This window comes from Haemaphysalis longicornis, unplaced genomic scaffold (assembly GCF_048455015.1).
Source record: "Haemaphysalis longicornis isolate Haplotype H1 unplaced genomic scaffold, Haemaphysalis longicornis Haplotype H1 scaffold_1, whole genome shotgun sequence".
NCBI classification, from domain to species: Eukaryota; Metazoa; Arthropoda; class Arachnida; order Ixodida; family Ixodidae; genus Haemaphysalis; species Haemaphysalis longicornis.
The window spans coordinates 320,290,521-320,434,699 of NW_027526203.1; the positions used below are offsets into that span (position 1 = coordinate 320,290,521).

The 144,179-nt window shown below is 47.5% G+C and overlaps 2 protein-coding genes and 1 non-coding gene across 3 annotated transcripts; all 3 read right to left on the reverse strand.

The window, feature by feature from the left end:
• Positions 1-3,603: 3,603 nt before the first annotated feature.
• On the reverse strand, positions 3,604-71,071 carry LOC144159527 (nose resistant to fluoxetine protein 6-like). The gene is made up of 15 exons (XM_077691088.1): positions 70,687-71,071; positions 46,844-47,055; positions 31,209-31,323; positions 24,760-24,847; positions 23,642-23,742; positions 21,040-21,219; positions 19,374-19,467; positions 19,161-19,256; positions 17,529-17,694; positions 14,443-14,522; positions 14,043-14,165; positions 13,557-13,677; positions 10,315-10,507; positions 7,737-7,879; positions 3,604-6,054 (listed from the first exon to the last, which is right to left on the reverse strand). Exons 1-15 carry the CDS (start codon positions 71,069-71,071, stop codon positions 5,794-5,796), a joined length of 2,358 nt encoding a protein of 785 aa, XP_077547214.1. The 3' UTR covers positions 3,604-5,793.
• Positions 71,072-88,510: 17,439 nt separating this feature from the next.
• Positions 88,511-90,881, reverse strand: LOC144159535 (uncharacterized). Its single transcript, XM_077691101.1, has 3 exons — positions 89,936-90,881; positions 89,828-89,844; positions 88,511-88,546 (listed from the first exon to the last, which is right to left on the reverse strand). Exons 1-3 carry the CDS (start codon positions 90,879-90,881, stop codon positions 88,511-88,513), a joined length of 999 nt encoding a protein of 332 aa, XP_077547227.1.
• A 34,363-nt stretch (positions 90,882-125,244) lies between these two features.
• Positions 125,245-125,326, reverse strand: Trnas-aga (transfer RNA serine (anticodon AGA)). The gene has a single exon. It is a non-coding gene; the product is annotated as a tRNA-Ser (tRNA).
• Positions 125,327-144,179: the final 18,853 nt, after the last annotated feature.

The window sequence follows — 144,179 nt, forward strand, 5'->3', positions numbered from 1 at the left end:
TTAACAATTGGACTCGTGCCTACAACTGCGTCCTATGTATTTACAATGGTGCACTCGGTGGACAATTGGTTCAACGGCTTTGGAAGGCCTTTGAAACAGCCGTGTAGCACAGGCATAATTCAAACCGAAAGTTGGATGCCGAAGATTGGTGGCCACAAGACAGTGTCGTAGCGACACCCGACGGGTGGCTGAACCGCAGCGGTCGAGCTTCGTTGGTCACGCTACAACCGATGAAGAAAGATGTCACAACCATGGAGTTTTGTACTAACATATAATAGCGGGAGATCCGGCGCTAGTCTCTACGCGAGCGGCGCTTCGACGAGATGGCGTCGCGGACCGCTCAGAAGCGTACCATTTATACTTGGCATGGTTCACCAACAACCTCAAAAGATGGCTGTGGCTGCAAAAACCTTAACCATTGTTCTCAAAAGATCATCTAAAGTTGTTTTATCAATACTGTGAGCCTCTTTGACAGTGGTCCCAGTAGTCTTGGTTGTGTCACCAACGCTTCATGATAATCACCCCACTATAACCCCGATGACCCCGTCATCATCACCACCTGTACATAATCGTCATCACCGTTTGGGTGGTTCCTTCACCTGAGTGCTCGCCTAAAAATGAGTACACACCTACAAATATTTGAAAGGAAAACTGTCGCTGCCGATTTCCGTGATAGTGCGCCACTTCTCCGGCAGCTGGCATGTGTTGGAAGTGTTCCAGAGACGCCGCTAGATGCGTCTCCGCCATCAGCGTCCTCTCTGAGACCAGTGTGCTGCGAACGATGTTCGAAGCCAGGTTAAAAGAAGTTTTTGAGGGGTATAGATGGGTTATCGCCGTCGGCAGGCGCGCATGCGTGTTCTCGTCCTTTCATTTACCGGAAGTGCAGCTACACGGCGCTCCGATACGGTTCGGCCACGGCTCGCGTATTCCAGTTACTTATTACGGAACCTGTACGGCAACGTGTCAATCAGATGCATCAAGAGTGAGCGCGAGCTACGGCGCATTACACCCTACCATTGATGTAATTCTACCCCCTAGCGGCGTCAAAACTTATCGCACTTGCTCTCCCGCCATAGGGGTGCTTCAGTTATCGCCTTAGGTTCCCGGAGGTGTCAGTGAGTGCCGCAAGCTGGTGCTACTGGATTTTTCGTTAATGGTCAACGCCGCCGACGATGCCGGCATTCTGCGCCACGGGACCGTTAACGCTCTTCGTTCAAAACTGTTGCGCCTGTTGCCTCTGTCGTCAGGTGCCACAAGCAAGTCCAATTAAGCTTAGAACGCTATCTGCTACTATGCCAGCTGCCATGACATTACGCAACTGCAGCGGACACATTATTCTGTAACGTATATTAGCATCAAGCTCTATGGTCCCGACCACGAATCCGAGAGGTGAGAGCGCCACTGGTGCCGAATAGCAAAGGCCTGTCGGTGGCGCTGCGGTCTCAAGAAGAAGAAGCCACGTCATTACCTTTTGTAGCAGAAAAGGATCTAAATCTGGCTCCAAGGAAACATTATTCGTGCGCGCAGAGTCATCGTCGTCGTAGTCGTCGTCAGCATCATCATGATGACCTACTCATCACTGGCTGTGGGGCAACCTCACGTTATGAGAATGAATGAATCTACGGCCCCGAGAAACACCTGGGCTTTGAGCCTCGCCCTAGTAAAGCGCCTATAATGAATTTATTAGTTTAAACCTCATAGAAATTACTAACGCCCGTGAAAATCTCGACACACGTGAGTTTTTGTTCTGCGCCATCAAAAAATTTGACCGCGTATCTGCTCCTTTCGTTGCAAATGTCGACGAAGATGATAGTCTTTCGTCGACATTTTCCAAGTAAATGCCTCCCTTCGGTTTCCCGCTTACCTCTTATGCTGTTCGTCTCTCGTCGCGCTTCTCCCAAGGTAAACACGCAGGAGGTTTGCTCAAGTCTATTTAAATTTACCGCGTTCCACTGCTGCAGGCCGAGTGACTCGATGCCAGCGCTGTCGTACGGCGGAGACGCGCGTGAATCCAGATACCCTTCTTCAACGTTTATAAAACCACGTTGCCCTTCTCCACGTGCGTTCCCAGCTTAATGAAAACCTATCTAGTAGAACCTTTCGTAACTGTTGCCGTTTGATTTCTTAGTATGCCACCAGAAGCTAAAGTGAGTGCCGAACAGCAGGTGACGGAGTGAATTTTTTTGCAGCAGATGTAGTATTTCATTTGCTATCGCAAAAACAAGCATCCATGAATTATTTTTATAAAGGAACGCCGCAAATATTACTTACGAATTGATTTTCTGCATCACAATTGTGTGATGTTTTGTTCTTGTTCAACAATGTTGACAAGTATGAACATTGCCAGCGGACTTACACGTTTATATTTGGCTGTGCGTATATAAACCTAGTGTGCAACTTCTGTTTCACTTTGGCCGGGTGTGTGAATCGAGTTACAGACAGACAGACAGACCAAAATTTTCGAGTTTAAGTAGCCCAAGAAAGACTATCGTTTAAAAAAAAATCAGCCACGGCCGACAATCGGACCCGTCGCCTCATGCTGTGCAGCGCAACGCCTTAGCTACTGAGCTAACAAGGCTTTTTTTATTCTTTACTGCCTTTGAGCTACCAACAACGCGACGGCGGATGACTAGACAGTAGAATATAATGTCACTCTATTACGGCTCTTTTTCAGGAGCAAGGCTATGAATCCGCTCCTAGCCTATCCGCTGCTCCCGTTTTTGGGGAGCATTTAACCCTTTCTTCTTCTTCTTCTTCTTCTTCTTCTTCTGTCTGTCTGTCTGTCTGTCTGTCCGTTCGCCCGTCCGTCTGTCTGTCTGTCTGTCTGTTTGTCCTTTCCTTTCTTCCTTTCCTTCTTTTTTTCCCCTATCTTTCTCTTTTAGTTTCGTCTTGTGTACTTATGTACAATCGGGATACATTGAAATACAAACAACGGTGCGCGTGACTTTCAGTACACGCCGTGCATCCTGGCGACGATTCGCCTATGCGCAGTAGGAACAAATTGCGAGAGTTTATGGCCAACCTTGGTATTGTCTTTCCATTGTTTGTTGGGTGCTCGGCACGAAACTAAAAAAAATGAATGAATATAGCTGCGTGCTCCGTTTTCACTCATGGCAGAAACGAAGTTAGATAACGCTCGCGTGAGCGGGCGCCGAACACGGTGGGAAGACAAACCAAAATGCTCACACGCCGAACGATGGCCTTTCCATATCAAGGTTAGACAACACCCTCGTAAATTGTACGTATTGCGCAAACGTGGATTATCGCCAGAATGCGAGGCATGAACTCAAAGTCACGCGCTCCATTGTTCGTATTTCAATGTATCCCTATTTGTGCGTATAAATGTTTGTTTATTTAGTTTGTTCATCGAGAAAAGAAGCCGGTGCTATTCTATGACGTGCTATTGCGGTCCCGTAAATTTGCTAGTAACGTTCTGGCTCACCAACTTACACGACCGTGGATGTCGGCAACCTAATTCCAGCAGCTTGCGGATTAAAAAAAAAACGAAAATTTGAACAGGTGGTCATTTGGCGCTTTGTTTTCCGAGAGGTGCGGTTTCAGTCAATCAAATCAGGAAATATCATATTATAATTTATTGTCCTACTAAACATTGCCCATACATCATGCCTGTTCATCTGCGCACACGAAAATTTCAGCCTGAGATGTGCGCGGCATCATCATTCCTTCAACATGTACATAGTACATTTATACCAAATTTACAAATGCAGATAATATGAAAGCCTCTCTGGGCTCTTCGATAGTTGTAAACTCTGGTACGACACAACAGTGTTTCTCTTTATTCACAGAAAAAATATGGGAAGTGTCGTGCCTGTTTTGGCGGGGCAAATGGAGTGTGGGCATCGTCGGACTCCTCCTCATGACATACCACCACTGGGCCAGAAAACGGCGTCTTGCCTTTCCCTTGCTCCTCATTTATTTTGTCTACAAGACAACTGCAGCAACAAGTGACCAGCTTACAACCAGCTTTTAGTTCATGGAGGACGAGTGCATGGGACCCTACCGTGACGAAGGGCATGAGAAGAACGGAAGCCTGTTTGCTCCAACCTTCAGGAACAGCCTCGGCGCGTACATGGTCTTGTCAGTACAAAATCAACCTTGCCTCATCCCGTTTGTGCCCCTCGAAGTCCTCCCAACACAACCTGAAGCGGACGGACTTGTATCGTGATTCCTAGGAGCTAGAAGTGCCACGTGCTGCAACAGCAGACATTAGTTTTCCTAAGGTTTACTGGACTGTACAGAGAAGCGTGCCTTGTCTCCAGCTAGCGTTTGCGGGACCCCGGGCTAAGTGATGAGTGGCACCTTTCAGCGTCTTTGATATTATGTGGTGTCTCCTAAGCGTAGCAATTGCCGCAAGTTGCATGCAAGGCTAATTCCGCCTCAGAAACCACTGAATACCACCCCTGCTATCTATTACTAATACTACTACCTATACTGATACGACAGGAATACCTCGGAGCAGCCATCAAGGACTTTGGAGTCAAACATTCAGTGGCTTGGCCTAAACTTGTAAGAAAATTGCAGTGCGACTACTCGGCCCTAGTAACGATCCAAGCATGTGCCCCATGCAACAGGCAACATACGCAACTCAAATACACGCAGCGGGCACTGCACTTTGGAAGCCTCAATTTTATACCTTCTTTCGAGTTTGGCGTAAAAAATGTGGGCCCATATTTTCAAATCTGTTGTCGTGTAAAATATCAAAGAGCGGTTTGTAACTGACCGGTTGCCGTAGACGCCGGGGTTGACCATGAAAGCGAGAGGCGCTTGCCTGTCACGCATTGCTCATATTATAACTGACGTGCGGACATCTTCGCGCATGTAGGACCTGGGGACCTAAGCACGGTAAAAACTTTGTCCCATAAACAGTGAACTGACTTGTCGCCGTACCTACAGCAGATGCAGTAGACAATGTAACTATTGATCAAGCCCTTCAGGCTTTCCGCTCTGCGCTCTACCATGGTGATTCACCTCGAGGCTCATCCCTCTGAGAAAAAAAAAAAAAAAAAACAATGTACCTCGGCGCACCGAAATGACCAACATTGCGCTGAAACGAGCAAAGTAGGCCAATGACAAGGCCGAGCATGAGATTTAACGCGAAAAATGTGATCGGCGCCGTGGCATTGCGTAATGCAAACAGGACGTTCATGGTTGCGTGATGTTACACAGCAAATCGCCGTTTTGAGCGAAATGAGGGCCCGACCGCGTTGTTCATCGAACTTGGTTCCTCGGACGCAGCAGTTGGTCACGACGGTGCTTTGTGGTGACGAAGCCCCCCGGTGATTTTCAGAGTGATGATGTGCCCATGTTGCAGCCCACCAAAGAACAATCACTCTAGACAAACTCCGTTGGTCTCCATCGCCGCGGCGCAACCTACTTTACCAATCCTTGCGTCCGAGCTAACCCGACTGGCGAATAATGAGGCCCGACATTCGATTTTTCTACAAACAGCGGTCTGCGGTGTGACATCGCGCAATGCGGAAAGTTCTATTTACGTTACGTAAGGTCACAGCGGAGACCACATTGTTCACTTAACCGCAATGAAGCGAAACAAATCTGCAGGTTTTGAGTATGCGGCAATACTGAGGAGGCGGTATTGTGCGCGTGTGGCACGAAGACGAGGACAAAATGTATAAACTACAGGTGACAACTGGCCGCGAGGAGAGTGAGGCAGGCTAAGTGGCCGCTCGCAGCGCAGGTGTGTGCGCGGGTGATGCAAAGGCGAGCAGCTTTTTGGCATGTGAGGGGTGGCGCGTACGACAACAGCGACGTCCGTCAGAGGTGACTCCTTTGCGTCATAGTCTCCTCGCCTGGCCTCGTGCGGGCGGTAGAAGAGCGGGTGCCGACCTCGCGCCGCGACGCGGGCTGGTCAGCCATCTTGGGGACGACGACCGTGAGCTGTGAGCTGGCAGCGTCGTGGCCCCGCCTGCCTCCCAGGAGGTTGCGCTCGAGCGCCGCCACGGGCGCCTCGCAGAACAGGTACAAGAGGTAGGCGCTCAGGTACGACGCCATCACCACGGCGAAGTAGTTCATCGTCTGAAATGTGCGACGGCAAATGGTTTTGCCCCACTACCTGCGTCGCTTGCCCCTGATAAGTGGGGATCAGCACTGCAGAAAATGTCGGTGATGGGCCACAATGCATCGGAATGGCCCATCACTGCATCCAAAAGATCAAATGGTGCGAATGACGAAACTGGCATGTGATCTGACTAAAAAATGTGGTCTGCATTGTGACATCGTGTAGTGCAAATCGTCATTCTCGCATAGTGTGATGTCGCCGCGCAGTGGACCACTTTTTTTTAGACAAATTTTATGCTGGTAGTCATGACTATCAACTTTTCCCTTTAATCGCAGTGAATAGTTTTTTTAAGTGCACTGTGGGAAAGTGAAGAGCAAATTACAAGCATACGCTTCCTAAAATTATGAGAAATTGCTAAGAAACTGTGCTGCATACGGGAAACGTTCGCTATTCCCAACACTATTCGCTTATCTCTTTGCCAGCCCGTTTTATTTACACCAAAATAAAAACAAGTAACATGAGCTTTAATTTCTGTAGTCATGGGTGTAGTGGATCTATTTTCCCGCCGCGTTTCCACGTGCTTGGCGGCACTGCTCTCGAATATGCCCATAGCACCAGCCTCGAAGTTGCTCTGGACACTCCATGAGTTATTTCGCGTGAATTTTGTGCCGCTCTGTCCTTGCCTCGGCCTCCACATTAAGAAGAGTATCGCTTTCTTTTTATGTATAAAGCGCTCCCCAAACGGCGGATATTCGCAGCGTTAGCTCCGTCGAGAGAGCTGCGCATTGAGAGTGGTTTCGGAAATCTGGCCTGCTGACACCGAACCCCGCTCTTGCTACAGCCGTGCCGACGTGGTCAAGGGACATGGATAGCGAAGCGATTGGGGCTTTTCCTCTCTCTCCCCAACAGGCGGTGCTGCGCGTTCATTCCGTACAGCGCGCGCACAGCCTCTTTTCTCGATTTTATGGGCGCTGAGTATACCATGAGTGTGGCTGTGGTTCCCTCTTTGAAGACACGTCAATTTTGGCGTGGCATCGTGATGAGATTCTAGAAGCAGTTTCGCACCATAAATAAAAGTGAGCCAATGTCGATTTCGCGAATTGATGTGACTATGCCACTAATGCGTTCTGTTGTCTTTGTGTCTCTTTATTTCTACCGTCATTTATTGTGAGTGTTCTTGTGGTAATTTCTTTCTGCTTTCCTAGTGTACTGATTGCGTTTCAATTAAAATGCTTTACCTGTTAGCAAGCCCTTGTAATGTCTGTTTCTCGTTTTGCGTCCTCGAACGTCGCACTTCTATTTAATTAGAAACATCGCATTGACATGTAACCCAATTCGTCTTGAAGAACAATTTGATGCAACACCCAGTCGCAGTTGAAATTCTCAACCTTACGATAAGTGTTAATGTGAACTGCTTCGGGGCGAATGTAGGAGTAAATTTTTGTGTCTACCTCGTTTTTTTGTGAACTCCTTCATAAAATCTTTGAGTGCTATTATCTTCCAAAAAAATAAAGAAGTCATGGAGGCTTTACAGCTTTTAAGGAGAATTTGTCTCTACAAAGACGGCGTCAAAATAATCAGCAAGCATTTTGATTTGTGGCGTCGGAGAACATGCCCTACACTTTCAGCGTGGGAAAAATCGTGCGCCGGTAATGGTCACAGTCACACTTGAGTCATGAAAACAATGAGCACACCGCACCTTCACCGCGTACGTGTAGGCGATCCTCTCCCTGTTGGTCATCATCTGCGCCAGCAAGATGACCACGTGGCACAGGAACGCTCCGTACGACAGCCGGCTGAGAGGCACCAGCGCCGGCCACGACAGCAGCGACGTCACGATGCCTGCGAGTGTGCACGAAAGAAATCGGAAAGAGCGCAGAGGGAAACGTTCAGTGCGGAGCTACAAACTTGCGCAATACTGGAGGAAAAAACAAAAACAAACCAACAACGTGGGAGGACTGGAAGAACACTTTCTGATTGGAGTATGCGCTCTGGCGGACCGCAGGCTCGACCAGTTTCTGCGCCAGCGCACGTTGCAAGTTCAATTTCAGTTCACTAAACAGAAGTACGAAGCCTTAGCATAACCTAGGACAAAGGGTATGTTTTGCCCCAACTGCAACGATTTTTGACTTACTTTTTCTCTTCTCTTTTAGATGCAAAGCATCTCTTTCTCTCGGCTCTGTCGTCCGTCCGTCGTCCGTCCGCACCTCTCCCCGTCTCCCCACCAGCCGCGCGATAGCGCGCGCGCTTCTCCTCCTCTCCCTCTCTCCACGCCAGCTGTGCGATAGCGCGCACGCTGCTCCCCCGCTTCCCCTCTCCACGCCAGCTGTGCGATAGCACGCGCACTACTCATCACCACAGCTGCGCGATAAGCGCGCATGCGCGTCTCCTCTCTCTTCTCCTCCTCTCCACTCCATCTCCTCTATATAATAAACCCGCTCCGCGCGCCGCTCCCTCAGTTGCTGCTTCGGTTGAGTCACGCTGCGCCGTCCGGAGTTCCGTCATTTTCCGTTATTTGGATACCCAATCTCGTGAAAGTTTCGGAACCTCGGAGATGCTTCGCATCAATTCAGGGTTCCCTCGCGGGAAGGTGGTGTCTTTTTTATCCTTGTCGGTCAAAAATGTTTAGATTGGTGTACCAGTAGCAGCTACATCTGGGCTAAAAGTAGACCTCCTAAAAATGCTTGACGTGCGCCAAAATATCGACGCATGTACGTCATATTTCCTACTTCCATGGGGGAAAAGCCACTGCAGGGAAAAGCCACGGGTTCGAGCCTTAGTCCTCGTACTCAGCAGAAGGACGCCACAGAGCTACCGGGGCGAGCTTTCTTTCGTTGTATTCATTTTTAATTTTTTTTTTGTATATAACATATGGTAATACAGGTAAGAGCCCCCTTCACCAAGAGACTACAGTGCTCCTCGGGGTCTAGATTAGCAAATATCCGGGACGGTATGTTTTTGATCATTCGTTAATTCAGTTTAAAACAATTACTTTCACACAGTTCTAAGAAAATGACAGGCAATATCCCTTTAACGTGGAATACTCTCATCGCATGCCATAAAGAGTGTTCAAAGCTTGGGTACTCGTAATTGTTGCAGCCTTTCGTGCCCACAAATCCAGGACAGGTAGCTAAGGCGTTGTACTGCTGAGCACGAGGTCGCGGGTTCAATTCCCGGCCATGGCGGCCGCTTTTCTGTTGGAGGCGAAAAGCAAAAACGCGCGTGTACGAGATTTTGGCGCAGGTTAAAGAACTCCAGGTGGTCAAAATTAACCCGGAATCCTCCACTACGGCGCGCCTCATCGTCAGCGTTGCGTCGGCGCGTTAAACCCCACAATCAAATCAAATCCAGGACAGACGCTCCGGCAGACGCCCGCAGCCATGCCTTCGTTACTCTGTAATAAAAAGCTCCACGATGTCCTAGTGCACGATCCTCTATAATGCTAATCACGGTCGTTAATCGCATGTGACGATATGGTGAATGGCTGTAAGAGCAACTCTTGATAATGCGAAGCCATGTCTTCTGGCATAAATTACCACTAGTTTATATCTACCGGCGCGCCTTCATATCTCTGAGGAATGGCAGGCTTCGTAGGCCGCGATGAGTGTGGAGATCCGTGCATCGAATGCGCCGAACTCGAAATACGGGAATTTTCATAATGCCTGGTCTATGACGGCTTCCCTACGAGGAGCCATGCAGCAAATGCTTGCCACTTTGGAGTCGTATAGCATGGTGGCCGCAGCAGAGGAGGTGGCCACCCCAACGCAGCCTCCGCAACTAGACCTGCCAGACCTCCCCGGGGAGATACTTTCCGCACAATGGAACAGGCCGACTACTTGGAGCATACCACGGGCGAACTCCCGGTTAAAGAGTTGCGAGAAAAGTAGCACCAAGTTATAACCAACATTTTTAAAAAATCTCGTTACCCTCTTACTGCCTTGGCTTGTAACGCGTGCTCTGGAACGGATGGTGCAAGCTTCACTAGCCAGCAATACAGAAAATTGTGGACGTTTCTCCTTTTACCACGCGTTCTTTTCAGGCAAACCAACGGGACTTGTGCCCGTTTTAGGCAATCTCCATTTTTTTCATATAAGCAATGACCCCAAATTTACGATGTCAAAACTTCACGAGCCGGGAGTGACCTCTTGCACTTATGCTCGCCCAGTTCCGTAGACGCGCTGTGAAAGCGGTACGCACGTAATATGAAAGATAACCCAGGTAGTGCTGGAAAAAAGTCCCTTATGCATGAAAAACCCGTGGCACTGGCAGCTGTGTACCTCCGCGGCCGGTGGCGCAGGCCAACACGAGCCAGGCGACGCCCAGAGTCCAGGCGACGCGGTGCAGTGAGGCGAACAGCAGGCATTCAGGCCGCGAGATGGAGTACGTGTGGTCCATGTACCACTTGTGCGGCGCGAACACGATGGCCAGGTTGCACGCAGCCGCCGCGCACCAGCACAGCGCCTGCACAGGCTGCGGACACCACCGCCGAGCCCAGACGCAGAGCTCGTTTACCGACGTCCCACCCACAGCCGTGGCAGCAGTGTCAAGCCCCGTTAATGCAGCCACACGCGCGTAGTAAGTGTTCAGTTGTGGGCACCTGATGAACCCCTCCCCTAGGAGTGAAAAGGGGGACCGGATGCGGCGGTGAGTGCCTGCTACTCGCAAATCATCAGACAACAAGGACGCTGGTCACCACACGAAGTGCATACCTTGGATGTTCGGCTTGTGCTAGCCATCAAATGGCATTTCATCACCCATGATGAAATTGCGGTTTTACGCGCCGAAACTGCACACATGGGCTTTGAGGAACACCGCGTGGGCTACAGATAAATTTAACCCACCCGGGGGTCTTTAATGTGCGTCCAAGTCGTACACCCGCCTTCATGAGAAAGACGGCTGCAGAAAATGAACCAGTGACATCACGCTCAGCCAATAAGCCACAACACGGTTGGAGAGCTTTCATCTAAAGCTGTGGAATGTAGGAAATTTTTGTTGCGCCGTAACCAAATGTGTTCGTATTCTTTTTTGTGCCTTTTTCAGTAAGAGAGGCGCAATACTCGCTTGGCTGTAGTGCTGCTCATGGCGAAATCTGACACAGCCGGCCATTCGAGGTAAACGGTAGTTAACTAAAGGCGGGTAATTTCAGCAAGCCCTATATGTACAGGTGTTTGCTCGCAACCTGCAACATTTCTGTTCACCAATGTAGCTGGCAGCCCCGAATTTTTTTAGTGGCTGCATTTTATTAGTCATACTATGAATGGTAATATGTAGTTCAAAAGCGCTTATGAAAAGGAAGCATTAAAGCCAGCTTATACATGGCTGTACTTTGTTTTTCTGTGTAATTGCAGTGTTCAACACAGCTGATTTCGTACCCACTGAAGGAAGGTTTGCAGTGCTTCCACGTGTTCCTGAAACGTTACCTAATATAAGGCGCAATTTCTTCTTGTCAGTCGCGAGGATAGGCTAAGTACAGGAGTGGAAGTGCAATAGTATTACCTTCCACAATGTCAGGCCGCTGCGCCAGCGCAAATGTCCACTTCCAAAGCGAAATTAACACCTTGCCGCTACATAAAAACCAACACCAGAAAAAACGTATGGCCGAATGATGAGCACACATGTTGGCGCAGAAATGCAGTTGTGCATAACAAGCTAGCACAACTGCCCCCAAGGTAAAGATTTCGGCATCATCTGGTTTATCCTTTATGTGCATACATTTGACGTACGTTTACGCACGCTGGGCAAAACAACGAGCCCAAGCAATTCCGCGTAGGCCGAATAGCTGTTGCCGGAAGGCTGTAAATGGCTGCTGAGAAGTGGAGGCGAAAGGTCTGGCGCGCGGCCGCGTACGTACGTTCAAGAACTTGGCAGCTTAATCCGTACGGCAGGCTCGCGTAGCGTGACACCTTTGTTACTACGTAGGGGCAGCGCCTTCCTCGTGGCGAGTGCGGCGCTTCAAGGATGACAAATGTGACTCCAGGAAAATGTGTAACATGGCGGGTTTCATAACAGACTTAATAAGGGAGGCGCCATCCAACTAGATGAGGTAATTGCATGATAGGCTTATGTTGCACGCCTCGTCAGGGGAACGACTTGGACACGTTGGAGCGCGTCTAGGGGAAATACTCATGCTCACGAATAAAGGCACGTGTGCAGTAACTTCAATTACCACACCGATCAAAGCAAAAGCTGGTTAATAAACCGCCATAGCGCATGAACAATTGTCGTTGTTTACGTAGCTTCCTGCTCTTTTCTACCAGCTGTGTACCTCCGCAATTGGCAACCGTAGACAGAACAAAAGGAAATGCGAATGCAGTGAATCTGTCTCAATTTCTGTTCTAAATTACAACAAGGATAGTTGACCAGCTTAGGGGTAGCCCCAAAGGTGGAGCAGGTTTCTGCGCAGGCAAATTTGGAACGAGGATAGTAGGCCACTTTAGGGAAAGCCCCCAATGTATAGTGAGTTTCTGCAAAAGTAGATTTGACACTCGCCTAAGATGCGGCTATACGGCTGCAGATAAAAGCTGCGAAGCTGTATGGCTGCATTTTGAGTGGATGCTAAATGCATCTTATCAGAACCTCGTTCCACCTTTGGGGCTTTCCCTAAACTAGTCGACCAGCATTCGTCCCTCACTTCTAGTTGGCGATTATTTCGCTCTCGCTGATAGAGGTAAAAAACAAATCTAAGCACCCCCTTTTCTAAGAAACCATGGCAAGGTGGATTTGAGGCGCGTGGAAGCGGACCTAAGATGGAGTTGTGGCCAAGTCTTTTATGAAGTTTTCAATTATAAACCACTTCAACGGAACAGAAGAATTTACCTGCTGGGGGATACTGAGAAAGGCGGCTTAAGCGGCACAACGGAATTGAATGGTACTGAGGGTGACTGAGTGTAATACGTAGGCGGTGAGTTCACTGTCTGCACCTATTTTTCTTTCGAATGTTTTCCAAATAAAACATTATTCCTTGCGCCTATCTCGTCGAGATAGGGCCGCGAAAGAAATGGCGGTAGGAGGGTGGTAATTGAGGCTTTTCGAATCTAAGTACCCCCCTCACTTTCGGCATCGGGATCGTGGAAAAAAGGGGGTGCTCAGAATGTTTCCTCATTTTCAGCATGATTGCTCGTACATCGGGGGAGAAAAAAAAACTGGACATGTCCCTCACTGCGCATCACGTAACTCTACCACCCGGGAGAAGAATTTGCACCAGAGGAGCTATGACCAAGTTGCATCAACAGCTCTTTTGATCCTTTTTTTGTTGTGATTGGTTTCTTTCTTGGTTTCTTTCGTTTTCTTTTTTTGCGGATCCACGACAATCTTTTAATTTCTTTAGAAATGTTGTCTTCTGTGTGAATTATTGTTGGTATTATTGTTGGAGGGGCGTAAGTTCGTTCCTCAGCGTGTAAATGAAGCCTGGGAAGTTTTTTGCCCATCTTCCGCGTGAGGACATTGCACAACTGAAAGTTGCATGCGGGGTATTGTGGCATGGCTGGGCCGAGAAAGGATAGGCTGAGGTAGGATTCACCTTGGAGAGCTTCATCTTGGGTGCCACGTATATGTAGTAGCCAAGAAGGACGCCAATGCAGAAGGAGCCCACATGTGCGAACGGCTTGAAGTAGATCTGGTTAGCCGTCCCGATGGTGTAGCTATACGGAATTATCGGGATTAGTTCCGATCCAGGCTCTTCGCATGCCCGGTCTGTCTCTGACATGGTTCAACCACTGCGCAAATTTATAAATTTCTTAAATGCTTCGGCAGTGCAATCATCGGTAGTAAACTACTGACGTGGACTTTACTCACTACCATGTCGGTTCTCAGATGTTACGCACTTGTTCAGGGGTTAAGGTACATACCACGCCTCAACTGTTTTCGTGAAATACAACAGCATGCGTCATTTCGAGTAACACAAAAGTGAAAACAAAACAACGAAATTACTTCACATTACCTAAAGGAAGAGGGCTGAATTGTAAGACAAAGAATCGTCTATACAAAAGGAAAAAAAGGTACTTACTTGACATCTGTGTGCGTAAAGATCACGGCGGGCTGGTAGTTGTTTAGGTAGCTTACTACGCCAGTATAGGCTGACGACATCACCGTGGCTAAAGCAGCTAACAGAGCTCCAAGGTACGGTCGCCTAAAATAAAGAACGATGTGCACGTTGTAACAACTCGGAGTTTTCTATTTGTGTTGGGCATAGGCAGACTGGTACTCCCTTACAACGATACTAGAAAACGGCCAGCCGATTACCCTCAAACATCGGCGGCCCTTCTGATGCTCAGAGTATACGTCTGGCGCTGCAGAAAATCAATTCCAGCGAATAACAAGCCATTGCACATGTGGCGTCGTTACAAGGGATGTCACATATGTGGCGGAACACGCAGGAATTCCTTCGAAACCCGTCGCTCTCTTACCGAATCATGACAAGAGGAATGAACAGCAAGGCAACGTAGAGCTGAAAATCGATGTTGATGTACCACAGGTGTCCAAGGCACTGGGGTAAAAAAGGGCAAAAAGCATATTTAATGGATTTTTACCGAGAACAATAAACGAACATTCAGTGTTTTTGACTGAAAACAATTCTAGTCATGTACTTAGTCACCCATACTCACATTATCCCCCTATGCCTTCTGCCTTCGAACTTCCGAATCATCAACGAGAGTTGTGGGAGCCTTCTAAAACTAGTATAAGCGCATACACAGCAAAAAAAAATAATAAACAAGCAAGCTAAGCACAGATACCTCTAAAGACGTAAAAGAAAGGAGGTTTGACGAATTAAATGTGGCACGAGGTGACGAACGGATACCGAAGACCTTGCTAATAATCAAGCGCCTCCAGAGCGGAGGGCTTTGGATTAAACACGGCGATATTCTGCCTAGGGCTGAGAGGTGCCCATCCTCTACGCCCTTTATACACCCCTCGTCCATCCGATCGACTTGAGTGGCCCACGCCCCAAGCATTCAACCACTTCCTACTACAGTAAAAGCCGTTCATTCGAACTCGGTTAATTCGAACTCACGTCCTGGTCCCGGCACAGCCCTGTACGTATATTTCAATGGGGGAAACGTTCGATAATTCGATCCCATCGGTATCCAGAATGGTCAATTGGAACTATGGTCTCCGGGTTTCCATCGCTCCGGGCAGAAAAGTGGGCCTAGAGTGATGACAATGTGTTGCAAATCCAAACCAAACCAAATTTACTAGAGGTGCAAAACAACGAAACCGAAAAACAACACCGTGGCGCGCGCGCTACGCTCCTGCAACAACTCATTTCGCGTCTACAGAGGGTGCCCCGCCACCGTCGCCAGTGCTCCGGCGCATGCGATTATTGTTCACGAAAAATTATTTACGAAATGACCTGCCACAAACGTGTAATAGCGCCTAATTCGCGATAACGAGTCCACAGGTGGCTTCTTTGTGTTCTGCCCCCGCAGTGTGGCGTGATTTCCATTCATTCTAATGCCCACCCGCTAATTCGTACTCCACTTAATTCGAACAATTTTACGGTGCCCTTCGAGTTCGAATTGCCGAGCTTTTACTGTATACGGCCCCTTTCGCATATTTCCCCACTACATTCAACGCACGCCGAATAGCTCCCCTGCCAAGTCTGGAGAGCGACCGCTCCAATGCACACGCACATACTGTTCTTGTCCAAGATCACCGAGTTCCCTCCTCTGCCTGCCTCATGCGCCCATTCCTTATCCTAATCACCGCCTACTAAGACCTTAGCCGTATACGGCCGAGTATCTCCCCTCTGGCCGGCTGCCAACACACTACCCCACGTAAATTATAGGCTAATTGATCTGGGTCATCTCATTCACCCCACTTATAACCTCAATATCACGTAATCTAAATCTCGTCGGCTAAGGGAGAGGTCAAAACCGGCATATTCAGTCACTCAGCCGGTCACAGCCCCTGGCCTCACCTCAACCACGCCATCCATCATGAGGTTCAGGTTCATTTCAGGTTGAGCTGAACTTCATGAGCTTGCCTGCCCCTGCATCTGATCCCACTGCGCACGTGTGCTCTACCGAATAAAAAGTTTCCACGCAAGCAGCATGAAAAGTAATTGATTACTGTAATCTCCGTTTGAATCCAGTTTTCACTGATGCAATTAGAAACGTGATCACTTTCTTTACCGGTAGGGGGGTTGTGATTGCAATTAGGCATACCCTTATCAACAACGTGCCCTTAAGACCGGTGTAGCAAAGAAAACCCGATAGCTCGGAGCGATAGCTCCCAAAATTAAACCCCTCCCCACCTCCCAACCGTTTGTTGTAACATCTCGAGGATTTAGTTTCGCTGGACACGACAAGTATTATGTGAAAGGTTTTCACCTGCGGGCAAGTGTACTGGGGCTGAACTCTAAACGCTGCCACGGATTAGCTGCCAAGTACAGGACTGCAAAGCTGCGAGTAATCGTATTCCAAGTTTATCAAATGGTAAGCGCCTTAGCATAACCAAATTCCCCAAAGTTCGAAGGTTTGCGTGACACTGTCACGTCCCATTTGCGATTACATCTTTCGCTCTTTCTGTTTGTTGTAACGTAAGACACGTTTAACAAAAGTGTACTAGAACTGAAATTATAGATATTTGATGAAAGTTCTTTAAATAAAATACCATCCGCAGTCGCTCAGTGGCTAGGGGGCTCTGCTGCGAAGCACGATAGAGCATATCAAGGAACTCTTAAGCTTGAGAACGCGGGTTTGACCCAGACGGCAGCGGACATTTCCATGTTTGCAGCGAAAAACAAAACCGCCCGTTCGTACGAGATTTCGGCACACGTTAAGATCCCCAGTATGACAATCCGTAGCTCAACACAACGCCGCACCTCCCACAACCGGGGAGGAGATTTGCCATGTTAAACCTTAACCTCAACTTCGGCCATGTCGGAACGAAAATGGACACCTAGAAACAAAAAGGGTAGACAGCACAATAACACGACGCTTGGGTTTTTCTATGCTGTACCATCCTTGTTTCTACTCACGGCTTATTTAAAATAAACTTGGTAAATGGCGTAACAAGAAATAAACTTGGCGTGACCTAACGGCTGGAAGATTGCCGGTCCAGTGAGCCTAAATTTGGGCGCCCGTTGCCATGGCTTCTCTTAAAAGCCTCGTCGCGTTGCACCCCCCTTCTACCTCCCCCCCCCCCCCCCACCCCCAATAAAATATCGGAATGATGTGCGCCCGCTGAGAAAACCATGGTTTCACATTAACCGCAACTGAGAGTATGAGAGTTTTGCGGCTATCATCTGCAGCAAAGCCGCACGCGTAGTCATGCTTTCCTTCGGGGTAACAAATAAGGGACGTGTCGCTAAACAAAACTTGGCCCTCTCGCTTTCCGACCAATTCTCCTGATTTATCACGCAACTGTGCATAACGATTCTAATCGAGCGGTATTCGGGTGTAATACCAGGTACATTTTTTAAAACAAACACCAAAGCGTCCTTGACCATTGGCCCACTTTGAGACGTGCAGCGCGCGCGGCGTTGACTCACCATTTCGAGGAAGGGCGAAAAATTGTTTGTGTGAAGGAGCACGCTCCACCACCTCCGCTGGCACGTGTCCAGAAACGTGGCTTTGTAGTCGTTGAGCACGGGGCCATCAGCCATGAGCGGTAAGAGAAGCCAGACACCCACCACAAACATGGCTGGCACCGTTAGTCTGAAAGGCAGCACGGGGAACACAAGCGATGTGTTAGAGCCCTGCCAGTATTTGACACGTATATTTTCCCGAATGCATAAAAATACTCCATTTAATAATGCAACAAGTCTTTGCGCGCGTGCTGCGTGTGAGCCCTTGTGCGTGAAAAAGATAGGAAGAGATCCCTCTACAACAATTGACGAAGCTATGCAGCCGACAATAAAATTTCGGAGAATGACGTGACGATGTCGAGCATACGATTTGATGCAAAGTTTGGTCAGGGCTGCAGTATCCCTCAATGCAAACGTGACGTCCTGCATTGCGCAGTGCCACACTGCAGGTGACATTTTTCAATAAAAACGGATGCATGTAACCGCAACTCGCCGAATGTGATCTGTTGGCAGCATAAATTGGTCACCTGTGTGCATTGCGGTGAAGCTGAACCACGGGATTGCTTCAGAGGTCATCACAACATCCTTCTCTTAGCAAGCCTCGGAGAACGTGGAGGAAGACATAGCGCAGTCACGTGGTTTACGACCAGGCTAAGAATGCAGTCCGCTTGGAATGGTTTGTGACGGAGCGGAGGCGACGCGAAATTTAAAAAAAAACCGCAGCCATTTTCTTATCCCCCTTCACCACTAGACTTACACTGTCACTCAGTTGAGTCGAGTGGGAAGGCAATTTGGTTTTTAACAGCGGAGCTATTTAACCCGCCCGTAAGTTGTCCGACGCGAACAGAAAAGTTACAATTGGAAAGAAAAAAATGCTTCCCGTGGTGGGAATTGAACTTGGATACCTCGTGCTGTGAAACCAGCGGCTAGCCGATTGAGCGATCATCGAATTCCGGACGCACAGCACTATTTACTTTGGGTTATTCGTAGCATTGGCTTTGAACAGCCGGGTGTCCGACGAAGTGAGAGCGGCCGCCAGCTCTGCTGTTTTTACAGCCTTGAACCACTGGTGCAAGCTGCGCCAATTTTTCGATCGTCAGATGTGTAAAAAGTCCCGCTCTTGGTACGGCATTTACGGGCGCTTTCTGTGGCATTTCAGATATTGCAGTAATTTCCAACCGGCATACGAATGCTGTTAGGGCCTACTTAGGGACAGCCTATAAGCACATTCGGTTGGCAGAAAGGAGGGTGCAGCGAAACATGAATTCTAGGAGACTACCGGAAACTTGCCATTTATATATAAGTTGCACATATCCACCATATTCGTCTTGCGTGACTGCAGCTTCCCTTTTGGTTCCTTAATGCGCTTGGGAACACGAATTTTACCGGTGCGCAACGAAATTAAAACAAAAGCTGCTACATAAGTTTGAAAGCGCAAGACCATTTTTTACAAATGTATCCAAAGCATCCCAAGGAAACTCTTGGTCGAATAAAGAAGATGTAAATTTTATAGGTGAAAAACGCAGTAAAGAAACGAAATGTAGTTGTTATTTACAACCAGTTGAACCGACAGTTTTTGGCAACTCAGTTTTGTACCTGATATAGCGTCGAAGTACAATCAGTGGCACCCAGAACATCAGCCTTGTTTTGTTTCTTAGAGATTTCTGCACGTTGTACGAGAGTAGAAAGCCACTGCAAATCAAAGTGCGATAACATTTAACTTAATGAAGGCACACACTGAAGTAAGCACCGCCAATAAACTTTAAAAGCTGTGAAAGGGCTTCGCAAATGCACGACGTCAGTCCGTACCTGATAAAAAGGAATGTTTCGACTGATGGGAAAGCGTTGGCTATTAGCGTAGTTAAGAAGTCTTCCACAAGATCCACGACGTTCATTAGTGACCCTAGGGAGAAAAAAGAATTAGTGGCTGACGCCATCGGTTATCAATTACATGATTTTGTCGAAAGAAACATTACAGGGATAGTAAAGGCCCAATAACGTTTGGTTTTAACTGAACGTTATACGTTCTAGTTCTCTGCGCTTTGGTTCCCCGACCACGGATACCTTCTTTGCTGAGAAATGAATAAAGCTATAAAGCTGTTATTGCTATTTTCCGTTTCACTTCCATTTTTTGCGTAAAGTAAGAAAAGCACGCCAGAAAGCTGCCAGAGCAAACCAGGGCCCCGTTCTTTCTTCTATTCGATCTCCGCCATATTTTTAGTGACTGTTCACATTGCCTTTTAAGTGCAATGCACTTCTTAAGCGACCCTGAACCTGCGTCCACCGGCGATGTCCGCATCACATACCCACGTGGGGGATTGACCAGGAATCTCCTCGTCTTCCTTGGCAACGGGGGGAGATGGGCGCGCGCTGCCTGGCCGCTGGCATGGCACATACCCACGTGGGGGATTGGCCAGGAATCGGGCGTGAGAAGGGCTAATGCACCCGCTTAAAGGAGTACTGACACGAAATTTCAAAGCTGAGATCCGCTCTAGCAATCAAGTACAACGACAACACAAATAGGTGTCTGTGAATAAATGCATCTTTCTTTCTTTGTAGTTGTGTGTAGTGTGTGTGTGATCTCTCTTTCGCGAACATTACCGAACCGCGCAAATTCAACTCGTGCATTCGCACTTTCACATTCTTCCCCTCGGGGAAATGCGGGGAATTTTTAGTTTCGTCGCGAAGATTGGAAGCCAATCAGATCGAGGTTATTTTTTGCCGAAGTCTTCGTATGTGGGCACCCTGACAGCCCCGCGGTGGCTTCATGACCCCGGTAAAGCTTACCGTTGAGGTGCTGCAGCCAGGGAGCGGGTGTAGAAAATACAGGCACGCTTGCTAAATGCAGTCGTCGGCTAAGTGACGGCAAGCCGAAACATTTTAACGCAATCACCACTAAAACAAAACCTGCCACCTGTAAAACACATTGTTGGGCGCGTGGGTGCGTACTTTTGACGAGAATTTCAGTGCGACAAACACGACACAGAAGAAGCAGGACGGGACAAGCGCTTCTTCCGTGTCGTTGTGTTTTGTGTTTACCGCCTATGCTGAGGCAGCCTATTTTACGTTGGCTTGTTGAGGTTTGAATAGTTTAAAAAGCCCATAGCGACCGAAAGTCCCCGCTTATATTTGTTTTACATTGAGATATCCCTGGTGCCTCAGTGTTTGGGTTATAAAAACGCTGAGGCAACATCCACCCATTCCGCGCTTCCCCGTTCAATATTCATGGAGGGACAAATAGTATTGTGCAGAAAAGTGTATGGTTATTTATTTATTTATTTATTTATTTATTTATTTATTTATTTATTTATTTATTTATTTATTTATTTATTTATTTATTTATTTATTTATTTATTTATTTATTTATTTATTTATTTATTTATTTATTTATTTATTTATTTATTTATTTATTTATTTATTTATTTATTTATTCTGGGTCACTCGTTCACGAGGGTGTCATCTAAGGGAGCATTACCAGTGGCCGTGGGGTCTGCGATGAGAAAGGCATGGCCGAGCATCACCCACGTAGAACTGTAGAACCGAAGTCCGTGAAGAAACCTGAGCTTTGAGTCGGCAGGGTCGCTTGGCTCCGTCTTGAGCAGTTTTTCAGTGTTGTACACGATCGAGAATCCCAAGACAATGTCACGGCAAATACCTGGCACCCAGAAAAAAGGCAAGTACGAAATACTCGCCATTCTTCAAAAGGATACACAAATGTCCCAGTAGGTTTGCAAATATTAATATAATAAATCTGTCTTGAGAATGAAAAAAAAATTGCTTTCCTGATTCCTTGCCTGAGCTATGGCGACTACTAAGGGATGGGAAATTTCATCCGAGTGGTCTGTACGCTTATCCACGTGCTCTGTATTTCAAGTATGTCGGCGGATTTATACTGATTCAACGATATCGTGAGTATGCAAAAAAAAAAGGTACATGAACTAACACGTCAAATCCTATTTACCAGTAGCCGACAGTGTCGCACTGTCGACAGGGAAATATTCAACCGCTGCAGCCTCATAGGGCTGAACGATTGTAATTAAATGCATAAGAAAATAACCAGGAAAACATGAAATAAGTATTCAGGGGCCGAGATATAAAACAGGGGTACACGTGCTCCCGCGACGAGGGGTAAACTTTCTTCTACCATGGCGCAGTCGTGCTGACGCTCGCGCTAGGAACAAAAGCCATTTTGTAGTCGCCTTAGAATTTACCAATGACACTCTGAGCGTGCTGCGGTTTTCTATTGGGTTTCCCATGATTGGGTTCTATAAATCCGGATCTGAGTTCAGTTGTGTAGACTGTTGAGCGTTGTTTTTTATTATTATTATGCATATGGCCCCGTTATATTATTGCATTTTTATTGTAATTTCATCCCACTTCTGTTTTCTCCTTTCATTGTAACTTTTCGGTTACTGTGTCCCATTTTGTTTTTTATTCTTTCTTTTCTTTATGTTTCGCTTTTTTACCACATTAAATTTCAACCTAGCTCAAATAGTCCCGTAATCGGACTAACCTGTACGGTATTAATTAAGTACGTATTTCCCTCTGAGTCTCTATCTCTCTTCATGTATATATATATATATATATATATATATATATATATATATATATATATATATATATATATATCGAAATAACGTCGAAACGTCGAAATAAACCCTCTGCTGTTGCTGTTACCGAGGTTTCTTTGTGTTCACCACGCCTTCGGCCCCATCGCCAGCATGCCAGTTATATATATGTTTCCTTGCGCTTGATTTTCTCATATTGGGTATCACTGTCTTGCTGCGGCACATGCGTTGCTCCGGTCACAGAAGTCCGCCACGCAGCGTTTCTCGCACGCCCCTCGTTCATCACGCCAACCGTGCGTAGCGTTCTAAGCGTCTCAGTTGGTCCGTTTGCTCGCTTCGGCAGCGGCATTGGCTGCCTGTCGCTGCTTTCGTTGTCCAACAGTATCGGTACTTCGTCTCGTCATTTCCACTGCTGCCGCTTCCGCCCTGCACAAGCTGCACAATCATTTTACAAGCAGTGACGAGAGGCACAGCACGCGTTGACCCGCCGTGCGACCGGAGGGTCGGCAGAGACAGGCGGCGAGGCACGCTTCGACTTGCCGTCTTCCTAACAATGTCAGCACCTGTGCGAAAACAGCGCCACCGCAGCCACCGCTCCGTCCTCCAGTGCTTTCCTGTCAGTCACTATTTTTGCAGATCGACGGCGAAAGTTTTGGCTTTCATGCCCCATTTAATGCTCACGCAAAAAAAAAAAAAGGAAATCTCCGGAAACACCTGAGCACTTCTTGTGAGCAGTGAATGAGAAACTATCGATGTACAATTAAACGCCGCTGAGTGCCCCTTAGAGTTTTGGAGTGCAAGCACTGTTTTACTGTTTTTCAGTTTCGGTGTGGTGTTGGGAAGTGGACGGCCAGATTTCGCTACTGCCGTGTTTGCAGATGGGTAAACATTGGCCACTACACCTCTGTGGATATGGGCAATTGACCATGTTTGGCGTAGCGTTGAATAGCCCTAACGATATGAAGCACCGCGAGGTGCCAAGCAACGTCAAACTCGTTTTGCGTCAAGCTGCGGGTACGTGTTAACGTCGGAAGAACTGAAAGCGTGACGTTAGACATAACGTCGGGTAAATACATGTCTACAGTTGTGTTGTACGTTATTTTGCTGCTACAGAGCCCGCAAGCCGGACGCCCACTTTTTCGCTCAATGGGTCATTTAATGCTCCTTGCCCAAGATGTAATGACATGTACAGAGGACAACACCCCTGTCTAGAACACAGCTTCTCGTGCTTCCTTCTGCGTCTTTGGCGTAAACTTGTTTACGCAGAACGATTGCGCCACTGTGAAGTTTACTCCCACCGCTTTTGTTCCCAAGATTTGTTTGAAGAGCTTGCCTATGCACTTTTTAAACGCAGATGAAGAAGTAGAACCCGCTGTTCCAAGACAACTGTGTTGCGCGCGCAACGAGCAATCATCAGCACTGTAATAACAGAAACATTTCTGGTGTTATTTTTCTTTCCTGGCTTATTTTGTTCGACATGCAGCAGTTGCGTTCCGGCTAGACACAGACCTTTTGGTTTTCCTCGCATTCTGTTCTTGAGCACAGTCCGTAATGCAATATCGGCCAGCGTTCCAGACAGTACAAGAACTGCAACGGCACCCAAGGTGTACCTGAATGAGGAGAAAAAAAACAGCGTAGAAGAGCCATTGTTACCACATCCTAGTCATATATATCTTTCCCGAGGCGCTTCATTCTGACGCTTACTATTCTACACAATGATGCCGCCTGCACGCCTTTGATGCTCTAATAAGTGACCGCCAGGATTCTTCCCCACAGTGCACACAGAAGGCCACTCACTACGATCAAAGCGGTAAGAAAGGCCGATTACAACACACGGCATAACATCTGACTTGAAAACGTGGTCTGCGCTATGACATCGCGCAGTGAAGCATGACGATCTGAATTGCACGACGTCACAGCGCAAGTCACATTTGTGAGTGAAATAATATATCGGGACTATCTGCCAAATCTGCTGCCGCGAACGCCGCGATTGGTCATTCAGGTTTCATTGCTGCACAATAGATACGCGGAGATTTTAATAGAGTAGACCCCTCATGACAGGTGTAATTAGAATAACGTCATTGTCCGGCAGGTGTTGTATGTTGATCACGCCCTAATTTGGATTCCCGCTTGAACGCACTGTTAAGGATGCGTGGTAGCGAACACAAAGTGGTACACTCCGATTAGTTCCACGCAGCAGATGAGTCCCTTGTAGTCTGCTGTGCTTTCATCGACTCTCAGTAAGAACTTAACTGAACCAACCGAACTCAAAGGGCTACTAAGAACGAACTTGTCATCTGGGATGCAATTCAGACCAAAAATACCTTTTGAAACCACTAAAGGCAGCAAGTACCTTTGGATACCGGAACAGAAAACATGAATAAACCTTCAACAGAAATCTTTGGGCCCTTTAAATGGTGTCTCTTGAGTCCCCTTTCATATAACTACTAAAGTACAAAAAGCTAATTGCATTCACCTTCCTAACGAGATTAATGAGTTGCGTTGAACATGTGTCAGCTTATTCTTTCCCTGATGTTACGACAGTTGTCATTATAATACCTAACATTTACTTTGCACCGCACAAACCCAAAATAGGCGAAATCCGCTGTGGGCGTTGGCAGACTTACAATATCCCAGCCTGCCAGCCGAGCACTTTTGTTTCGCCCTGAGCTTTGCAGCCTCGAATGTTGGCCTTCACGCCTATTTTCCGGCCGACTGAAAAGGAAGCAGCATTTTTGTAAAGTCCCAGATGCACTGTCTCGCCAAACAGAAAGACACGAAGGAAAGAGGGGGAAGATCGACACAGCCCGTAATATTTTTTGTCATAGGATATGGTATTTTTCAGAAACAGTGGACTGCAAAAGGATAGGAACATGAACAGGCGAGACAGATTAAATATAAACATACATACATGCTTGCATACATACATACATACATACATACATACATACATACATACATACATACATACATACATACATACATACACGGAAGGAAAGCCTGGCAGGCTATAACGCCAAGGGAAGCATAGGGGAAATACCAGGTCTTTTGCTTTTTTTACTATGATTAGTGCATTTAGCATTTTTAGTTTTAATAAGCAAAGAAAGTGAAGAAAAACACGCGTCCAGAGGGGGGACCGAACCTACGCCTTCCGATTAGATCTGGATGCCTTACCAATTCGGCTATCTGGCTGACTCGGCTATCCGCCACTTTCGGTGGTATTTATATTTAGCGCAACTATTTCTGACGATTGAGGGTATATATATATATATATATATATATATATATATATATATATATATATATATATATATATATATATATATATATATATATATATACAATTATTGTTTCAGTCCTTATTACAATTGCTATTCGGCAGATATGGACGTCGAGAAAAAATCGCCCGCTTTCCGTACGCGGGAATGCAGAGCACGGCTGATAATTTCTTTATCCCTAACCACAAAAAAGACAATCCTGCATATATTCGACACTAAAAACACTTTCAAGCCCCCTTACTAGCCTCAATTTTTTTCTCTTTCTTGCCCTTACACTCTAAGAAATCGCACCAGGTGGGCTTCCCCACAATGTCCAGTAACAATGAATCAAGTGTCACCACATGTGCGAATTCGGTGAATGACGATGCCCAGTATGGGATGTGATGAGATTAAAAAAACAATCTTCGCTGGGACAACAGCGCAAGGCGTTCATATGCGCTGTTACACCAGCGCAGATTCCATTTTTCACTCTAATCGCATGCTTGGCATCTTCATTCATCAAGTTGGCCAATTTGAGGCCACGTAAGACCAAACTTTCAAAATATTGCAGTGAGACATTACAGCGACGCTCCACACTGCGTTCTTTTGCGGCATTCCCCGAAACAGACAGCGTCCACGTGCTTCACGCCGGGCGCACATTTGGTGGATTGGTTCCCCAAGAATGTGTATTGCCACCTATTATTTTTGTACTTTACTATATATTGAGAAATTATATAGCGTCCTTCTAACAAGGCTAAAGTTCTTACTCCGGGAGCTCGAAACTACTGACGAACAACCTGAGACAACACTCGAACAAACGTGCGCAACAAAACCACAGAATGCCGGACCACCCCGCAGCCATATTGTAAATATTTTAAGCTAGATGGAAATATTAGGTGCAATAAAATTCTTCTAAAAGTTTCCACAACGGACTTTAAGAATATGTGATGATATGTGAATGATATGTGTGAAAGAATATGTGAATGATATGTGATGAAATAGCACATTCTGATAACTTCTGAATGGCTTAAGATGGAAGCATAATTCTATTTTTAAATTATCATGAGTAAACAGGGAGCTTTTTAAGGGTGAAAGCAAGAAAATATTTTAATGCGTTTTTGAAGGCTGAGTTTCACTTTAAACCTAAACAAATTATTAGAGCGCAATGTCTTGTACAAAAGTGAGCAGTACTTTTGCTCCTAACGTTGACGTTCGGCACCGTCAAGCAATGGTTGGTTCCACACAGTTGAGGCAGCCTACTCCGTCGTACATGAGAATGAGAACATTCCGCTAATGCTCCAGAAGCGGCAGGTTTAAAGCAGAAATACAACAAATATTCAATGTCCTCGCTCGCGCAAGAAGGGCACAGCAGTCCTGTATCTTCCAATGTTAATTCAAACACAAAGCTGTATGTTTACATCCCGTTCTGACGCACGCAAGCCTTCGACCAGCTGTAACTCAGAGCCTGCTTTACCCAAACGGCGGCACACTTTTAAAGGGGCCCTGCAATACTTTCTTCAACTTTTTCAAAACATAAAGTGCTTGCAGAACATCGTCAAACAACTCATCGAGTACTCAGATTAGGGGGTTGCAAAGTACAGTCACGCTCACTATGACCTACACCTCTCATTAGTATTCAGACAATTACTATGGACACATACGCTGGGATAAGGTTTTTTTTGCGCATTACAAATGTACAACATTAATATACAATAATGTATCACCTAGCCACTATCGTCCGATATCGCTCGCCAGCATCCCCTGTAAAATATTTGAACACATCTTTTACTCTAACCTTGTCCGATTTCCCGAATGTAATTCTTTCTTTCATCCCGCTCAACATGGCTTTCGTAAACACCACTTTGGCGAAACGCAACTCTTATCATTCAGACAAAATTCATGTTATTCTTGACGCGCGTTCATCCGCAGAGCGAATATTTTTGGGCTACTAATGTTAAAACTTCGTAACCTAAACTTCGACAGTAATTTACTCAAACGGATGGAATGTTTTGTTATTAACCGGTGAAAATTTGTTTCATCTAATAATTTCAACTCTTCTCCTGCAATAGTAACATCTGGATTCCCACAGGGTTCAGTTTTAGGCCCGTTATTATTTTTGATATATATTAACGACCTGCCTAATTGTGTCTCATCCCCTATTCATCTGTTTGCTGATGATTGTGTTGTATTTCGTGAAATTAAAAATGGCGCCGATGTAACTACCTTGCAGGCAGACCTAGATAATATAGCTACCTGGTGTGATAACTGCCGAATAGAGCTCAACATTTCTAAATGCAAGGCAATAAGAATAACTCGTACTTCAACGCTAACTCCTATGTACTTTGTTAAAGGGATACCATTAGAACCAGTCGCGTCATATAAATATCTTTGAGTCCATATCACTAATAATTTGAAGTGGGATATGCACATAGATCACATTACCGCTAATGCTGACCGTACCTTGGGCTTTATAAGACGTAACTTCCCCCAGTCCCATCATCCATAAAACTTCTCCTGTACAAAACGCTTATAAGGTCAAAGCTTGAATATGCCGCCTCAATCTGGGATCCTGACCCTGATTTTCATTCATAAACAAAAAATGGGTCAGAACATGTCTACCCGTTTCATTCTTTGCAATTACCCTAGAGCTGCCAGCACAAGTTCAATGAAATCAACACTTAATTTACAAACCTTAGCGCTCCGTAGAAAACTGTCTCGCCTGTGTCTCTTCCAAATTTACCATCACCCACTCTTGAAAAAGAATTCATTCGTACCCCCGCTTACGTGTCTGAACGACATGACTATGCGCACAAAGTGCTGTCCCCTCATATCACTCTCGTTTTTACGCTGCTTCATTTCTTCCACGGACTTCAGTTGACTGGAACCGCCTTCTCGCCACCACAGCTGCTATACATCGTTAATAAACGTTAATAAACTCAGGTCTGCTATCACCAGTGATATTGAAATCCATAGCCTGGTGTAACGTTTTGTTGCCAATTACCCCTGTGTCATTTTTTGTACTAGCACTGTATAAATCCATCTCGATGTTGAATGTTATTGTTTCTGAGTCTGCTTGAAATGTACATATATTTTTCACTGGTCACCGTTTTTTATTGTTTGTACTTACCACTCTTCTCTATAATGCTTCGGTCCTGAGGTTACTTTTAAATAAATAACTAAATAAATAAATAAATAAATAAATAAATAATAAATAAATAAATAAAATAATACAATACAATATACGATACAATATGATTCATTAGGACGATGTGCTCCTCACGCGTACTTGATCTTTAACCCCCGTAACCCCGGGTGCCAGACAAAGGTTGTACAAAGCGGTGAATACTGATGAGCGGTGTAGGTCATAGTGAGTGCGACTTTACATCAACCAAAAATTACTGCTCAACTTAGAAACTTGCAGAAAAGATTTTTCTCTCTTTCCCGGTCTTGGCGTTCTTCGACCGCTGGTATTACGTCATTACAGCGGTGTAGCGGCTATTGGGCAGCTTTCCTTCAGTTGCAGCAATGAACGCATTTCATAGCCCCTTTAAAGAGAAAGCCATGAAAGCAAAGCAGAAGCGGAAGGCGCATCTGCTGTGACGAGCAAATTACGCAGTGCCGCTCCGTGCTGGCCATAACTATACCTTTCGCAGTGCAACTAGACACGATGAAAAGAGTGAAACGACTTACACGCAGAATGATATGGCTTCGCCGCAGCTTTGCTCCCACGTAAGTTGCGCCATGCCCTTCCGAAAAGCGGCCACTGTCCTTATGACGTTGTCTAGGCCTTAGCCACGGCTAGCGCCGACACCTTTTCAGGTTACCTCCATGCCAATACATTGCTATGACCACCCGTGTTTTCGTCGCAGGATTCAATGGAACTGGATGCGTGAGGCTCCCGTCCTTTAGGGCGACCGCGCGTCAAGCCTGCGTAAAGAGCACGAATCCGCGCACCGCCGCCACCCGGCTTCACTGAACGTTTTCCCTACTCGAGATGCATCTACCAGAGGCCATGCCCACCAGAACTACATCTTAGCACAATGCGGCAGCTTTGCCACCCTGCCCACCGCTATACGCGAATAATCCTGAACTGTGGTTTTGCCAAATGGAGTGCTACATCAAAATGTGCTATGTCGTCTCTCAGCAGGACTGCTACTTCCAAGCTCTCGAGCCACTTACATTCGGCGCGCCTCCGACTTGCCGGAGAGCGGGAAAGAACAGCAAGAGAGCGAGAGGAGCATCTATCAGAACATCGTGTAGGTGGTTCCGTATTCACGTCATCCATGTGCCCTTTTGACCACGGCTGGCCTCTCGACGAGGGTGAGCTGCTCCGTGAAAGAGGGGCTAGACAGCAGTATCTCCCACTTCTCTTGGTCGTTGGGGAAGGGAATAGTATTGGTGGCAATTCTGGAGTAAGTTTACATTCTCCGACAATGTGTCGGAGTGTCCCTGGCTGCTGGCAGAAGTTGCTTCCGGCCCTGCGTCCGTCCTGTGTCTTCTTTTCCTTGTCCCGTCCGAATGCGCAGTTTAAAGTATGGATATCAACCAACTAGCCCAACAACATGCTTTTCTGAGGTAAGGCCTTCTCGCCTCACCCCGTACCTGAAGCCGCTCGCGCCAGTCGTTGGGTCCCCCACGGCATTTCACATCGTCCCAGCGCGCTTCGGGCGACGTGGCCCCTTCCTCGTGGCCCGTCATCCCGTTCTTCAAAACAAATAACCGCGTCATTTCAGCCTTCTCACCAGTTGCAACGTTATCCCGCCCATCACAACAGACAATGCCGCCCATGCAGACGGCCTCTGAACATAATTACACAAGTGTCGCAATGCTTTCAGCTTGAAAACAGCCGACATTTTGATACTGTGATCCCTCCCTTTACTCCGCTTAAAGGAAAGGACCTCAAATCTACTGTGCGCAGTACCCATCCCGCAAAGTTCGATTAGTATTCGGCGCTTGGTACAAATATCTTAGTCGCACAATAGGCCAACTTCCTATAATTGCGATATTGAGAGTGTGTTGGTTGTAAGCAGTTCTGCAGATGCAGAACAAATGCACGAAATCTCTTATGTGGGCACCTTGACTAAACCCTCACGAAGGCGCGGTTTCCGGCTACTACGCCACTCGCGGCCCTAAGAATATGTAGATGCCTCCGTGTAATAAAGGCCATTCGCGCAAGCTTATGCTAATGCAGTGCTTCTTAATTCCTCTCTGTGTACTTAGTTTTATCTATTTACAATTATATTACCAATTCCGGTTTCTACTGTTTTGTGCCACATAGTAACTGTTACCGTACAAACGAAGAAAACGACCAGCCTTATCGGAAGCTTCAGCTAGTTCGTGAAGCATGACGGAAAATAAAACAGCACAAAAGACGAGGACGAGCGCTGCTGCTTTATCCCTCTGTCTATTTCGTCCCCGTGTTTTGCGCCGTTTTATTTTCGACCCAACCTTACGTCCAATCGTTCGGCCAGTTTTTTTCTCCTGCGAAAGAATATTACGCGACTCGATTCACTTGAAACTCCGTGCTGTTAATGGAGGGCTTTCAATGGAAATTTCTTTTCTCCAATAATTTTACGGGATTCGAGTTTTTTTTTAGCGAAACCAACTTTCCTGGTTGGTAGAAATCCTTCATTAGTGCCTCATTTGCAGAAACCTATTTGATTGCAAAAGTGCGCCCCCTACATATGTTAGCTAGCAAATGTGAACGTTAGAGGGAGGAGAAACAAAGAGGGATGAGTGGTGTAGAGGGTGGGGCAGTTCCTCGCCATCTCAAGCACTTGGTCCCCCTCGGCTCTAACGGAAAAGCGAAGTCTACGTACGTGTGTTCGCGATGTACGTCAGGTCCTGCGCAGAGCAAGTGGATGGAACGCACGCCGACTGTCGGACTCCGTGGGCCAATTTGTTCCCGATCCAATTGAGAGGGTCCCTGTAGTCCTGCGTCGTAAAAGGCAACAATATTTATCAAGCATTTTTGTGTTTCGCTCCAGACCAGCTCCACTGGATTCCGGCGGTACCACCAGAACATTGCACCCAGGGTGTCGAACCGGAACCGGAACCGAACCGAAAACCGGAACCGAACCCAAATTTTCGCCCGGAACCGGAACTGAACCGGAACCGTATTTTTTCCGCCATTTTGGAACTGAACCCGAACCGGAACGAATCGAAGGAACCGTTCCGAACCGGTTCCGGGGCCTCAAAAATGCGATTTCTAGTTTTCCATTTCGGTACCCTACCTTGCGTCTGAAGATATTTTGCCACTCGCCAGACAGAACCATGAAATATTTTGCGTAGTCTGCAGTTCCCAAGGCCCATCATGTTCTCTTCTAATTACCGTAATTACCCGATTCTAACGCGCACTTTTTTTCCGGAAAAATAGGTCGAAAAATCGCATGCGCGTTACAATCGGATACGAAACCGAAACTGCCGAAACAGCGGAAATTTTTTCCCACCCATCACCATCGCCATATCAAGATGGCGCCAAAGCTACTTTTAGCAACGATTTTTCGAACGCAGGAAGCATAGGCGCCTAAGCTTTTCTATCAGCGTTCACACAAATCGTCAAATCGTTCCACTTGCGCGCTTGATAACAGCAATGGCAGAAGCGGCTCTCACGCGTTTAAAACGAGCGGTCGGCTGAAGCGTGCGCCTCTGGAGAAGCTCGCGGGATGGGCGTGCGAGGCGTGGGCCACGATCCCATCGACCATGGTTGAACGTTCGTTCAGAAGTCGCGAACGCGCTTGACGGCACCGAGGACAAGATGTTGTGGTCAGCGGAGAGCGGCGAGGAGTGAGATGAGTGAGATTACTTCGGAAAATCAATCGCCCGTTTCTATCGCATTCGTTTTTCTTGCTCACAAAGTTCCGTGCTCATTACAATCGGAGGTGCAAGTTTTTTAGTTTTTTTTTTTTGCCAGGAAAATCGGGTGCGCGTTAGAATCGGGTAATTACGGTATTGCCCTCAATTTAATGTAATGTTGTCCGTATATACAATCACTTTGCGTTAGGTACTGCCCATCTCTCCCAATTATCTTTTACATTTAGCCTAACTTAAGTTATAACGCATATTGCGAGGCAACATATCATGGAATATTTTTCATGGTTTCTATCTACATGGTGTTTAAAATCGTGTAAAGTTTTCAATGTGTTGTTAATTCGCAGGCATACCTGTCCGCTTGTGAAGGCCTTCAGGGACACCGTCAACAATAAATCCATATCTTCCACTTATTCTAGTTTGAATGGGCAGTTATATACAAACAGCACTGAGACACCAACACTCGCAGTTCTCAAAATTAAAGTCACTTTTTCTTGTATACAGAGCCGTTGTGTCCTTTGGTTACTGCTCTAAGAGAACATGAGATATAAAAAAATGGGGAATCCTACTTTCCACTTTTAAAGTATATTTGATAGCATTTTCATGTTATCTTGAATCTGCTCAACCTTAAACTTACGAGGCGGATGGATTGAAGTCGATTAGTGTGGGTTAGCGGGTAGACTGGGGTGAATTAGGTGAGTGAATGAGCTAATGTGAATTAGTGGGACTGATGTGTTGATTAATTTGGAATAAAGGAATTAGCGGGTCAGTTAAGGCGGATTCGACGGTCGGACCAAACATGATATCTTTGGGGCCCTTCGCATTTAGAAATTTTGCAGCGTTCTCCTTCTCGACAAATCAGGAAATTTTGTGACGCACAAAGTATCCGCAAAGTTATGTGACGACGCCTGAATGCTATAAAAGTCTTTCTTTATGCCCGTATTGCGCTATTAGGTTTTTGCTATATTAACATTGACATCTCGGACTAAAGTTACAAACTAATTGCTTAATTCATATTTTATATTCAATAAATGGTTTTCGAAACGTGTGTATATATGAGGGGAGACAGTTGGAAAGAAACTAAACTGCAAGAAAAAAAGGGAGGGACGATCTACTGGTTTGATGCAAAGACGCCCGATAGCATTCTTTAATACCTTCTCTCTGTGTTACCGTTCTGCAGCCTCCCACACGTGTAGAATCTCAACCCCCGAACACAGCCCCCTCTAAGCTGAGGAAGCGGCGATAACACGTGCGCTTAGCCAAAGCGGCGCCAAAACTCTCATAACAGACTCTTAGCAGGCATGGCCCAACTTTGCCAACGGTCGATTGCATGTTACAACACTTCCGATGATAAATTAGAGACCACCAACGTGACCAGTCACGACTGTATGAACACCAGCTCATACTGGCATCCCCGGCAAACAAGATCACCAACCTCGTGGGTCGAGATTTGACTCGCTTAGCCAGCGCTGATGAAGCCCAGCCCGAGTGCATGCATCCTGCAGTCATAGACCAGGAAGTTACTCCGCACTATGGCCTCTTCCATAGAACGTATTCCTTCTAGCACAAATTGCTACCGATTAACGAGGAAAGATTACTCCGCACCCCCCACACAACACCAGACTTCACCTCTTTGACGGGACACAACTCTCTCCATTTTGTTGCTTCTGTGGAGAGCCTGGGAACATCATACACATAGTAGGCGGCTGCGACAAGTGTGCCGTAGATCCATCCAACCTCCACGTTTTCATAGAGAATTGGGAGACAGCCATGGCCAGCTCCGGCCTGGAAGATCAGTTGCTCTTGATGGAAACGGCTGTCGATTCAGCCCCCTCGAATGAGGTCGCCTCTCTGAAACTTTGCCTCGATTGAATTAAACTTCATTCTCTCTCTCTCTTTCTCTCTCTCTCTCTACAAGTGATCATTACTGTTGCTTGTGACTTCATTTGGCTATCATCTTTCCTAGAGCCCAATTGCTGTCACCAGTCGCTGAAGGGCCATTAGCAAGTTCCTATCTCCGGTGCTTCCCTATCCAATGCCGTCCTATACACGCCGTCCAATGAGTCTTTGTATCCATTCTTTCTTTCTAACAGTTCTGTTAGCAGATAAAAGAGGAGCAGAAGGAAGTTTCTCTAAATGCCACCTCCCACGCTTGGCAGTCGGTGCCACATACTCGTCACACTACCATAGAAAACATTTTGCAGGTACAGTTAAAGGAGCTCTTCAACACTTTAGATAAACTCGCCGTGGTGGCTCAGTGGCTAAGGCGTTGCTGCTGAGCACACAGACGCGACTTAGATTCCCGGCCGCGGCGGCCACTTTTCTGATGGAAGCGAAAAGCGAAAACGTTCGTGTGTCCGAAATTTCGGCGCACGTAAAGATCCCCAGGTGGTCAAAATTATTCCGGAGCCCTTCACTATGGCGCGCCTCGCCGTCGGCGTTGCGTGGGCGCGTTAAACCCAACAACAAATAAATAAATAAATAAATAAATAAATAAATAAATAAATAAATAAATAAATAAATAAATAAATAAATAAATAAATAAATAAATAAATAAATAAACAAAAAAGCAGTAAATAAATAAATCAACACTTTCCATAAACGCTTTCACTCTTCTTCGCATCTGGAAGCACTGTGAAAACTATAGCTATTGCCAGCACAGAGCAACAGTGCGTGATTTGCTCGTCGCTGCGGACACACCTTCCGTTTCTCCTTCGCTTTTGTGGCATTTTTTTAAGTGGCTATCAAATGCGCTCTATTCTGCAACTTAAGGAAAGCCGGCAAACAGCCGCTACACCACTGTAATGACGTCATTCAGCGGTCGAAGAATGCGAAGGCCGGGAAGGAGAGAAAAATATTTTGAGCAAGTTTCTAAGTTATCTGACGAGGAGGTAGCAGTAATTTTTGGCTGAGGCACATTGCGACCCCATAATCTAATGTGTTCGTTGGCTACTTTCTGCAAGCACTCAAGATTTAGAAAAAAGTTGAAAAAAGTGTTGCAGGGTCGCATTAGTTTAGCGAAGACAAAATATTTGGACAAAGAAACCTTCATTATGACTGTTTTTATGCCGACTTTATAAGGAAACGAAAAACGAGCGAAAAAAAAATTAACAGAAAAATCACGCCTGCTTTTTTTCTTCGAACCCGTTTGAACCCGTTTGAACCGGTTCGAACCGGTTCGAACCGGAACGGAACGGTGCTCTGGAACTGAACCCGAACCGAACCCGAAAGGCTTGAACCCGAACCCGAACCGAACCCGAAAAAAATCCGGTTCGACACCCTGATTGCACCATAAGTCACAGTCGGCACAGCGTAACGAAGCGTAGGCTTTAATGCTACGCACGTTCACTTGCTTAGAATGGTCACGTAACGGATCGTAACAAATCGGCTCGTGCCACTGCGCACAGAAAATGAACAACAGGCCCTGAGTCATTACGGGCTCGAATAGCTCGCCTTTTGGTCTGTTCTGCCGTAGCTGGCCGAGCAGTTTGCTGAAACGTTTGTCGTCGTTTGTATGTGCTGTCAGCCTCGTCTTGGCTTACAGGACATTATTGACCACCATACATACGCACGTTCGTATAATGATGATGATGTTTTGATTTTAGTGGCGTAAGTCCAACTGAGGGCAAAGAGCGCCAAACAAAAGTCATTTCATGAGAGTGGCATGAAAGGAAAATAAAGCACTTCATTAAAAATAAACAAAGTAAAACACAACGTAATGAAGACTGGTGCAAAGGGCCAGGTTGTCAAGATGCATGATAATCAGTTGCTAAGGCGTTGCGCTGCTGAGCACGAGGTCGCGGGTTCGATTCCCGGCCGTGGAGGCCGCTTTTCTGATGTATGCGAAAAGCAAGAACGCCCGTTTGTATGAGATTTAGGCGCACGTTAAAAATCCCCAGGTGGTCAAAATTAATCCGGAGCCCTCCACTACGGAGGGCCTCATCGCCTGCGTTGTGTAGGCGCGTTAAACCCTACAATCAATCAAAGATGCATGATAAGAAATGAGATGTAAAAATTTTACGTCGGTAAGATACTCAAAAACGCGTTTGATTGAAAACATGGGCTCGTCTCCTAAAAAGTATGATGGGTGCTGTGAAATATGTCGTGTGTATAGTTGTGGGAGGTGTTTGCGTCGTGTTTTGTCAAGTGCCTTGCATTGAATGAGTGTGTAGATTATAGATAGGCCCTCTCCACACCCACTGCACATAGGTTTTGGTGATCCAGTGAGCAGGTAGGAGCGTGTTACATGAGTGTGGCCTATCCGCAACCTTGCTAAGGCAACTTCTCTGTGTCTGTTGTGTGAATCGGTTGTGCATCGTCCCAAGTGTGGTTTTACAATGTGCAGTTTGTTGGCTGTCTGTTCACTCCAATGCTTTTGCCATGTTTTACGTAATTGCTGTTTTATGTGTGGTTTGAAATCGATGTAAGGTACTCTTGTTATGTGCACTGTGTTTGTGAGTGCAACAGCGGCCATTTTATCTGCCGTCTCGTTTCCCGCGATCCCTGAGTGGCCTGGGACCCAACAAACAGTCACCTCAAGGTTTGAGCCATATGCCAACATAATCTTTCTAAGAACAAGGTTGATGATGTAATTTTTGGACATCTTTCGGGATGATATTTTAAACGCACAATGCTTAGTGAATCAGTGTAAATCACAGATTTAGGAATAAGACATTTGACAATGTGATTCACAGCAAGAAATATTTCATAAGCCTCTGCTGTGAAGATGCTACGAGTTACATTAATGGTCTAAGAAACATTAAGATTGGGTCCGTGCGCAGCACATGACACTGCGGAGGCAGTTTTGGAGGCGTCGCAGTAAAATTCGGTACACTGGTACTTCTCCTGCAGTAACAGAAAGTGCTGCAGAATCGCATTTTTTGGCACCCTATTTTTGTCCAGTTGGATGAAAGACAAGTCACACGACAGAGTGTGAAGGTGCCATGGTGCTATAAAATCAATGCAAGATGATTTGAAGGCGTTCAAAAAGGAGACATTAAGTAAAGACGCCTCCTCTCTGACTCTTTGTGAGAAGGGAACAGGAATGGATTTTTAGCGCTGTTTTTGTGGCCGACCCGTAGACAACACTTCCGTAATCCAAGCGAGACCCTACCGAATCGGTATAAAGGCGCAGCAGTTGTTGTTTATCTGCACCGTATGATTGGTGATATAGGACTTTCAGAATATTCATTGTTTTTAGGCATTTTTGTTTGAGTTGTTTGATGTGAGAGGTGAATGTGAGTTTTTCGTCCATCACCAAACCCAAAAACTTGTGTTCCTTTTTAACAGGAACTGGGTCACCATTGAGATTTATTTCAGGATCGGGCCTTACTCCGCGTCTCCTTGAGAATACGACACAGGTACTTTTAGCGGGATTAAGTTTGAACCCATTTTCGTCTGGCAAGCGAGAAAGTTTCTGTACCCCAAGCTGGACTTGACGTTCACATATGGATACATTACAAGACTTAAAAGATATTTGTAGATCATCCACATACACTAAACAGGAAATCGATGGAGTCAATGCTTTCGGAAGTGAATTAATCTTGACGATGAACAGCATTCAGCTGAAAACTCCGCCTTGGGGCACGCCATTTTCTTGAATGTGAACTCTTGACAGTGCCAACCCGACTCTGACACGAAATGTTCGTTTGGACAAGTAACTATCAAGAGTGTTCAACATGGTACCTGTTCAACCATAGGATTTTATGTCGGCAAGTATGCCGTAACGCCATGCCGTATCATACCTTTTTCGATATCAAAAAATACGATCATGCAGTACTGTTTGTGTATAAAGGCATCTTTAGTGTAGGATTTTAATGCAACAAGTTGATCATTTGTGGATCGCCCTTACCGGAAGCCTGCCAGCCTGCCTGGCAGCTCTCCACAAGACCATTGTACTCAAGAAAGTACATGAGCCTCCGGTTAATTATCTTCTCGAAAAGCTTCCACAGGCTTGTCAGGGCAATGGGTCGTTAGTTAGCGGGAGAGGTAGGGTCTTTCCCCTCTTTCAAGAATGCTGCAACTATGGCCTCCCTCCAAGACGCTGGAATGTGGCCCAAAAGCCATATTTGGTTGTATAGGTGTAGGAGTGTCTCACGAGTGTATGCGTGTAGGTGTTGAATCATAGTGTATGTAATGTTGTCTGTCCCTGGAGTTGAAGGCTTTCAAGTGGCAATAGCAAACTTCTGCTCATGATGTGCAAGTTCAGACTTGTATGCGCACATTGACTTGTTCTTGTCCCGTACGGGCTTCTTTTTCTGCAGATATTTTGTATTGCATGAAAGTGTTTGTGTAGTGTGCAGAACTCGACACGTGTTGGAAATGTTGTGCGAGTGTGTTAGCCTGGTTTTCCAGTGTGTCCCCTGGCGTGCTAACCAGGGGCAGGCTATGTGTATGTTGTCCTCCCAGTTTACGTATTCGTGTACATACGTTGTGGGTGTCCGTGTATGAATTTATGTATGTGAGAAAAGCGTGCCAGCTCTCCTTTTTGCCTCACGGCGCACACGCTTACCTAATGCGTTTGCCCTTTTGAAAGAAATAAGATAATAAGTTGTGTGGTATCTACGGAGGATACCACACGCCTTGTTCTGGGCCTCCCGCGCACGCCTGCAGCCGTCATTCCACCAGGGCCTCCTTGGGTTGCGCGGGGCAAAGGAGACCTGGGGAATTGACTTTTCGGCGACAGCGAGAATGTGCGCCGTGACGAGCTGGGTTGCCTTCTCTACAGGTAAGTGTGCTATGTATGTGTAGTGTAGTTGAGATGTCTCTGTGAATGTGTTCCAGTTTGCTCTGGCTTCGATAAACTTGCAATGGGAAGGTGAACTGTTAAGGTCTTTATGTAGGTTAGTGAGGTAGGGAAGTAGTCACTGCCATATGAGTTAGTGCCAACATCTCACTCAAGCGATTGAAAGAGTACTGCAGAGCCAATATCCAAGTCAAGGTTTGAATAAGTGTTGTGTCCTGTGTTATGGTATGTAGGCTGGTTTTTGTTAACTAGGCATGCTCCTGAAGATGTTAGAAATTTTGCGATTAGGTAACCTCGGGCATACGTGTGGAGAGAGCCCCAAAGAGAGATGTGTGCATTGAGGTCGCCTATGAGAATAAAAGGTTCCGGTAGCTGAACTACAAGGCCCTCGAATCAGGAGGGATGTACATGGAGCACACTGTTATTAGCCTATTTAAAATTATGATTCTAATGGCAACAGCCTCAAGGACAGTCTGTAATGGGATAGGGTGACATGCCGATGATTTTCGGGCAATGATGGCCCCACCCCCTGAAAATGTACCACCACCATCCCTGTCCTTCCTAAATACCATGTAACTATTCAAGAAATTTGTGTTTTGAGTTTAGATGCGTTTCTTGTAGACACATCACACTTGGCTGATTAGAATGCATTATTTTGTAGACATCATCAAGATTTTTAAGGAGGCCTCTACACTTCCACAGTACAATATTTTCTCTTCCCATTATATACATTTAAGAGCTACTGGAACGTGTATGTGTTTATGATTTGTCTTTCGGGGGTTGTATTCTTGGAACAGGTTTCTTGGGCTTTTCTGTTGGTTTGGATGCCGCAGCCCGTTCCTTGCGCTGCGATGCATGCAGGAACGGTCCGACGTCCATTTCCTCATCAGATGTCCGGGGGGGTATCCGGCGGACCGGGCCCACTAGACTTGGCACCCCGCACGTTCGTAGAACACAATAAAGTGTTTACATTGTTGCTCACAGGAGGAAGACAATTAACGTTCACATATTTTGAGGTACATTTACGCCAGCTATCGTAGCTGCCATCACGGCCAAGGACTCTTCCTTCCGTCGTTTGGCGGCGTGAAGCCAGGCTCATTCGGGGAGCCCGAGGGCATTCGGTGAAAGGGCACTTAAATGGGCGTGTTTGACTGGGGTGTTATACTTCTGTTAACCACGCAATTTTAAAGGGACCCTGCAATACGTTTTTCAATTTTTTAAAAATCATAATGCTTGCAGAACATAGTCAACCAACACATCCAGTACTTAGATTATGGGGTCGCAAGTACCTCAGCCAAAAATCAATGCTCTGTACCCATCAGATAACATAGAAACATGCTCAAAAGATTTTCCCCTCTTTCCCTGTCTTTGCGTTCTTCTACCGCTGGAATTACGTCATTACAGCGGTACTTCGGCGGTTGGCCGGGTTTCGTTCAGTTGCGGCAATGAACGCACTCGACAGCCGCTTTATATAGAAAGCCGCAAAAGCAGGGCAGAAAGGGAAGGCGTATCCGCTGCGAAGAGCTAATCACACAGTGCCGCTCTGTGCTGGCGATAACCTTGGCTTTCTCACTGCTTCCAGATGGAAAGGACTGAGTGAAAGCGTGTATTGGAAGTGTTGCACGGTACATTTAACGGCATTTCCACCTAATGCACTCGCTTAAAGTGTCACTCGGGCAGAGACACGCGGCATCCGCCAATGACACTCGCCACAGCGACAGGACGCACTGTCGGTGGTCCGGCCCGTGGAGTGAATAGTCTCGTCAGCCGTGGTTAGAAAATGGTGAAAAGTAGTAAAAACAGTCAAATGAGCGAAAATAACTCTAAGAAGCTTAATTAGATATGTACGCATCATTTATAATAACAGAAAGCAAAGAAGCGATGAAGTGCAAAAAAAATTCTACAGAAATCCCGAGAGTTATCTGCTAAGCGTAAGCATTCTTATGCCGCTTGTTTTCATTGTGAGAGTAAAATAGGCATATTTGGTTACGAGTAGACAAATTGTGATACTTTTCATCGTTTGAGTTGGCGTTTGCCTATAGTGGACTATATTTATAGGCTTCGGATGCATTTTTGTGTTTGTTTTTCTTTGTTTTTACTATTGGTTTAATTTCACACTACTATAATGATTAGATGTGTTAGCCTCGCCATTTATGCATTTTGTGAAGATGCAGGGCGGAGGTTGGTGCTTGCTCACCTATTTTTATTTCGAGTTTCGGTTTGTTTTTCGGTATTTTTTACCTCTATCTTCGTCGTGCGAGGGCAGTGTATAAGATTGACATTATTTTGTTTTGCTTGTTTATATTTTTCTTTTATTGCTTGTTATTTTTGACCAATAATCTTTATTAACAATATCATAGCCATTAAATATTGTCACGGGACATAGATGGACAATGCCCCACGGCGTCATGGCCCACCATTGACGGCGACGAGGGAGTGGCTTTGCAAATAAATCGCTCTTCAACCTCAACTATGGTCTGTCTGATCTGTTCCGCCACCACGACACAATATGTTAACTTCACCATTTGTGCATTTTGTACACATTTCGATCGTTACGCCAGCATTGGGCGTTGTCCTATGGCGGCCATTCTGTGCAACGCCGTCTTCGCACTATTCGCGCCACTTGGGAAATTTTGGCTTTGTGGTTGCATTTCAATTTCTGTTTTTTCCTTTACAATTTGCACTATTCGATCTCCTTTCGATGTTGCTGCCACGCTTCGCTGCGCAGTGAACAAGAGAGATGAAATGACTGTCGCCATTAAGTTGGCGTTGCTGTCTTCAGATCTGAGAGAGAGGAGGGAGAGGGAGAGAGAGAGAAAGAAAGAGAGAAATACTTTATGGGTCCTTGGGGATCACGTATTGGGGTTGGAGGAGGTCCAGAGGGCAGCCGCGACCGCCAGGGCCCGGGAAGGTGGACAGACTTCGCTTGACTCCGCCGGCTCGCACATTTGCTCGAGGAGGTTAGGGTAGGGAAGGAGGGGGCATGGGTCTGCGGGACATTCGCAGAGGGAACGAATAGTGAGTGTCGAGTGCCCCGCTGTCTGTACGAGGGGGGGGGGTGTAGTAAGAGGGTGAAGATGAGTGTGTATCAGTTGGATTCGGTGTGGGAAAGTGTGTGTTTGTAGGATGCGCCGCATGTGGGCTACCTCCGGGGAGAGGTGTGGGTGCGGGGTTGCGTATTGGAGGCGGCAGAGGAGGCTGTACTGAGTATTTGCTTAAGCGAGGCGTCGATAGCTGTGTGTATGCTGCGTGGTGCTGGACTAAAGGAGATTGTTTTTATTGTAATACCTAAACGCAATATTTTGTTCTCTGTCTGTCAGTCTGTAATGTAATGTAATGTAATGTAATGTAATGTAATTTATCAGATGTAATCTTTGCAAAGGAAAGTTTGACACCCACCTGAATGCAGCCATACGGGTACAAAGGAAACTATACAGCTTTGTCAGAAACTTCGCAGTTGAAGAAAAATTCGTCCTGGTCCAGGATTCGAACCCGGGACCACCGCTTAACCGGAGCAGTCGCTCTACCAACTTAGCTAACCAGGAGGCTAGTCGTTTGTAGCGCGAGAGAGCATTGATCAACAACTCGAAGTGAAGGAAAGGTGTAATCGACCAAATTTAGGGGAAATCCCCGAGGTGGAGTAAGATTCTGCGAAAGAAAGTTGACATCCACCTGAATGCAGCCATACGGCTACAAAGGAAAGCTATACAGCTTTCTCAGAAACTTCGCAGTTGAAGAAAAATATGTCCTGGTCCAGGATTCGTACCTGGGACCACCGCTTAACCGGAGCAGTCGCTCTGATCAATTGATCAATTCGCTCTCGCACTACAAACGACTAGCCTCCTGGTTAGCTCAGTTGGTAGAGTGACTGCTCCGGTTAAGCGGTGGTCCCGGGTTCGAATCCTGGACCAGGACGAATTTTTCTTCTACTGCGAAGTTTCTGAAAAAGCTGTATAGCTTTCCTTTGTAGCGGTATAGCTGCATTCAGGTGGATGTCAAACTTTCCTTCGCAGAATCTTACTCCAACTTGGAGATTTCCCGTAAATTTGGTCGATTAGATGTAATCTTTGTTAATAGCATATTAATGTAACTACACACTAAGACAATCTTGTGCTTCTGCTTCACCACAACGGACTCGATCGACCAGGCCGTGCAGCCAACAACTAAACTTCGGCAAATGACGACGTCGAGCATACGATTTCGAAGTTGAGTCTGCGCTGTGACATCATGCAAGGTGTTCTGCATTGCGCAGCACCACGGAGCAAATTCATTTTTTAGTGAAATGATATGCATGTTTCTGCCATTTGCTGAATTGGATAATACGATTTGCTGCTCGCATAGATTGGACACTCGAGTGCATTGCGGCGAAGCTTACCCACTAGATTGCTCTAAGATAGTGTAAATGTGGGATACCTTTAGCTACGTAAACTGCAACCAACTAGCGTAGCTTTATAGCTGCGTGATGGCTTTCTATATGTCTCCACTGACCAGTTCAATTCTTTTTCTTGCGGCCGCGACCTTAACCAATACCGTGCTGGTTCTAAATGCAGTAGATACGCACTTACGGCCACAAATGCGGCCACTGCGGTACGGACAATTCCCCCATTTTGCTCGTGCCTTACAAATAACTAAAAACAGTATCCCGGTAGAGGAAGTCACGGGCTCAACTGAAGGGCCCAAACTACTCGCGCATAACGTGCGAAAATCTTTCAAAATGGCCCCAACATTTAACGCAGGGCGTTCGGCGCACTCATTGTACGGTAAGGAGACCTAAAGATTCCGTCGAGGAAGTGTACCTTCGAACTAACGCTTCTCAGCGTGTGCGGCTGTGCGAACATCCACCGCCGCCGAGTGGGACGCGCCACCCGCGATGGGGGCGCATCGTACACACCATGCAAAAGGGATCGGTGGTGCAACGAGCACTCTTCGGGACTCGAGGAAAGAGGAAGCCCGAGATGGAACGCACGGAGCGTCCCGATTAGTAACCATGCTTGCTTGTGGATTCAGTGGCTGCTTCTCTGGGAACAAAAATAAAAACATACTCTCGTAATTGGAGAATCATTAAGAAGGCTTCTGCTCGGAGGGGCTCCAAGCACATGTAGGCGCCGACCGTGGCATATGTATAGCGCACGCAAGCTGATGAATAAACCAAAGCCGGCTGTCATTGCGGAAGCTTGTTTTCCTTCGACAATTATGCCGATAATAACCGGCCGCCTGCGCACCAAGGCCTTTCTTTAGCTTTTTCTTGCACGTGTCGCCCGCTTCGCCACTTCCTAGTCTTTTTCGTCACGAAGACAAACACTGAACGCAAAAGACAAAAATAAAAACAATGGCACGGCGTGGCGTGCTTGCTGGATTCGTTATTGGCACAAGTATTGAGTTACGGTTATGACTGTGCTATGACTTATTACTATGTTTGCATGACTACGTTTTATGACTGACGATGACACGATGAGCTCCATAGGTAAACACAGGGTCACATTGGGTAGATATTGTTATCAGTACTGAGTCATGATTATTGATGTGATGACTTACGACTTTGTTCTATGACTCTGACGATGTATGACTTGTGACTTTGCTTTGCCATGACTAGGTTCATACCGGGTGTGTATGACATTTGTGTTATGATTACTGAGTTGTGATTATGGCTGTGACTATGACGTCTTGAGCTCACTGAGTTATGAAGCGGTTTACAGGGCCGTTGGATACATCACTGTGCATGTGCGGAGATGAGAGGCTCGAAAGAATTGCTTATGCAGTATCTAGGGGTTTCGACTTGGGAGTTTCTGTGATTTTTTTTATCGCGGATATATTCCACTTTAGAGGAGTGGCCACGTTATGATACAGAACTAGCCTCGTTGCATGGTGCTAGCCACTAAACAAGAGTTTCAATACCCCTACAGGAATGTTCTTTTAGAACGATATATCCATTAGGAAAATTAGCTAAGAAAATATAGAAATATACGCGACTCCCCGCAGCCCTTACACGCCTGGATGGACAATAGAGACTATATCTGTAGCAATCATTTCACACTAAACAAATCAATGCAACGATTCATTTGAAGCCATTTCTTTGTGCAGTTAACGTAATCACCATCATCAGTCCACTACAAGCTGAAGGCATCTCCAATTGAATTCATATCCGGCGCATTCTGAACCCATTCTTTACCACTAAACGTTCTCCCCTCATCGCTGCACATAACGTTATCACCCTTCTTTACTTCTAGTCCCGTCTCTCGGTGGCCATTTTGTCACCCTTCTGGCTCATTAGCTCTCAGCTCTGCGCACTGCATGTCCTGTCCAACTACGCTTCTTTTCTTAATTCGAGCTGGGACGTCTTGCACTCGAGTTTGCTCTGTAATCCATGTAGCTCATTTCCTATACCTATGCGTTATTTCTATCATTCTTTTTCCATGGCATGTTGGGCCGACCTGAAGTGCTTAGTAAGTCCGCAAGTACCTGCCACATAAGTCCTCCCCGGGGGTTCCTACTGGTGATTTACTTTTGTTTACAGTGTTCATTACTGTAGAGTGCTTGCCGAATTCTCCCCAGCCCGTACTAACCTTACACCTCATTTTTTTATCGTGGCTTGGATCTGCACTGAGACCGAAAGCTTTTCCAAGACGATTATAATCATTCACTTCTTCTAGCACTTCATTACTTAGGCTCAAGAGAACGATATCTCAACTCTACGACTACGTTTTCTGAGCAGAGTTATTTTAGCAGTCCCTGGAGGTGATCTCTCGATTCACCAAATACGGCATCACCGATATACCGAACAATACATCCGCTAATGTCAAGTATCTCGAGTATTCTCTATTTATTCACGCCCTGGTTTTTCTCAAAGAAGCGTTGTAAATTCTTCCTCAGACACGCTGTAAATAAGTTCGTTGAGGTGGTGTCTCGTTGTATGACATCATTCTTAACAGGAAATTTCCCATTCTTCTTGTGGCAGGCTATCGTACTCCGCATCCGTTTTATATGTCCTCCAAGGCCCCTATGCCCGTGTCTTCTCTACTTACCGTTCTCTCAATGCGTCCCTCACTGCGGCGGTGTCTCCTGAATGGGACTATTTTTCGTAGTCTATCGACACCATGTAAAGGGGCTTATTTTACCTAGTTGGTTTCTTTGACGCGAAATTGTTGGCATGAATTAACCGCAATGTTGAATTGCCTTTCCTAAATCCAACGTGTTCCCTCGGTTGTTCCAAATCTAGGGTGTCACTTGTGGGGCAAAAGAATATCCTGCTAAATTACTCATATATAAGGAGTAGGCTGACGAGTCTGTAAATATTAAGCTTTTTGACGTTGCCTGTACTCTCAATTAAACTTAGGTTGGCATTTGACAGGCTAATGGTGCTTTTAATGTCCTGTGACATCTCGAGAATAATTTCGTTCATTTTTCTCTCTTTTCCTCTTGCATTCTCTTGAGTGGTCGTTTCCCTTTGTCTTTAGTTACTGCTGGAATCTCACGAACCAAATTAGGCCACTCAGTACTGCCTTTTCATCTAACGTACTTAACGTACTTAACGTACTTAACGTACTTAACGTACTTTAAGTACACTTGCTAACGTACACATCTGCATAAAATATTTCCGATACTTTCATTACCTCATTCATGTTGCCAGTTCCGTCTATGAAATTAGCAAGCTTTAATAATCGACTGGTCAAAGTAGAAACAAGATGCTTGTAGAGTGACAGCGCTCTCCACAGGCAGGGGAGGCCTGCTATGCAGGGAAACGGGTACCCCCGGCCAACGGTCCAGCAGCAGTAGACCAGCAGTAGATAAACCCCAGCTGGACCAGTCGTGCGTGGTCCGGCAAAAGCCCGTCACCCCGTGTACCCAATGACAAAAGACCGCACTCGCAACGAAGGGGCTAAATTCAATGGCAGCACTGACCCTGAGGTAGCCTTTCTCCTGAAACCTGGCCACCATCTTGACGAGGAAGGTGCTGTTCTTAAACTTCATGTACACGGTGCAGAAGCGGCCGGTGAAGTCGCGCTCGCCGTACATGTTGTCCACGGTGGTCGCGAGGCACTCGTCGAAGTTTCCCAGGTCCCCGAGGGTGCCCGTCAGCAGGCCCGACGCCACTTTGCCCGATGCGTCCACCACTGCGTCGGGGGGAAGAAGGGCAAAACTCGACACGCCTCTCGAGGGACAGCCACCCGCTGCCGGACCATTGATTCGGCGATTATTTGCTTCGCACTTCCTTCCTCTACTTACTGCAACTGTGTTTTTCGTCTGTTTCTCGTTATTATTTAGACATTCGTTTACTCTACGCCATACTTCGCGTTCCTTGTTAACGTTCTTACATCCGTAGTTGAAGCGCACTTCTCGGTCTCCTCGTTCTCGTTTCCCGGGCGGCTCAAATGCACCACAGAGAAGCGCGTGTGTTCAATTTAACGGAAAAACGAAAACATAAAAACGGGTATTTAAACGCATCTTCGTGGGTTTAACAGGGGTTTCGCACTGCTTACCAAAGCAAAATAAGATAAACAATTGAAAACTACGCCGTGAAGTAATTCTTGTAACTGACGTTTAAAGATTTCATGATAGAGGACGTTTCATGAGACACGTGTTGTTCGACGCTGCTTTCTACGTCGCCTGCGTGAGCGCAACGTATATCTGCCGCCTTCACTTGAGCTAGAAATACCCTCTCCCGCACCCCCTGATGTCCCCTGTTTATACATTGCGATAGGTTGTGCGCCAAAATTGAGCACACGCGGCTGTCTTTTTTACACTTCGCCTCCGCGGGTACTGCGGATTCTGAGAATGGACCCGGAATCTGAGAATCCCAGAATCGATCAGTGCCGGAAATGGACCGAGCAAAGCGGTGCCCAGAGGAGCAGGACCACGTATAGTGCTACGCCACCGCCAGTACATTCTTTTTAGATGCGAAGGCATCTCATTCTCCCGCCTTGTCCCTGCATCCGGCGTCGGCGTCGTCGTCGTTGGCGTCCGCCCCTCCCCCATTCTCCTCGCCGCGCGAGCTGCGCTCTCCGCCGCTCACCCCCTCTCCTCTCCGATAGCGAACACTCTCTCGCGAGGGGCATTGGATTGGATTCGATTGGATTGGCTTGAATTGGATTGGATTGGATTTAATTTGGATTGGATTGGATTAAAGTGGATTGTGTTGGATTGTGTTGCGTCATAGCCGCGGCAGGCGCACTGGTGCCGGCGCGTCCCCTCACCGTTATGCGCGCTATAAAACGCGGTGCCTGCGCCGCTCCGCTCCATCGTTCCAGCGCCGTTCCTCCGCTGTCCAACGCTGCAACGTGAACCCCCTATGCGTCGCATCTACACAGGGGTTCCCGCGAGGGGAGGTGGGAGTTTTCATAACTCACACTGAGTGCTTGTTTCATAACTTCGCCGTGTTACATCACCTTAAATTTCTGTGCGTATTTGGATTTGCACTTCCAAGTAGACTTTTGTTCATACTGATCGTGAATAGATATCAAGCAAGTCGTCAGATCACACGCGAACCAAGACAATCGTGATGAGTTATGCTAGGTTATCGCTTCGTGGTTAACTTTACCTGATTATCCTGTATTCTCACGATTTATACTGAACGGAATTCACTTTAAAAGATTTAAAAAGTAATTCTGAAATAGTTCGTCTTCTCGTATAACGCGCCACGTGATGTACACCGTTTGTCAAAATTTTCTAGGCCAATCCTAAGCCTTCTCGACGGCAAATAATTCAAAGGATAAAATTTCCCTTTCAAATGTGACAGAAATATTTTATGACAGCAAGAAAAAAAGGCGTTTTCTCTAGCTTTCCGGCATAAAACGTTTCAGCCTCGCTCGGGACGTAAGCTTGTACATTGAATTTTTTGCGGCCTGCGCACTGTCGGCTTGGCCTAGAAATTTTTTACAAAGACTGCACCTGCCGTACCCGTGATGTATTGGTTCCGTAATGTGTATGCAAGTGCGGCAGTTTTAAATGTGTGCAACACATTCTAATAGTCTGTACAAGCCAAGAGTGTTGTTTTTGGCAGGTTTCTCTATTACTCCGTTCAGGATACGAACGTAAGCTGTCTTCGAGGATAGCTCATCCATCATGGAGCGTATACCTCGTAATTTATCGAAGAATGTTGGGTCCCTCATTCGATTTACTGTAACTTTTCTATACACTTAAAGATAGGCGACTTAAGCCTCAGCACTTATTGAGCTGATGAAATTGTGCTAATGTTCTTCTAGGCTGCTTGCACTTTTGCGTTCCTAAAATTTGCCGTGGATGAATTTCCTAGCCCCTTTGTCCCTCAGAATATCTCGAGCGTTTTTCAGTATTTAGATAAATAAATAAATAAATAAATAAATAAATAAATAAATAAATAAATAAATAAATAAATAAATAAATAAATAAATAAATAAATAAATAAATAAATAAATAAATAAATTGATAATTAAATACATAAATAAATAAATAACATTTCGACGCCAGTAAATCCATGTTTAAAAAACAGGTTAAAGAAATGTTACTGAAGGAAAACGTCTGCAATACTGATATATAATTAAGTGTTTGAAGTGCACGTCGTTGAAACTTGCGTGCGATGTACTACGTTTGTGTGTCATTTTGGTCCTCCTGCGCATTTTAGACCTATGCTTTGTATAATACATAGGAAATGTAATAATGACTGTGATTTTGTGCTATTGTGCCATCATGATTGTGCTATTATGTTTAAATGTGTTTAAATTTGCAAACATCCCGTTTATTGCGTACACTGTGAACCAGGTAGCTGAGGCCTCTGTCAGGCTACATTCGCCTTTGGTCTCAGCCTTTGGTCTCTCTCTCTCTCTCTCTCTCTCTCTCTCTCTCTCTCTCTCTCTCTCTCCCGTTTCGCGCATGCGGCACCAATATTTCCACTAAGTTCAGCCTGTAAATCATATAGCAAACGCGCGGATGTCGCGCTGCGTAAGAACGAGGTTGTCCCGCACTTATGACCCGCTCTTTTGGAGCTGCGTACTGCATTATTAGCAAATGCCAAAAGGCGGGGCCGCTGGCGTTGGCCCTAACTGGAATAAAGAAATAAGCGAACCTGGTATTTTCCCGATCAGAGAAACATGGATGTGAATGGCCACAGACTGCTTGCACCAATCTCGGGGATTCTCATTACACGTACGAGACACACCGAAAAATCTATCCTGGCTGGAAGATTTCGCAGCGTGAATACACTCGAAGAAATTGCCGCAGGTGGGTTTCACCCCAACGCCCCAGAGCGGTCAATCAGCGTGACCAAATGTGCTAATTCGGTGAATGACGAGGACCAGCGTGCAATCACAGTACTACAGTAAGGAATAGAACCTGCACTGGGACAACAGCGCAAGCCGTGAATTCGTGCTGTTGTACAGGCGTAGTTTCTTTCTTTCTTTTTTTGATCGCATGCTCGGCTTTGTCATTCGCCAATTTTGCACATTTGGTCACGCTTATCCGTAGTTCTGGAGCGTTGTGCTTAAGCCCACCTGCGGCGATTTCTTCGAGTGTAGGAAGCTACCAGAGTATAAAGTCCTATATAGCCTTGGGTACCTTATATCAAGGTTGATTGATTGTTTATGAGGTTGAACGCGCTGACGCTACCTCATTTTGTGTGCGTGTGCGCGAAGTGAAGGGCTCTGTATTAATTTTGAACAGCTGGGGATGCGCCGAAATCTCCGACACACGGGTGTTTCCGCTTTTCGCCTCCATCAGAAAAGCGGCCGCAGCAGCCGGGAATTGAACCCGCGTCCTTGGGCCCTTATATCATGGTAACTCGTTTGAATTTGGTGACGTAGGAATTGAGATGGCGAACTTTGTTGGACTCGGGGTGTAAATCTATTATCGACTTCGTTCTTGATTGAAAGTGACTATGACATGGCGGCGAAATTTGTTTTCCATTCGAGCCCACTGCCACACGAAATAGAAGCTGCTCCAAACTTGGTGTCTAGCCTCATCGCAGTATGCAGATGACGTAGCCACTTCTAATGACGTTCTGTTGTATACTGTGACGTCTTCCAAAGCCTGAATTTCACTGGAGAAACGCGTATCCAAAGCTGGCCCTTAAATAAATTATTTTTCCACGCCATATTTCAAACCTGATTTTAAGTGCATGGTACACAATGTGTAATATTAATAAAGTGTAGGCGAATCAATGTTGGGGCATTTTAACCACGGGCCAAATTCGGAATTTCATAAAAGTTTTGTTAAAGTTGTTATGACTTGCCTCCATTCTCAGCATGTTAAGTGCATTCCCTAAAACCCGTAAATAAATGTTAATAAATAGCAAGGAATAAGGTATCTGGAAGTCACGTTCTTTTTTTCAAATGACGTCAGCATCGCCTAAACGCTATGCAGTGGAATCTCGATAAACGGAAATCGCTTAAACGGAACTACCGTTTAAACGGAACAAACGCTTCACAATTGGTTGATTTTGTAATAAGGTTTGTAAAAACAATTTCGTTAATCGGAACTCAGATTTTGCGACCACCGCATTAACGGAACCGAAAACGGACTCGAAAACCGACTATTTGGGCAAGCGCAGCGCAATCGCGGTACGCCTCACTGTCCCCCCCTCTCGTCCCAGCTATTTTCCGGTTTCTGTATCCGGCGGTTTCTGATTTTCTCTGACTTTGTGCGGTGTCTCTGACTTTGTGCGGTGTTGTATGCTACATTTCGTCACGAAGCCAGCATATGATGGCAGTGCAGAAGCGACCGCACAATGCACTTGCGTTGACCAGGGAGATGGAGGTAATCAACGACTTCGAGAGTGGTCGCTTCACAAAACCGGCGCTTGTGACCAAGTACGCCGTCCCCAAGAGTAGCCTGGAGAGAATAATACACGACAAGGACTAGCTGCGGGAGTATTTCGAAACGTCACGCTTTGGTCCTGAACGTAAAAGACTGCGAGTGGCTGGCCAAGAAGATTTAGAGAAGTGCTTGGTAGTTTGGCTACCGAGAGCCCGCCGTGAGAACATCCCCATTGCCTACATTTCGCATATCGGGATGCGCTTCCGCCGAGACCAATTGCGCGCAAGCCCGCCGCGTCGGGACCAAGCGGCGTGAAGACGGTTGTACGATGCTGAATCTATTCTCTCTCCAAACGAAGCTCCTGATAAACGGAACATATTTTCCCAGTCCCTAGAGGTTCTGTTTAACCAGAGTCCACTGTACTTGCAAAAGCGGCATCTCTGTTACTTTCACAGCTTCGCTTTAAAACTTGGTGCCAGGTTACAATAAATAGCCTTATGTATATGGTCTATGGTATTAAGTTTTGATGCCGCAGCTGTGTGAGCGCTGTTGCTACGTTTAAATCACTAGCCAAAAGGCCTTCATTTTACTTTTTACACGGTGACTTTGGTAAACACCGGTGACCAGCTTATTACCTGAAGCGCTCTCACCCCTTTGCGACGAACGCATTAACTGCAAAGCACAGCGAAGCCAACCTTGGCCCGAGCGTGGTCTGCTACCAAATGCTAGGTGGCGGTGCAAACTGGACGTTTACGGCAAGGTGCCTTCAAAACCTTCAGGCTTGCGATTTGAAGAAGCAGCTCCCACGGCCATGCTGTCTTTGCAGGGGCTCGACCACTGGCTGTCCAAGCCCTTAATTGGCAAGGAAAGCGCACGTGTCCGCTCTGAAGCAATTAGCCCCTAGTTACGCGAGGGGCAGCGCTGAACGGCGACACAGTTTGTGAGCAGGAAAACAACGAGGACTCAAGCGGTGTCGCCTACGAGGACGTGAGCAATTCTGATCTGCTCTCAACGGACCGCCATAAAGCGAGGAAGGCAACGAGACAGAAATAGCTTTATTTATGACTCGTGGGATACGTTGACCCGCCAGCTTGCTAGGTGTCTGAAAAGGGACACAAATGAAGAAGCGAGCCGTATAATTAAATGCGGAAGGCGACTGTACTTTGAAAGATGGCGCTGTACCACTATATCTAACTTCATTCGTCTTGATACTTTCGGGAATACTTATATTCACGTTACGGTGTCGTGCAAACACGAAACGGCTACACGTATACAACTCCTGTATCTGTTCTGCATTACAAATAAGCTTCTTGCTATTACGCTTTTAAGCGCTCCATCCGGTTATGGCAAATCAAAGCCTTCAAACCTAAACGCCACTTGTATCGATTTTATGCACGCAAAAGTTATACCATGAGGCAAGAGGCACTGAATCTTTTTTAAATGCTACGGCCAATGCAAAGCAAAAGCACCCTTCTCGGCACTAAATTTTTCTCGTGGTTGAACTCCTGCGTGCGTGCGTGCGTGCGTGTTTATTGTAGGATTTAACGCGCTGCCACAACGCAGGCTATGAGCAGGCCGTAGTGGAGGGCTACGGATTAATTTTGACCACCTGGGGTCTTTAACGTGCGCCGAAATCTCGTACACACGGGCGTTTCTGCTGTCCGCCTCCATCAGAAAAGTGGCCGCCGCGGCCGGGAGTCGAACCAGCGACCTCGTGCTCAGTCAACAGCGCAACGCCTTAGCCACTGAGCCACCGCGGCGGGTGTGTGTGTGTGTGTGTGTGTGTGTGTGTGTGTGTGTGTGTGTGTGCGCGTGTGCGTGTGCGCGTGTGTTCGCGTGCGCGTGCGTGCGTGCGTGCGTGCGTGCGTGCGTGCGTGCGTGCGTGCGTGCGTGCGTGCGTGCGTGCGTGCGCGCATGTGTTTGCACCCGCGCGCGTGACGGGTGCCCTTAAGAGACGACACCAATTCTGTCCCCAGCGCTCTTTGTTAGAATAGTGTAATACATTTCTCGAGAAAATATTTATTTTTATTTCGGTTTCTTCTCTCTTGGTTCCGTTCCATTTGATAACCAATTGGGAACGTAAAGCCGTGCAATTACCCGGTCTAACTTCTGCATCTTCAAATAGACGTCCCCCTCTTTTTCTCAAAGTGCTCAGTGTAGCAGGGCTTGTGGCTTGCCAGGAAATATGATTACAGAAAATAGAACATCCGTATCGACAGCCCTAGCGGTGGTTGGACACAAGTGTGGATCCAATGATGCATAGTCGAACGGCGCGGATCCAAAAAGAACAGAGAGATAAGTGGGACGACCACTACCGGTTTCTTATTTTATCCTCCGGTGCCCCCCTCGGGATCCTGAGCACCAGAGCAGGGGTTGGACATAAAAATAAAACTGCCCTCGTAAACAGCCCAATTACCCTGCCCGGTGCCCTGCCAGTGTCATTTCTTTCGATTAGGTTGAGTGAAGGCTTATTATAGGTCTATACTTGGGCTCAATCGTTGTGTGCGCACGGCTGCAGAGGTCGTGACGCGGCCGATCCCAACTGGAGAGCGGCTGGTCACAGACTTACCCTGAGCGTCTTGCCAGCCATAGTTTTAATTTCCATTAATGTTGGGAAGATACAGTTCTCGCAAAGCCAATACGTGCCTAAATTATTTTAAATCATGGAAGTACTCGTTGCGCAGGTATTTGTGATTACAACCATCGTCACTGTCTGCGCCAAGGAGCAGGGGCCAAGCAGGAGGTTCCCATCAGACCGTACAAAACGAACAAGCGAGACTAGGCTTGCCACAGTCGCTCCACAAACACAACAGTACACGCGCAATGTTACATAAGCTTGATCACGAGCCTGATCTCTGCTGATTACAAGACCGTAATTGCGTGCGAAACACGATAGCGAAGCTGTTCTCACCGCACCTGCCTACGACAAACACTCAAAGCGCGTCGATGTGCCTGATATCAGGAAGTTGGCGATTTCGCCCAGTACGGTGTTTAAAGAGGTGGGCCGACAAACGGAGCGTGCCTTCCCCGTTCCGGTAAGGCGTAGAAGTAGCGGTCAAATCGCTGATTGCAATCAGCGATAAAAGGCACGTAGTGCAACTAAGCGATGCTGGCGCCACTTTTCGCTCGCCTTCGGCAGCGATTTGCCACTGGCATAAGGTACTCATCCTTAATGCCTATTACGGACCTGTTACGGGCCCCTGTTGACGTAACACAATAAACGTAAGTGTTGTTTGTGCGCGCAATACGCACACGAATTTTTTATTGTGCACGAAAAGAGTATGTAGAAGGTTGAAGGCCGTGTGCTGCCAACACCAGGGCAGTTTTTAGCCCGAGGGATAACCAGTTGATGTGGTGTTTGACGAGCTTAGGTGTCCACGCATCCGAAATGTACGGATTCAGAATGCGCATTCAAAATGGGGAGAGTATACGGGTCAGGGAGCCACACATTCAAAAAATGCAAGCAACCGTATAGAAATGAACACCCTTCGACAGGCCTCAAGAAAGAATTGTGTGCGTAAGATGGGAGTAGTTTTAAAGCCTTGGTAAATAGGCTGGAAGCAGCCGATTACCCTAAGCAAACAATTGGGCAATCACGCGAAAGGCTAATGAAACATTTAAATAATAAGCGGGTTCACAGGCAAAATCAAGTGGCAAAGAGCAGAGTCGCAGCCACTCGCTGTGTGCATTGCATGTTCCACGACCTAAAGAATGTTGCAGGCATGCAGATACGGTGTGAATGTTGACGTCGCTGCCTCCCTCAAACTTATTCGCGTGTGTCCAGCCATACAAGGGAAAATGTATAAAAAGATGGGGAGATCAAAATGAGGTAGCAATTTTAACCATACCACCAGGTTTTTTGCGCGCTGCACAGGCGTTGCGTACCGCGTGCCTCGAACTTGCGGTAAAATGTATATTGGGTAATCGGGTCGTTGTGTGAGAACGCACCTACGGGGACACCAGAGTAACTTAAAAATGGTATTTTACCTCCCCAATCAGCGCACTATCGAATATGTGGCTGCTCGCCGTGCTTTCTAGATAGCGATATTTAGTTTTCCCACAAGAGCCAGCTGACATGCGATGTTGGCCAATGCTCTTATTTAAGCAAGGACGCGGGCACGTGGGTCAGCCAACCTTCCCCGACACTGTAAGAAGAGAAAGGGGTTTTCGATACGTCCTGATGACTTTTTGTCTTCTTCTGATGCCTTTTCTTCTGGATTTTCTTTGCGTCTGATTTTCTTCCCTTTGCACCCGAGTGTACGTTTGCGTTTTGTGCTTGTGTTCCTACCTATAAAGTACCAGTTGCGAGTCAGCGCCCGTTCTGCGCTTTCTTTATGTGTTCTTCGTCTGTTCGCACTGAATCATATCAAGATGAACCATGATATTTTGCAGGATCTTCTTCCACGATTAGAACGTTGTCTACATAAGAGTTGCGCTCTCTCCTGGAGTGAGAGTGAGTGGTGCCGCAGATGGCACTGAGGGTCACGTGCCACCTGCGGCACCAAACAAGAATTCGGACATGGTCATCTCGCAGAGAGAAGCATCGCCCTCAACATTTTCAATGCCACCATATACCGCATAATCATCCACGTGTATCCATATAGCAGAATAGCAGACGTGATGTTTAGACTGGTGCCAATTATTTATATGTGGAATGAAGGCGACTCTAAAACAGTTCTTTAAAGTACTCCCGAAATGGCAGCCGCAAAGTTTGATTCCGAGTCGCTTGTAACTAACCCTGGTATTCTGAATCCCTCCACCACTCGAGCCTCCAGTGGAGGGGATCCTTGAAATCGATTTCCCCATGCATAACCATTGCGGAATCCTCCCCTCAGCCCAGTGGGGGGAGCAAATGGAGTGGCGGAGGGACTCAGAGTACGCACCTAATGGCCGTGTTCTGAGTGTGTCCTCCCCACTTCATGCGTTTCCTTGACTTGGGTGAGTGGCAGATACTGCAATGCATTAACATGCGACAGTCGCTTTCAATGATCTCTTCCACTGGAGGCTCGAGGGATTCAGAATATGGGGGTAAGTCTCTTATCGACGTGACGAAAAATTGACCGTTTCCTTAGCATACAATAAGACGACATGACGCCGAAAGCCATTTTGAATTGCCACCACTTCCTGAGCATGCGCAGAGAAAATGAGCCTCGCATGAAGCAGTCCTCATGAGGGTGGCCGGGAAGAGACGGGATGGCACGGCGGCAGTGGGTGACTGTTTCCCGTCGGCGTTGATTGACGTCGTAGACTATTTCGACGTCAGCGTTGTTTTACGTCCACGTGACTATGCCACATGACGTCATCACTTGAATAATTGAAAGGTCGTGGGTTAAAGTCACGACACATACTCGCAGGTTCGAGTCCCAACACATATTTGGAACGTTGTGGGTTCGAGTCCCAACATATCATCACCAACTGGCATTACCTGTAATCTAGTGTCATTATTGGCATTACCGGCATCACGTGTTATTAATTGTTACTTCTCATGACTTGTCATTGTCATCGTCATTAATCATCAGTAGAGCCCGCATGGGTTGACTTCTACTCGCCGCTGAGGCCGCGTGACTTTTGGAGCCATTCGTGTTGATGCCGCCGACGGTCACTTTTCGCGTTTGATGTAACGTATATGGTTCGCTATTACAATTATGCCCCCAGGTTGTGGTATCTACCTCACAATATGCATAACCGACGCATTCCACGAGGCACGCACTCATACACGCTGCGAGGAACCACCGTGGGTTTGAGCTATTTGAGCACGCTCACGAGACTGAAACGGCGCCGCGCGAACTCAACACCGCCTCTATTGGGCAGGTGGAGTAGGGGCAACAAGGAATATGCCCAATGCACGGAGAAAAGGCGTAAATTTTGCGCCAACCCCTTTGGTAACAGTTCATACATCCCCGTAGGTGAAAAGGGGTGATGGGCGACCCGGCGCCACGCGCAAGTGTGCGCGTCGTCGCCGCGCTGAACCAGTGGGCTCAGCAGTCACGGCAGAATCCGGGGCGCAGCGCTCCGTTGTGCGCGGGCATCACCCCGCTGGCCGATGAGCTCGCAAGAGAAAGAGACACTGTCCATCCGCTCCCACGCGCGTACCGCACGGCGTGATCGTCGACTGTTGGGTGGGACGGAGGTGCAGCCTAAGGCACGGGCCGGCAGCCGGAAGGCCTTGCGGGCTTATAACCGGTGCTAAATAACTGCGACGGGAAGGTGTAGAAATCGTTACGTACCCTAGGCATACTGAAGAGCGTCTCCCCGAAGCTCCCCTCGCACAGGGCGCGCATTCCGCGTCCTGGCGAGAGGGGGTTCGGGTCACGGTCGAATGGGCCGAGGAGGTGGGGTTAGCCGCACTGCCAGGGCGGAGCGACTGCTGCGGGACATTGCCTTAGCGCCGCAACGGTCGCTAGAACCTTCACCACAGGCAGAAGTTCAAAAAGCCTGCTCGGCACTACACAGTGGTGCCGAGATGGGCGGTTTTTCGGGAAGATAGGGGGAAAGCGCCGCACAACGGCACAAACCGAGCGCTCGCACACTGGCTCGAACGCCAGGATCCCCACAAAGTCTAGCGCGGAATAAGGAGGAGCAGCTAGGAATGGGAAACAGTGACATATGCCATTATAAAATCTCGTACATTAAAATCAACTGATTTTTCAGAATCAAATGAAGAAAAAATTATCATAGCAGATATGAGCATCTTAGTAAAACAAGAAAAACACCCCAGCGCCGAAAAACCTGCCGCTAACACAGCGGTGAGAATCTGTGCGTATCTGCGCATGCAGGCATGGCCATTACCAGAACTGTATATGCCGGCGTATTGCCGGCAGTTCATTGTGGATCACAACGCCAAGAATAACCTTCTAACTCTGAGAGGATAATGAAACCCTCACTGGAGAACTTCATTCTTGAAACGAGATGTCCATGGCCTCATTTTGCGGCGGAAATATTGAGTTCATTGGGTGTGTCTACGACCAGGTCATGTGCGCCACACGGACGGACCACTTTCTCGTCATTTTGAGCAGCCCTGTTTTGCTCACGAAGGTGCATATTATGCGGGGTTTTGGTGTCAACCCTCCACACAGGTGTTGATGGTTTGTTGTTTTTGTTGGTGAGCGGTTTTCTTTTGTTGTTTTTTAGTAGAAACGTTTGTCAAGCTCTACTTGGAATTGATTTGACTTGACAGCGTTTCATTTTGATTATAACAGTTAACACGAGCGAAATATCTTTCAGTGACAGAATGTTAGAAGAAGCGAATTCTGAATTCACTTTGACATTGTGCCACTGAGTGCACCTAACAAAGAGGAATCTAGCAGTGCCGGCAATAAACCAATGAGACGCAGGAGAAATGAGGAAATGATTGGGTCATTGAACAAAAACGGCATTGTCTTAAATTATCTTGTAAAGCACTGTGTTTGCGGAGGTATGCATCTTCAGCGGATCCTGAATGGAAGAATAACTATATGTACTCATAAGGCTGCCTGTATTTCACTGAGGCCAAGTTGGCGCGACGGCAGTTCTGATGCAGCTTACTGAGTCTGTAGGTCCTGCAGGTCATGGACGTTGTTGGCTTAATAACATCAAGTCGTTGCAATGGACGTGCCGGATCTCACAATCAGCAGAATTTGCAATTTTTCAGCTCCCCGCGCCAGCATGTGTGGCAAAATATCACACTCTGTTTCGAAGTGGTTTTCTTGACACAATCTTCTTATGTTCATGGCATACAGCCGCTGGTAGCAGCTTGTCAAGATTTTCGTGTGTGTGTGTGGTAGATAAGCTCTTCCTCCAAGTACAACAATTAAGAATTAAGAGGACAATGTTGAACATTTTTGGTGGGAAATAAATAAAAAATTATGGCGCAAGGCCTCGGCCTATGGACACGTTGAACATTTTAAACGCTACAGGTAGGGCATACTTTATGCAGAAAGGTGGACTGTCAGCAGCGTTGCCATTCAATTTTCGCGAAGGCCGCCCAAGTTTTCTCTCATGAACTCTGATTGTTCCGGAGCTCCAACATGCGTCACAGTGCGAAACCAACGCAACTAAAACTGCAATGGAGAGGTGGTGCTAACATAAAAATTCTCCATCCTTCCCTTTTCATTCTTCTAATGCAATTAACACAGCAGCTAGCAGCCATTTTGCGATTTTACTAAACGATTTTTTTTTATTTTCGGATAATTTATCCCTGTCTTATCAGCTCTTTTTTGTTTGCTGCATGCACAATTGGAGCGGCATTGTTTCCCATCCTTACAGAAATTTGTTTCTTCCCTCATAGTTTTCATTAACGCTGGACAGAGAAAGCGTTTGCGAATGTAACTGACCCGGCCTCGCGCTAGAACGGCAGGTGGAATCCGTACGTATTGTTTATTGTAGATAATTTATGCATCTAGGTTCTTATAAAACTTTGTGCAGATATGCTTCCTCCAATTCCCTTGCGGTATGTTTAGGTGCTGTAATTGGAGTTCTAAGACGTCACATACAGGCTATAGCTCTGCCAATAATTTTCATACGGCTATGATTATTCGCGATACTTTTGTAGCGTGAGCTACGCTGTCCGAGGTTGAGCAGTTTCGCGTGGCTCCTGGAGGGCCATGCTGCGCATGCGCGAGAAGCAGCGACGTCGCACGGCGCACAGAACGTTGCTCGCTGCCCGGCGTCTCTCACACACCCCACGTGCCCAGCGTCTTCACCGACCTTCGTTCCGCACGTGGCGGCCCGATCCACTTGAAGATCATGCGAGGGGTGGCCGGGTGTGCAACCGATGACTCGTGCGTCGCAGCAAACCCGGCGTGCGCCTGTGGAACCAGCTTTGCTATGGGGCGACTGGTGACGCTGCGCCGGAGCCACTTGATAATGTGATAATGCGCACACATGTGTCACATAATGCGTATACCGTGTGTGCGTGTCATTGAAGCAGCAGTAAGCATGATAATCAAGCTAATCCAAGGCAACCAGGAAAGCTAATAATAACCAACTGAACTTTAGCTCACGCTACCAATATCCTGGCATAGCCAAGCTAAGCCACTGCTAATTTTTTTGCTAGAAGTGGGTTATACTAAAGCAAACCCTGCTAAAGAACATCTCATAGCAAAAATCATAAAAAAATGTTTTTCTTTCTCATTTCGGCTTTTTACCGTAAGGCCATATTTTGCAGCGCAGGCAGTTTACAAATTGTGTTTATAGCTTACGTTTTTAACTTCAAGGAAGCTAACATCGCTCCCCACTTCCTCCCACCTCCAAAAAAATAGTCAGGCAGTTCCTTTTTTTTTCCAATTTCTGAATTTTCAGTCTCACTGTAAAACTACGGATGCATTTACTGATCACTTGAAGTGATCAGTAAAACTATGACGACTGAAGCGCTACAACCAGATGTTTTCAAGACTCATAGCTGAGCTCTTGGGTGGTTTGAGCAGTTTTTGGGGAATCATTGCATTAAAATAAAACGAAAAAAAAATGGCGCAGCTTGCACTAGTGGTACAAGGCTGGAGAAACAACAGAGCTGGGGGTCGACCTAGCGTCTCCCCACACTGACAGCGGAGCCCAGGAGAGAGGGAGCGGCAGTACCCCAGTTGTGCAAAGCCGTTTTGGACGGCACTGTAAAGCAAAGACCATTAAAGTATGTACAATGTTTTATTCAATATCAATCGTCGTCATCTCTTTTGGTGTCGTCTTCCGACCGCACAACCGCGTAGGGCAAATCCCGTTGCAGCGCGTCTTCTGCTCGGTAGACCTCCATTTCGTGAGCTCGTCGGGTGGCCGTTTCCACGTGGGAAATGTGAAAAGATGGCTGGAAAGATTCGTTGTCATCGTCTTCGGCGCGTCGTACACGTGGCGCGCCGGTCGCTACACGACGATGACGACGAAGGCGGGAGCTCCTTGTGTGGCGTAAGCCCGTGCGAAAGCCAGGACGACGCCGGGCGGCCGTTGCAAGGGGCGCGCTCACGTGCGCTCTGTTTTTTTTTTTTTTTTTTTTTTGACCTGGCGGTCAACCCAACGCCATTGACTGCTCAATTAAATGTTTATTTCTCCTCCTCTTCACTCAGGCTTCACAACTACAGCGCGTTTTTCGTTCACTTAGTCTGTATTCCGTGCCAGGCCCTTGCACCTTTGCGCCCCTGTACAATCAGTTTATTCGGCCGTCAAAACAGTCCCCATTACGTCAATACAGCCTACTGCGCAACATTGAGCTAGTCCACTAGTCCCCCTACCCTACTTCCTTCCCCCCTCTTAGCTCCTTTTTCTTCGCCCCTGTCACCCACCCACCTTTACACCCTCAACTCTCTCTCTCTATCCCTCCAACCCCCCTTCCCTACTCCTTTCTGCTCGGCCGATTGAGGTGTCGGCGCCACGCCAGACAGTTACCGACCTCTATCTCCCCGTCCCTTCCACCCCCAACAATCACTTTCTTCTTCTTCTTCTTCCCGTCATTATATGACATAGATCTGAAGTTGGTAACACTTTAAATGCAGATAGTTGACCGAAGCCTGAGAAATGGTCACCGGCTGTAAACTACCTGCTACGTTTGTAATGAGACGCGGAAAACACAGTACGAAACTGGGAGGCATCTTTTTCGACTTGTCGCCGAAATCTCTTTCTGCTGAAACGGTGGGGCTTAAGCGAATTCTGCCGACGACCTCTCGCAGGCACGTTCGTGCGTCTCTTTCGAAGGGCTCATACTGCGCATGAAAGCTCTAGAATGGGGACCAAGGGCGTTCGAAGTCACCCTCGAGCGACCCGGTAGGCGCGGAATGACCCAAGGGTGCGTTCGTACCCGCGACCCCTCATTTCAACCATCGAGACTCTCGGCGATCCTCGCCCACGGCGCCGTCTCGGAGGGTATCGGCGCGGAAGCACGGTGGCGAGACTTAAGCACTTCAAACTGCAGCCGAGGCGAGCGCGGCCCGAGCGGATCGGGCCGGTGCTGTGAAAGCGGGCGGCTATTTTCGAGACTCGCTGCGGCGTAACAGCGCGTCCTTCGAAGGCGCAACGGCGGCCGTTCGCTAGCGGAGGCCGCCGCCTGAAAGGTGCATAATGAACTCCACGCGCCTGCGGTGCATTGCGCCGTCGTGCTGCTACTCTTACTTAGTTTGGTCCTTTCCTTCAGCGCGGTGTGAACGATCCGTAAACGAGTGGCCGCGCGCGTCTCGTGCGGACCCGCTGCTTTAGGCTGTCAGGCCCGCTGGAAAGTCCTACTTCTGACTCTAATGTTTCGCGCCGAGTCAGCTCCGCTTCCTACGAGGTTTGTTGGTTTTACGGGTGCGGATAGTGGAAGCCCCAGTTGCTACATCAACGCTAATGCGCCTTGTCACGAGAGGCCCTGTATAGATGCGAATGCGCAGTCTTCTTTCTTTTTCCCCCGATTTATACGGCTTTTCACGTATGCGTTCCTTTCTTCTTTGCCGCCTATTTTGTTTCCGGTGCGACCACGAGGAAGCTGATTTGCGTACGCGCGGGTAAAATGGGCCATTACCGCCTTTCCGTCAGGGCTCATATTCGCCCACTCTCGGCTGGCAGCTCACCGAAGGTGGCACTGTTGCGTTCGAGCCACCTCATGCATATCCGCTGCGCGAGCACCGCCCGCTCTCCTCCTCCCCTTCCGCCCTTTACATAGTTCCTCGCGGAAACGGGCCTCCGAAAACTAGATGTCCAAGATTTATCTCTCCCGGTACGTCAACAGGCAGCTTCCTTAGCGCGCAAACCATCCGTAACGGTTACGAAAAAAGCCACGAAAACATTGACTGGTCTATTGTCGCTCATTTTTCTTTTTCGGAAGCAACGCAGGAAGTTCGCCCACCCTGCATGCTCACTCAGTTCCGGTCCGCAGCGGAATCAGATGGCGCGGGATCAGGAGGCCCACCCACTCGATCTTGCGCAATTCACCGCGTAACGCAGCTCCCGTGAACCCTTCGCTGCGCAGGGGTCTGTTTTCCCCAGCGGTCATCGATGGATTGCACAATAGAGATCCTTGTCCAGGAAATACCGTGCTGTGCCGAACATTTCCGACATCACGCTCGACCTTTCCCTTTAGAACTGTGCACAACAGTAGTGACGAGAATATTATCCACTTACTTCTATAGCATTCTTGAAGGCAGTGTGTGTGCGCCAGTAGAAGAACGGACCCTGGTGAGCTGATAGTGAAACCTTATTTTTTTGCCGCCGGCATCACATTAGGAGGTGATAAGGGGATTCACGTCACTGAACCTATTTTGTTGCCTAGGCCGTTAACCACCTAGCCCACCAACAAACAATCTTGAAAAGAAAGCAAAAGTACAAGCACACATGTGCACGCAAAAAGAAACAATAACAGGAGAAATATGCAATCGCTGGGAAAATACGTAAATATAGACAAGTAAAGATAATGGGTCTTGTTTATAAGGACCATTCGCGAAGGTTTGCAGAATATTTTTAGTGGCTTCATAGCTACAACCTAAGAAATTGTCGCCGCAGGTCGGCTTCGCCACAACGCTCCGGAACGACGAATCAGCGTGACCAGATGTGCGGATGGGGCAAATGGCGAGGCCCAGCATGCGATTTGGGTAAAAAATAGAATCTTCGCAGCGCCAACAGCGCAAGGCGTGCATGTGGCCACGCTGATTTGTCGTTCCAAAGCGTTGTGGTGAAGCCTACCTGCGGCTATTTTTTAGTCTACCGCAATATCTCTTCAATTAATTTTTCTTCGAAAGGATATATACAAAAATTATTATTCCCGAGAACGTATATACTACTGGCGTAGGCTAAATTCGTCGGAAGTATGTGCACCAGCCCAACTCAACAACGGTTATTTCGGCTTTGCCTCCAGCCACTGAGCAGCCGTGGAGCGCATACCGAGCGAGGGAACATTGATTCAGATGGACTTCATGACGTGCCCTTAGCGCCAGTCCTGTTGTTCCGCTTCCGCACTATGCACTTGAGTGACCAATTCATGCCACCAACACATCAAATACAACGGATTACAGCGATGTACATAGCATTTGACCCGAAAATAGGATCTGCGCTGTGGCACTGCTCAGTGCGGTACGTCGTGCGTGAATTACGTGATGACAGAGCGCAGACTGAACATTTTAGTAAAACTGTATACATGGAACTCGCATAAAAGCTTAACGGCGATTTCTTTTCTCTTTCCAACGCTGAAAACGGCCATGCGAGAGCCCGCCGTGTCTCTGCATGCGTCCGTATCTCACAGAAGAAAAAAAAAAAAAAAAGAGAGAGACCCGGCGTTCGTCGTCTGCGATGTTACCACCCGACTCTCAGCCGTGGCGTCAAAAGATATGAATAGACGTAGTGACATTGTGCGGTTAGGCTCTACTTGCCCTTGAGAACTCCTCATCACTACTGCCATGGAGAATGGAGCCGTGCTTGAGAAAGACATCGATACGACGCACGAAATGCCTACGCTGCAGCGTTGTTGCCCGCGAACACGGATATCGACACTCCGATACCAAAAAACGGCAGCTGGCAACCAGCTGATCTGTGCTGATCACTTCACTTGTGTCTTGCGACACGTAGGCTTTAGGACGCTGCGCGAAGCAGTACTTGTCGTCGAGTTAATGCTTTTCCGCTCGGTGGTACGCAATACTGCCGCTGCTGCTGCCCGCACAAAAACTGCCGCACAACAGCGCTACCATACGGCGCCAACTTTGCAGCCTTTGAGCCACGGCCAACTTGTACTCGCTCGTAAGGAAGTTGGGGTTGAATTGCAGCACAAGGTTGTCACACTGATGAGCGGAACAGCCACTCACTTCGCGTAACCAACGTTAATGCGGCACACCCTACGTTATGGAATCTCGAACACGCCTTGTTCAAGAAAAACACGAACTGCGTCGCGGGCGGTTCAGCAGGCATGAAGGAGTCGCAGCCGCATGCCGATGCCTGCGGTGCCCGCATGCCGGTGCCGGTGCCACCGGCATGGCGGCGCACACACATGGTGGCCGGCATGTGCGCCACGCCAGTAAATAAATATATACGCCCGACATTGAATGCACGGAAATTTTATCCTTAGCTGCATGGATTGGTCAATCGAGTGCGATGTGGTACGCAAGCTCTAAGACAACCGGTTCTCTTAGAGCGTGCGTACAATAATTAGAAAAACTAAAAACTAAATAAATACTCCTCGGCTTCCTTATCAGGGCTGATAATGTTCGCCAAGAGTAGCAATTACTTCAGGACTGAATTCTTTTTTTTATATTTTTACATACTTCTTGCCGCGACGGGCCAGAGGCCATGGGCCTCAGTGGGAGGAAGGGTGCCTAACGATCTGTTTTTACTGTAAAGCAGTATGTTTAACCCCCCCCACCCCCCCGTTTCACAAGTTGCGCATTCGGCTGATAACGGCGGCAGCGCCGTTATCAGACGATTGCGGAGAATACACAGACGCGCGAATGGACGTAAAAACTACCGAAAGCCGTTGCCGCCGTTGCCGCTTCAAATTCCACCTCGCCGAGTAGGTGCGAATTCCACCCGTTTGAAGAGCCACTTGCTCGGTTGGAACACCGGCGTGCGCCCATAATTCTTCTTCAGCTTGAAAGGTTTCCATTTTTCGCCCGTGTATTTCACGACTGAGTATGCGCCCATCACCGGTTGCCGGTTTATGCGTGCACGGGTTGGTCGTGGAAGGAGGGTGGCGTGCACGCGTAGCTGGGATTCATGTCGCTACCGATGACATGCCCGTTGCGCTGGTAGGAGATTTAAACGTGGAAGTCCCATGGAATAACGCGCCCTGTCAGCTGTTCTCTGTAATCGAGCGGTTTGCGTCTGGGTTGGTGTGTTACACAGACAGTAAGATGCCTACGACGGGGGAGGGAAATGGACAGCCACATGTTTGTCCGCTAGAATAAAGCTCGAAGCCTTCCACATTTCACTCGCTATAGGGAGGACGAATATCGTTCGCGTTGAAGAAGCGTCGGCCCGAACAGAGGCGCGAATAGGCGCGAAAACATTGGAAAGCCGATGCGGCCGCCGTTGCCGCCTCAAGTTCCAGCTCGTCGAGTAGCTGCGAGTCCCTCCCCGATGAACGGCTTCTTGCCCGCTTTGAACGCCCACGTAGGCCAATATTACTTGTTCAGCTTAAAGGGCTCCCAGAGCGACATTTTCGACGGTTTCTTTCACTTGACCGTTTCGACGGTTTCTTTCCGGCGTGCACGGATTAAGAGGGGGGACGGGCGTGCACACGAAGCTATAGGTTTCATGCCTTTACTGGTGGCATCTCCTTTGTGCAGGCGGGATGTTTAAACGTGGACGTCAAACGGCCCAATGCGACCGGTCCGGTGCCCTCGCAGTGGTCGAGCGGATTGGGTTGCGTGTTATAAAAACAGTAAGATTGGTACGGCACGAAAGGTAAACAGACAGGTCAGTGTTTGTCCGCGAGACTAAAGCTCGGGTCCTTCCCAGTTTCATTCAGCTAGAAGTACGCTCAATAGCAAATTACAAACAAACGTGTTTTGTTTCGTGCACTCCATGGACTGCGTCCAGCTTCGCAGGTCATGCTTCTTCACAGAATGGAAGGGCACTAATTTTTTTAAAGTTTTCAATCAACCAGAAAAGGTTCTGTTAAATGTGTCCGCATTCAATTCTTTTAAAAATATGATGTGCACTGTCAGACTGCGCCAGTGCATTGCGCGTCACACTGAGCTTGCATTGCACAATTCTACAACGCAGAGTGAATTTCCAGTCAAATCTCGCGCTGGGCTCATTATTCCCCAAATTCAATCCGTTTATCTCAGTGATTGGAGATTTAGGTGCACAGTGGAAGAGCCAACCCATGGGAGCGCCTAAAGCTGAAGCTTTTTTTTTTAGGGAATATTGCTTGCCAAACCTTCCTGTCATATAAATTAGGTGAAATTAAGCTATACTTCGGTGATACTTTCGAGTGCTACAGGAGGAGAAGAAAGAAAGGGCGGAAAGGACGCGAGTTTAACCAGGTGTAGAGCCCGGTTTGCTACCCTGCACTGGGGGAGTGGTGTTGAAGGTATGAAAGAGAGGGCTGGAGAAGACGAAGAGATAGGAGTGGGAAGGCACGCACTCTAGTCCTGTTTTCGGCACTACAGTCGTTCATCCAAATTCGTATCGCTCAGGAAGCATATTCAATGTACACTCCGAAGCAATCCCGTGCTTCGGCTTCAGCACAAAGCACTCGAGTGACCAATCCATGTCGCTAAAACAGCTTGCAAATCCAGCAAATTACAGTAAAGTGCTACTCATTGATTGAAAAGGGTGATCTGCGCTATGGCACCGCGGAATGCAGAACGTCATGCTTGCGTTGCGTGATGCCGCAGCGCAGACTGAACTTTTGAATCAGATCGTGTGCTGGATGTTGTCGTTCACCGAAATTTTGTTGACTGCACGAATCGGTCAATCGGGTACATTGTAGTAGAGCTGACTTACAGGGTTGTCTGCAGTGTACGGGCTACATCTGTCTTCGTTGTGCCTGCCTTGCATTCAATATTTATTACACTAATTAGTAAAATCCAATTTATCACATCATCAGCATTTGCACAATATCAATAAAAAAGGTAAGTCAAAGTCATCCCTGATGGCGAATCTTAATTGTTATACTAATTATCTAATTCTTCCGCAGGAATTACAATGATCGCGAAAAAAGGGAGAAAAGGCAGGACAACCCGGGCAAGACCTAAAAATGGGCATTGCTCTATCTGAAACTCATCGCACGTTCAGAAAATTGGACTTGCCGTAATGAAACACATGCAAAACGCTCTCATGTGGTTTTAGACAAGCGCCTCGAACCACACCCCCCCCCCCCCCCCGACAAGAAAAAAACGAAGAGAAAATAACGGCGCCCATTCATGACGCATAGCCGGTGTTCGGCATGCATTCCTGCAGACATGAAGGGATGCATGCTTATTAAAGGTTTGGCGTTGGATGGTAAACTCGCACTATCTGCATCCTTCTCAGTGGCTGCCCATATCCTCCGGCTGTCTTAGAGCAATGCGTCATTCCATAAGGATGAAATCCCAATGAATGAATCCCCAAGGTCAGAAAAAAATCGTACACCAACACGGAAAACAAGAACCCTGGGGCATTCACGGGGCAGAGTTAAATGACACATTGAGAAAAAAAACGCCATCCGTAGCAACAAAACTGCTCTTAAAATGGCCGACCGCCCGAATATAATAAAAGTGGATGATTAAGGTTAAAAGAAAATTGGGGAAATTCTGAACCGGGTGGGAATCGAAGCCAGGACCTCCGGAATGCGAGCCGAGCACGCATTCCCGACACCCCTATGGTTTCATGGCTGTGGATGACTTAGGGTGGACCTAGTGAGTCCATAGTGGCCTCATTCGGCTTGGAAAACGTCGAAAACCGGTACACGCAGCTCAATGTCCGATGAGATTGACGTTTCATGACACGGTGCTCGGTGCAACATTGAGGTAGCACCGCGTTAAGGCTGAATATGGGCATAACGACATACCCACGCAGGTAGATTGGCCAGTGAAGATGACAATGCTGTCGGAAGCTCAAGGCCATTTCACCAAATCCCATTTGGCTGCGACGTCAACACAACCACCCGCAATTTTCACGTGCCCGTTCAAGGGGATCGTGCTGTGGCAATGAGCGGCCGTGGGAGGCTCAAGGCCAATTCCCCTATCAACCGCGGAGCTGGTAATGGTAGCCATGGTAGCCATAACTTCGCTGTTGCAGGAAAAATATCAAGGAAATGCGCAGTGCTCGTGAGCGCGTGCCTCGCGGCGACCGCGGAGCGTTCCTGCCTCGCGCAGTGGCTTTAGCAAAAAAAAGAACTCCAGCGCTATCGCCAAGCGCCACCGCGCATGTAATGCTTGGCATGAGGAACACTACGATATCGATGCATATGACGATGACTACTACTAGCATAGTGCAAAGCAACGATGGAACATGTAAATAAACAATTTCTACAAATGCGTGGTGATGTGGACTTGCGTGCTCACGTATAAAGAAATACTGCAGCTTCGCTATGGTTCAAGCCTTGCGCGACTTAGTGCATGCTTCGCCATTTGAGCTGGTGGAAGTCTACAAGGCTGAGAATGAATTTGCATCCACCAGTCGCAGCGAAGGAGGCGACGACCCCTTCGATGCATATGACGACAACTACTAGCACCGCAACTATGCAAATAAACAATGATACTGAAAATTAACTATGTGTCCGGCAATGCTCGGCCACAACAGCTTCGCCATTCAACTCTTGCGCGTGAGGCCAAGCTTCCCTGATTTTTTTCTTTTCCAACTGTATGAGACAGCAACATATTCACTCGAAAGAGCACTATTCGGCATTAAATTGCACATTAATGCTTCCGCATTCGCAATATCATAACAAGGACCCAGTTATCCTCGCCCTTGAACTTGAACTCAAACTTACTCTTGAACGGGTGTTCAAGAGTAAGTCCAACACTTAACAACCTCAAAACCGCTCGTTCACAATGATCTTGTAGCAATAGGACACTAATCCCCGCTTCCGAATTTTACCTCACTTATTAATTTCACGCAATAAATAAGGGGTGCGCCTTGCAGGAAATCAGGAATGAACTAACGCCTTTAATCGTAATGGTGCGATCCTTCACTGAACTGGTGCACACTGCAAGAAGAAAGCAACATAAGCCCCCTTTGTCTTGCTCCATTATAAACCATCCGTCCTCTCTCTCAAGTTCGGGCAAGTAAACAAACCTCGAAGCGGAACCTAAAGATTTGCCATCGTTAAGTAATACTTATGACACTCCAGTAAGCAAGGACGCATAAAACTGTGTTACAGTTGTGCGCGACCTTGACGTCCATGGAGGAGAAGCCTGTTCTATTTCAGAAGTACACCGCCTAAGCACTGTCCGTCATGGTAGAATAACCTCGTTAAACCCGCTTTCACTGAGAAGAAAGGATGGTCCACTAAATCTCCTATTGGATAAAAAAAAACAAGACTTAGTCGTGCATGCCTCTTTCATTGTTGCATTGGGGAGTGTGTCTTTCTTACGAACCTTTCTTACCTACGACGCTTTCTTTCCCCTTCCCTCCTGGTCCTGAGCAGAGAAGTAAAAGGCTCAACTCACTGCGTATCGCCCATGGTTCGAGCCGGCGCAAAGCCAGGGCCATTTTGAGCAGGCTTTGGGAACAGTCCCCCGAGACGGCCGGATCGAAGCCGAAGCTGGTCACCATTGGCAGCGCTTTTCTGTAGGCCGCGTCCATGGCTCCCTGCACGAAGGCCTCCAGGTCGGGTTCCTCGTCTTCCTGCGAATCGCTGCCGGGCTCCGGCGCGGAGGTCGTCTCGGCGCTCACAGTGTCCGCCAGATCAGGCGATGGCGCGGCATCTTGGACAGAAGGCACATCCGCGGCACCGGCGTGGTCCGGGAAGTTGTGTTCGGGTAAGCCAGAGTTGGGCTGCGAAGCCACGGCGTGGACGCACACGAGGGCAAGCAGAAGGGTCCACAGCGCCATACTTCGCCACAGAGAAGGACGCCGCACATTTAATAGAGAGAAAGTCACACCAACCGATGTCCTCGCAGGGCACCGCTGCTATCCAGTTCTAAGATTTAGTTGGGTAGAGGTAAAGCGCGTATGAACATGGAAACTCGCGCCAGAAATTTCCCAGATAAGGTGCGAACCTCGCGTTGGATGACGAGAGAGGTGAACGTGCGGAAGAAGCGGGAGGCGTAGCGTAAATGTCTGTATATACTACAGGCTAAGAATAAATGACGTCGACGAGACAAAAGCTAAATAGCGCCGCTAATCCGCTGCTAAACGAGTAACACCGCAGTCGCAGTCCATGGCATTTTGACGCAGGAGACGCGCGCCCTCGTCAGCCCCGCACCGACCGTGCAACTTGAGCGCGCACCAGAAGGAAGCGCCCACTAAACTTTCACTGACTGGCGCGACCGCGTTGCCGGCATCACTGATCTCGAGGCATGTCGGCGCGGGCGCGCCAAAAATTTCGGAAGCTGAGCGGGCCCCCCTTGCCCGGCGAGAGAGGAGAGAGGAAGCAGATGCGCCCTGGCACAGTTTCCCTCCCCCGCCGCGTCGGAGAGGGGAAGGACGGGAGGCGGAGGAACCACCAAATGCCAGCTGTCACCTGCAGCCTCCGCTTGGCCAGGGAAGAAGCACCGACCAGTCGGCATCTTCTCGTGCTCGTTCCGGACCGGGCGGATCCTACAGCTTCGCATGCCGCACTCTACACGCCAGGGGTCTCGAACCTGTACAGCTTCCGAACGTCACCCGCAGAGCCATCAGATTTACCGTTCTCCGACCCACTCATCTTGTCTGCGCGGATTGATGGAGGAAACTTTCTCAGAGACGAGCTTTGGGAGCTGATGTAATGACGGCTTTTTTTAGCAAAAAGTGTGTGTGTGTGTGTGTTGGGGGTGGGGGGGCGGATAGTGCTTCAAGTGGGTGCGTGAAGAGGACAATAGTTGGCTTGGGCGGGTCTCGATACTGCACTGTGGTATATGAGCTGCTTAAGAGCATTGTGGGCCAAAGAAAACAACGTTGTTGTCCCGAAAACGGGCAGACCAGGGGCAGAAAACGGACTAACAACTTAGTGAAAGGGCTCTACAAAGCTTAGCGCAGAGCACTAAACTGAACCCCGAATCCCCCGAATTTTCGGGCGCGTGGGAGCAGGCGGGACCACTGCCGCTGCCTGTCATTAATTAACGACTGCCGATAAATCTTTTGTCTAAAGCGATACACCAAGCTTACACGGGTTAGGAAGTCTGCTCTCACCCGGACGATCAGCCATTCAGCAGTGTCCTTGCAGAACAACAAATGGAAACTACGTAAGAACACCTGCATCCAAAAGATTTTATCGACGAATTTTTAAAACTTTCTTTGTCCTACTTATCGTGTCCTATCTCCACCTCCCGTTCGATATTTTCGCGGATCCGCCCTTCCCTCCAGTCTAAATGGTACTGTTTACTCTGCTCGAAGACAATCGGTACCCATTCTTACTTTTATGTTTTATTTTCGTCTTTATTCATTTTGTGCAACACTTTTTTTTTTCAAGCTAACCAGAAAAGTATAATTCTGTAAATATCACCGTTAGTGGGTGCCGGCGCGAACAGATAGGAAACATGAAACAAGTGTTTTTATTTGCACATATCTGATCATTTCGGCCCCACGAATCTTGTATTCGGGAACGACATCATGGCAGAATCACTGCTTTTCAAGCGTGGCCTACTATACAAGGCAAATATATCTTTGCCTTGTTTCCGTTTCCCCACTTTATTTCCCTAGATTTTTTTTTCCGAGAAATTAAATGATCTTAAAAATCCCGGTTGCATGCCACTCGAGCGGTTGCCTTGTTTTTAATTAGGAAACCTATTGCTTGTAGTGGTGCGGCACTCTTAGTTAAGCTTTTTTCATCATTTTTTATGTGTAAGAGGGTGAACTCTTACAAAAGTTGCGGGAAAATGTTATAGATGTGGAAAGTTTTATCAATTGAGCATAAATCTGCCAGGAGCGCTATATTGTTTTCTTTCTCTGGGGTTGAATATCGATCATTGCTAAAAACGTGCCAAAGATAAGAAAAAAGTTTTTTTATCGATCCGATAACGTACATATATGTTACGAACGCACCTCTCTGGAAGACAACAGCCTTCAATAGGCTCAAGGACGAATTTACGCCGCCACAGCTATCTTTCGCTCGGCGATTGATGGCATCACAAATCGTCAAGTCGAGTTTACACACCTGGTTGAAGGCTCAGAATAAGAACATTCGTGTACCGCATTACGAACCAAATAAAATTCTCCCTGACTTCCTGACTACCTTCACAAGTTCACTTTCGTGTTCGCACAGCTACGAACGAGCACTGCCACGATTCGGATTTGCGACAGCGCAGCTTGCGTCCTAAAAACGGGCAAGGTACATTAAAGACACAGCTGCCTGCTTCTTTCGCCAATTAATAATACGGGAAGCAGCGTTGGTGCCCTCGCAAACACCGAGGAAGATATCTAAAGGTTCGACCACTTTGTCAAACAAACAAACAAAAAACTGTGATTTCCGCACCCAAGAAACACTTGCTTTTAACTGGCCCGTACTAACCGTAAATTCTAACGCATGCAGGTAAGCGACAATACAAGCAGCCAGCAAATAAAAAAACAAAACACTGCCATTTCGCGAAGGCTTCGCTGACCGCTAAAATAAATATCCACGACTCACAGACCACCCCCCCCCCCCCCCCCTTGTTGCATGTTATGCTTGGTACACAAATATAACAGTCACCGCAATTGTGACCTGTGACTGCACCGTAGACGGCCTAGCCTTTTCGCCCCAACTATTCTGTTCAGCTAATCGTCATATCGGCAGTCGTAGGCTGATGCCAGATTTGTTTTGTAGGAGTTTCAGCTGCTTTAACAAAGTTCAATGCAGCGCTTGAATTGTGCGCTTACACAGTTCAAGTAACAAATAGCTAATCTCCAAGTATTGATCCCGCTCCACGCACTTTTCTAATTCTCCGTCTTCCGGTGCACCCCTTAGAACCAATATTAGGTGGAGGAAACGGATCAGGGAAGAAACTCGGGTGGAACACTGCATTGCTGGAGTTGCGAGGGAGAAGTGGACTTGGCCTGGGCATGTAATGGGACTAAATGAAAACCGGTGGGCCACCAGGGTTAGAGAGTGGCTACCGAGAGGCGGCACTATAGAATACGGGAAGACCATTAACTCGATGGAGGGACGAACTACGAAAACTTGGGCGCCTGTCAGGCGGACAGCGTCGGAAACGTGCGGATCGAAGAGGCCTTCGTCCTGCAGTGGACTATATTGGATGACGATAATGAATACCATGACGATGATGGAGCAACTAGAGTGCTATACGCACTTCACCCGCAGTAAAAAAAAACAAAAAAAAAAACACCGCTCCGAGTAGAGGGATGGCGACTGTCACAAGTAATCGTACCTCATGCGGTGCATTTTCCCTCTGAAATGAGGCTACCCGACAAGTGCGTTAAGTAAAGATACCTTTCCTTTTTATTCCTAGCGAAGCGTGAACTTTCCAAGAAGGCTGCTTTCCATACATAACTTCGCACTACTGCACGGAAGTCGCCGTGCCCATGCGTGCAAGACGCCGCACGAACGATTGGTTCGTGGTCACTGGTTCTTCACGGTGAGCTGTGCTTACGTGCAGACTGCCTTATACACGTTGAAGCCGCTAGAGTGTTCCGAAAAAGGAGCTACTACAGAAAAAAACAGCTAGAAAAACAGAATGACGAGATAATGCAGTCGAGTGCTTGTCGGGATCAAGGGAAGGAAAAATGGTGTTCAGACGCTCGGAGTTGAAGTCACGTCAGCAGCCATAGACACGGGTTGAGGTAAAAGAACGTTTAGCCAAGGGCTGGCTTGACTTCGTAAGCACTAAATGTGGTTAGAAATAAATCGACGAGCGCAAGGACAACTTCAATAAGTTCTTGTTTATTTTCAAAACGACAACACAGAATCTACAGGATTAGCGGAGAAAGACCCATGCCTAAAATGTGCACGCGAAACGCAAAAAGAACAAAAGCGTGAGGGACAGAGCGAAAAGTCGTCTGCAGCAGGAAACTAGCACTTCAATAAAGTTGTGGAGCTTTCAGGTCTTCCAGTCAAAATATTCTATGGAAAAAAGTCAGTGTTACCCCGTATCATTACAAATAAATTATCTGTGCTGCCGTTATCTTTCGAAGCTGAAATGGCAATGTGCCGCGTAGTGACTAATGTAGCAACTACCTTTAATATCATTTCAAATGAATTTCATATCTGCTGTGGCTGCTGTAGTGAAATTTGTCAGTATCGAATAAAAAAGATCAATGTCGACAGCTTAGACAGCCTAAAAAGCTCGTTTCATTCATTCATTTTTTTTTTCAGTTTCTGAAGATGGATTTTCTTTCTCTGTTTAAACTCGTGAAGCAACATACCGTTGTTTTCGAGCGGGACGGGATATATGGAGCAATAAGGAGATACACTGCCTCAGTGCAGTTTGTTGCCGTCTCAAGAAGGCCGCGGCCAGAGTACCGTGCCTTTTCCACGAAGTTCTGTGTGCGTGTGCGGTAAGCGTCACGCGAAGCACGTCAGGAAGTTGACAAACAGCGTGAAGTTTCGCTGGCTCTGTCGCTGTCGTGCACGCCTGTAGCCGGTCAGGATCTGCGCGCGCGAGATGCACTTCTCCGTACCGGCAACGCTGTGCAGCTGCCGTATGCACAAACGCAAGCCCTAAAACTACGAATGTCACGTTCGTCACGTCTGCTGGAGCTCCCCGTCAGGCTCTGTACACGCGGAAAAGACGACAGGCCACCGAGGAAACCACCAAAGAACTACTCGCCTCTACTCGGGAGTCAGCCTCAGGGGATGATTTCAGCTACGGGCTGAACCAAACAACTTCTGCCATTAAATGAAGCGCCCTGGACCGTAATCGAACCCTCCCTCCCAATATCACATGCGTTATGTCTATGCTTACGGCTTCCATTACAGGCAACGGGGCGCGAAATGCATCTGCCGTACGTTCTTTACTCGCCAGAAAAACTGCTCACACAGAAAATTGACCGCGACAGGTAAGGGTAAAATAAATCGTCGCGCAACCCCACGGAGAGCAGCGATCTGTTGGTCATACCCATGCTTATCGAATACAATAATACATGCAGTGACGACGGGATGAATACAGCTCCATTCTGCGTTTCTGCGTGCCGAATATACTTTCCTTAACTCAGCTTCGTGTTGGCGGATCGATGATGTCCTCATACCAGTGGTACACATGAACACATTCTTGATTCACTGGCAACTCAAGCCATAGAAAGTCCTTGTTGTGGTTCGCAGATGAAATATTTAAATGGGTTCTATCAACCTACGACGCCATAAAAATCGTTTTTGTGTGTGTTTTCGTCGTGTAGCGCGACAGCGGCTCCGTTCTCTCGCCATTGGCAATTAAGCGGCAAACATAAAGAAGGCCAACCCTCTGGACCACGGCGGTTGTCGTTACAGGCCGGCTACTTCCCATGCAGAAGTACGCAATCAAGGACTTCAACTGGCTCGTTAAAAACAACGAAAAAAGATACGAGTACTGCGAGCCCGCATCGGGTACCCTGAACCTCCTCCCCCGTCGTTTGCACCCGCGTTCTCTCTTCCCAGCCCTCCAAGCACCCAAATCACGCCAAGGTCCTCCTGCTAATGGTTGGCCGTATTTCTTTCGTTTCTTTTTTCGAACGCCAGCGTTGCTTACTCGCGTTCCTCCCTCGGCGTTTTCAGAGCGTATAGAAGGTGCCTCGAGGGGCCATCGTACAAAACGACCTCCTCCCAGTCCTCATTGACGACAGGCCGACCACGGTGACGCCCATCACATGTCGGAAATGGAGCGCGCGCATTTGCCGTCCGCGGACTCCGTGAAGGGCGACAAAGCCTCGCGTGCAGGATTCCTTACTTTCTGATTTCTTTTCATCGTCTAGGTCAGCACAAAATCGCCACCGCACTGATCACCGTGCGCGCATGCTACAGAGTTTCTCCTACAAAGCCCTTTCTCTCGTTCTTTCTCTGTTCAGTTTTTAAGTTAGCTCAGCAAGCGTTGAGTTGTGTGCGTCGGGCACATAGTACGCGACTTCGCAGGTGGCGGACACGCGTTCTCAACGTCGTCGGAGCGTAACCTTGCGGAAAATCCGTAATCGTCACGCCTGTACGCTATTTTTTGTGACTTTTGGTGTTTCCTGTCCTCTTTTTTTACTAGTTTTCTGCTGTTTTTTTTTCTCGTTATGCATTGTTTGTCTGTTCGCTGCTTCTCTCCCTTAAGTCAGAAAGGACTGTTTGCCTGAAGCACACAAACCTCGTCCTCTCTGCGTGAGAGTTGTTTGAATGTCTGTCTTGGCTCCTTTTTTTGCGCATGTATAAGGAGTATATACTGGGCGCGGCGCGAACTCTCACTTTTATGCGTGCCAGCACGGAAAGCTCGCGTTCTATCTGCGCGTCTGGCGTCGCGGAACGGGTCCGCATTTCATTTTCCTCGTAGCGCTCCTAAACAGAGAGGAAAAGAAGACGATGAAGAGAAGGTGCCGTGGGGCGCCCGGCGTGAATATTCCGCCAAAGTTTGTCGCCTATAAAGCAAGTCACTTCCTGGGGCATCCGAAAATGCCTGTTTGCGCAATGAGTCCGGCTGAACACAGACCCCTTACCAGTTTGCACCTCACGGTTTGAGCCGGGCTTTCTACACGCAGACCCTATATAATTTCCTCAAGCACCTGGCTCCTTCCGCGAAGGGAGAGAGAGAAATGTTTAGCCACACCAGGCAGTCACTGCAGAGGTGGTTGCTGTTATCACGTAAGCGAAGGGAGAGTGGTCGCAACTATGGACGCCGCGGCTTTTGGTGTGCATTCCGTTCTTGAATATTACCGAAGAGCTCCAGGAATTTTAAACGCCTTTTAAATTCATTTCTTGTGAAATCAATACATGAGTGAAACGTTCAAATGTCCTCTGCGCATAATTTTTTTTCGATCCTACAAAACCCTCCTGCTGTAAAGCCTTCAGGCGCTGCCGGTATTTGTTGTATAACGAATAAATAAATCCCAGCGCCTCGGTTTAAACAAATTGGCCGCGTATCTGCTCCCTTCGCTGCAAATGTCGTCGAAAGACGATAGTCTTCTGCCGCCCCTGGCACGGAAATGTCTTATCACGGCTGGGCTAGAGCGGGGGAGGCCTGAGCTGTAACCCGGCCGTGGCTTCATCTTGCCTCCAAGGAAAAGTAGGGCGGCGTGCTCTGAGTGACGTCAACACGTGGTCATGGTTTTGCGGTGCTTCGCAGCCGCCGAGCTCCAGATGCGCGCGTTCTAGGGACAGAATTAGTTAGCCCATAGTTCTCTGGGAAATTACATTTGCCCAAAGCTAACGCAAATATCGGATTGTTTTTACACTTATGTAGATTAAGATGTGGGCGCAAAAGGGGCATCAGAATCATTTTGCCTTGGTTATATTCCTTCTCTCCGATACTATGACTAAGAGCCTTGGCAAAGCGCTCTCTATAGGACTATGCGTTTTAGGTTTGGCAGCCCTAACGTAAGCTTAGCGACCTTCCAAGCAACGTCGAACTCATTGTACGTCGAGCTGCGAATGCCGTCTCACGACGTTAGACGTCAAAGCGTAACATTTGAACAGTAACATTTCAACAGTTACTTCACCAATATTGGTAATAGCCTTATTAGCTTGTTTCCATCCACACTCCCAAATTCATGTTTGCCAAGAAAGGTCCATAACGACTTTCATTTTCGTGCCATTAGAGAAGGTGAAATTTTGTCAGTTATAAGTACATTACCGATTAACAAAGCAATCGGTCATGACGGCATACATACGAAGGTTTTGAAATATAACATCGAGGTACTTTGTACTGCATTGTGTCACATTTTTAACCATGCATTTGAATCTCACTCTTATCCTGATATACTGAAACTAGCGAAGGTCGTACCGGTGTTTATATCAGGGGATCCAAATGATCCTTGTAGCTACCGGCCGATATCTATACTAAGCATAATTAGCACCCTTTTTGAAAAAAAATCGCGCCAATCCACCCCGTGAATGTGGTTGGAAAGCAAAGCTGTAAGCAGCACCCATAACGATTACTCATGCGACGTCACTTAAAATCACTCACATCGCTCTACAAATAGGAAAACCAGAGAGAAGTGAAATGCACTTAACCACACCATTTATTACTTCAAAGAGATATTCTTGGTAAGGTTACATCAATGCATGATGCTTGAACGGTGTTTGGTTGAGTTGTATTGGTGTAGCAAGAGTGGAAACCTTTTTTTATAAAATCTAAGTAAGCTCCTACCCGGTGTTAGACGATCTGACTTCTCCGTCTCTGCGCCGCGGACGGAGGCGACGAGACTTGCGGCTGAGAAGGAGGAGGAAGAAATACTTCTGTTCAGATTTCTGAACGGCCCAGGAGTGCAGCCTTGGGGAGTGGTTCCTTCTTCTGTGGGGCCCATATGCAGTACGCGCGGCCTGTGTTCTGTCCACCCACTGAAGCTGGGTAGGTAGAGAGGTCCTGGACAGCAGCATCTCCCATTTCTCTTGTTGGGTAGTTGACGGAAAGAGAGGAGGGTGCTCAGTCGCACACCCCGATTACGGGGCGGAGTATTTCTACTTCTGAGAAAAATTTACATTCAGCGTCGTAGCGATTCGGATACATTAAGTGAATACGCGTAGGCTGTGGAAAGGAGCCCGGATTGTATGAGCCGTAGGGTAGTTTGTTGTTCTCTGGAAAGGTCAGGGTAAGGCGAAGGTACGGTCTGTCTCAGAAGGCGATAATGCTGGATTATCTCCCTGGACATGACAAGCGGGTGACTGTCCTCGTGCAGCTCCATAGCACGGGAGGTAAAAGCGCAGGCTTGTTGGGTGGGCGTATTTGTTGCCCTCCATTGAAGCGTGAGGCGGTGTCCAGATGAGCTGAATGGAACCGTTTGGGGAGTGGTTTTTTAGCACGCACAGTGCAGGTCAGGACACCCAACCCGACTGATAATTCCAGTAGGCTTGCTGGGAATCGGTGACTACCCTCCGAACCCCTGGTTGAGTGAGAGCCAAGGTGATGGCTGCCTCTTCTGCTGCCGTCATTTGTTGGGTCCTAAGCGAGGTACACACAATGAGGTTGGTTCTGGAGGTAGCCACGATGATGGCGTGTTGCTGCCCTCGATGTTAGGAGAAGTCTGTGTAGATAACTGTATGAGCCCCATCGAGGGTGGTGTTTAGCGCTTGAGCCCGTGCTTTTCGTTGAGCCTGGTCATGTGAGGGGTTCATATTTCTAAGCAAAGGGAGCATCTTTAGTTTTAGTCGCCAAGAGTCTGGGAGTACGTCAAGCGGCGTGACATTCTGGGCTGCCCAGCCAATCTGGTGAAGCATGCGGTTACCCACCGCAGTTCTGAGTCGGACCTTCTGGTTAGAAAGATGGCCTTCTATCAGCTCTTCCACCGTGTTTTGGAGCCCATGCTAAGCAGCCTCTGTGTGGACGCATTCATGAGAAGACCAATGGCCTGCTCAACCGCCTTTCTAATCATTATATAAAGCATCTCTATGTCTTCCTTGTCGAGAAGAAGATAGGGGTTTGTCGTAAGTAACACTCGAGACGACAAAAGCTTCAATTAATCGAAAGGTACCGGATTCTTTTAGTCCTCGCTTCTTGGTGGCAACTCGCCTGATCATGTGTATGATTAGATTAATGCTGTTTTTGAGGCGCTTCAAGGAGACGCACTCTTGGTGTTGGCCTGGAAATGTAGGCCCAGGATCTTGATGCTGGGGTTTGGAGTGATGGCCTGGTCATCAAGGAGTATTTGAATGTATTCCTTGATTTGGCGTGAGGGCGGACGACAAGGAGCTGTGATTTTTTACGTGAACACTGGAGGCCACAGGCTTTAGCACATTGGCGTACTAGAAGAGAGATGCCATGGATTGGTGTGAGCTTCCTTTAATTTTTGTAACTCTTAGTACATGAGCAAGGTGCGCACAGGGCGGCTAGACGGGCGTGAGTGGTCTTGTGACGCTTTCACGTGGCATTCAGCGAGAAGGCAGGGGGTAAACCCGTAGATGTGCTTGGTGAGTACACTATTTGTCTTCCCGTGTTCACGTGGGCTCGTAGCTGAATCGGTAAGACAACGGGCTCTCGCTTTGTTACTTTATTAGTTGCAGGTTCGATTCCCGGCGGTGCCAGTAAATTCTTTTATTTGTTCGCTGGAGTTTTCTGGTGACACCAACGGTCGCGAAAGAACCCTTGGGGGGTAGAGGTAGGAAGCTTTGCTTTAAAACTAATTGCAGTATAACTAAATCTGTTCCTTCATGCCAACCACATAATTTGTCCTCGACAGCATGGTTTTGTTACACATAGGTCTACATCTACAGCAGTTCTAAACCTATCTCAAATTATTAACTCCGCGCTTCATGAAAACAAAATCGCAATAGGAATCATTTTAGATATTAAGAAAGCATTTGATACGGTTTCTCATACTGTGTTGTTGAAGAAGTTGGAAACTTATGGAATCGTTAATGACTCAACACAGTTTTTTCAAAGCTATTTATCCTCTCGTCAACAAAAAGTAGTAATTGGTAATTGTCATTCCACCTCCAACACCATTACTTGCGGAGTACCTCAAGGCTCTGTGCTGGGGCCTATTTTATTCTCAATTTACATAAATGATCTTCCCCAGTCCCTTTCTTTTTCTGAAGTTTTAATGTACGCAGACGACACCGTGTTAGTTGCAGTTGGTGACGCTCTTCCATCTCTTCGAAGTGGTATAATGGCTGATTTGCAAAACCTTTCGCAGTGGTTTCTACATAATAAATTGACTATAAATACTGATAAATCGAAACATATAATTTTTCACTCAAGATCAAAACACCTTAATTATGACACTTTTAATTTATCCATTGAGAATCGTTTAATTCAAAATGTGTCTTCCATCAAATACTTAGGAATTATTTTTGACCAACACTTACACTGGATGGAACAAATTGATAGCGTATGTAAGAAGCTTGCTTTTGGTTGCTACACACTAATAAAGGCCCGTCAACACTTTCCACTTAATATTCTCCGCTGTCTGTACTTCTCGTTACTACACTGTCATTTATGCTACTGTAGTGAATCGTGGGGGGTTACCTATGCGACTTATTTAACTCCGCTGCAGCGATTACAAAAGCGAGCGTTAAGAATAGTAACATTTTCTCCATTCGATCACCCAAGCAACACATTATTCAATGAACTTAGAGTGCTTTCTTTAACATCTCTCCGTGATTACAAAATTGCCCTTGTAGTCAACACCATAATAATTTGTAACTGTTCCCTGCCCTTAACTTTGTTTTCTTTACCAGTTCGGAACACTAGACAAGCTACAAATGGTAATTTCAACCTCCCGATTTGTAAAAATGTCTATGGCGAAAGCTTAATTGAGTTTTTTGGTGCGAAAATCTGGAATGTGCTAACAATCGAAACTAAACTTGCAAGAAATTTTCAGTTTACCTGTAAAATGGTTTTCTTGTCTAATCAACCTGCATAGTTTTATCTGATTACGTATGCCTTGTTTTTCTGGTCTAAAATGTTTTTCTTGTCTAATCAACCTGTATAGTTTTCTCTGATTACGTGTGCCTTGTTTTTCTTGTCTAAAATGTTTTTCTTGTCTAAAGAACCTGTAAAGTTTTCTCTGATTACGTATGCCCTGTATTTTTCTTTTCTGCGTTGTGCCTTGTTTTGCTATTCAATAATGCATTTATGCTTTGGACCGGACACTAGCCTTCGGCTATCGGTCCAAATATTTTTGTAGTGTTTAAGAGATGTGTTTAATAAAGTTGTCTTATGAAAAAAAAAACATCAGGCCCAACGTCAAGCTGGCGTGCACCCCCTCCTCCTCCCCCTCCCACACACACACACACCCTTCCGCTGCGCCGCCAGCTGTTTGTTCGGTTGGTCTCTCAGTAATGATGATGCCATTGATAAGGCTTCAAGCTTACATCTGCCAAATCGAGGGGGTAGGGTAAAGGTATTGGACCACACTGGTGCAGTATTCGGCTGAATTCCCTCAACGAATAAAACCATGAAGTGGCTAGAAGTCTTTTGGAGGCGACTTCGTCTCGCAGTTAACCTGACTAGACTTGTTGTAGTTGTTAAATCTCCCGATGGGTATACGCCAGTGCATCACCATCATCGTGTAGACCGTGTCATTAAAGTGATCATCCCCGTTTTGGGCAGCCATGGCCCCGGTCTCGCTTCCGTCGTTCTGCCCTTACACTTTGGGGCCGAAGCCCTGGAGAATGACCACGTGATACGAAGAAGACCACCGACGTCCCCTCCGGCTTGAGGTTCGTAGCGCTCCGTGATTTTTACTGCCGTTGACCTCCGTTGCCTTGCCCTCAGCCGGAGGTCGGCATGGCTGGCCCTGGCCGCCTAGTGACGACTGACCGAATGCGTACGATGGATAAGCAGCGCCGACAGCAACGTATCCTTCGTGGCGCAGTTTCGAGACTGCTCAAGGCAGCGACGAATCTTCTGGATGCCACCTCGGCATCTCCGCACGACCTGCAAGAGGCCATTCATGAGCTGGAGAGAAAGGATACCGCACTTCATGAGGTAGACCAGAAAATCGCCCATCTTCATGAGAGTGATGAAGCTGAATGCGACTACTTCGAAGCCTTGACGTACCAAGGAAAGATATGTCGTGCCATAAACCGCCTGTGCTGTGGCTTTAACTCTCGGAAGGCGCCCGGCGTGAGAGTCACTACAAACGGCACATCAGGCAAGCCAATATTCCCTCGTCCATTGACTTTTGTGCGCAACGGGGTTCGCCCAGTAACCCATCCAGACGCCCTCCCCCCTCTTCACCCTCACTGCGGCTCACGCCCACAAACCTCGGCAGTTGTACTGCCGAAGCTGCGGGTTTCAACTTCCAACGGTGAGCCGCGTTGGTGCAAGGGGTTTCGGTACCGTGTCAAGACGACGAATCACAGCCATCCGAACGTTCCAGATATTGACAACGTGGGAGCCAGCTACGAGGTAGCATCGAGCGTCCCAACACAAGACGGGTGTGAAGAACGTGAGGGTGTGACGGGTGTGAAAAACAGGCCTCCGGCAGACAAAGACGACTCGGCTGCTTCGGTCCATGCAGGCGACGAAAAACGTGAAGTTAAAGACGTGAAAGAAAAGGTAGAGCCTCCTTTGTTTGTGTTTGAGTTCATCTTTGTTCCCGAGTTCATGAAGGCTGAATCATTACAGGACCTTCCTGAAGGCTCACTAGGACCAATCGTAGTACTCCGGGAGGTTGCACCCAGATGCAGATATGAGTCCTTCCGTATTCCTGGAGATGGAAAATCTGCACCACCCTTCTCTGCATTGCGAGAAGACAGCAAGGACTGGTATCACAAGAACCACAAGAGCTGACAACGAGCACGAAAACGAGCTCGTCAAGAAAAGGAACTTTGGAAAGGCCGATCCGAGGTAGTTACAAGACTTAGAATTCTAAGAACGCGGCTCACCTGGCTTCACACGAGCTACCGCACCACCGAGGCACTGACACTCGCCCGACAACACCTTTCAAGAAATGGCTGCAAGACTGCAGAAAACCATTCAAGGGACTGGGCACAGAGCTCGGTTGACGTCCTCTTCGCTTCGGCGACGCCATGCTGTGCTGAATGCTGCACTACGGCGCAAGCACCGCTGGAGACAATAGAGAACAGCATCTCCCGGCAGCTTTTTCAGGATTGACCTTATGGACTGAAAGCCAAACTTTTAGGATTGTGGACTTCATGTTCATCCTCGCCGCGTTTTTCTCGCGGGCGGAAGTGAGATGCGACCAGCCAATGAAACGGTGAAACGGGAGATTACAGTGACGTCCTCTGATGACTTTTATGAAAATACAGCAGGCTGTCTTTTGCCACCGCCTTGCTTTGCTCGCAAGACGTCTGAGCGGAAGCAACGGGTCGTCAAGAAAAGCAGCGTTGTCGCGAGGCGCGAGAAGAAAAGTGACTCACGTGGTTACAAACGACGGGTAAGCAATCTGCGCGTTCAAGGCTGAACCGCAACTGAGCGTAGGCAAGTCCACCCGAACAAGGATCGGCGCATCGGCTCGTAACGCAACGAGGAGTTCAAGATGCCACTCAAGGGGCTCTTTCAGCGAGCATCGTCCCATAACAAACGTGTTAGAGAAGCACTCAGTAACGGGATCAAGACCCGGCGCCAGCTTAAGCTCTCCAACAGCCAGAGAGTCCGGTTTGCGCTGCAGCGCTTGTTCCGGAACATTGAAAGACGCTGCTTGTAGCCCTTAAAAAAGACTTGAATGTTGCGCGCGCGGGAGTGTGTTAAATCTCCCGATGGGTATGCGCCAGTGGATCACGATCATCGTGCCGGCCGTGCCATTAAAGGGATCATCCCATTTTTGGGCAGCTATGACCCCGGTCTTGCTTACGTCGTTCTTAGAGGCGGTTCCAGAGGACCAGGCAGGAGTTCGAGTGGCTGCAGGCTGTGCTCGGAGTCCAAGTCACGGGCCTCCTCCCGAGGCCGTTCCTCAAGCGCCATGAGGGGAAACCGAGAAGGCTCCCAAAACTCCCAGACATCGCTGCATCAGGGGAGCTGGGCAAGGATTGTCGATCCCAAAGCTCATAACTCGCACACACCAACAGAGAAACGTTTGTTAGGTGAAAATTCAATGCTTAGGGCTGAGATAGCAGCCATGCGCGCAGACGTGGCGGCAATGAAGGACAAGTTAAACAACTACCGGAAAGCGTCCAACTCTGTAAACGTACAAATACCCTCCCCAGAACAGCGCAAGCGCGCCGTGACCATACCGCCACAAGCAGCCGAAAACCTCCCACAGCCGAATAACCTATGGCAGCCAGGCAATACCTCAAACATTATCTTCCCACACTACGCAATGGAAGAGCAGGCACAGGGGGACGTGGTGCGTGCTGTCAACGCCCTGCAAGCAGACCCAAGTGCGCAAAGCCTTTAGATTATGGAAACACTGAAGCAAATAACTTCCCACCTTACGAGGCTAGAGGGGCGGGTGCAGGTTCTCGAGGAAGCCGGCTTCAATACCCGCACCAGGAAGACCACCAGAACAGATAACGCCAGCCCCACATGTCTGTCCTCACCCATGAATCAAGATGGGCCTTCATCCACCCAATAATAAATTGTTTCAGGGGCAAGGAGTAACTATATGGCAATGGAACTGCAGAGGTTTCCAGAACAAATATGGATCACTCTCCCAATACATCTCCTCTTCCACGATGATACCAACAATTATAGCTCTGTGAGAAGCTAAAGGCCGACCTCCATGCAGCGAAATGTAGGCGAAAAGGCGGCGAACGTCGCCCGGCGGCGGTCGCTCCGCCGCCGGCGTCGAAAATACGGCTGTTCGCCGGCGATCTGCGCGAGCTAGATGTCGAACGCGCGGCGGCGAACGCGACCGGAAGCGGAAAACTGCATTTTGAGGCCGCAGCCAATCACAGCCTCGTACTTCGTTGTACTTCCTGTCCTGTCTTCCATCGGCGGCGTTCGCCGCGTCACGTTGCATGGAGGTTGGGGTGGACGAAAACTGAGCGGCGCGTCAAACCACGGCGTCCGCCGCGCCAAGTTCGCCGAGAAACTTCGCTGCATGGAGGTCGGCCTTAATACAGCAGTTCGCGTTCCAGGATACATTACGTACGAAGCAGGCACAGACAAAAGCCTGCACACACTGGTCAGCAAACAATACGTGGTGATTCAACACCCACTTCAACAGTCCGCACCAATTGGCATTCTACTTGAAATTATACCCCAAGCCCACAAGAAGGCCCGCTCGCTGTACGTTTTGAATGTGTATTGCAGGCCTAAAAGCTCCCCACTTATTCTTCAGCAAGTAATTGAACAAGCGACACTCAAAGCGGCCAACGACCCGCTTGTCATTACAGGGGATTTCAACGCTGCTCACCCCCTGTGGGGCTACGCATATACCAACCCAAGAAGCACTAGACTATACTCGCTGATAGAATCTCAAGACCTCACGGTTGTCACAGACCACAGTAGACCTACACGCATTGGCACAAGCGCCACTCGAGACGCAGCTCCCGATCTGACTTTTACGAAAAACGTGCCTCAAGTTCAATGGATCCACACGGGCGAATATCAAGGCAGCGATCACGCCATTCTATCTACCACTGTAATAGGATCGGACTGCAAAGCAGTAATAGGTCGGGTTCGCCTCACGGACTGGACGAAGCTCAGAGAGGAACGGAGCAATCGCTCACCTGCCCAAGAAACCCAAGTCGAACTGTCTTTACAGGACTGGATCAAACAACTCCATCAGGATTTCCTAGAACACACAAAAATAATAAAGACAACCACAGCCACACCGTGCATCGACTCATTTACTGCACATCTGGGAAGCGAGGACAAGTTTGCAGCGGAGATGGAAGCGACAGAGACATAATCGAAGACTAAGAAAACGGATCGCACAGCTAACACAAGAAGCTGCGAAGTACGCCAACTCTCTCTGTCGTGATAACTGGCTCTCTCTATGCGATGGCCTACTAGTCACCCTCACCACTGCAAAAGCATGGAAGCTCCTCCGTTACTTGATCAACTCCTCAGCTAGCAAAACACCCAACACAACATGGCTTCAAACGTTCTCGATACCGATACCGCCGCACGGCATCAGTGCGCGAACAGGTGGTTGTATCGTTTCCCGAGTCACTCTTGGTAGGCACATGCGTAAGTCTGCGACCAATGAGGAGATCGGCAGGAGTGAGAGCACACGGCTCCCCTATGTCCGACTCCACGAAAGTAAGAGGCCTGGAGTTCACAACGGCTTCTACTTCGGTGAGGACAGTAGCCAGTTTTTCAAACCCAAGCTTGGCTCTCCCCAGTACCTTTCTGAGTGCTTGCTTAACCGTCCTAACCAGCCGCTCCCACCAACCACCCCACCACGGGGAATTAGGTACGATGAACTTCCACCTGATCCCAGCATTGCTTAAATGCTCAGCGACTTCTTGATCGGAGAGGAGTCGGCAGACTCGTTTTACGTCCACCGAGGCTTTCTTGAAAGTTCGGGCGTTGTCTGAGTTCACGACCCTGGGTAAACCCCTGCGGGCCACGAATCTCCGAAAGCCGAGCAAGAAGTCCTCTGTTGTGATCGAAGAGACTAACTCCAAGTGAAGCGCTCTTGATGTGGCGCACGTGAAGAGAGGGATGTTGCACTTGGAATCGCCGCTTGGCGATCGTACGTAGAGAGGCCCAGCGAAGTCCACTCCTACAACCTCAAACGCGTTTGTAGACGATAGGCGGTCATTCGAAAGGGGGGCAGTCGGAGCATCTCCGGGCCTGACTCGGAACCGCTTGCACAGATGGCAGCCGTTGACCACTAGCTTCACCAAGGATCTTGCTCGGTAAATCCAGTATTTCTCTCGTAGTTGTGTCATCGTGTCTCTCACGCCGCCGTGCAGAACTTGAGTGTGGGCTCTAGCTGCCAGCAGAGACGAAAATGGGTGATTTGCAGGCAATATGATTGGGTTCTGAATTTTCACAGCTTTCAAATGGGCTAAGCGTCCCCCGATCCGAAGGATACCGCCCGCATCTAAGGAAGGGTTCAGCTCGCTTATGCTTGAAGCACCGGTAGCCCCTGCCACTGAGACATAGTTGATTTCTGTCACGAAATTTCCGGATTGCATATCCTTGTTCGAAACCTCGACGGTAGTTTTCCATGGTAGCTCCACTTGGTATCGTCCATGTCGGAAGGAGCCGTTGTTCTCGAAGTGGTCTAACGCTGAGCTCTTTGAGGTACCACTGCTCGTCGGAACCAAGATCCCATTGCTTTCGGCTTCCCAAAACGATCGAAGGATATCGTCGCATTGGGTTACGTCGGCCTTCAGAACGTAAACCATCGTGCGCGAAGTAGTTGCTGTCGCTGTCAACTCGGTGCTGCTGCCTTGAAACGTCCATCCAAGTTTAGTGTTTATAGCAATCATAGCCTGGTTTTCTTGGGACCTCACGAATTCGCCAGACATTATATTCCACATCTGGTCCGATCCAATGAGGATGCTTATGCCACCGCGAGTGATGACGTCAGGGTGAAGCAGCTCATCAGCAATGTCCTTTCCCGATGTTTTGCAAGCCCGAACGAAGGATGAATCCATCGTCGAGCCTTCGATGTCCTGGCAAATGTGGGGTATTTCAATGGCGCTGAGGACAACTTCGGTGTCGGAAAATTGGCTTTTCAGTCGAAGCTCGACGATACGACGCCTCGCGGCCGGTTGACTTTTGGCGTTGGCGAACGTGTTCAGAGCAATATTGATGACTCCAACGCATTTCAGCTTGAGGTGTTTGCAAAGTTCTTCGGTCACGAATGTCCGCTGGCTGCCACCGTCGAATATGCCTCGGACGTAGCGGCAAGCGTTGTCACTCACTGCCCAGGCTCGAAAAGTTTGGAGGAGAACGCATCCACTTGTGTCAACTCCTGACTTCTTTCCGACTGATGCGCAGACCGTCGTGCGTGGGTTCGGACTTCCTTCAGAACGAGAATCCTGTGCGTTGTTCTTTCTCGGGCTACAGACGCTTGATGCATGTCTACCGGCGCACGCATTGCAGGTAATCTTGCGGCGACAGTCACGTGCTCGGTGTCCTTTCAGCGTGCAGCGAAAGCATCGCATCTCCTTCGACAAAATTTGCTGCTTCTTTTCCGAAGGTATGTCCGCAGGACAAGACTCCGTGATGTGAACTTCTGACTTGCAGAATGCACACCCCTCACCGGACGTCGCTGAAGTGCTGGAGAGAACACACGACGTGGGCTTAGAGTCTCTAGGGCGGATGCTTTTCTCTGCCTCATATTCAAGCCTGGTGTCTCGCCCTCTCTGACCCCTGAAATCACTCTTTTCAAGGTTCTCCAGCTCGGTGCTGAGGAACTTCAGAAGACGGTCTAGGTCTGTCGGCAAATCCTCAGGTGCATCCGCTTGTGGTGTAGGTGTTTCAGCAGTGCGCGTGCGGTGGTACTGGAGCACGATGTCGTGCGGAAGGGCTCGCAACAGGATGTCTGAGAGCATCGACGAAAAGGAGGACCGTTTCACGCCGAGGGTTTCGAGGCCACGGATGTTGACCAAAACCTGGTCGTTGAGCTTGCGAAGGCCACTTGTGTCACTTGAGGACCTGATCGGGTTGATCATTCGGAGCCTGGCGAAATATTCTTGCTCGAGTCGCGTGCGATCGCCGAAACGCTTCTTCAGCATTGCAAGAGCATCCTGATAGCAAGCCTCCGTCGTAGGTAGCCCTCCGATTGCCGAAGCAGCATCTCCTTTCAGAAAGAGTCGCAGGTAGTGGAATTTCTCGCAAACTGAAAGGCCGCTATTCTTGTTTATCATTTGGTCAAATTGCTCCCAAAATTCATTCCATCGGCAGAGGTCCCCATAGAAAGGAGTGATGGTGAGTTTCGGTAAGCTTGGCTTGGTTCTCTCCGAAGTCGTAGCAGCGACTGGGGGCGTGACGTTCGCTACGGGTCCTGTCATAGGTGCAGCTGCCTGGGAAAGGCGGTTGCTCTTGCTTTTTAGCTCAGCGAGGACGCGTGTCGCGTTATCTTGATACTCGATCACGCTCGCATATTCGGCCTCAAATGCCCCCTGATCCTGAATATGAGCTTCGAGCTCTTCGTTGATCTTATTTAGCTCGTCGTTATTAGCCTTGAGTCTCTCGTAAAGCGACGCTAGCTGGTCGGTCGTAGCGCAAGGATCGGCCATGGCGGCACTTGCCTCGTTGATGATCCTTGTGTTCTGCGCCCGCCTCGATGTCCTCTTGCATTTGAGCTTCTCCATGGTGGCTCCGCTGCCTCGATGCTCTCGGCAGGTCCCGCTGTGGGTCCCGGGTTTCGGCACCAAAAAATGTTGAGCCAAGGCGTGGCGGGAGTCGAAAAATGAAGCTCTCCAAGCAGAGGCAGAGGGTTTATTTTCGTGGCACCCAGTGGTGTCTTCGTCGTTCGATTCCTCGAGGAGCCAGCCTCGAGCCCCGAGAGCGAGCTCTGAGCGCGAGCTATCCCTCACCATCTCCGTCGCATCTAGGTTTATTCTTCGTCCTCTTCATGCATCGGAGAAGCGTGGCGATGATAATTTTCAACATTACAATCTGGTCCACCACGGGTTCAGAGGGAGCAATGGAGGAGCGCTTACAGCAAGCATCGGACATAGTAAATGGCTACGCAAGGTCATGCGGACTGAGCTGCGCCCCTCAAAAATGCGAACTATTACTCGTGTCTCCAACCAAACAACACCCACCACCGCCATACATATAGATGGGCACATTATCACCCTGGCTCGGCTCAAAGCATCAAGATACTGGGCGTCACCTTTCAGGCTGACAAGAAAAACAGTACAACAATCAACAAGATCAAGACCATAACGGAGCAAGTCACACACATGCTCAAGCGCATAGCAACTAAGACAAGGGACATGGGCGAATCCGATACACTCCGACTCTTACAGGCCTTCGTCATATCGCGGATCATTTACGCAATACCCTATGCTCTGCTCTCAACAACGGAACTGAAGAAACTGGACACAATTATAACAAAAGCCTATGAGCAGGCTCTGAGCATACCAGTCAGCACTTCGACAGACAAATTGCTTCTTCTCGGAGTCAACAACACAGCTGATGAGCTCATCTAGGCACATCTATCCCACCAGAGGGAAAGATTAGGCACTACAGAAACCGGCAGATCCATCCTTTCGAGACTTGTACTATCGATTCCGCTTTAACACCGAACATCCCAAGTCACAGACATCCCGCATGATATCAGCCGCCACATTAAAGTACCTGTACTCCCGCGAAAATGCACCCAGTGCATAACACCGACCGGAGAAAAGAAAGAGCGCGTGCTGTATTAAAGCAGTATGGAAGCCATCCTGTCGTGGCATACACGGACGCGGCCCTCTATCCCGGAAGGCGGGCCTCAGTAGTGACAGTTATTATAGGCCAACATCATCGCACCAGCGTATCACTGGACCGAGCCAACCCCCTACTCGCCTAGAAGCGGCCATTGCCTTGGCGCTTACCCAAACTGAAGTTGAGACCGTCATTACCGACTCTCAACAGGCTTGTCGCAACTTTTCTTGCGGTCGAATACACAAGACTGCGCTTAAAATACTGCAACAGAAGCCACTAGCAAGACCCGTCAAGATAATCTGGGCGCCTGCGCATATTGGAGTCTCAGGGAACGGGATTGCCCATCTCACAGCTCGAGAATTGACCGGCCGAGCACCTGAAGACGAAGATATGCGTCCGCTTCCTCTAGTCTCGTATTATGAGATTACCGCGCACTATCGGCTACGGTGACAAACGTACACCCCACCTCACAAACAACTACTCAAGGGCCACGCTAGAATACTTCGTGCCCTGCAAACTAATACCGGAGTCCTTCAATGCTTTGAAGGACTCTGCTAATACTTACCCCCCCCCCCCTAGCAGAAACCACTACATAGCCCCCACCTTGTATCCCCGTTTGTGCCGCTTCTGTGGGGAACACGAAACACTTTTAGATACGACGCATCTCTTTAACTCGCCTTGTCCCTCCGGCGTCTTCCGTGGTCCGTAGTCCGCATCCCTCCCCCATTCTCCTCGCCGCGCCAGCTGCGCGCTAACGCCGCTCTCACCGCAGCGCCATCTGCGTGTTAGCGCTCGCTCCCGTCGCCGTGCCAGCTGTGCGTCAGCGCGCGTTAGCGCTCGGTTAAACATCTAACACATGCGCATGCGCTGCTCTCTCTCATTCCCCTCACCGTTAACGCGCGGTACATATAAACGCGGTAACTGCGCCGCTCCGCTCAGTCGTTCCGCCGCTCCGATGACATCCGATGACCACCAATGATTTGAATGGAGACTAACAGGCCTGCTGTCGCGATGGTCGGTGCAACCGTACGTAATATAATGGAAACAACAACAAATTGACACGCTAAATGGAAACAACATAATGGAAACGCAACGGAAACCCCACGATGCGTCGCATCTACCCATGGTTCCCCTCGCGGGAAGATGGTGTAAATTTTTTCATATGGTTGGAGGCTGTACATAAAGCCCACTAGACCCACCCAACCCCTTCCACACTTATGAGCTTTGGGAGAGCGCCTTGGCCAGCTCTTCCCTCGACGTCCAGCGCAAGTTGGTGGAGAGGGCAGAAGATGCGGCCCGTACCAATGGACTCCTGGAATGAGGAGGCCACCCGAAAGACTCTTTACTAAAAAACAATAAATGTTTAGTCTCTCTCTCTCTCTCTCTCTCTCTCTTACAGTTGTTGTTGTTGGTGGTGGTGATGACGAAGACGATGACGATTATGATGATGATGATTATGATTATGGTCATGGTGGTTTTTGTGGCGGCGGCGGTGATGTAACCGTTACCCGTCTTAACAGACCGCGCGCGTTCCGATTTTTTCAGGCGAGGGTACATGTCTTCCTTTTTTTCTGCACTTGACTAGCTCCGAAAATTGTGCCCTGTCAAGTAATGATAAGGCCGTCTAGTGTTCTGTCGCACCTCTATAGCAAGCAAAGCGGAGTACACCCTTCTCAGTCTTACTAATTCGCTACAGCCAGAAGTGATCCGAGACTATGCTTACACTATTCCAGAGCAGGTTGTTGGTTGAAGTACTTTTTGCCTTATTCCACTTTTGCACTTGACGTTAATACCGAACATATCCGAGCCTTGATAAGATATTTTTTTACTTCGTATTTTTGCCATGCGGCATGCGAATAAAAGGTAAGACAGTAGGTAGAAGAGAGAGAAGGGGTACACAATCAAAGATAGTTAGAAAATTGACGATACTGGACAAGTCTAAAGGTAGGCATTGAGCCCGGTCTCGTGTAAAAAATTCAACAGCAACCTGCAGTAGCGGCCTTCTTGTACCCAACGGTTGACGTCACTTGGTTTATCCCACCGAAGACCAGACAGCCACTCTTAGTGCACTGTCCTGAGCTGTTCTGGTTCCTGTACACGTCCACAAGAGATGATTGACATCCGCTTCAGCCGTCGTAGCCGAACACTTGGGACATGTTCCTTGGCCTTCCAGTGCGGGTCCCCAAATCCAGGTGGCTGAAGGTGTGAGAGCCACCTAAGCCCGAAGCCTCCCCAGAGAAACTTCCTCCACCCGAGGAAGATTAGGGGGGAGGGAGCAGACACACGGGGGAATTAGGGCATGTGTTTCCCTTCTCATGAGAGATTTCATGGCTAAAAGGCGGGAGCGTGGATCACAAGGAAGAGGGCTAGGGGAGGATTCAGATTCAGGTGGGGCAGGTGAGTGCGAAAGATTGCCTGCTAATCGGTTCAAAAAATTGTGACCGTACCCCTGTACCCAATGTACGTGTACCATTAGCTGTGCTGTCATGTGGAGGCTGTGAATGCACTGGCAGGTCAGAGGAGTCTTTTCCACTTGCTTCAGGTGCTTCACAGCACTGAGCGAGTCTGTGTATATATACGCCTCTTATGTGTTAAGAAGTGATCTTTCCGCTTTGATTGCGTCATATACAGCGTGGAGCTCCAGTAGCAGCGGGTCTGGCGTGTCGGTGGAATAACAGCGCGAGCCTTTCAGTTCCGAGTGTGTGGAACTGATGAAAGCGGTCCGTCCTCCGTGCAGTAGAAGAGCTGCGTATGTGTACATTTCTCAGTAATTTTTGGAACATGTTCCACCTTCCCAAAAGCATGCTCATCCATGCGCGTGACCCTTTGTATGAACAATCTCAATTAAGGACAAAACTGCACCCAACTTACGGCTCTTCCCTATTTCTAAAATGTTCGTTTGTAGTCACCATCTTCCGAGCTCCAAATTATCGTTCTATGTACCAATGTTTATAAAATTAAATGCACAGTTTGCAACAACCTCTAACAAAATCGCGGGACAGTAGACACCCGGCAGCCGACAGGAATCGCAAGTGTACACCCACAGTGGGCGCCCTAGCTTCTCCGAACCTAAGGTCCCTGAAATTAGGGACCTTATCCGAACCACCTCACATGGCAAAGAAGCAAATTCTATCACTTTGGCAAGCCGTATAAGACCGCCTCGGACAAAAATCAAACTCAAGTGGAAAAAGAAGCATCAACCCCGGCGTATTTCAAAGCATTCACAGTACATAAGGTAATACAAGAGCTAGCAGAACCCCAAAATAACACACAATCAAACTCAAGTGGAAAAAGCAGCTTCAACCATGGCGTATTTCAAAGCATTCACACTACAGAAGGCAATACAAGAGCTAGCAGAACCACAAAATGACACACAAACAGTGGTCGCTTCTGCCGATGGTTTCTTGTGCGACCGTCGAAAGAACAGGCGTACGTTCGTGCAGCCGCTGCCGATATATATCTGCCCACCAATGCGGGCTAAACATTCCGTTTTCCAGTCTTGCGTTATCCGGCAGACCCGTCGGCGTAACGAGCCCTGACGTGCCGAATACGGTCGGCAGAGGCGTGGCAGCATCCGCAGTCGGCATCTGCACAGCGACCACCGTGAAGAAGAGGAAGCCTTCGCATGTCCGCGTTGCAGCGAAGTTCACATGACGCATTCCACGCGACCCGTTTCTTCCTTGACATCGAGTGTGAAGACAACTAACCAGAAGTATACAAGAAAGAAGACAAAAACTTCGAAAACGCCTAAGCCCTTCTTATGAGTTGGGAGTGCGAAAGTATTAAAGTTCGATTTTCAGACGAATATGCCGGTTTTAGCCACTGTACCGGTACTGTGGCCGCCGCCGTATTCTTCGGTACCGAGAAGAGCCGAAGCGGCCGCAAAGCTGGCAGGTGATGCGGCGGTGCGCAGCCCTCAGTTCTTTGTCTCGCTGGGGACTTTTCAGCCGCTGGACCGCTGCGAGGGAGGGTCGGAGGAGGGCCCCGAAAGGCGATATTCCGTTTCGAGATAGGTACAAGCCCGGCACCACCCATGCGATTCAGAAAGTCAATTAAGAGTGTTCATATATGCCTCACCTCACCCCTAAACAGACCTAAAAGATACTAACTCCCCCTTATTTACGAAAAGGACGCGGAGAAGTGACCTAAGAGAGCACTTCACAGTTTCAAAAAAAATACCGGTATTCACAAAAAAAAAAAAAGGTTAAGTCTCCTGCCACGCGCGTGGCACGAGCTGCGCCCCCCTGGCAACAGCTGCTGCCACGCAGAAGTGACGTCAAGCTAAAGTAATCACGTGACTTCCTGTGACGTCGCAAAACAAACGTCATATTTACGTCATTTGACCATGCCTCTTTTTTGTGTTAACGACCATGGAGGAAGAAAAACTTGTTTTTCCTCCATGTTAACGACGACGGCAGCCGGGTGTTCGCGTCTTGTGTCCCGATGTTCTCCGCCCGTGGTTCGAATGGCAGGCCTGACGCATCGTTACGTCCTTATCTCCCCGTACAGCGGCTGCCTCGCGGCGCTTTTTTCTTGTTGGGAGGTGTGCTTGTAATTATTTAGATTGGGTATTTTTGCTGTTGCACGTCTTGGTAAGCCTAACGCATTGTTTTCTGCACGCTGCTTCGCCCCGCTTTTTACATGCTCCTAGAACTGTACTGTTGTCGTTTAATATTTTGTAAGCTTCACGTTGTTTTGCAGTTCGCATGCTATCGGCTTTACGCGCCTGCATTTGTTGTCTACTTGTGCCTCGCTTCTTCCATGCCAAGCCTTGTGTTCTGATTCTGGAGTGGTGGCTCAATTATAAAACGTAGGGATCAGTATTTTCCATCGCGTCGCGCCGTGGCTAGCGACGTAGTGTCAGCGTGTGCACGAATCGAGTGTCGTCAGGTAGCGCACGGCATCATCGAACGCAATCCGATCTCGCATGTAGCTTCTGCAATTTTTCCCTCGGGGCAGTAGTACTGTCGCCGAGAAATGTATCCTGACTATTCCACAGAAACGATCTGTGCACGTGGCGCTGCAGAATCCGTGCAGGGAGCGCAGTTTCACTTCCGTGGGTGGAGCCCAACTGCCCGTCCAAAGATATATCTATTCAAGATACCACTGAAACCATTCGCACTGGCTGGCTTCTTGTGCAAGGAGGCTCAAGCTCCAACTGTGCAAGCATGGGAGAAGTGCAGCCGATAAGATCGCCGTGTGAGCCAAGTTTTTGAACTTCTGCTAATAGTCCTTTAAAAGTCTGGTGTGCATAAGGTTAACAAGTGACAATTCAGTTATTGTTCATCTATGCTCAGATTTGTTGCTTAGTACCATTGTGCTTTCAACTTAGTAAGTCTTAATGAAATGATAAGCAAGGCTTAAAATTACTGCTTGGCTTTTATTTCCCTTTCCTTCGCTCCAGTACCTTTCGCCTCCTCTAACCTGGTTAGGCAACAGAACTTCCTCCTGCATCTGCTTTGAGTATGTATTTTGATAGGCTCGTTCCTTCTTTACTCTTGTGTTTGGCTTGGTTGGAATTGAACTTAACCAGCCACAATACTTTCATTCACTCTCAGCAGGATGGGCTAATGATGATGAGAGCTTATCTCGGAGGCTTGCAGTCTATGCACAAATTCCAAGTGGCCCATCCCAAGCACTCTGCGGAGTTCAACTTGACACTAGTGCTTGTATTCGCAACTGGCGAAGCGTGCTTAAGCGTCTACTGTCAAAGCCTTTGGGGTAGTGAACAGGAAGAGTTTCCAATTGTGAGGGGACGTTTCACATTCTATTGCTTTTTAACTCCGCACTGTGCAAGCTGTTTTGGAAAATTGCTCAAGTGAATTTACTTAGTGGTAAGGGGCATTATAAAATGTCCCACATTTCGTTCACAATGATGCAAGTCTCGTCAGAAGCCAGCTGCTAGAAAACACATTCACGGGTTGTGTGTTGTGTGCCATTCACAAAACGGGCACTTAAGCAATCCTTTAAGCCAACAGGCTTAAAAAATAGTTCATCAAGTACAACTTCGGGGTAATTGTTGGTGTCGAGCGTGACATTGCCCACTACCGAGAGTACTTCTTAATACCTTGTGCAAGAACTGGAGCCAAGGCCACGTGCGTGGATGTGAATGCCTGTCGGTGGTTGTGAAAGTTGCAGTACAGCTGGAAGGTGTATGGATCATGGGTGGCTTTAACAATAAAATGACTGCTGAACGTACTTTTGCTCTGGTATCAATGAGCAGCATGTGAGCATTGATAAGTGCTTCACTGTTGACATTTTTGTTACACAAAAGCAGGCCATGTTAAGGCCCCCTGGCAAATATTCATGAAAAACACTGGATGGACCAAAAAGCTGCCAACACATGGAAACCATGTTGATCACGGCACCTTTCCTAGTACTTCAGTACCGTTTATCAGTGCTGTGTTTTTTTCCCCCCAACTAGTAAACTATCCCAGCGTTGCACCTTAAGCCAGAAATCAAACACTTTCTTGTCAATGACAAGTGATCTGCCAAACTTCCGTGTCTATGCAAAAAGTGAGTGGCTCTACTTTCTGTGCACTGTTTGTGGTGTGAAGCTCCGTTTCTAAACAAAATGCCAGGGTTCTTCTGGAAGATGCACAGCATTAAAACCTCAACAAAAAAGGAATAAGCAAGCGATACTCTCTTGCACTACACTAGAGTCCTGCGGGAAAGCCAAACCAGCAAGTGATCTTTTTCTACAAAGTGCTGCAGACGAGCCAAGAAAAAGATTCCTTTTTGTGGACACCAAAGCTACGCTGGAAAGCCAAAATGTGTGGTGTCTGTTACTGCAGATTAGCTGCAAGACAAACATGTTCACGCAAAGATTTATGAACCAGGCTGGCGGGGTAACAAGATCATTGAATGAGGTTACAACAAAATGTGTTATGAAAAATGATATAATACTGTTTGCTATAAATAGCAAGTAAAGGTATAAAATGATTTTGACACTAGTTAAGTGGCCTGTTGGAAATCATTGGCAAAACCTAAAGAGCAACATTTCATACAGCTGCAAAAGTGAAATAGCAAAGCGTGGTTGGGGCCTGAATTCAGCAGGCATGCTCCAGCTGAGAATGTATAATTGCAGAGCAAAACAATTATAAAGGCCTAGGGTAAAGGTGAGCTTAGTTGAGTTACCACCAAGGTATTTGGTAGAGAGAATAGTTACAAAAATAAAGAAGCAACATGGGAAGCTTTATTTTCCCTGATTAAAGTGTATCAGCACTGAGCTTCATGTTCTGCATGTCCCATTGAAGAATGTTACACCTGCATGCACTCGGCACATCACATTTTACGGTATCACACAGTTTACTTCGAACATAGGTAAATAAGAGAATATTGCATAAACAGTTCATTTATACGTGAAATAGAAACAGCAGGGTTTTTAAAACGAAGTCCGTAAGTGTGCTGAATGAAAGGGACCAATGATGAGTTTATGTTGTTACTAATAACAAATTTCAACGACCTTGTCTGAAACAAACCCCTTCTATGGAGAGACTGTGTGTAATCATAAGATTTTTTTTTTATAAAAGGTTGTAAATGCCCTGTAAATGTATGTCAAAAGGTATTTTAACGCCCTAGTCGTGGCCTGTGAGTCATCGGCGCTTTTTTATGTGTTTAGATGATCAAGGGCTGTTGTACGGGATCCACCTTCTCTTCTCACTTGGTCACCATCTTTCTTAGTCACTGCATTCATGTGCTTGGTCTTTCTTAGTCACTGCATTCATGTGCTTGGTCAGGGAGCTAGCAAGCGAGGACGACAGTCGGCACCAACTATCAGCCGAGTTCCTTCAGGCTGGGACAATTGCTGGAGAGGCTAAACAATGTTTTTAAAATCCCTAACTGAGAGCTTTCACTTTTTGTTTTGTTAAAGAACATTTAGGCAACCCTTCAAGAACTGTCCGAAATAACAAAAATGACTATTGTGCCCATTAAATAGTTAATCTACGCACAGTGAACGATGGCATAAAATCTATCAATGCGAACCTACCCTTTGAACCTGCTTAATATTTAGCAGAGACTCACTCCATTCATTAGCTGTTTTATGGCACTGTGGGTGGGCTACTGGTTTCCACTTATGGAGCGTGTGGGCCGCGCTAGTTTCCAGTCGTCCTGTCTAATGTTTTTGGAGACTAGCACTACCCTGCAGTGTACGAGCCATGGATTCCTTGGGATGGCCATGTGAAATTCTAGTGAATCGTTACAAGCCACCAAAGAAAGTGAGCATTTGTTTATCGACCACTGTTTTGTGGCCACGAAAAGTTTCGTTCATTAATTAAAAAGACTAACAAATGACATCAATTTTATTGCAAACTTCAAACAAATAACTGGTATTACAGAAAATGTTTAAAGCAGCTGGAACTCCATAGCCACTTTCCAGCTATTTCTCCATGCCATCAGAGAATCTTGTTTGTGCGACTAACAGATACCGACCTATTCCACTGCAAAGAAACATAACTGGGCGATTGTAGTGCGGCCTCTAGTTCCGTTTGATCATATCACTTGAGTGTTTACGTACAGTTAACACACTGATGACTGTGTTTATAGTGCATGCACATATAACATCAATGTAGTTTGAAATTGGGATCTTTTTCACCGTTTCTTTTTGTTAAATTTGCCCCATGACAGCCTTGACGTTTGCCTATCAATTACATTTGCAGCATGCTCGCTGCTTATACCTGTTTACATAAACAATCCGTAGATGCTTTCACGTTCCAGGCACATCTTAAGATTCTCTTTGACGTTGCTTATTGAGCCTGTGCAGAACCCATAGGTTTTCATATGCTGGAGTGCATGTAGGTGTATTAGACATGATGGCCGGCCAAGCGTACAATCTTCCTATTACCGTCTGTACAGCCTCTTCTCTGACCCTATTGTCTGGGTGTGTGTCCTGAATTAACTTCCTTTGCATGAGGGACTCAGTCAAGTCTGGCCAACATAGCGTACACCACGGTACAGTGCGACGTGAAAGTTATACCAGTGCAGTGGCTATGAGATGAAGCGTCTAGCTAGTCTACCTTTTGAAGGTCGCAGGTCCTAAACTGTCGTAGAATCATGTATTCTACTACGAAATCTTTGGTTTCTACTAGGAAATCTTTTTAAGCGCTGAATATCACGCAATATGATCCTTGTGGCGCATGCTCACAAGACTTTTCTGCTCATAAAACGTATCGTGGGTGTAAAACAAATTTTAAGCTACAATTTCGCCCACTAGAAAATAAGAACTTCCCGATTTTCGGAAGTTTTCCTTGCTAATATTTCAGAAGAGGAGATCTACTGTAGTGGTACGTACGTGGTACATGTGTGGGGACACCAAACATTACCTTTCCTATTCTTGGTGCAATTGTCTGTAATTGTAATGCGCACATGTGCCTAGTAAAAAACAGTTGCCGCCACTACCCTTCGTCCTCGGCACTGTACATTCTGATTATCTTTTGGCGCTGCTAAGTTGTCTTCATTTCGAGAACACACACCGCCATTTCAGGTCGCCCATTTAAGCATTCTGGACTTGCCGTGGTGCAAACTGTTGATAGCAGATGCCGCCGCGCCGACATGTGTTGGAAGGTTCACAGAATTACGCTCGGACGGTGTCTTTTCTTGTGTGGAACGTAGCTTGTTCGAACGGGGCCAGTCGGCTGTGCGATGTCGTCTCGCGTACGCTGAAACTACGCAGGTAGTACCATCGGCGTACACCAAGCATAACCAAGCGGTCACAGGTCAGCATTACTCGAGAGCGGCTATTTTGCTGCGGTCTGGAAAGGCTGGCTGGGTCCCCCCGCAATACATAATCACAAGCAACTTTCTCACGTTTTCAGATAGTGCTTCTAACAATATGAACTCCGGTTTATCTACGTTGTCGGCCCGAGAAAATCGGAGCTTCGCCACGCGTTCGGATACGCGACTCCATTTACGCGATCAGCTGGCAGCAGCAGCAGCATCGCCGGCTGCTCCCGCAAGAACAAAAATTGTTTGTTTAGAAAAGTTTTAGCAGTTCAGTGGTGCGTTATTTTGTACTGCAAATAAAAAAAATGTGTATTTCGGACTACACTACACAAAATAATGACAATTAATAATGTTATGACGTCATTATGACGTCACGCGTGGCAGCAGCCGTTGCCAGGGGGGCGTGGCTGGTGCCACGCGCGTGGCAGGAGACGCTGCCAAAAAAAAAACAGCACTGCTCGGGCTCGAACCAAAGTATTCGCGCCACAACCTATGATTCTACCCCTAGGCTACTGAGCCCGAACACGGGAACTTTTTGAGCAGTTGGTAAAACCAATAGGAGTGTTCTTAGCGAACCCGTAGATGGCGCTGGGTGCATACCGGAAGTGCCGGGCCAGGATAGGCCGCTGCTGCACGTGCAGTGCGAGCAGCCTTGAGAGATGGAGGTACCGACGGGGGAGGACAGGATGCGGTGGCTAGGGAGCAGAACGAATTGCGGAGGTACTGTCCAGGGGGCTGGCCAAGTGGTGACGGGAGCGACCCCAAAATTCAACAGAGAGTTGAAGTTAACAGCAAATAAACAATTGGTTCTGCTACGCCTTTGCCTTCACATTCTTAGAAGGCCATAAGCATCCCCTACCCCAATTATTTTACTGCCTAATAAGGCAGTAAACTTGACTAATTAGGCATGACTGCACAGTTTTTGTTTCACTATTTCGGCACGCTTTATTAAATGCGCATAATTGTTTTAGGCAGTGGTCACACTCTTGCATGAAACACATTTGCGACACCTGTGTTTTGTATAGTTTTGGCATTCAAAGTCACGCAACACTGACAGCTTCACATTTGCAATGTGAACCATCCTTTCTTTTTTGTCCCAATGAACCATTAATTGCCAGATGATGCAATATGAACGACGCTACTCTAGGACCCCTTTCTGTATTAACTGTATTCTAGGGATGTACCGTTCTGAGAGCACAATAAAGTTCTCTTCTTCAAACGAAACAGGCACCAAGACGCGACATCGTTTATTATTTTTTTCATACTGAACCCGTTAAACGCTAATATTTGTCTTTTTCTATTCTCAAATTCACAGACCACCTTCGTTTATCAAATCAATCTAAGTTAAAGAGTGAAATAACACTTAGCAGTGCTATCCGTTCCGCCACAGAGTTCGATTTTCCCGCTTTGCCACTTACCGCCCGAGTATCTCCCGCGATCGAAAGAAACCGCGCCCTTGATAACGTTGCGGGATTACGCAAGCGACGTCCACATAATACGAACGCCCCAGGAAGAAGGCAAAGGCGCACGGCGAGTGCGTTACGCCTGAGTCATAGCAATAAAGCCGAGACGGTGAAGCAGTGAAAGGCAGTTAGGCGGAGGATGGGAGGCCAGCCGCGCCTGACCGGATGAGATAGCATCGCCCGCACCCGTTCAACGGCCTCCGGCCTCAGTGCCAGCTTCTTGGCGATCGTAGTCTCTGACGCGTGCAATCGCCCTCCATCTTGCCCGGCCTCTTTTATCTATCGCCGAGCTTTCCGATTTGCCGGAATATTCGTTTTCCTCCTTCCTGTTTACTCTTCTCACGATTAACTGGGCGATGAGGGGCAAAGACAAAAACTTAGCCGCTCGTACACGCGTACGTGCGTACTACGTGCTATGCGCGCGTACGTGCGTACTACGCATACCTTTTCCATTCAGCCTTGTGGCGAAGGATTAATTTTTCTTGTAACGCTCAGAACCAGCTTTTTAATAGCAACGATTAGAACTGGTCTCTCCGTAATCAACGCGCGCAACTAGCTGTGCAAAGGTGCTGGCTGCACCGCGGATTGAGGAAACAATACTTTCGGAGCAGCGCTGCGCATGATAGATATCTGGCTTTTTTGTGTGTGTGTCTCTTGTTTAATTTTATTTTTTTCGGAGGTGGGGGGGGGGGGGGGTAGATTACGATCGTTTGGAATTTGACGCATTAGAAAATTTGTCTGTACATCACCGGCCAATCGGAGACGGCCCTTTTAATGTCGTCGATTTCCCGATTAGCGAATAAATATCGAAATTGAGAACTGGCCTTCAATTACGATAAGCAAAGCCAGAAAATTACTAATAAAAACGTTTCCTTTTAGATTCTGAGTTTTGTGATCCGCCTGCGATGACGCGTAACTCATTTTCCCTTGTAAAAACAACTCCTTTCAGTGTCATCGCCATTTACTCCCCTATGGCCTACAACGTCACTACGCCACGACACCTGCGAACGCTCTCCTAAGAGCAACACGAGAGGCACTTAGCCGATGTTTAGTGCATAAACTTTCGGGGGCGAATACGTTAGTAGCAGCACAAATTGAATAAATCGAGGAACCGGACACTTCCGCTTTAGCCCCCGCGGAGCGGCGTATGCGGCGACCAGATCTCTGCCAGAAATTAACCCAATTGAACCTTTATTTCAGCAGCTTTTATATGCCGAAATACACATTTTATGTTCTTCAAAAATGCAAAGTACGTTTTATTAGCCCAATTTCGCGACGGAAATTGTCGCAAAAGGAATACGTGGCTGAATGACGCGTTATCTGGGGCATATGGAGCCAGCCTGTTGGGACGCAACATCACCGAAGCGGGGGGTGGCGTTGTTCTCGAAGGGAAGGAAGGGGGGGAGGGGGGGGGGGGCATATTTTAAGATTTGTAGTAAGCGCGCGTTCAGTTTCCCTCTTCCTTCCTACTCTTTGGCACACTGGCTTAGCTGCATTCTAGCACTACAAAAAAACAACATTTCGGCGAAACGGGTTTCGAGCCGGGCACCATGGTAAAATAAGCTTGTTAGTAGCAGAATCGTAGAGAACAATGAAAGATGTTCGTTTTTGGGCGCTCGCTAGTTACAAATAACACTTGCTCACACAAGAGAGAGAGAGAGAGAGAGAGAGAGAGAGAGAGAGAGAGAGAGAGAGAGAGAGAGAGAGAATAGTCTTTAATGATACTAGTGAGGTTAGCCGGGCTAAGTCGGCTCGCTTGCTGCACCAGCTGGATGGAAAAATGAAATCTGTGAAGTGATGATGATGATGACTATAATGACGATGATGCACTCATTAATAAAGTCCTGTTTAGAGAGACTGGACAAGCGGTAAATGGCCATTAGATCATTTTACGCATTTGGTCCTTAGACGTTCGGAAGGAAATACAGTCTGAATGATGATTCTGACAATAACGACGATGAATGTGGTTACTGCTGCTGTTGTTGATAATGATGATGATGGTAATGATTATAGTAGTGTGTTTGGGGGGGTGGCGGGGGGGGGGGCAGTCAACTATCTCAATCTCAGCACTGAAGCTATCAGGATGAAATTGCATGCAATGCACAAAATTTGCGAAGATGAAAATTGTTGTTAGAAGTGGCTTTCCACCATAGCATCAGCATCGACTGCAAGACAGTACGCGTCCTCGCACGACATCAGCCAAGAGACTAGCAACGGCCCGCAGACTTTCTGAAGCTTCCAGCCACCGTAGCTTGAGAACAAACTCAAGAAGTCCCAGTATACAAATGCGATGTCCTTCAGCTTGAGCTAAACAGATTCTGGGCTTCTCGGTCTTGATCAGCATGATCAAGCTTGCCTAATTTTTTATCTTTATTGCAGCACATATGAACCCGCACCCGTCTTCTGAAAGCGCTTGGATCAAGCCAGTGGGTGTCAAATTAAAGAAGCCTGCTCACCACCTTGTGAAATCAGAGTACGAACAACATTCGTGCTACTTCAGTTCCTTGAGGATGCATTTACGAACAGAATCTGCGGCATTTACTCTGATTCGTTTGAGAATTCCAATGACGTGAGTTGAGCGCTATTTAGCGGTTCCGACTCTGTTCATCCCTATTACAAAGCTTACAAGTCTACCCTGCTTTAAAATTTTGGTAAACCACCCCTCAAGGCAAAATAAAATGCCGGCTAATCAAGTGAGACAGTTTTGACCATTATTCATGCAATTCAAGCCGATAAAGAGAGCTAGCGGACATTTTTCTAATACGTCCCGTGGTGCCCACCGATACCAACAACCGTGATAGCGATAAAAATTAATTACCTTGGTACTGGTGCCATTATGCCCGATAGCCGCAAATACTCCGCGGGCATTTTTCCGTGGGAGTGTAAAGCCTCGCAGCTGATTGTGAGACAAGTTCTAGTTATCATTTTATACTCCGCATACCTTGAGGCGCTGTATAGGTTTAAAGACGAATTTAGACGAATCATTCACATCCATTGAAGCCAGCCTATTGTGTTTTCACTGGGACAGCGGCGTACTGATCCCTTTTATCTGAAAAATGGTGTTCTGGTTAGTTGTGCGTAACTGAGATTGGCCATTCAATAGAAACTGGAAAAACAATCGCCCTCGACAACGTGGAATGTCAATCCCACGCCCCATTACTCCGGCACAGGTGAACGCGACTGCTCGGAATGACTCCATTGATTTTAATCCAGCGCTACTCCTCTTTTTCCGACTGCGGTGTTTTATGTACGTTTTACACCCTCTTGTCAAGATCGAAAAAAAATTGTTTTCGCGTTTAACGCGCCGAAGCTACACCCAGGCTATGAGTCACGTCGTACTGGAGTGCGTTTGTACTGCGAATTCTGGGCAATTTCGTGGTGGTAACTTCGGTAAGTCTATCGAGTGTTAGGCGCATTTACAATGCAGATTCCCGAAGTGAATAGGAGTGTTAGTTCCATGAGGTCATCGAGCATTTCGCCCGAATTACGTGAGCGGGATTCAACTGACATATCAGCACAGCGACTGCAGGAGACTGTGGGAATTTCGCTGTCATGCAATGGCGTTCTTTGGCGGCTTCCCTCCGAAGACTGCCCACCCGTCCGTCTGTCTTCCCGTACGCAACGTGTGACGCGATGCGCTCTATAGGTACACATGGGAAATATGTGATATTCAATAAAATACTCTCGGTCCCCGGGCCTGGGACCTCCAAGGCAACCATACCTAGAGGCGTATGCGCGGAGATTAGCCCCTGAAGAGAACGCCTACGCACTGCCGGACAATTCCCACTCGGGAGTTTTTACACCGTCCATCTGAAAAACAGCCGTCGCGGCTGGGAATCCAAGCAGCGCATACGCGCCCCGCAGAGTAACCACTGAGCTCCAGCGACGGGTGTCCTTCGGACACACTCAACGCGGGCGTATCGTAGTTGTTCATCGGGACCTATGCACGGCAATAGAATTGTTTGTGACCGCACGTGCGCGCTCGCCTCGGCACATTCCCTACGCTTTCAGTCCTTCCTTAATTACGGCTTTGCAGCACTACGGAACACGACGCGGAGGCGCGACAAGGGGCGCTGATTAATCCCGCGAGTGGAAGAGGCTGCGTTTCCCGGTTACTCGGCGTCCGCATGCCGCGTTCCGGTTGCGGAGGAAAAAACGTATAGGCGTTCTACATAGGTGTATTTTCTGCGGCCGCACAGTGCGCACACCATTAGCGGCCCCCTAGCGCACGCATCCTGCGCGAGACGATGCCACGGCGTCCACGACGAAGCGTGTCGCGTTTGTGCGCCGCCTATCCCATGCACCGCCACCGCGAAAAGGCAACAGGAAAAAGATTAGATCGGCTCGCCGTGCGGGCTCGATAGCGCTCGGGGCCGCCGGCGTGCGAGCGAGCCGGCCCGGCCGGTGTAACCGGCGATCAAGGCCGGCCGCTGCGGAGACGGAGCGCAGGAAACGGGGCCTCAACGCGCGGCCGGCCGGCAGCGCTGAGCCCCGAACGGCGCCTCCGAGAGTTATTTCGAGGCTGCTGATTGATTCGCTTCGGGAGTCGTTTCGGCTCCGTGCTTGCCAGCCCTACGCGATTGAGCGGCTCTCCCGTTTGTCCTTGCCCTCGGGCAAGGACCTGTTCTTGTTTCGTCCGTAACACTTGGAGTGAAAACGGAGATTCATGATGTTTTGCGTGCGTCTGTGCGCAGCTTTCGCCTTCACTTACGAAAGAGGGTCACCACACTTTCCCGTGCTGCTTCCGAATTGTCGGATCGTTCCGCTTGTACCGGGTACAAGGAGTGCGTGGTCCAAGCGTGGGCAGCGACCCCTTACATGCCTGCTTTTAGACGAGGAATACCTAATATACTATTTTGTCGGAAGTCTATACCTCCGAGTGCCGTTGGCACATAAAGGCCTCAGCGGTGGTACATGCGCTTGCATATACCGCAACCGCCGGACACAGAGACGGCAGATCGGTGAGTGCATTCGTAGTACCTCCGACTGAGCCCTTGTTGTTACTTCTGAAAGCGTCACTAGGCTGGGGGTGGCCGGTCTGCGTGTTTGCCACTTGGGATCCCGTCGCGCAGGGAATTTTTCCGTACATCATTTAAATGTTGGCATCCATGTGGAACACATCATTTATACTAAATACCTTCCGCATTGATTTTTCCGCGCTTTGCTTTACTGCCCCCGTTATGACGATACAGCATGAATAAATTTGCCTCGAAGTGGATATGTCTGTCTCAATTCTAGCAGTAAACACAAACACTCGAGTGTCCATAATTACCCCATCTCTACTTCTCGCACACGTACAGTAAGTCCCTGTCGTTTCATTCACCGGAAATAAAAATTAAGCAATAACGTAACAAGCTGGAGCAAGTCGTGTTGTTCCATTCGTTACACTTTACATCTCCCCCAGTATACATAATAACACCAAGGGATCTCCGCATCCTCACTTCTCATGCCTCAACGTCACAAAGGAGCCGATTACGGTCAACCTAACAAGGGCGGCAAGAGTTATGAATCCTGGTGCCAGGATTATATTGAAAGAGAAATACACCCGATCCCGGATACGTTGAATTCGACTTATGTGGGGAAAGCTGAGCAGCCCGAAAACGTGTGCGCACGTAATCACCTTTGTCGCTAAAATGTGCGTGTGATCCGATGTCATATACCTCCATGTTCCTTTTTAGGTGAAAGCCTTAAATCTCTACGTTTCATGGAAAGCGTCAGGTACAAAAAATCGTTATGAGGAACACAGATTCGTCCAAAAAAAGGTAAGTTGCGCAAGCCGGCGAGCGTGAGCAGGGTATCACGCGCCAGGAAAGGAAAACAGCAGTGCGGGAGGAGAAAGGGTGACGCAGCGCGCTCCGGGAAAGGGAAACTACTGCGCCACAGGAGGGTAGACCGCTTCCCACCCATGCAATGCGAGCCTCCTTGAGAGATGAACGTACCGAACGGGGTGAACAGAATGCTCCTGACGATGGCTTGCCAGCGGAATGAGCTTTAGAAGGTGCTGTCCGGGGGGCTGGTCAAGTTCAACAAAGAGTTCAACAGCAGTTCAACACGAGGCTCCTAGCGATGCCAAGCCCGCGGAATGAGCATCGAAGGGTGCCTTCCAGAGGTCTGGTGAAGTGGCGATGGGCGCAGTCGAAAAGTTCAGCAGAAAGTTCATGAGCAGATCAACAGAAGCTCCAACAGATCACAGAACTGTGGGAAGGTAAGGGTACCGTGCAGGCAATCCAGAGTAAACAATGCATGCAATGCAGGCAATAATGCAGGCAATCCAGAGTAAAAGGGTTTTATGGGAGATCTCCTGGGCATTTTCTTCCGATCACTACTGTAGGAACAGATAACAGCTACAAAGCCTGTTCGAGTACACTTAGCAAAAAAAAAAAAAATCAAGCGTCTCTTTTCCAAACGTAAACGTAAAAAAAAAAAAAACGCGAAGCTTGATCGAAACACGCAATGCCATACGACAACTGAGGCTGAGCTTCATCCAACGCACCTTTTGACTATATCTATGTTTAATGTTGCTTTTATTTGGTAAACACGCTATGTCAAACGCCAACTGAGGCTGAGCTTCATCCAACGCACCTTTTGACTATATGTTTAATGTTGCTTCTATTTATATAACCTGCGTCTCTTTTTAGTTTTTTTAAAATTGACATTGAATTTTTAATGTTAATTTCGAGTTTAAATTTAATCATTTAAATATTGAATGTTGCGTCTATTTATATACCCTTTCTTATTTTATTTCTTTATTACTTTTGCTCACGAGCACATGCCCGCATTACCGCCTGTTCTTCAGCCGAACGAATCTTCCGTGGCTGCCCGTAGACCTGCGAACGTAAATTGAGGTCATCATCATCATTACCGATCCTTAAAGTAGCCATGAAGACAAAATACAAGTTGGGTATATTAGAAAGAGTGCTTAGTCCCGATAACAATGATACCAATATCATCGCAATCTTCGAACAAATAACGGAGATATTAAAGAAAACGCGTGAAGCAGTCGCGACCCCCTAGCCAATTTCCCGCAACTTTTCTATGAAGTCACGGAACCTTGTTTGCGCGATTGGCGGCCGCCTAACTGACCTGTCGCGACGACGCATGACTTGACGTCTGTAATGGGGCCTCTAGTTCCATTTGACCGCATCACTTCAATGCTAACGTGCAGTTAACGCACTGAAAATTATGTTTTATTGTTGGCCCGTATGACGTCATTCTTGCTCATATCACGTCACTGTGGCGCAAAATTTGAAAGTTTTTAAATACTTCTTGCTTTTTTTTGTCGTTAAAAAAACATCTTTTGTGGCTGTAATGGAGCTGAGTGAGATACTGAATCCTAGTTCTTTCAAATTAAACGAAGTTGTATTTTCTCTTCATGGCTCCTTTAAGGTGGGCTTTACTGCATGGCGGGTAGTATACACACATCGCCCGTTGAAGTCAGTAATTTCAAGCTCCGATTGAATATTTTAGTTCAGTTTACTCCGAGCTTCTCAGAAATCGACGGCTTGCGAGCGGTTGGGGAAAAACTCCCACCTACCCTCGCGGGAACCCCTGTGTAGATGCGACGCATAGGCGGAGCGGCGAAGGGACCGCGTTTTATAGCGCGCATAACGTTGAGGGGACTGCGTAAGCCAGTCCCAGTCGATGACGACGTTGGCGTACTTGTAAAGCGGCGTGGACTCAAGGTGTTTGAGCCAAGCGTGGATGTTGCTTCGCCGGAGAACGGCACACCGGTTATATGCGCAGCGCGCCCGGAGAGGAAACCGCGGAAGAGAGAGTACTGCACATGCGCCGGCCCCAGCGCGTCTGCCGCGGCTATGACGCAACGTGCCGCGGCTATGACGCAACACAATCCAACACAATCCACTTTAATCCAATCCAATCCAAATCCAATCCAATCCAATCCAATCCAATCGAATCCAATCCAATGCCCCTCGCGAGAGAGTGTTCGCTATCGGAGAGGAGAGGGGGTGAGCGGCGGAGAGCGCAGCTGGCGCGGCGAGGAGAATGGGGGAGGGGTGGACAACGCCGACGACGACGACAACGACGACGACGCCGGACGGACAAGGCGAGTGAATCAGATGCTCTGCATCTAATAAAGGAAAGAAAAGAGCTTAAAACGCCCATACTCTGTCTACGCCGCACCTAGCAGCTGTGCGACCAAGCAAGGAAATGCTTTACTCCATCCATTTTTCCTATAAAAATAAAATCTATAACACTCAGTTTTTGCCCCACTGTGATAATATGAACTTATGTTAATGGGTTTTTAAATGCAGAGCATTTCAGTAACTCACGATGTCACCCGCGTTGACGTCCGTAGTCGTAGTCCGCACCCCTACCCACACACTATATAAAAAAATACTATCCGGCGCCTGGTTTCGATCCCTCGACCCTGCGGGCGGAACGCAATGTACATGGTGCTCTACCCACTGCGCCACAAAGCTGACTTTTTTTTTTTCTTTACTGCATGGAAAACTTCCCTTAATACAGCCTACGAAAGTTAGGAGTCATCCAAGAAGATGCACATCACTGCAGCTAAAATAAGCCGTCCGTTAAAACTCTGGCAAGCAGACGCACGCGTCCAACAGATGCAGCCATTCTGGTGGGTCACTTTGCGCCGCATAAATGTTCCGCACCAACGCAGTTTGCTCCCGAAAAATGGACTTCGTTGGGCGAGGGGGTTCCGCGTGCCTGTCCGTCATGCGGCACTTCCACAAGCTATACAATCCGATCACAACAAACATATCATAGGGCACTCCAGTAACATCTCTAAAAGGCAAGAACCGAATTGTATAAGGGGTAATGTCCATGTCCTTTTTAAGAGTTCGTTGCAACACATCCCAGAAAAACACCGCATCCCGGCACAAAACAAAACAATGATCAATGGTTTCAGGTTGATTGCATAAACGGCAATTGTCAGACCAAGGAATAGACATTCCTTTCTCGCGCAACCATGTTTTCACTGGGAGTGTTGATGTATGCAGCTTAAAGAAAAACGTTTTTGCGTTTGGAGGAAGACACATACGTGTGACCCGCTTCAAAACACTGTCCTTATGGTGGCCAATGTAAGGCTGGCGATAAACCGGCACTGGGAACAGACTCTCTAATAAAGTGTTCGTCAAAGCCTTCCTGGAAAGGGTAAACAGATATTGCAGGGAAAACCTCGCAGTAAGGAAATTGAAGGTGTCAACCACCTCCTTTAAAAACCCCCATGGCGGTTTCGTACTGACTTCACCAGTGGAGACAAGCAAAAACGGTAAATGAAAACTTATGCGCTGTTGAATAACGTTGAGCAGAAGTGGATGATGCGTCACCTTATAGAAGAAAAACCGAGATACAAGCTGGTGTACAAACAAATGTATCAGCCCAGCACCCCCAGACACTAATGGAAGAAACAAATTGTCCCTACGCATAGGTTCCCATTGGGACCCCCACACAAATGTTGCAAAAACTCTATGTAGAGCTTGCACTTTAGAACGCGCACAGTGGAGTACTTGCAGCACATAAACAAGCTTTGCGACAAGGAAGACATTACAAACGTGCGCACGCGCAAACACAGAAAGTTCTCGCCCCATCCATGCCTGAGAGGCTCGCTTGACTTTTTGGAGTGCCAATGACCAATGAGGCCCGGTGTTTCGTATTTGGTGCAAAGGTACACCTAGGTATTGAAGTGCATCCTTATCCCAAGAAATGCCACCAAATAAGGACGGTTTCGCACCCCATTCACCAACCCAAAATCCCTTTGTTTTTTCCATATTCACAGCTGCTCCAGACGCGCCACAAAACTGCCTGGTGAGATTAAGGGCTTCTTGAACGCTTTTTTTATCAGCACAAAAATAGGCAATGTCATCCGCGTAAGCAAGGACCTTAACCTCACAGGATAGCGATGAAAAGCCCCGTACTCTTTCACTCTGCTGAATACTAAGGCACAGAGGTTCGAGGTGACACAGAATGGGAGGCTACGAACGCGCCTTATATCCTTGACTCATTCAAACAACGTCAAGAAGCTGCTGATACAACGCATTCACTACCACCAACTCCCCAAACACTAAACGTTAACGCAATACACCCACCCCTATGCGACGCATTTACTCGAGTCCCCCTCGCGGGGAGATGGGCCCAATTTTTTTAAAGAGCTCACAATATATCTTAGGGTTCCCTTCTATATAGACGTCGAACGGCAGGCGGAAACTGTATCCCCTTCGCCATTGTTCTTTCGTACACCATATCAGTGCAATTTAAAGATCTCTTTAGGTTGCTTGACATGTCAAACATAGATTGCCCAGTGAAGATGACAGCTGCCATCAGAAGCTCACGGCCGTTTCACCAATTTACATTTGATTGTGACGACAACGCTTCCATTGGAAGGGGTTGGCTAGTGACGATAACCGCGGTCATCAGAAGCTCAAGGGTGATTCGCCAGTTGCCATTTGGCTGCGTGAACTCGGGAAGCCGGATACTCCTATAGGCTCCTAGAAGCAGCCTGCGTCATTGGGAAATCCGCAAAAAATTGTTTACCTACTGCTTTTCCTAGAATATCATGGTTTTCACATATCACTAAGGAATCCCAGTATACCTTGACCACAATTTCTGCGGAACATTCTCACGAGCATTTACCCTGAGCTGAGTATTGCTGTCTTGTGCAGCGCCTTCGTTTTTTCCTTCTTTTCTTCATTTTCTTTCTTAAAATTGTATGCCCGGTGCCAACAGACGGTAACATCCACTGTTAATTTGTGGCTTCAGCTTTAGCCATGAATTAAAACTCACATTCTTATACCCCGCTGCACCTGGCTTTCAAGTTTGCGTTCACTGGCTCCCATGGCTTTCAGGAAAATCCCCGCTATACGGATACAAAGAAAAGCCTCCAGAGGCGCATTTATTAACACATTCTGCCGCCACTTTCCATTGTTTTTCTTGTCTCTCGCATTAACTTGCTTAACCAGCTCGGTCATGCCGCTCGCAGTTCTCCATACGGACAGGACAAATTGTAATTAAGGGGAAACTCGGACGGCCAGCAACAACCGTCACTGCTTCGCCCCCTCCGCTCCTCCTTAGGCTCGCGCGGTTCCGCTGCGAGTCTAAATTTACGTGTGAAAAGAAAAAGTGCCAAAATTACCCTTTGTCTTGGGTCCCGCTAGCCGAAAAACGCGGCTGAGGAAACGCGTCTGTATCACTACAAGCAAAGCGGACTCGTTGCTCTTATTAAAAAATAATAACGCTCACGCCTCGTGCCCTATGGCTTCTTCTCTCCGCGTTTTATTGCTATTCGTGGCACGAAACGCCAGGAGCGCGCTTCCTGGTGAACGTACGCTTCTCCCCCTTAGCGCGTGTAGACCACGCGTGGTGGTGTAGCGGCGGAAGCATTGTGCCGCTACCACGAGGTCACTGGTTTGTTTCCCGGCCGTGGAGGACGCGTTTCTTGTGGACGAGAGCTGCGAAAACACGAGTGTGTGCCAAATTGGCGCACGTTCCTCTGAACAGGAGGTCCCTCACGTGTAACTCCGTAAACCCACACCAAGGCGCGCTTCATACTCCAGGGGCACATGGCTTCCATTCTGTGAAGCGGAGATTTCCCCTTTTCATGTAATGCCATAGCTCGTAATTTCCAGACTTCTTTCTGTGTATTCTACCTGAGTAACTAGTAAATCACTCCGTTTCGCTGATTATATTCGCCCTTGTAACTACAGTACATGTGTTCGGACGGATTGATATTCAGAACCTATCTACAATACATTTCGGAGTTGATATAGAGAGAGAGAGAGAGAATGCATTTAATGGTAAAAGCGAGGTTAGCCGAGCCATATCGCTTAGCATGCTACGCCATATGAGGGAACGAAAACATGAGAGTCTGTGAACTGAAATAAATAAATAAATAAATAAATAAATAAATAAATAAATAAATAAATAGATGAATGAATAAATGAATAAATAAATAAATAAATAACGAGGTAATGCACACAAGTGTTCAAGCACATACACAGAGTTTGGAAGTTAAGTTCATCACAGAACTTGTTCCAGGCCAGTGCTACGCAAGAACCCGAGCAGAGCTTTGGTAGCCCGTACGGCCTGGCGTGGGTCCGACCAAGGGCCCATAACTGCCCTTAGTTCAAGGCCTGCGTGGTGTGGTATACACAGAGATGTTTGGAGAGTCTGCCTTGGCACTGTAAAGTTTCGACAGGTACAGATGACATGTTTGATGTCTTCTGTTACATGGCATGTTGGACAGAGTGGTGAAATGTCCTGTTGAATTTTGCTGAGGAAATGCCGTGTGTACGCCACGTTGAGACGAAGGCGGTGCACTACCGCTTCCTCACGCTTGCTGAGCCCAGGAGGCATCTTGAAGCTGCATTTAGGGTCAATGGTATGCAGAGGCGTGTACTGACGATTCTTGTCGGTCCAAATGCACCGCTGTGATCTCCAGGCAATGGAATGAGCGAGGGTTGCCGCATCCTTTCTTGTAAAAGGAACGGGCAGCGGTGGAACACAGAGGCTGTGGGCCGAAGAGGCTGCAGTATCAGCTGCAACATTTCCGGCGACTCCGCAGTGAGCAGGAAGCCATTGCAGTTCGACGCTGTGTCGCTGTTGTGTTGCTTGGAGGTGCAGATGATGTATCTCCCATGTCATCTGATCTTTCGGCAGTGATCTTAAGTACACTAGAGCAGACCGGGAATCAGTGAAAAAAGCCCATTTAGTGGGTGGCTGCTTTAGGATGTAGTGAAAAGCAGCCCGCAGCCCAGCGAGCTCGGTAGCCATCGTTGACGTCTTGTGGCTAAGTGGGACGCTAATGGTGGTTCGCGACGAGGGAATCCAAATCCCAATCGCCGAAGAGGTACCCGTCACTGATCCATCCGTGTACACATGCGTATGGGCTCTATAGTAAGTATTAATGAGCTCCAAGGCAAAAAATTTCAAAGCTGGGGCCGGCATGGGTGCTTTTCGCTTGAAGCCAGGAACAGTGGTCGTGATCTTCATGGGAGGGAACATCCACGGTGGGTGAAGAAAAGGGGCTGGGGCCTGGAAATGTGGGGGTAGGACCTCCTGCGCCCTGGACACATATACCGCTGCTAGTGGGTGCCCACGCTGTCTGGTTACAATGCGCAGTTTCGTTCGACATAGCTCCAGTGCCTGCAGAGTAGGGAACGGAAGACGTCTACTTTCTGTCATGGTTCCCACAGTGGATGTGGTCTTCGGAACCCCAAGACAGATTCGTAGTATTTTGGCCTGTAGGCTTTCAAGCCCTCTACGGTTCCCTTTCGAGAGTGGAGTCAGTGCTGGGAGGCTGTAGCGGAGGAGTCCTTCACACAGAGCGTCGTATAGCCTTAAAAGAGAGCTGACACTGCATCCACCAGAGCTGACACTGCATCCACCAGCGCTGTTGGAGTTGATATACAAGAAGCAGTCATGTTAGCGCAATGGCCTTGTTACGTTGATATCGCCGCTAAGGTGTTCCGATGTGGTAAATGGCACGTCAGCCCCGGCCATTCTCATTTCGACAAAAACAAGAAACGCAAGGAAGAAAAAGGTCGCTTATATGCGAATACTTTTAAACAAGTAATTTCGGAAATACCCCGAGCTTAGGGGGAGTATTCACAATATAAATTAATTAAGCTATTTAATGTTAGGCTAACTACTTTGAGACATCATGCTGTCGACATCGTTAACATGAAACGCAGTTAAATTTAATATTCACCGGAAACAATTTCTGCCAACGTAATTACATGCGTCCCTGCAATTTGAATTTTCTCGGAAGCGAGGCAAGAATACCAAACCTCGTAAAAAAGCAACGGTGCCTGCTGCCATTACATTTTTTACTCGAAAATGTCGTTGCGCAGTTGTAGCTGTCCGAAATAAGTAATTATTATCGAATGTTTTCTTCTGGTGGTTTAAAATGTTTGATAAACAGGAAAATTGCGTTGTAGATAGACGTAAGCAGTATATTTAGTAGTTGTCGTGGGTCACTTCGCAGCGGATAACCTTTCCAAGCTTCACAAAATCCCGACGAAATCCCAACGCTTTCAGAGTAGAAGGCAGCGCAATGAACGGGACGGAGCGAATACGAGACAAGCACAAAACGCTTGTGTTCGTCTTGTCTTCGCTTCGTCCCGTTCATTGCGCAGCCCTCTACTCTGAAACTTATGTACCAACCGGCTCAAGCTTCAAAGTCTTCTGAGGCATCCGCTTGCCATTCCACAATAGTCGCGGGGGAACCTTATTGAAGCGACTCCGCGCTTGCAGACGAACAATTAACTTGAGGAGCAGGAGTTGACCGCGCCGTCGCAGTTGACAGTCAAAGCGGTCGAACGTCGCGACCGCCCCGAGAAGCATGAGGGAAAACAGCCTTGTAGGGAGGATTCCATTCCACTACGGCACGTGGTGGCCGCTTTGGGAACTAGAGGCGCTTGGGCAGGAATCCTGGCTTCGCACAGTTGAGTCAAATTTTCGCATTTCGCTCATTTTTAAGAAAACAATGACACGAGACGCATCTATCTCGGGGACTGTCGACGAATTAGACCCTCACAAAGAACCAATTGTAAAAACAAACAAGTCATAACCGTTCACGCACGCGGGCCATCCAGGTAGGCCACGAAGGCCATGGCGTTCTGCTCGAGATCCTTACGCAAGAATTGCCAAAATATGTTGTTTTTCCTCTGCACAGAAAAAAAAGAGCATGATAGAGCTAGCTATGCGCAATTGTAACTCCACTTCCCACCCCTGAATGCAGCTAAACTGCTTCGACATACGTCTTAAATACCTTTCATGCACCGGACGTCGGGGACTCACGTGAACAAAAGATGCTTTGCGAGTGAGTGCTGATCATTGGAAGTTCTAGTTACTCATGGTTGTTGCGGTTTGTGGCCCTATGAGTATACAGGAGGAGTCTTGGCGGAAACGGAGCATAGCTGGATATTAGCAACCGATATATGCACTGGCATTGCTGCGTTTTTGGGAGGCTTTCTCAGTAAAAAAAAATCGCGCCAATCCACCCCATGAATGTGGTTGGAAAGCAAAGCTGTAAACGGCACCCATAACGATTACCCATGCGACGTCACTTAAATTCATTCAGATCGCTCTACAAATAGAAAAACCAGAGAGAAGTGAAATGCACTTAACCACACCATTTATTACTTCAAAGAGATATTCTTGGTAAGGTTAAATAAATGTATCACGCATGAACGGTGTTTGGTTGAGTTGTATTGGTGTAGCACAAGAGTGGAAACTTTTTTTATAAAATTAAAGTACGCTCCAACCCGGTGTTAGACGATCTGACTTCTCCATCCCTGCTCTACGGACAGAGGCTACGAGATTTGCGGCAGAGAAGGAGGAGCAGGAGGAAGAAATACTTCTGTTGAGATTTCTGAACGGCCCAGAGTGCCGCACTGGGGAGTGGTTCCTTCTTCTGTGGGGCCCATATGCTGTCCGCGCGGCCTGTTTTCTGTCCACCCGCTGAAGCTGGGTAGGTAGAGAGGGCCTGGACAGCAGTATCTCCCATTGCTCTTGTTGCGTAGTTGACGGAAAGAGAGGAGGGTGCTCAGGGCTAAAATCGCACATCCCGATTACGGGGCAGAGTGTTCCTACTTCTGAGCAAAATTAACATTCAGCGTCGTAGCGATTCGGATGCATTAAGTGAAGACTTCGTGATGGCTGTGCGAAGGAGCCCGGATAGTATTAGCCGTAGGGTAGTTTGGTGTTCTCTGGAAAGTTCAGGGTAAGGCGAAGGTACCGTCTGTCTCAGAAGGCGATAATGCTGGGTTATCTCCCTGAACGGGACAAGCGGGTGACTGTCCTCGTGCAGCTCCATAGCACGGGAGGTAAAAGCGCAGGCTTGTTGGGTGGGCGTATTTGTTGCCCTCCATTGAAGCGTGAGGGGGTGTCCAGATGAGCTGAATGGAACCGTTTGGGGAGTGGTTTTTTAGCACGTGCAGTGCAGGTCAGGACACCCAACCCGACTGGTAATTCCAGTAGGCTTGCTGGGAATCGGTGACTAATGTCCGAACCCCTGGTTGGGTGAGAGCCAAGGTGATGGCTGCCTCTTCTGCTGCCGTCATTTCTTGGGTCCTAAGCGAGGTACACGCAAGGAGGTTGGTTCTGGAGGTAGCCACGATGATGGCGTATTGCTGCCCTCGATGTTTGGAGGCGTCTGCGTAGATAACTGCATGATCCCCACCGAGGGTGGTGTTTAGCGCTTGAGCCCGTGCTTTTCTGTGACCCTCGTCATGTGAGGGGTTCAAAATTATAAGCAAAGGGAGCATCTTTAGTTTTAGTCGCCAAGAGTCTGGAAGTACGTCAAGCGGAGTGACATTCTGGGCTGCCCAGCCAATCTGCTGAAGCATGCGGTTACCCACCGCAGTTCTGAGTCGGACCTTCTGGTTAGAAAGATGGCCTTCTATCAACTCTTCCACCGTGTTGTGGAGCCCCGTGCTAAGCAGCCTCTGTGTGGAAGCACTCATGAGAAGACCAATGGCCTGCTCGACCGCCTTTCTAATCATTATATAAAGCATCTCTATGTCTTCCTTGTCGAGAAGAAGACAGCGGGTTGACGTAAGTGACTGTCGAGAGGACAAAAGCTTCAATTAATCGAAAGGTACCGGATTCCTTTAGGCCTCGCTTCTTGGTGGCAACTCGCCTGATCATGTGTATGATTTGATTAATGCTGTTTTTCAGGCGCTGCAAGGAGACGTCACTCTTCGTGTTAGCCTCGAGATGTAAACCCAGAATCTTGATGCTGGGGCTTGGATTGATGGCCTGGCCATCAAGGAGTATTTGAATGTATTCCTTGATTTGGCGTGCGGGCGGACGACAAGGAGCTGTGATTTTTTACATGAACACTGGAGGCCACAGGCTTTAGCACATTGGCGTACTAGAAGTGAGATGCCATGCATTGGTGTGAGCTTCCTTTAATTTTTGTAACTCAGCACATGAGCAAGGTGCGCACAGGGCCGCTAGACGGGCGTGAGTGGTCGCGTGATGCTTTCACGTGGCATTCAGCGAGAACGCAGGGGGGTAAACCCGTAGATGTGCTTGGTGAATACACCACCTGTCTTCCCTTCTCATCGTGGGCTCGTAGCTAAATCGGTAAGACAACGGGCTCTCGCTTTGTTAGTCTATTAGTTCCAGGTTCGATTCCTGGCGGTGCCAGTAAATTCTTTTATTTGTTGGCTGGAGTTTTCTGGTGACACTAACGGTCGCGAAAGAACCCTTGGGGGGTAGAGGTAAAAAGCTTTGCTTTAAAAACAACAACTTTAATGTCAACACAACTCATCATTATCACCCTACTAAGGTCCAATGCAGGACGAAGGCCTCCCCAATTGACCTCCAACCACTCATGTCCTGCGCTGCTAGGCTCCCCAGTTTACCCCCCAATTTGTTTTATTTCATCCCTCCAATGGGTTAATGACCTTCCCTTCTTCTAGACCCATCTCTTGGTATCCACTCGGTTACCCTAATGGTCCTCGGGTTGTCGGTTAGTCGCACTACATGGCCAGCCCAAACCCATTTCTTTCTTTATTTGAACTATGATATTTTCTCTTGTTTGTTCTCTGATCCGGGTAGCTCGTTTCTTGTTCCTGAGTGTTACTCCTAACATTATTCGTTCCATGGCCCATTGAGCTGACCTAAGTTTGCTTTCTTAGTTGTTTAGTAAGGCGCCAAGTTTCCGCTCCGTATGTCACCACCGGCAGCATTCACTGGTTGTAGATTTTTCTTTTGAGTGACATAGGTAGCTTACTTTTGAATATTTGGAAGTGCTTGCGGAGTGCTCCCAAACCCATACACCTATTGTCTGCCGGATTTATCTCTCGTGGTTCGGGTCAGCCCTAACCATCCGTCCGAGGTACTTATATTCTTTTACTTCTTCTAGCGGTTCGTTTCCTAAGTGTAAGGGGACGTTTTCGGCATGCTTATTCTTCATTACGTTAGATTTATTCATATTTATTTCTAGCCCCACGGCCGTGCTTTCTGATTGAAGTTTCTCAAACATTGTTTGCATACTACGTTCTGCAGTTTCACTCAGCAAGACTATGTCGTCCGCAAACCTGAACTGACTCAACTATTCCCCGCTTATTCTTAATCCTATGTTATCCCGGTCAAACTTTCTAAATACCCTGACCATACATGCTGGGAATTGTTTTGGGGGACATGGTATCTCCCTGTCTTACTCAATTTCGGATCGTGAATTTGTCGCATTGCTTGTGGAGGGTTACCCTGCCTGTGCCTTCCTTATACATGCCTTCTAGAAGTCTTATGTAGGTTTCCTTTATTCCCTGGTCTTTCATCGCTTCTAGTACAGCTGTGGCGAGTACGAAATCAAACGCTTTTTTATAATCTATAAATGCCATACAAAGGGGTTTAGTGTATTCTGCGTATTTTTCTATCACTTTGTTGACGACATGGATCTGATACATGATTCAGTACCCTTTCCTAAACCCAGCCTGCTCTCTGAGTTGTTGAGAGTTCAGGCTGTCCCCTATGCGGCTAACTATAACATTGGTAAACGGCTTGTATTCCGGAAAACGTACAGCAAGCTTTTCCAGTACAATATCTTCTCCCTCCTTCAAAACATCCACGGTTATGCCATCGTCACCTGCAGCTCTTCCTATTTTAATGCCTTTGAGAGCCTTTTCTACCTTCTCTTTAGTTACTGGTGGGACATCGCAAGTTGAGCTTGTACTATCAGTAGTTTCCCCTGGTCTAACGTCACTGGCATACAGCCTGGTGTAGAATCACTCTGCTACCTTAATGATCTCGTCCAAGTTGTGCGTAATGTCACCCTGCTCGTCTCTGAGGGCGTACATCCTGTCTTTGCCGATGGCTAGCTTTCTCTTGATTGCTTTCAGGCTTCCTCCTATTTGCATTTCCTCGATCACTGCCGTGTCATATGCACGATTGTCATTGGTTTTACTTGTGTTAATCAGTTTCGACAGCTCGGCTAATTCAATCCGATCCGCCGTACTTGACAGTTTCATGTTCTTACGTTTGGCAATTAGTTCCTTCGTTTTCTTAGTTTTTCACTTTGTTGCTTTCATGTTGCTTCTCCCACAGCTGCTACTGATTCAGTGAGTGCCGATTCTAGATTGTCATTGCCTATCTACACTGACCTCATTCTACTCGTTCAGTAGCGCGAATTTATTTTGAAGAGTTATTTTAAACTCCTGCGATCTGGCTCTGACTGACTACACGCGGGGTTTCTCAGTTTTCAAGAGAGAGAGAGAGAGAGAATGCTATTTAATGTGAACTGGTGAGAGTTTTCAAGAGTTTCTTTCTTTCTCTTTCGAGATTCAGCCTTAGCTTGCGTCTGACCATTCCATGGTCACAGTACGCATCTTACTTAGCACCTCCGGGTCTTGCACGATACCTGGGTTGTCACTTAAAATGAAGTCAATTGCGTTTTTTGTTGTACCATCGAGACTTTTCCATGAGCATTTTCTGTTATTTCGCTTGTAGAAGACTGTGTTCATCAACGTCAGATTGTTTCTCTCTGCAAATCCCACCAGTGTATCTCCTCGACTGTTGCGATTGTCTATTCCGAAGTTTTCCTCTGAACTTTCTTCCCTTCGCTTCTTACCGACCTTTGCGAGAGTCTTCCATCACACTCCTGAACTGCGTTGTTCCCTTCTTCATTGCTGATTAGACGTCCTCGTAGAAGCTATCTACGGCTTCATCATCGTAGCTGGTTGTTGGCACATAGACCTGTGCTATCTTCAACTTGTATCGCTTGTTTTGCTTGATCACAACAGCCGCGAATCTCTCGCTAATGCTGAAAAACTCCTCCACGTTTCCTGCTATTTCTCTGTGGCTTAAAAATCCCACCCCGTGTTCTTCCTTCTCTTAGGGTCCACTGTAGCATAGAATATGCCCGCTAGTGAGCCCCATGAAGCCTTCTGCAGTATATCTAACTTCGCTTAACCCTATAATATCCCGCTTAATGTCCAAGAGCTCCTCTAGTAGTACATCTAAGCTTCCCTCACTGGATAAGGTGAGCGCGTCGAACGTTGTCAGGGTCAGTTTCCAAAGGCGGCCTGTCCGAACCCAGAGATTCTTAGCCCCCTCTGTTGTATCGCTGTTCTAACCGCCGCCGTTTGCTCTACAGCTGGTGGGGACTGAGGGCCGAGAGTTGGGTTGGTCAGTCATGGGAGGTGGTGGCCAACTATTACACCAATACAATTACCAAAATGAATACACTAAACGTTATTCCTAAGCGGACTTCGACTTGTCTTAAAGCGGCCGAGACTGTGATTATGTTGGCTAATAAAAAAATGTTTAACGATAGTTGGTGGGAAACGGGTGCCATATTCCGGACGAATTAACAGCGCCGAAGGCTCGCGAGATATTTCGGCCTGACTTGGATCAATGGTAACCAACGCTCTCTAGCTGTGAAGCAAAATCATGCGCCTTTTCCGCAAACGAATTTTTACACTGTTTGGAGTGAACTCCTCTGCCAAGGGTTTGTAATACGTCACAACTTTGCAGCTAATCCATGAAAGGGGCTCGCCTTTGGGTGTAACCTATGCAATATTTTTGTATAATAACAATGAAATCTAGACATCGTTCCTTCGGCATCTTCGGCCTTTTTTAGCACCACCCGAACATATGGTTACATGAAAATCGGGAAAACAGCTATAGCTTGAAACTAGGGTTGTTCAGCGTCGAGAAAGGTCACATTAGCGAGTGCACCGAGCTTTCAATTTGTGATAGGATGGCGATACCAGGTTGAAAGCCCATCACACTAAGCTTCCAGTCACGATGGCCAATTCACAAAATATTTCTCGCACTTGGGTACTGAGAGCCCTACACTCGATTTTTGAAATTTCTTCATAAACTCAATATGCTTTTCTGCATCTACTTTAAAAATTGTATGTACTGGAGCGGCTAAGATGAGTTTATTTGCATGCGTTTTTCTTGTTTCGCATGCGGGTGCATGGCGCTACAATAAGTGTTTACATACCAGCCCACTTTTCACGAACCCGCGACGGTCACGGGGCGCTTTGTTATACCCTATTCAACCACGGAGCGGTGGCGGTTTTGCTGATGGTGGCGAAAAAAGAAAAAAAAATGCGCGCAAGCGCGCAGACACAGGCACACGCACACTCACAGGCACAGGCACAGGCACTCGCCCACGCACACACATGCATGGAAGCATGCGCTTGCTAAAAAATGCCGCCATAGAAGCCGGAAACAGAGGCCGGCACCTGGTGCTACTCCAAAAAAAAAGTTCAATGCAATCGGCGTTTTGACAAAGTTACTGGAAATTGCTGCTAAACATCCTGCGTGCTTTGAATGCGAAAGCCTGGCGTAGTGTTGTGACAGGCACCTTTTTATACACATCCACCCTTCCCCACAACAGCCTCACTGAAGCACTTGTAGGTACCCACGAGAGGCACCGAACTGCGGTATTGTCAGCGACGAACTATGTGTGTACTTATTTATTCTGACTGATAAAGACACCCCACGAAATATGAATAATACCTCGTGATGGCGCTCCCGCCCACCTCCTAAAGCAATGCCCTCAAACAGGCTGTCTCTGAGTTAGCCAGAAGGCAATAAGGAAAAGAAAGAAAGAAGAAATCGCGGCCCAGTTTGCGCCTTATCTGCCACACGCGCCCCGGGAAACTTGCTGTGCCTGCTCCTTCCTTGCATGTCATTATCAAGGGGATGGGCTGACTCTTCGAGCGAGTGACAGGCGAAGCAGATGCTTTTAATCGGCCTAGTTGAGGGTGCTGGTTTATAGGGCGGGTGGGGCGCCGTCACGTGGTATTTTTCATATTTCGGGGGGCTTCTTTATCAGTCAGAATATATGAGTACGCAATTAGTTCGTCCCTGAAAATACCGCAGTTAGATGCCTCTCCTGGGTACCTACAAGTGCCTCATTTACACTTTAACGTTAGGACAGTACTTCTCGAGTTAGATCATTAATTGCAATCAATTAATAAATTCTCATTAAATAAAAAATCCCTGGCCACTACTCCAATGCACAGGAAACAGCATGCACTAGGCTTTCTTCGAGTAACGCCATTGCTCTTTTTTTTTAATCTTGGTGCATGATAGCTGGAGCACTCTGCATAAGAATTCTACAGTAAAAGGCGCCAGCTATTCATGCGAAAATAAGAAAAAAGAAAGCCTTCGCAGTCGACAGGATTCGAACCTGTGCGGGGAAACCCCAATGGATTTCTAGTCCATCGCCTTAACCACTCGGCCACGACTGCGGGCTTTCTTTCTAAGCACTCCACCCAGGCACCCTCTGATTTTTCTTCGTTAAGCTCTGCTCCGGAGAAATGGCAGAACTGGCGTGCCAATCAGAGTACTTCCCCGGCTTGGGTCGCTGTTGAGCAGACAAGGGCGACGTCGTCGGCATATGCCAACACTCGGAGATCCCGTCGCCCATAACGATACTTTCGATTTTGTTGAACGCAGCAACGATGCGGCACAGTGGCTTCAGCTAAAAAGCAAAAAGTAGTGGAGACATGGGACAGCCTTGTCGAACCGAGATTTGTACCGTGATGGGGGTTCTTATTCGCCCATTTACGATTATGCTCCAATACATAACTTTTTATTGGGCAGCACTTTGGCGCCCACTACTGTAGTTTGACGGCGCCATTGGCCTCGTTAGCGAATGGAGGGAACACCGAAGAGAGAAGGAAAACGGAGGCGGAAAGTGTGGCGTAGGTGTGAGGGGGAGGGTGGTATGCCCCGCCGGCGCGAGACGTTCATCCGAAAGTGCGACGGGGAGGCCTCGTTATCGAGCGTATGATGGGAATACCAAAAACAAAGAAAATGGAGGACGAAAGTGGTGCGAAAGAGCGAGGGGGAGGGCGGTATGCCAAGGCGGCGCCACACACATCTGTGAAAACTGGCCTCGGCGTCTGGTGGCACCCGAGGAAGGAACGCAAAACCAGGCATTCATGAAAGCAAGCGTCTTGTTCTTTCACATTCACAAAAATCCCAGAAGCCCAGCACCCGCTGCGGGCTGCACGTACATCGGTCCTTCTGGTCATTCGTCATCCACCTCCTTGCGTGGCTCATCCAAACCAAGTGGCATTTGCGCGGGAGATTGAAACACTATTTGCACCAACATACTCGGCGGAGCCGACGGGCTGCGAGATAACGGCAGAGTAGAGCGCGCCGCCGTGCGTTCGCTGAACACGCGATCACTTCCTGAGATAAAGCAGCTATGCGCCTTGGCCAGAAGACTGCAGTTCGCGCTGCGCACAAATTTTGCATTAGTGAGCATCGTAATCGTCAGTCATCCTTTTTCACGTTGTACTCACTCAAACTCAGACTCAACTAGCTCATTTCTACAGAAGATCACTCGTACTCATCGCATACTCATTTGTAATCGCACTCATCTGCACTCAAATTCCTCTGTACTCACTTGTACTCGTACTCAATCTGCCCTCACTTCTTCACAAATCATATGTACTCACTTGTACTCGTACTCAATCTGTACTCACGAGTACTCGCACTCAATCTGTATTCACGAGTAGTACTCGTTCTCAGTCTATACTGACTCGTACTCAACTCATCTGTACTAACTCGTACTCATAGTACTCAATCTGTACTCACGAGTATGCGTACTCAATCTGTACGCAGGAGCACTCCCACTCAATCTGTACTCACGAGTACTCAACTCATCTGTCCTTTCTTGTACTCGTACTTATATCTGCATTCACGGGTACTCACCTGTATTCATTTGTACTGATACTCAATCTGCACTCACACTTGCTCGTGTCCAGAAGTTTTTCTACTAATTAACACAAGTGTAAAGACTACACCTTGTGCACTCGTGCGCTAAAAAGTGGGTAATTTTATAATAACAGAAAATTCGCGTGGTTCGTCCTTCGATCGAATTTTGTTCGATTCCCAACGATGCCTTGTTTTCTGAGACAAATAATAAATCATTTATTTATTTGTTATTTATTTATTTATTTATTTATTTATTTATTTACCCTCAAGACATATAGCGTTGTAGAGGGGAGGTGGCTTACATAGAAGAACAAAAAAAAATAAAAGCTTGCGGAAGTGTTCAACGTTTGTACGTACACAAAATGCAATGTTTGAAAAAACAAACGTAGTAAAGCAAGCGCAGAACGCAGCCATAAACGCAATCAGGCCCGGACGAAAACAAAAACAAATGTAAATACACTTAATTCGCAGTAAAATAACAAGATATATCTACACAGAAATGACGGATCGATACAAGCATGCAATACACTAAAACAGAAACAATAAAATACAAGTAAAAAACACTACTTACTACAGAGTGCAAGGCAACAAAAACAAGAAAACTTGCAACAAATTTGAATTTGACAGTGATTCCCCGAAAAGGTCACGGTTAGTAATGCAAGCTAATGAAGCAGGAAGGTGGTTCCACTCACGGCCCGTTTTCAAAACAAAAAATAATAATTAGAGAAGGTGACAGTGTTTTGGTGCGGGATGTGAACTTTGTGACGATGGTCACGGCGTTCAGATATGAAACACGCGGGTTGTATCCAGCGTGATTTGAGTACATGGTTATTGAGATACACTTTCTCAAAAAGGCACAGACGGAACAGTTTTCTACGTGTAGCGAGGGGAGTTAGGTTCAGACTGCATTTCATAGAAGTTGCACTGGCCGCACGATGATAGTTAGACAGTATAAATCTCACTGAACGGTTTTCTTCAGCTTTTGTACTGCTGCTTTTTGAGAGAAGGTGCAAAGAAAAAAATTCGCTTTATGTATCCAAGCATGCGGCTAGCCTTGGATGTTATAAAATCAATATCGACACCAGGACAAGTTGTTGGTTACGTGCGCAGCAACGGGCTCTAATGGGGTACGGTTACAAAAATTAAAATCCCGGGCCATCTCCCCTAACGTGAAACCTGGGGAGGGGCGAAGCACGCAGTGTATAAGTGTATTCAAAGTTTGTAAGTGTCTCTCTTGCCACACGGCGCGCGCTGATTGGGAGCCGGAGAAGCGCCGGTGGGAGGAGCAATCGGGCGCTTGCTGAAGAGGTGGCGCCCTATCTAGCGTTGAACCGGATTTAAGCAATTAAATGAGAGACAGGCTGGCCGTAAGTTGTCTTCGTGTCCCACGCCGTAGCATATTAAGAAGTATGCTTTAGAAGAGAAAATGTGGCGTTTTAAAAAAAATTTGAGACGGAATTTAACAAATGTCTGTTATTGGTGCTGCTAAATCCTCATTATTCCTGTATTTTAAATTAGTTTACATCATGATAGTTTATTTTCAACTGGTTTTACCCATGACACACTTGTTTTTGACCGCCGTTTGACGACTTGATTTGCCATGACGACATGAGATGACGGCGACGACGGGAGACGCCGAAAGCCCGAGCCGTTAAGGTGCTCCCCCCCCCCCCCCTAATAGCAAGCACAAGGTAATTGATTACGGGATACCCTCATCACTTTATATTTAGTTATGTTGAGCTCCATATGCCAAAGTATGCACCAAGTAGTAATATTATTAAGGTCAGACTGTAGACATTCAACGTCAAAGGAATTGGTAATTTTAGGGTAAACCACACAATCACCAAAGAGGCAAATAGAAGAATAAATACTACTAGGCAAGCCGTTAAGGGATATATCAGAAAAAGTAAGGGTCCTAGCACAGAGCCCTGAGGTACACCCGAAAGTATACATTAATGGTGGCATTTCTCTCTCCCGTTTCCCATGAATATGTTTCTCGGGAAGTTTAAGAGCATGTCACAAAATTCCCAGAGCGAGCCGGGGCCTGGCTTTACTCCATCGTCGTCGCCTTCCTGAAAGCGTGTTCTTATTGGCTTTCACTTAATACAACGAAGCGATAACCGAAGAATCCAAAAGAAAACAGCGCAGGTCAAAACTGGTAAAAAAAACTGATGTTCATTTGCCCAGGGTGATCCGCATGACAATGACTAATTTTTCATTATTCACCCTTGCTTCGTGCTAAAATCAGATAGCGAGTCTGTGTCCGTTACAGATAGATCTAAGTTGTTTAATTCCCGTAATACAAGATTAGAAAATCAGTACTCAAGTGTGCCGCTGCTGTGACGTGTTACACGTCCGGGAAAAAAATCCGAATTTATTCGCAGGGACCTAATAACTCTTTTGAATGAGCATAAACCGAAATTTTGGCCGGCGTCCATTAGCGAACACCTCGTCTTGCGCGCATCCAATGATAGGAGAGCGATGGCCTCTCAACAAAGCCCTTCCACAAGCCACATTACTAAGCCTACATTTCTTTCCATTTCCCCGCCCTCTCCTTCCCTTGCTCCAGGCAACCATTCCTCCATCCCATTTTTTTTCAGCCAAGAGGTCAGGAGGCTGGATGCGCCTCTGCTCGCATAGCCACCGCGAGAGCATCGAGCCCGAACTACCACCGTTACGACAAAGCCTCAAGCAGCCATCGTCTTGATAGCGCGCTAACGCCTTCAAACATTGTAAACAAGCCTCGCAAGGCTATTTTTGCATTGTTCTTGGGAGGGCGTTTGTAAGCACGAAATGTAATTTTTTTTTACACGTTATGCTTTCATTAGATGTTTCTAAGAATGTACAACGCCTGAAAACACTTTGCTGTACCGCAAGCATCCTGTTGTATACCTTGTCACGTTGATAGCTTATTGCTGTCGTTTCCGGGTTTGTCTAGTGGTTTATTGTTTATTTTAATGCAGGGTTATAAGATTTAAGCCTTGTGACTTCTCCAGTATTACTTCTCTGTGTGTCGTTGGAGTTGCGGTATTTGCTGTATGTATTTATATTTTTCTTACCCCAGTAATGAGGCGTATGCTTAGTTTCACAAGTGAGGTCAATATTATTCGACGCGTTTTTACTGTACATTTATACTTCATTATTGCGGTTTTATCGTGTTGTACCTTCGCTAAAATTTTTACTGTGTACTGTACTGTGTGTGTACTGTGTGCACTGTGTGTACTGTGTTCTTTGTGCGCGAATTTTATAGGATGTATTCTGTTAACCATCTTTCTTTCCTTAATTTTTCTTCCTTTTCGCTTTCTTTTCCTCGCACGCTACCACTGCTGTGTACGAGTGGACGGAGCTTTGTCAAGCTGCGAAAGTGCAGCTTTTCCTCCGACCACCTTTTTTTCCGCTGTACATATGGCGAAAAATAAGAATGCTTCCTTGATTGATTGATTGATTGATTGATTGATTGATTGATTGATTGATTGATTGATTGATTGATTGATTGATTGATTGATTGATTGATTGATTGATTGATTGATTGATTGATTGATTGATTGATTGATTGAAAATGGTCGTAATGTAGCCACGAGCCGGCCTCAAGACGTCCGCAGCTACTGGCCGTGGTTCGAGAAGTCGGCTACATGTATGTTGGCGCAGTCCTGGAAAGATATGTCCCTGACGCCGTAGACTGATTGCTACAAAGTGTTAATTACACCGCAGAGCGGTGTAATTAACACCGCTTCAAGCAAGTTGTTACTCGTCTGCATGAAAGGAGGCTCGTGGTGTCACAGTCAGACAAGGAAGGTTGTTTTTATGATTCCAGAAAGTAACTTTCGTACAAAAGCCAACGAAGCCATTTCCAAGAAATCTAAACTTGTTGGCATCAATCCAAAAGAACAGAGAAAGGCGGCAGTCAGTTTGCTGAAGGAAAAAAATTTAGAAGCCTACCCCAAGTCAATTCAGAAAGCTAGCAATTACTTCCTAGATGTCTCGTTCACCGGGGAAACCCACAAACCTGAGTGCCCGTAAGGATATTTTTTTTTTTCAAAACAAGGCAGAGGGCGACTTTGGTAAGAGGTTTCCCACAGACAATTGTTAATAAGCTAGTTGATGACGTAGCGCTTATGGTACCTTGCACGCGACGTTGTGAAAGCCTTGAGGGAAGACGATTTGCGGAACACCGCCACCGCCCTTCCCATCGATTTTGGAAATCTCTTTGTACTCGCTTGCGCCTAATGCTCTGTTTTCTCCCGCACAGCCATGGACAAATGAAATGCGACCACGAAAATGTGAACCAGAACACAAACAGCGTGATTTCTTTCCATGCAGGTCAAATTTATGCGTGTAATAATTAAATCAACAAAGTTGGGAAATCTTGATTTCTAAATTACCAATAGCGCGCCATTACTTCGCCTACACGAAGAGTATTTTTTTTTTTTTTGAATTTCGCGTGTTCCGGTTCATATTTTCGTGTTCACACTTCATTTGTTCATGAGTGTACATTCCAGGTTTGCAAAAACTTACGATAAATGGCTCCGGAGTCAGACGCAATAATTTGTCGGAACATTTATCATTTTATTTCAAGTCGATTGTCATCCGGTTCGCCCGCTAGTGCTATGTACAAAACAACAATCATAAGCCGTTCTACTCTGTGAACGGCTGTGATGACCAGCGAGGCTTTCTAGCACCCATGACATACAGGTAACGCACAATTTAGGCGAAAGATATGAGCAAATTTTATTTCTGTTGACCCTTGAAGGCGGTGATTCCTAAGGAATACATACATACACGCGCACACTTTTATTTTGACTCTGCTGATATTGAAAATGGTGCCTATTCAGAATAACTAATCTAGTCCAGCTGCATATCCAAGCGCTGAGACGTATAAGCTTGAAGTTCAAGGCATGTTTTTATCTTGGATATTGTGCGCATTATTTACTAATCCATTCAAGATTCATATCCAAGTGATGAGACGTATACGCTTGGGGTCCAAATCATGTTTTGAACGGTGTGCGACTGAGGTGGTGACCGCGGGCTAATATAATAGCACACACACACACCGGTTCTTCGTTTTTCAACGCCTCTAGAGAACGTTTTAGCCCGCAGACCTGAAAAATACATAGACCTCTAGCCGTATAAGCTTCGCGTAAAAGGGCGGGAAGGGTGGGGGCATTTGCATTGAATCATCAGTACTACCAACATTTTAGGGCATATACCCTGTTTACTTGTATACATATAAGCAGACCCGAATATAGGGACCAACCAATTGCGCGAAGCGCGCGATTAAAGTTCAGCTTGCTAAGTATATGTAGCACAGGAATAAAATATATTCGATAATACAAGCGTGCTTTCTTCGTGCTCCGAACTGGACGCCTCGTCGCCGTCATCGTGCAATTAGACGGCGTGTTCCCACGTTAGCTTTCAGTGCCTATATATACCATTGTTTTTTATGAAACAACCTCTTCGTGAAAAGTGCTTTTGTCGTCTGGCTTTTTCCTGGTATTTGCGCATATTACACTGCAGTTTAGAATACGAACAACGTAGCAGGGTTCGCTTTTGTGACAACATTAAAATGTTCATATCTCACAAATTCCACGGCCCGACCCACGTATAGGTCACGACCCAGGTACTTGTCATTTTTTTATCGGCAACCATTTTCTGTGCTACCTCTTCGCCATGACGAAGAGGTAGCATGAGGTAACTCATGACTTCGCATTAAAAAAAAAACGACGTCAAGAAAGTGGCCATTAATAAAGGGAACGTTGTAGAACGCACATGATTGTATATTCTCACAACTGCGGCACAGCGTCAAGAGTTATAGTCCGAAGGTACGACGCTGACGCACCGTTCGCAGCCTCGTGCGACCTGGCCAGACTCCGTATGGTGACAAAGAAAGGACTAAATGAATGCTCGAAAAATATTCCACTCTGTGCAGTGAAAGGGCGTGCTTTCGAGCTGCGGTCGAAAGCACAACGGGCTGCTGCTTCGACGACTGAGCGTGTGAGCATCATTTGCCTATACAAAGCAGGTGGTCACAAGGCCCACGGCTGCAACAACTACGGCTGCACACTTAAGAGGAGCAAAAGCAAAAGCAGAAAGAGGGGGTTATCGAGGCCAACCACATAAGGAAAGCTGAAGACAAGTGTGTCAGCGGGCCCTCTTTGTCACTTCTTTAGAAAGGTCTCTCGCCTTTCTGCACGTCGTGTGTAATTTCCCTCACGCTGCGGTCATGTGTCACTTTACGGTTTTATGGCGCTGCCTTTCAAGTCTTACTGACAGGCGCTGTCGGCAAGACATTTCTGTTGTTTTTAGCCACACTGGGTCTTTGTGGAATACTTCTTTGTGAATATATAACAGGTATAAAAGTGCTTGGTTTGACGCTAGACAGAATAAAAAAATGGTAGTCTGCGCCTATGCGTCTCCGTTTCCGTATCTCTTATTTAGCCTATCGTACTTGCACTGCAATTTTTCATTTGTTGTTTTAGCGCTTACATTTTTTTCAGCAGAAATGTGCCACAATTAGAAGTATATTCTAGGAATCAACAAAGTTCGAACGAGGATACCGCCATATCGCTCCTGACGCTAATTCTCCACGAATTCACGGCTCCGAAGAGTCGTGGAATTTCTTAGCATGTTTTGCATGCAGCCATGGCGGCCACCGACTGCTAGCTCTAACTTGAAATCCCGCCACATTTACGCATTCACAAGCTCAGGACGTGGAAGGGAAACTTTCGTACGTAAGCGTGTCATAAAAACGGAGAGTAAACAATCAGAAGCATACAGCTGTCTTCGACAATTTGCAATGTTTTTTTAACGCAGCCAAGGATTTTATAGCACAGAAAACAAAAACAAAACTGGCATAGCTTAAAACTGACGCTTTTGACATTCCTGAAACGTTAGATTTCCGAATGCACACGTACTCAATTTACCAACTGCAGGCACGTCACAAAACTGAAAGCAAGTCGAACAAAGATTCGGTTAAGATGGGGAATTCACGACAAATCGCCTAAATATCTCCCAGATTAGGATACTTATATATTAAATTTTATGCTTCAACTCATTAGCGCCTTAAGGGGCCCGTGTTCACGACTAACGCCGCCAGCATCCGCGGCGGCGTTAGTCGTGAACAAACAATCGGCGTGAGCAAAAAAATCACGTCGCGCCACCTTGCGGCGCCCACAGAAACCTCCGGGATCGTAAGGCGGTGCTCCAACAGGTGACGTGCGAGCAGGAGTGGGAGGTTGTCACCGCTAGCGGGTGCAGTACAAATAAAGTAGTGTGTTGTGTCACGACAACGAACGTTACTGTGTGACCCAAGAGCTTGACACCCGCCGCGGTGGCTCAGTGGCTAAGGCGTTGCGCTGCTGAGCACGAGGTCGCGGGTTCGATTCCCGGCCGCGGCGGCCGCTTTTCTGATGGAGGCGAAAAGCAAAAAACGCCCGTGTGCACGAGATTTCGGTGCACGTTAAAGACCCCCAGGTGGTCAAAATTAATCCGGAGCCCTCCACTACGGCGCGCCTCATCGCCTGCGTTGCGTCGGCGCGTTAAACCCTACAATCAATCAATCAATCCCAAGAGCTTGACAAGCGAAAAATAATGCGGTGCGAACGGGTGTCCATAACGCTCATACTGCGTTCCCGCTCTTTAAGGCGGAGCTCAGGAGTTCTACAATTTTCGTTTTTCTGTTTGGCCCGAGAAGCGTTTTCAGAGAAACTGATAAAACGCCGGGGTTAAATATAACTGGAAGGCATTCGTAGAAGACAAAACCTGAGCGGTCCCTTCTTCCGAATTGTCCTCTCTTATTATCTGTTAACAACTTGCCTCATCCGAGAAACGTGTAAATTAAAATGTGGGGAAATTATAAAATATGGCGATGGACGGACGCACCAACGTATATATGAAGCTCGAAAAACGCAGGCAGCCTAATAAGAGCTCGAGGACTCCTGGAGTGGCTGTCACTCTCGTCTCATCATAATGCATTACCACGCGTGCACGAACCAGGGGAGTAGCGGGTATTGTCCTCATTACACTGGGTCGGGATGATGAAGGTGGGACAGGCCTGCTCTTGCTCCTCATGCTGCTCAGATGCTGGATGGAGCTCACAGCAATGGCCATCATTTTCTCCAAATTAAGCCCCGCGTAATGCTTCCGCATTGCGCAGGCACACTGCGCACAAGAGTGCAGAGGCCCGCCCACGGTTTTTTGTTCTTGTTGTTGTTTTCAGATTAGGGTTTTCACTTTCTGATGTGGACTAGCTTGGGTTCTTTATCTTCAGCTGATAATCGTCTCAGCAAATGCACCTACTCGTTGTGGATCGTAGCGCATAGCGGATAGACAACTCGCCTTGTTTTTACGTTTCTTCTAAACGAAGTGGTGACTTTGGGGCCGTTGAAGTGGCATTATTTGTTAACTGGGCTTAACGTTAGAAAGAAAAGAAAATAGACAATGAAAATTGGGTGTCAGGGCCACAGAAGCGCACTCTAGCATCTGTGACACTGTAATTACCTCTCAAAAAAAATTCCCCCGCATTTCCCCGAGGGGGAGAATGTGAAAGTGCGAATGCACGGTTGTCGGCCCGCTTGCGGCGCTTGCGCTCGGCCCCCGCAGCCCACCGCCTCGCCGCCTTCTCTTCCATCTCTTCCATCGGGTTTGTAGTATCACGTGTACACCACGCAGTTATCAAGCCGCTATAACGCCGCTGAGTCGCCAACGCACGCCGCTGACGACGTAGTTTGAATGCGTTAAAGATATAAGGCGCGTCACTAACACTGATATCAGCGTCGCGTCCGTGGCTTGGTCGGTAGAGCGTCGCGCTGCGGCCGCAAAGTCCTCGGATCGAAACCTGGCGCCGGATGCTGTTTCTTTTTTAAATAAAGAGGAGCACTGCGGACGCCGCCGCCGCTGCCGCCGCCGGCGGTGGATGGTTTGGGGTCGCTTATAAAGTGCATTCGCACTTAAAAATTTCGTTAACGAGTGGGATCAGCTACTAGCGCGGTAATATAATAAATTTAGAAAAAAATCAATAATGTGTTACCCAAAACTCAATCCGATGACTGCGAGAGGGAACTCCAGTTTTTGTTACGCACAGTGACAACGCCTCAAATTTCATGCCTCTTTTTTGTCTGAAAGGGGAATTTTTTTTTAATTGTCCCGTCGGCATATTACCTTTTATGAAACGTATTTGGAGCCCTGGAAATAAAATTAAAGCTGAGCCACACATTTCATTGCTCCGTGATTCAGGAAGCCTTGAGGCCCCTCGGATGTTTTTCCTCCTGTATTCTGGGGACACTGATATCTGTCAGAATTTCCAGATGCCCCCCCACCCCCCCCCCGCCCCCCCTACCCCCATTCTCTGCAGTGGATTGCCTCAACCGCTATTTGCTTACACGCACTGGGGTATTCATTCAGTATTTAACTTCACACGATGCAGATTAACCCACGTGAAATTTTAGGCGCGCAAAAGGGATACTGTAAACAACAAAGATTTCAAAAGGGACTAACTGGTTAGCATACCGTGTTTTTACTTTTTTATCTTTCCTTAGTTCCTTAGCATTCCCTGCGTTGTTATGGAGGCCTCTTTCATTTAAATTGGCTCGCAAGCTACAACGTTGGGCCAGTACAGGGCAGCGAGCTTCTGTATTTATTGGAAAGCCTTGTAAATGTACGATAATCGACATTTGTGCAAGTTATTACTGGAATGCAGATAATTGGAATTCGGCTGTCTGGTTTTCGGCGTCTTGGTCCCATCATGGTTAGGGACATTTAAGATGTTTCCCTATAATTCAATGTTTTCTTCATTATTTGGGCGGATGTTCTGCGCTTTTTGAGCAAAGCTAACAATAATTCCCTCGCCACTACCATCTTCTGCTTTTGGCCGGAAAGACCTTGTCCTTGAAATATTAATGAACGTCTTCATTGCTGATAAAAGGAACGTTTGTGAAGGTGCTTCTTTTTTTGCGCAATTGATATGCGCCGTATCTTCTTCCTTCAATGTTTACCCCACCCAATACCCGTCTACCTGCAGTTTCTGTCCAACGCCCGGTACACTGTACCACCAGATGTGAGAGTGCAAGAAGACCCCAGGCCTTGCCCCAATAAGCTCCCCTTCTACAAGCAGTGGGCGAACCGCCTGACGAGCCCGGACCTTGGGATCCAGCGTGAACTGGTGAAGAGGGCCTGGACCGCCAGCCGAGCTCAGGGTATTCCGGAATAGGGAAGCCCCCCACCGGGCGGGTGCCCTAACATCTGCACCAGCTTGACAAATAAAGATTTATTCATCATCATCCCGTGTTTCCTTGATGAGGGATGTGCCCAGAAATCCAAAAAGTTTTTCGGCTACTGATATATTTAACGTGCTCAAGGGGGAGGCACTAGCTCTGACTCATTCAATAGAAAATTTCGAGCCTACTTCGCATCTGCGGCTGCATGGTTTCTTGATAATTCCTTTAATACAAGAACTAAAGATGACTGCGTTTACAATTATAGTGTAAGCGTATTAATAAAATAACCCCCTTCTTCCTTATTTTTTCTCCTAGCATGATACATGCCGCACATGTGACTTTATGTTGACTTTACCTTTATGTTGACGCTTAGGTGCTTTACGCAGTTCTCATTGACATTCTCGCAAATGAAGTCAGGTCTATAGATTATAACTATTTGTTTTGTGGGATATTTAATTATGTACTTATACGGTCCCAGCCACATAGACTTATGGTCGGTGCCCGCCGCGGTGGCTCAGTGGCTAAGGCGTTGGGCTGCTGAGCACGAAGTCGCGGGTTCGATTCCCGGCCGCGGTGCCCCGTTTCTGGTGGAGGCGAGAAGCAAAAACGCCCGTGTGTACGAGATTTTGGCGCACGTTAAAGATCCCCAGGTGGTCAAAATTAATCCGGAGCCCTCCACTACGGCGCGCCTCATCTCTTGCGTTGCGTCGGCGCGTTAAACCCAACAATCAATCAATCGGATTTATGGTCGGCAACAATTTACTGCGTCGGTCCACTCATATAGTTAATCAAAAAGTCTATCCCGTAGTGACAAATATCAAATAGTCGAAAGACTGCAATCATGTTATGAATTTCCATGTTCTTTGTTTTTTCCTTGCTCTTCGTCGCATTGCCGCGCCGTTGAACCGCAATTCAACGCGACAAACACGCCCTATTTCTTACCCTGGAGGATGGCCACTGTAGCGGGCATTGACCAGATTGGTGACTCAGTCAACGCGCCAACAACTTGTAACTTGAGATTGCTCAATAACCAAGACTCAAAGTGAGGTCAAGGTTCTCTTTTTGTACATTTCATATCTGTCTGAACCGTTCATTACCTTCTCACTCGAGAATACTTGAGGCACCGCGGTCGGCAATCACGGGCCTACATTCTTTGGACGAAAGCCTTCGGCGGGCGGACGTTTCACGCCAATGCGCACGCAAGCGAGTTTCCACGTGCAGGAAAACGGGTACGCGCTGCGCGTGTTGCGTGAACCGCCTCTAAAAAACCGGGTCAAACGCTCTGGAGGCAGGAGCCGGCTCACGGGCCCCACCTGGTAGCATTCGCCGGAGGTTCCTCAGCTCTCGAGGAAACTACGACCAGTTCGAGTTGGCAACTTGTCTGATAGGTGGCGACGTGCAGTCTTTCGTGAAAAGTATATGGCGCGGCCGGAGATGTTCCGGCGATCGCCAGCGCCCGCTTGTTTCAGGGTAGATGATAGCGCGAGGGGTATCTCGCTCGTTATGACGGGGCGACGTAATCTCCTAATAATGCTAGTTTTATGGGAGTAGTATTTGTTACAGCAAGAAATCACTTTTTGTTTTACAAACTGAGCGCGGCCGCAATGCACAAAGCACTCCTGTAAAGCACCTAGCTTCTTTGCCTGGCCCGTTCGCAATAGCGATAATAACTCTCTACTCGCTCTCTGTATACGTAGTCATCGATATTTGTAAGATACATTAATTTTAGCCAGAATACGAGGTGAGAAGACAATCTGAAGTTGCTTTTAGCATTTTTCATCCTGTGGCACTAATATCCACATTGGGCTGGAGACATGGTATATTTCACATAAATCTGGCGACAAAAAATAATAATATTGATGTGGAATTGATGTGGAAATTTGTTAAAAGTAAAAATAAATCCAAGGCTACTATTCCTGACGTCGTAGAAGGTATTAACTATGCCTGTGATACAACGGGTAAAGCTGAAAGCTTTAATATGTACTTTCAGTCCGTCTTCACTCAGAAAACTTGCTTGAATGCTATACCGCAAAGGTTTAATGACTATACGTAAATGCAGGATATAGTAATATCCGAAGGCGGCATCGTGTCTCTTCTAGAGAAATTAGATGTGCATTCAGCCTCTGGCCCTGATGGCATATCTAACTTTGTTCGGAAGCGCTGTGCAGTGTCTATAGCCCCCTTTTTAACCCTCATGTTCCAATCATCACTTAGACTGGGTGCACTGCCAACCGACAGGAAAAATGCAAATGTGAATCCAATATTTAAAACTGGCGACAAAACCAAGTTTTCCAACTACAGGCCTATCTCCCTGACAAGCGTTTGCTGTAAAATATTGGAACATATCATCTATACAAATCTAATGACTCACCTACAAAGCAATAATTTCTTTTCCCCGATGCAACATGGCTTTAGGGCGGGCTTCTCGTGCGACACGCAGCTTATAAAATTTGGGCATGACCTCGCAACTTCTGTTAACGCAGGCACCCAGGTTGACTGTATCTTTCTCGATTTCCGCAAAGCGTTCGATTCCGTACCACATTCTTTGTTACTGCGCAAACTATCTGTACTTAACATACCAAGTGAACTTCTGAAGTGGCTGGATGCCTATCTTTCTGATAGGAAACAGTGCGTTGTGCTTGAAGGTGTGAGTTCGTCGAGTATTTCTGTGGTATCTGGCGTCCCACAGGGATCCGTTTTCGGCCCACTACTTTTTTTAATATTTATGAATGATCTTGTTGATTGTACTTCGAGTCGTACTAGACTATACGCTGATGATTGTTGCATTTATCGTGACATCACTACCTTAGCCGACACTAGGTTGTTGCAACATGATCTTAACTCTCTTTTTTCTTGGTGTCAATCCTGGGGGATGACTCTCAATCTGTCGAAATGTAATCTAGTAAGGTTTACCAACTAAAAACAGCCACTACTCGTTGACTACTTCATGGGCGGAGCATGTTTGCCTGTAGCCATTGAGTACAAGTACCTTGGAATTTCTTTCTCCGGCAACCTATCTTGGAATTACCACATTCATAATTTGACAAACAAGGCTAGCCGTGTGCTCAATTTTTTAAGACGTAATTTTAGACAGGCTCCGCCCAAGGTCAAGGAGGCGTTGTACGTATCAAATGTGCGTCCAATTTTGGAATATGGTTGCAGTGTTTGGGACCCCTCAATAAAGGCAAATGTTGATGCACTGGAATGAATACAGGCACGTGCCGCCCGCTTCGTGACAGGCGACTATGATTTCACTAAAAGATCAGCAGACATTTGTAAAAAATTAGGATGGCCTCTGCTCTCAGTAAGACGTAAATACCTAAGACTCTCGCTTTTTTTCAATATATTCCACCCAAGAACTGGCATCAACAAAGAAGCGTACTTAAAACAACCAACATTTATATCCCCTCGTACCGATCATTGCCTAAAAATTCGTGAATATAACTCTAGGATTAACGTTCTTAAATATGCTTTCTTTCCTAGAACTATACACGCTTGGAATTGTTTGCCGGCGGAAATTGTCTGCGCACCCCCGTCATGTTTCATCAAAAGTTTCCAAACATTTTTGTTGAAGCAATAACATGCCGTTCCGTCTACTGGAACTTGTCAAATTTGCGATGGTGTTTGCTTCCTGTACATGCCTTTTTTTTCTTCTCTCTGTGTTACTTCCTTTTTTTTATATACTGCATCTTTACGTCACATCTGTAGTCGCACCTTTTTATTCCACATCACTGTTAACAAAATCGCAACCTCTCAGTTTCACAACTGTATTTGTATTTGTATTCCTATTTGCTTCCCCCTCCCCCCTACACTAATGCCCTTGTGGGCGATGTAGGTATGTGTATAAATAAATATGGTCCGTTTATACACTTTAGTCGGTTTAGCCGTCACGAACCGGCATGTCTTAGCCGGGATTAGGAATGTTCGACGTGAATTGTGACCTTTGGTCATCCCTGTTATCCGAAAACAGGAAATTAATTCGAATTCCAGCAGGTTGTCTCAGCACGTGCGTAAGGCAATCAACTGTAGCTGCCAGCCTCTTTAAAACCCAGCGAAATCCCCCAATTTGGAAAACCGAACCGATCAAGCAGCTCTTTTACTCAGCATTGATTGATTACGAAAGTTTTTAATAACGAAAATCTATAGTTTACGGAACAAAGATGACCAGGACCGAAGACCTTCATTGCCCGAATAAGTAAAAATAACAGAAATAAAATTTTTCTCCTGCGATCTGTATCAGCTTTCTTCAACCTACAACAGCGTTAGGACGCCTGAACAGAGGAATAAATTATTGCGTTTGAGTACAGATGTACTATCGTCAACATTCCGAGCAGTAAAGACGCACTACGGGCGAGCTTTTGTGATGTAGTAATTAGTTCTCGACTTCAAAGCATTGATTGATTGATTGATTGATTGATTGATTGATTGATTGATTGATTGATTGATTGATTGATTGATTGATTGATTGATTGATTGATTGATTGATTGATTTGGGGTTTAACGCGCCGACGCTTTTCAGGCGATGAGGCGCACCGCAGTAGAGGGCTCCGGATTACTTTTGACCACCTGGGTATCTTTAACGTCCGCCGAAATCACGAACACACGGGGAGCTTTCACTTTTCGCCTCCGTCAGAAAAGCGGCCGCCGTGGCCGGGAATCCAACCCGCGTCCGTGAGCTCAAGCAGCCCTAACCACAGCCACAGAGTTACCGCGGCGTGTTTTTGGGTTCGTAGTGCGGGTGTTGGTTTTGTACTTTGGCAGTTTGGATTTTGAAATTTAGGAGGGTTGATTGTGGACTGATTTAACTCAGTTTGCTCGGATAAAGCTTTGCTTTTTAACCATCTTTCCCGCAAGAAAGGGGCAGACCTAAGAAAAGCCAAGTTAAAGGTAAGACCACCAGCTCCGCTGTTTCCCCAGTCTTCAAATCTCAATTGTGAAGGTGTCCCTATTTATTAGCCTAAAATACAGCTTGATTCCCTTTCAGGATGGTTAAATACATTTGCGCTTCAAATATCTTGTCAAAACAACGTCGGGAACGCCGACGCTGTGAACATATGCGAACCCGTTCTAATATGAATGTTAAGCAAACACGTGTTTCTTTCTTTTTGCTATGTCGCTGTACTCTGCATTGTTCTATATTATCGAAAAGTCATCAGAGTGACAGATATATATATATATATATATATATATATATATATATATATATATATATATATATATATATATATATATATATATATATATATATAGCGAATCAGAATAGGAAATGAGGGACTCGTAGAAATAACACAGAAATAAGGGTTGGCAGTCAAGAACACCTCGGAAAGCAAAGGGGAGGTTGTGTTAGCTCATTGAAACAGATAAAGAATTTGGAAAGAAAGAAAGAAAGCGAAGAAAAAATGCCCGCCAGGTGGGATCCGAACCCACGACCTCCAGAATACCGGTCTGGTGCGATAACCACTACGCTACCGGCGGGGCGATTTTCTCCCCCGCTTTCTGGGGTATTTATGTCGATGTAATTTTGTTCCTGTGCTTGGGGGTGGTAGCCAGCGCCACTCTGACTTCTCGGGGTGAAGGGGACCTTCTTTTTAATCCCCGCGCCGTGACTCGAGTGTCTACGACATGTCGAGAGTGGTCAACCAGCGTTGAACCCTCTTAAGCTCCCTATGGCACCAAGACTGCCAGAACAGAGGCCCTCGCTATGCATGTAGCGAATCAGAATAGGAAATGAGGGACTCGTAGAAATAACACAGAAATAAGGGTTGGCAGTCAAGAACACCTCGGAAAGCAAAGGGGAGGTTGTGTTAGCTCATTGAAACAGATAAAGAATTTGGAAAGAAAGAAAGAAAGCGAAGAAAAAATGCCCGCCAGGTGGGATCCGAACCCACGACCTCCAGAATACCGGTCTGGTGCGATAACCACTACGCTACCGGCGGGGCGATTTTCTCCCCCGCTTTCTGGGGTATTTATGTCGATGTAATTTTGTTCCTGTGCTTGGGGGTGGTAGCCAGCGCCACTCTGACTTCTCGGGGTGAAGGGGACCTTCTTTTTAATCCCCGCGCCGTGACTCGAGTGTCTACGACATGTCGAGAGTGGTCAACCAGCGTTGAACCCTCTTAAGCTCCCTATGGCACCAAGACTGCCAGAACAGAGGCCCTCGCTATGCATGTAGCGAATCAGAATAGGAAATGAGGGACTCGTAGAAATAACACAGAAATAAGGGTTGGCAGTCAAGAACACCTCGGAAAGCAAAGGGGAGGTTGTGTTAGCTCATTGAAACAGATAAAGAATTTGGAAAGAAAGAAAGAAAGCGAAGAAAAAATGCCCGCCAGGTGGGATCCGAACCCACGACCTCCAGAATACCGGTCTGGTGCGATAACCACTACGCTACCGGCGGGGCGATTTTCTCCCCCGCTTTCTGGGGTATTTATGTCGATGTAATTTTGTTCCTGTGCTTGGGGGTGGTAGCCAGCGCCACTCGGACTACACGGGGTGAAGGGGACCTTCTTTTTAATCCCCCGGGCCGTGACATGAGTGCCTACGACATGTCGAGAGTGGTCGACCAGTGTTGAACCCTCTTAAGCTACCTTTGGCACCAAGACTGCCAGAACAGAGGCCCTCGCTAAGCATGTAGCGAATCAGAAAATGGGAAATGAGGGGCTCGGTGAAATAAGACAGAAAATAAGGGTGGGCAGTCAAGATAACCTAGGAAAGCAAAGGGGAGGTTGTGGTAGGTCATAGAAACAGATGAAGAATTTTTTGAGTCAGAAAGAAATTTGTGAAAAAACGCCCGCCGGGTGGGATCCGAACCCACGACCTCCAGAATACCGGTCTGGTGCGATAACCACTACGCTACCGGCGGGGCTGTTTCCCCACCAGTTTCTCGGGTATTTATGTTAACGTATTTTTTGTTTCGCCATTTGTACAAGTGCGGCACGCACACACACAGCTGGCTGGCGCCGCATCTTTTCAAAGTGCTACGGGTTGTGCCGCGCCTCCGCCAGATGGCGCCACGGGACCCGCCACCGAGAGAAGACGCAGTGAAACATCCCCCTCGCGAGGGGCACAATCAAATGCAGAGCATTTCCGGGGGCGCACGACGTTAAGTAGTTTGCGTGACGTTAATGTTGTTGCACTTGTGGCAACTGCTGACGAGAGAGCGCTC

What these genes read in the sequence shown, in the direction of transcription:
- LOC144159527 (XM_077691088.1), bottom strand. Translation starts at nt 71,071, where the DNA reads ATGGCGCTGTGGACCCTTCTGCTTGCCCTCGTGTGCGTCCACGCCGTG. An exon ending in GTACTTCGACGCTATATCAG is followed by an intron (nt 17,695 to 19,160) that starts GTACAAAACTGA and finishes GCTGCCTTTCAG; the next exon opens with ACTAACGGTGCCAGCCATGT. An exon ending in TTTCGCCCTTCCTCGAAATG is followed by an intron (nt 14,523 to 17,528) that starts GTGAGTCAACGC and finishes TTTTTACCCCAG; the next exon opens with TGCCTTGGACACCTGTGGTA.
- LOC144159535 (XM_077691101.1), bottom strand. Translation starts at nt 90,881, where the DNA reads ATGGAGAAGCTCAAATGCAAGAGGACATCGAGGCGGGCGCAGAACACA.